The 121,896-nt window shown below is 59.8% G+C and overlaps 6 protein-coding genes and 1 long non-coding RNA gene across 10 annotated transcripts; 3 read left to right on the forward strand and 4 right to left on the reverse strand.

Moving 5' to 3' along the window:
* Nucleotides 1-20,143: 20,143 nt before the first annotated feature.
* On the reverse strand, nucleotides 20,144-23,722 carry SPN (sialophorin). The gene is made up of 2 exons (XM_030547797.1): nucleotides 23,508-23,722; nucleotides 20,144-21,566 (listed from the first exon to the last, which is right to left on the reverse strand). The coding sequence occupies exon 2, from the start codon at nucleotides 21,473-21,475 to the stop codon at nucleotides 20,246-20,248; it is 1,230 nt and encodes a 409-aa protein (XP_030403657.1). The 5' UTR covers nucleotides 21,476-21,566; nucleotides 23,508-23,722; the 3' UTR covers nucleotides 20,144-20,245.
* Nucleotides 23,723-27,897: 4,175 nt separating this feature from the next.
* Nucleotides 27,898-29,755, reverse strand: CUNH16orf54 (chromosome unknown C16orf54 homolog). The gene is made up of 2 exons (XM_030547822.1): nucleotides 29,421-29,755; nucleotides 27,898-28,921 (listed from the first exon to the last, which is right to left on the reverse strand). The coding sequence occupies exon 2, from the start codon at nucleotides 28,906-28,908 to the stop codon at nucleotides 28,417-28,419; it is 492 nt and encodes a 163-aa protein (XP_030403682.1). The 5' UTR covers nucleotides 28,909-28,921; nucleotides 29,421-29,755; the 3' UTR covers nucleotides 27,898-28,416.
* An 8,994-nt stretch (nucleotides 29,756-38,749) lies between these two features.
* LOC115643814 (serine/threonine-protein kinase NLK2-like) lies at nucleotides 38,750-53,620 on the reverse strand. 2 transcript variants are annotated; one of them, XM_030547837.1, is made up of 11 exons: nucleotides 53,416-53,620; nucleotides 52,271-52,400; nucleotides 51,451-51,506; nucleotides 50,357-50,463; nucleotides 49,936-50,021; nucleotides 48,800-49,009; nucleotides 48,474-48,575; nucleotides 47,868-47,954; nucleotides 45,790-45,988; nucleotides 44,170-44,263; nucleotides 38,750-39,820 (listed from the first exon to the last, which is right to left on the reverse strand). In XM_030547837.1, the coding sequence occupies exons 1-11, from the start codon at nucleotides 53,601-53,603 to the stop codon at nucleotides 39,772-39,774; spliced, it is 1,308 nt and encodes a 435-aa protein (XP_030403697.1). In that variant the 5' UTR covers nucleotides 53,604-53,620; the 3' UTR covers nucleotides 38,750-39,771. The 2 variants fall into 2 exon arrangements, with proteins under 2 accessions (XP_030403697.1, XP_030403696.1); XM_030547836.1 differs by having other exon boundaries at nucleotides 44,170-44,290.
* An 11,895-nt stretch (nucleotides 53,621-65,515) lies between these two features.
* ZG16 (zymogen granule protein 16) lies at nucleotides 65,516-67,383 on the forward strand. Its single transcript, XM_030547786.1, has 3 exons — nucleotides 65,516-65,570; nucleotides 65,688-65,820; nucleotides 67,041-67,383. The coding sequence occupies exons 1-3, from the start codon at nucleotides 65,516-65,518 to the stop codon at nucleotides 67,381-67,383; spliced, it is 531 nt and encodes a 176-aa protein (XP_030403646.1).
* A 10,178-nt stretch (nucleotides 67,384-77,561) lies between these two features.
* LOC115643816 (zymogen granule membrane protein 16-like) lies at nucleotides 77,562-82,426 on the forward strand. Its single transcript, XM_030547838.1, has 4 exons — nucleotides 77,562-77,687; nucleotides 78,761-78,828; nucleotides 80,334-80,466; nucleotides 81,633-82,426. The coding sequence occupies exons 2-4, from the start codon at nucleotides 78,762-78,764 to the stop codon at nucleotides 81,940-81,942; spliced, it is 510 nt and encodes a 169-aa protein (XP_030403698.1). The 5' UTR covers nucleotides 77,562-77,687; nucleotide 78,761; the 3' UTR covers nucleotides 81,943-82,426.
* Nucleotides 82,427-94,299: 11,873 nt separating this feature from the next.
* On the forward strand, nucleotides 94,300-121,314 carry CASP14 (caspase 14). 3 transcript variants are annotated; one of them, XM_030547840.1, is made up of 12 exons: nucleotides 94,300-94,331; nucleotides 98,286-98,376; nucleotides 99,172-99,272; nucleotides 102,445-102,556; nucleotides 104,466-104,561; nucleotides 105,592-105,675; nucleotides 107,476-107,622; nucleotides 108,065-108,290; nucleotides 113,762-113,881; nucleotides 116,639-116,745; nucleotides 120,300-120,416; nucleotides 120,725-121,314. In XM_030547840.1, exons 2-12 carry the CDS (start codon nucleotides 98,293-98,295, stop codon nucleotides 120,728-120,730), a joined length of 1,200 nt encoding a protein of 399 aa, XP_030403700.1. In that variant the 5' UTR covers nucleotides 94,300-94,331; nucleotides 98,286-98,292; the 3' UTR covers nucleotides 120,731-121,314. The 3 variants fall into 3 exon arrangements, with proteins under 3 accessions (XP_030403700.1, XP_030403699.1, XP_030403702.1); XM_030547839.1 differs by having other exon boundaries at nucleotides 94,313-94,392; XM_030547842.1 differs by having other exon boundaries at nucleotides 94,313-94,392; nucleotides 104,469-104,561.
* Nucleotides 96,266-105,807, reverse strand: LOC115643819. The gene is made up of 3 exons (XR_003998377.1): nucleotides 105,656-105,807; nucleotides 97,951-97,955; nucleotides 96,266-96,276 (listed from the first exon to the last, which is right to left on the reverse strand). It is a non-coding gene; the product is annotated as an uncharacterized LOC115643819 (long non-coding RNA).
* Nucleotides 121,315-121,896: the final 582 nt, after the last annotated feature.

Here is a 121,896-nt window from a genome sequence, read left to right on the forward strand (position 1 = left end):
GTTACATTTAGGAATGTTAAGAGGGATGTTGGGCTGAGTAATGGGGAAAATGAGAACAAAATGAAAGATTTGACGGGAAAGTGGGTGGGGGCAAAGGTGTTACCAGCTTTGAGGGAACCTTGGCTCCAGGGCATTTCCTGGGCCTGTGTAAGGCGGATGTGACGCAGCGTCTATGGGACAAAGACATAAGGTCTGTGGATGAGATGGCGTCTCTTGCTGATGCCTTTGTCACATTCCGACTCAGGACTCACAGTTTGGCAGACCGCTCTGTTTGCTAGCACAGCGCTCTGCTAATACACCCAGGTAGTGGGAGCCCCATGCAAGCCCCACACTACCTCCGTTTATACTGATCAAAAGGGGGCAGAACTGACACGTTCGCCGGAGGCCAGACATGCATAGTGAATTTCCTTGCTAACTTTTACCAATCTCCGGCTAATGTTTCACCATCAGCTCATTGTTTATGCCTTAATGTTCCTCTTCCGGTCACCTGTATTTTAACATTTCAGCTCTTTTGCTTGAAGGCACACACAGCAATTCTTTAATTCTTTCTATTTTCACAATATAATTCACTCTACTTTCACATCTTCAAACAGACCCAGGCGTCTATTGAAAACAAACCAGGAACGAGGTGTTTGAAGCTGGTGGGACGGGAAGATCCCATTTTATCCCTAGCAAGAGGGAGGGGTGCTGGGGGGCTGGGTACTGACCTCCCCCAAACCATTCCTCTCACCCCCATCCCAACCCCCCTGTAAAAGCAGAGAAGCCCCAAAGGTGCTATCCGTGTAATTCCAGTGACTCCCTGAGGAATAAATGCCCTGTGCTAGGCGGAAGCAGGCAACCAACAGCTCACGTTAGTTCTGCCGGCCTCACCGCAGAACCCCCCAGGCCATTGGCTCGGTGAGATTAGCCTCTGCAGAACAGACATGGAGCATGTTAAGTTTGTCAAAATTAATGGCAGGGAGGACTTGGGGCAGAGGGATACAGGGGCCCAGATCTCTCTGGTTAAGCAGTGTGTGGTCCCAAAGGCCCGTATGCTGCCTGGCCAAATAGCAGAGATTGTGGGGTGGGCGAAAGCCGATTCCTCGTACCACTAGCTCAGATCCATGTGGTGTGGGAAGTGTGACTGTGGGGCTGCTGGATCACCTCCCATTCGACCTGCTCCTGGGGAATGAAGTTACAGTATTTGCCTGGAGCAGGAGGGAGGGTTATGCTGGGACCCCCGAGGGAAAGGGTCAGTGTCAGGAACTGCTGAGAGAATGGGAGAGAGTCTCCTTGATTCCTCTGCAGCCGGGGGGAGCCACATGCTCCCAGGTGGGAGGGTGGTTGAGAGCAGCTCCTGCCCTGCAGCTGGAGGCCGCCCCACCTCAGGAAGGGACGGGGGTGTAACGCCTGCCAGGGAGAGAGACCTGTCCAGGGTGTCAGCTGAACCAGAGACGGACCCGGCCCTAGGGAACAGAGATCCCCTGTCCCAGAGGGGAGCCCAGGGAAGGGACACGGGATCGCAGAAACCACTGGGCTGGGTGAGGATTCCTGTGACTTGGTAACGCAGGGAATCAGGGGGCTTCCAGGTGTGGGAGGGGCTGAGGCTGGCCACTTCCCAGCAGAAGGCAAGGTGCCCTCAGGTGCGGGGGCAGGAGAGGTGCCATCCCTGATCAAGGAAACTGGCAGGATTTTACAAATGAACAAGGGACAGGCCTCTTCTCAGGGGGCCCAGAGGAATGTGTCGGGGGGGGGCAGAGGAGGAAACCAAGGGAGGAATTGTGGGGGTGCAGGAATGTCTCCTCACTAGTCACTTGGAGAAGGAGGCCCAGGACCAAATGGCCGAGTCAGCATTGGTGCACCCAGGTGGTCAGCCCGTGACGCGGGTTGTGAGAGGAACCGTGTGACCGACCTCCCGGAGGGGGCAGTCACCCACGGACGTCTCAGGGACAGAGAAAGGGTGGTGGAGGGGTCCCGCTTTGGCTGTTTCTGATACGTTTGTGGACAGTAACTGAGTCTCTTTACATCAAGATGCAGCTCCAAGGCTGGTGATAACAGAGGAGTTGGGACCAGGAAACGGCCAGCGGGTTTGTCACACTGTAAAGGATCCAACTGACAGCTCCGTGGTTTGCGCGTTGGCCGGCTAAACCTGGGGTTGGGAGTTCAGTCCTCGAGAGGGCATTTGGGGGCCAAAATCAGTCGGGGGATGGGTCCTGCTTTGAGCGGGGGGTTGGACTAGCTACCTCCTGAGGTCCCTTCTATGCCAGAGAAAGGGGTGTTTTCCTCCCGACTGGAGAGAGCTACTGGGAAAAGGTGCATCTGATCTAAGGGTAAATGACTCTAGCACAGATCACAGCCCCCCAGGGAAAGACTCAGTGCTGGGAGGGGGGACACAGCATAACCCCAAAAAGGGAACTGGATTTTCTACATATGTACAGTCCTGGGATTGGGAGACAGCTCCCCCAAGGGCCAGCCAATGCACAGGATCCCCCTGGACCCGTCTTGCCAGGCACCAGCATTCCAGAAACACGATGAAATTACGAGCCCGCACAGAGGGGGACACTGGAGGGAAGGAAAAGCCAGTGACTGATTACGGGGGAGGGAGTCAAAGGACACCCTGGGCAATGAACAAACTAACCTCAACCCACACTGAACAGAGGGCGCGTGTGACGTTCCCCTGGTGTTATCCGGAGCGGTGATCTGCTGGGTCGCCCCAGTCCCCGACTCTGGGAGCCAGCCTCACTCTGCTCTGCAGTGTGAACCCCACCCCTGGGCTGGTCAGGCACAGCCCCTGGCATGTCAGCTAGTGCCGTTCGCTTGCACAGTCTAAGCTGTGGCGGGTGCAGGGTGTTCCCCGGAGATACAGAATGTCACAGCGTGGTGTGATACAGATCCTTGTACACACCCATCTGTGATAAAAAAGTGTTGGTATTAACGTTAAGTTTCGGGATAAGAATTTTGTTACTGATGTTACATCTTATGGTAACGCTACTTCTCAGTTAATACCTGTAAACAGATTTAAAGCTTATCACAGCAGAGAAACCATAACAAACCTGGTTTGCTGTGTGTGGTGGGGGGAAACTGAGGCATACTGCCTCATGGCCTTGATGGCTGATTGCCAGAAGAACTATAACCCAAACTGCCTTTGACCTAGTCAGTGACTACCCCTCTTGCAGTAAATTAAGGGGGAAGGTGTGACGCTCGGGGGAACACCCTGCACCCCCACGTTCATCCTTGTAATACGATTGTGTGGTATCCAATGCGAAGTTTGTCAGGTTGGGTGTCTTTGGCAGGCTCATGATGCGCTGAGCATTGTTGTTATAGTGATGTCGTAGGTTGTAATTTCATGTCTATAGTTATGAGGCTGAAAATGTGTCTTCGTGGCTGAAAACCAGCCCAGGCAAAACTCTCCGGTGGGAGAGGGGCAGTTCACACCTCATCAGGGGACAGACCCAGCCCAGCCTCACAGGAACAAGGACACTGGCCTAGGCAGCGACAAAGGATCTGCTGGACTCTGGAGTGAGTCACCCCCCTTCCCTTGGGCAGTTTGGGGCTGCGATGGTGTTGGGTCTAAACTTTTGGTGAACTTTGGAGCCAAAAAACACCCAGACTGGCCGTCTCTGCATAATCCTTTCTGAACCTTTTTTTGAACAAAGCACTGACCTGCAAACTACTCATGACACCCCCTTCCTCAAGTAGCCATTAGCCTTTTATCTCTATGCATTTACTTGTTAAACTTGCTCTTCCTGTAAAATCTTGATTGATTATGCATGACCATTATCTTTTATTAATCACTTTGTTTACTTCTGTGTATAAATATTGATGCTCACCCCTAATAAAGGCGCCACACTTATTCTAAAGCTTTTGGGGTAGTGTGAGCCCGTTGATCAACGCATTAGTGTCTGGTCTCTGACAGAATTGTGGGCCCAAATTCCAACTCCGCACGACCTTGGGTGTTGGAGAGGTGAGTGAGGACTGGCTTTATTACCTAACAATTTGGGGGCTCGTCCGGGATTCCTTCTGGTGCGGTACCTCTGTCCAGTGGTCAGACCACTCATATATGAATTGGCAAGGCGCCACAGGAGATTTCTCCTAGCCAATTCAATATTGAGGGGTCGTGTATTGGACAGCAGGGTAAACGCCAGTTGGAGGGCTCCTGTCAGACACCATGGGTCAAGGGACTAGCGTGCCTCTTGAGAGTCCGTTGGGGATTGTAAATAAGTTATGGAACGAAGGGAAACTCCCAGTACAGACAGGAATGTCTAGGAAGAAGTTGTACACACTATGTGTAAGGAATTGGACTGGGTATACCGCGGTATTGGCCGACCCGGAGATGAGGTGGCCTTCGTATGGCTCTTTCGAACAGGCTGCCTTAAGAGGAGTAAAGAGCCAGATCGAAAAAGACCATCCGGGACAGTTATGTTACTGGTTTTGTTGGGACACAGCAGCAGAGCTGTGGAAATCTTTAAAAATTATGGCAGTCAGGTACTCTCCCGAGAGTGAACCCCCTCCAGGTTATTTCGATGAAGGGTGTAGACCACGGCGTGTTTTGACTCGTCAGCTGGTCCCCTCTGCACCTGCCCCTATTCCTCCGCAGGGGAACTCTCTCCTTGTAGCAGAGGGGAATCTGCAGGATCCCAGATTGGAATTTGTGCAGAAGGATGAGGAGGAATTGGAGGGGCAAACCTCGGGAGGAGTAGTTACTAGGCTTAGGTCCAAGCAGGTACAGCAGGGTGCATGCCCCCCCCTGAGGATAGCCCAGAGGATGTCTCCGTCAAATCTCTTGCGAATAATAAAAGTATGGTTATAGAGATGCCTTTACAGGTGCACGATCAACCTTATATGGGCAATGACGGACGATTGCAACATGCTAGTATTGTGGAATATAAAGGATGGCTAGAATGGGATTTGAAAGAGTGGGGACAGTTGTCAGGGTCTTTTGGGGAAAATCCCCGAAAGATCATAGAACTTCTAGAAAGATTGTTTTTAAGTTATAATCCTACTTATACGGATGTGGATCAGTTGTTAAGTAGAGTTTTGACTGGAGAAGAACGTAGTAGATTGTGGATGGCAGAAAGGACATGGGGAGATAGCAATGCAGCTAATGTTACTTGGATGGATAGGCGGGATCTGGCCGCTGGCTGGAATCCCCTAGACTGGACTCAGCTAAGGCTGACTCAGCTGCGAACAGATAGAGAGCGATTGTTAGAGAGACTCAAGGAAATGGCTCGCCGCTCGCCTAATCAGGCTAAGTTCATGCAGATTCGGCAGGAATCTGATGAGCCGCCCAGAAAGTTCTGGTCGAGGCTATTGGAGGGGGCCCGAATGTTCACTCAGATGGATCCTGAGAGAGAAGCAGACCACCCTACTCTTATTTCATTTTTTGTGAATCAGTCGGTGCCCCCTGTAAGGGATTACTTCTTAAAGTTTCGCCCTGGTTGGGGAGGTGAGTCAGTCACTTCAGTGTTGGAAGTAGCTGATTTTGCCTGGGAGAAAGAAAGGGAAAGTAGTAAAAAGAAAGAGAAAAAGGAAGAATATAAGCTGATGGCTTTAGCTTTTCACGGTGGTGTTCAAGGCAAAGGCCGTGGCCGTGGCAGGGGATTCCAGGGTGCCCGGGGAAGAGGGTCCTGGCGACCCCAGCCATCAGGAAATTGTTTTCAGTGCGGACAGCCTGGTCACTTTAAACGTGAATGCCCCTGGGGACGCCCAGAAGGTCTGGCTGCATCCGCAGATGCTTATACAAGTGAGGAATACACCCCTGCACCACCAGCTCAGCCCATCCCCCAGGCCTGGATCAACTATGGAAAACAGCAGCAGCCGCAGCAAACTCAGCCTCCTCAATGACGGTACCCCGGGGGCGAAGGCAAACAATGTGATGGTCTTATTTCCTTAATGTCTTTAGCCGGCTCCTTTCTCACTTTCTGCCCTCCCAGCAAAGAGCCTCGTTTAACCCTTTCAGTCCAGGGACTGCCTGTCTCTTTCCTCATTGATACTGGGGCTACTTTCTCTCTTTTAAATCATGCCCCCTCTCCCTGGCTATCCTCTGAGGTTAAAACTGCGACTGGGGTGGAGGGCAACCCACAGTCTCTGGAACTCACTTTGCCTTTGAATGTTGTTTATGCTGATAAATGTTTTCCTCACCGTTTTCTTTTTTCCCCAGCTTGTCCGATCCCTTTGATGGGCCGGGATTTACTCTGTAAGCTTGAGGCTACTTTAACCTGCACTCCTGAAGGGGTAGGATTATTGATGACAGTATTAGGAGATTCGGCCCCTACTCAGGGTGATTGGGAAACACCTCTCTCTCTCTCCCCTGACCTCACTGACTTGCCTTCAACCCTCTGGGGAATTTCTGACACTGATGTTGGCCTGCTCCTTTCGGCAGAGCCCGTAAGGATTCAGGTAAAGCCTTCCTTAACCCCCCCGTCAGTCCCTCAATACCCCCTGTCGCTGGAAGCCCGGGAGGGCATCCGCCCCATTATCGAGGGATTCATTGCGCAAAAGCTAGTCCGCCCTCAGCGCACTCCCTGTAACACCCCTATACTGCCTGTCAAAAAGCCTCCTAAAAAGGACGGAGACCCTGTTCGTTGGCGCTTTGTACAGGATCTACGAGTTGTTAATCAGTATGTGGTCCCTCTTCATGCAGTAGTTCCTGACCCAGCTACTATCATCAGCCAAATCCCTTGGGATGCTGAGTGGTTCACTGTTATTGACTTAAAATCAGCTTTTTTCAGCATTCCTGTGCACCCAGACTCTCAGTATCTCTTTGGTTTCACCTGGGAGGGACAAAGTTATGTCTGGCAACGACTTCCTCAGGGCTACAGAGACAGCCCCACGATTTTCAGCCAGTGCCTCCGCCACGACTTGGAAGGTTTCACCAGTCCGCAGGGATCCACATTGGTCCTATACGTAGATGACATCCTATTAGGTAATCGCGAAGAAGCTGCCCTCCGCATCGATGGTAAGGCACTTTTATTATACCTACACACCAGAGGCCACAAGGTAGACCCTAAAAAGATTCAGTGGGTCTCACAGAAGGTCCGATATCTGGGCTTCCTGTTAACCCCAGAAGGAAGACAGATGGACCCAGCCCGCATAAAGACTATTCAAAACTGCCCTCTACCGAACACCAAGAAACAACTTCGAGGTTTCTTAGGATTAATTGGCTTCTGTCGCCCCTGGTTGCCGTCCTGCGGGGAGTTAAGCAAACCGCTCCACCGACTCACTGCTAACCTTGCTCCTGACCCTTTGCAGTGGTCCCCGGACACTATTCAAGCCTTTCAGTTACTCAAGGACAGTGTGGCCTCCTCCATGTCTCTCCGCCCCCCCAATTACAGCAAACCCTTTCACCTTTTTGTCCACGAGAGGGGCGGAATTGCTAGTGGTGTCCTTACCCAGCTAAGCGGGCCCCACCATTTCCCGCTTGCTTTTTACTCTCAGCAAATCGACCCTGTCGCTCAGGGAACCCCATCCTGCACCCGGACTCTGGCAGCAGCTGCCCTGCTGATCACAAAGGCAAAGAGCCTAACCCTGGGTCATTTTACCACGGTTTGGACCTCTCATGCCTTGTCAGCCCTTCTGCGTAGGGGCACAACCCAAGTCTTTTCGGCCCATCGTCAGCAACAGCTAGAGGCCGAACTCTTAGAAGACACTAACCTACTTTTTGAAAGGTGTGGACCCCTTAATCCAGCTACCTTGCTTCCTGACCTGCCAGTCCCCCAGGACCAGCACGACTGTGTGGAAGTAGTTTCCAGCATCTTACAGATAAGAGACAACCTGTTTGACGTGCCACTGGACAACCCCGATTGCATCCTCTTCTCGGACGGAAGCTCCTTCTATGTTGATGGCAAGCGTTTCACTGGTTATGCTGTCACCTCTGAATGGGACATTCAAGAGGCCGCCTCACTGCCAGGCAACTGGGGAGCCCAAGCCGCTGAACTCTATGCCCTGGCCCGAGCTTGCCAGTTGGCCGCTGGTAAGACCGTTACCATTTTTACTGATAGCAAATATGCTTTTGGAGTTGTGCATTGTCATATCCACCTCTGGAAGTTTCGAGGTTTCCAGACAGCTGCCGGTAAACCCATTCAGCACCTCCCCCTCATCCACAAGCTTTTGGACGCCCTCCAAAAACCCTCCGTCCTGGCTGTAGTTCACTGCCGGGCCCATACTAAAGATAGCAGCCCCGTTACCCGTGGGAATGCCCTGGCTGACGCCTCCGCCAAGAAGGCTGCCACCTTACCTTTAGCCATGCCCACATTGGCTATTGCAACCTCCTCCTTTACTCCACCGCACCCCGTACCAGTACCCGCTGCTGAACTAAAATCATGGGAAAGCCTCGGGGCCACTCTGGTCAAAGGGACCTGGCTTATGCCAGATGGCCGAGCCTGCCTCCCTCGCTCCACATACCCTGTGGCAGTTCGCTGGCACCATGATAAAGGGGGTCACTACGGCACGCACGCCCTCGTGGACACTATCGCTCGCTTTTGGTATGCTCCAGGCATTCAACCCTATTGCCTATCAATAGTGAAAGCATGCAGCACATGTCAGCGTAATGGACCTGCTCCACCTCTTAACAAAATTAAGGGTGGAAGACCTCCGCCTGCTGCTCCATTTCAACATCTTCAAATTGATTTTGTAGATATGCCAAAGGCTTTTGGGAAAAAGCACCTCCTTGTTTTGGTTTGCCCTCTGACTTCCTGGGTCGAAGCTTTTCCTACTGCTAATTGTACTGCTGCCACAGTGGCGAAGATTCTCCTTAGAGATATTGTACCCCGTTTTGGCATCCCTCTTGTGCTCGACTCAGATCGCGGACCTCACTTTACTGGTCATGTCCTTGGCCATTTAGAACAAGGACTGGGCATTTCACACTCCTTTCATACACCCTACCACCCCCAGTCTAGCGGGAAAGTTGAGCGTATGAATAGGGAACTTAAGTTTACATTGGCTAAATACTGTCAGGAAACAGGATTAAAGTGGCCTCAGGTACTTCCCTTGGTCCTGTTTCACCTTCGTACTCGCCCAACCCGCGCATTGGGATTATCCCCCTTTGAACTGCTCTATGGACACCCCCCTTTCAAAGGCGGGGCGCTACCACGTGCTGATGTTTCACTATTGGGAGGGGATCATATGACTGCGTGTCAGTTTCTCTCCCTACAGGCTCGCCTCCGTACCCTTTGGAAAGCCTCGCAGTTTTCCCAGACCGTGCCGCTGGAGGAACAAATCCACCCGTTCCAACCAGGGGACTTCGTCTGGGCCAAAAAGTTCGTTCGTGACGACACCCTCCAGCCAAGGTTTACTGGACCCCACCAGGTTCTTTTGACAACCCAGACTGCAGTGTTCCTGGAAGGACGCAAATCTTGGATCCACCACTCCCACGTCAAGCCAGCCGTAGTGGACCACAGTGACGGACCAGCAGCTCTTGTCACCACTGAGGACACTGCCTTCGACCAGTGGACCAGCTTACCTCTCTCAGACATTAGACTTAAATTAACTCGAAAAAAATGAGAGGACCCTTTATTCTGACAACTGTATGTTTTTTATGCTTTTTCAGTTTATTTTCTGCTTATGAAGATAATGCTTTTATTAGATATTCCCACGAGGTTAAAACTCGTATTTTAGGAAATAGAAGTGATTGCTGGGTATGTACTCAATTTCCAGTAAATGCAGCACAGGGACTCCCCTTCACACCCATTCCCCTAACCACTGCTAATATGACTTGGATGCCACCGACTAGAATAAAAGATCCAGTCCAACCCAATCTTACATGGGACAAAACAGAAGTGCCAATTAACAAATATCTCAGGGTAACCAATCAAACAGGATCACTGTGTTTTGTTAAAGAAAAAGGGTAAACTTTTGTGGGAACAAGTAAATGCAACATATATTTTAATGGCACCGCCTTTAGTAAAAATCTTGGCTTCAAGCCTTGCGCATCCCACTTATCCCATATGTGGATCCCTCACCCCGATCCAACCTTTTCAACTTTTTCATGGAGGGGCAGGTTTTCAGAGTCAGTTTTTAAAAAGCCCTGCTCAGATCTCGAAGGTGTCCAACTAATTGTTAAAGGATACACAATTGCCTTCTACAACTGCTCAAGCAGTACTACACTGCCCTTTGAGGACAACACTACCAAATTGTGCCTCTGCAGTTCACACAACGATCCCTCTGCGTTACCAGGGGAACAGTGGTACAACGGGTGGTGGGTTACCTCCTACTTTGAGAAATGGAATACCCAAAACGCATTATATGGAACATACTGGGTGTGCGGGCCCAAGGCTTATTATTTTCTCTCCCCTGATTGGGCAGGGTCATGTTATTTGGCATGGCTAGCACCGCCTTCTCGGATCTCCCTCACTCCCCCTCATTTTCCCCACGTTCGTAACATCCGTGAAACTGACAGAGATATTAATCTCCGTGATGGTTTGTCCTGGCAGCGGTGGGCTGGTCACACTAGCTTGAAGGGTGCCATCATCCGTCTACAGGGACTATTAGAATCTTTGACCAATGAAACTGCAACCCTATTTGAGAACCAGGCCGGGGAAATGTCCCAGCTGCGCCAGTTGGCTTTGCAAAACAGAATGGCTTTAGATATGATGTTAGCAGCCCAGGGAGGAACTTGCGCCCTCATAAATGAAGAATGCTGTGTTTTTGTAAATGACACCTACTCTGACACTTTTCAACGTACCAAACACCTAAGGGAAATGGCTAAAAACTACTCCTCTGGCCAGCCACCTTATGATTGGTGGGGAGCCTTATGGAATTGGCTGCCCGGATTTGGGTGGGTTAAAAACCTCTTGGTGGGTGTTGTTGGGGCCATGGTAGTCCTTATAATACTGTGTTGCTGTATTCAGTGTGTCCCCTCCCTCATAAACTCATGTAAGTCAGTTTATTCTTTTCCCACTTCAGCTAAAAGCCTTACTCTCTTCGAATTGGCCCAGGCTGAAATTGCCAAGCGGCCCTTGAGATCTTGAAATAGGGTGTAGCTTTTTGATTAATAGTTATCTCAAAGCTACAAATGGAGGAATGTTGGGTCTAAACTTTTGGTGAACTTTGGAGCCAAAAAACACCCAGACTGGCCGTCTCTGCATAATCCTTTCTGAACCTTTTTTTGAACAAAGCACTGACCTGCAAACTACTCATGACACCCCCTTCCTCAAGTAGCCATTAGCCTTTTATCTCTATGCATTTACTTGTTAAACTTGCTCTTCCTGTAAAATCTTGATTGATTATGCATGACCATTATCTTTTATTAATCACTTTGTTTACTTCTGTGTATAAATATTGATGCTCACCCCTAATAAAGGGGCCACACTTATTCTAAAGCTTTGGGGTAGTGTGTGCCCGTTGATCAACGCATTTGTGTCTGGTCTCTGACAGAATTGTGGGCCCATATTCCAACTCCGCACAACCTCGGGTGTTGGAGAGGTGAGTGAGGACTTGCTTTATTACCTAACAATGGGGTAATGCTCACCTGACTCTGAAGGGGGGGGAAGCCAAGAGGGAAGAAAGAACAGGATAAAAGGATGTCATGGACTCCCAGGTCATGCCCACTCGTGGCCCTGTGCGGTCCCTGGGGGGAATCCCCTTCAGTGCGACAGCCCTTCTCAGGGGGCCACTCTCTCCTGGGGTCAGGTCCCTCCACCTCCTGGAGCTGCATCTCTCTGAGCCTTAGCACGTCTGTCTGTGCCGTGGGGCTCCCAAGGATTCCCCTCGCTCTGGGCCCTCCGGGGCCTCCTCACTGCAAGGGTACGATCCCCCCCCCCCCGCCCTGAGTGACTCTCAGCCAGGGTAACACAGGAGGGTTTATTGAGCGTCTGACCCCAGCACAGGAAACTCTCTGGCCTCAGGCCTGGCCTCCCTCAGCCCAACACATCCCAGTCCCCCTGCAGCCAGGGGGGCTCTGCCTGATCCCCCTCTCCAGCCCACAGCCCCCTGCTTCCCAGCTGGACATCTGAGATCACCTCCCTCAAGTCCCACCACTGTCCATTGTCTTCTGTCCCAGGTAAACAGGTCGCTGGGGCCCTCTCTCTTCCGTCCTTTGTTCCCTCTGGCTGGAACTGGTTGGTCAGGTCACCAGGGTCCTCTCTCCGCAGCCCTTTGTCCTCCCACTGCCCAGAACCGGATGGCTGCCAAGCTGGGGTGGCCTCTTAGTCTCCAGGGTCACCAGTTGTTGGGGTTCCCCATCTCCAGGCCATTGTCCGGGGGTCCCAGCTGCCAGGTGAGGTCACACCTGGTCCTCTGCAACAACAACCCTCTCCCACCACCTTGTGAAACATGCAGCACACAGGGAAACTGAGGCACACACACTATTCATGTAAAACATTACAAAAATCCCCAACTTCGTCACAAAGGGAGAGACATTTGCCAGGCTGTCCCTCTCTTCCACCTCCATCTACAGACACCACCACCAAGCGACTGAGGTGCTGATCAAAGGGGAGAGCCTGGCTGAAGGGCAACCCGCCAGCCTGTGGGGAGAAGCATCGATGTTTGTAAGGGCATTGAAAGGGTTAAGATCAGCTTAAACTGTGTTTTGCTTTTATTTCATTTGACCAAATCTGACGTGTTGTGCTTTGACTTATAATCACTTAAAATCTATATTTTGTAGTTAATAAATTGGTTTGTTTAGTCTACCTGTAGCAGTGCGATTGGTTTGCCGTGTGTCAGAGACTCCCCTTGGCATAACACGCCTGCTACATATCAATTTCTTTGTTAAATTGATGAATTCATATAATCTTGCGGCGTCCAGCGGGCGAAACTGGACACTGCAAGTCGGAGATTCCCAGGGTGTGTCTGAGACCGGAGGTATCGGCTAGTGTCATTCGGTTGCACAATCCAAGCTACATCTGCTGAAAGTGCTCACTCAGGTAGCTGAGAGCAGCTCCCGTGCCAGAGGCTGTGCGTGACCAGCCGGGAAGGGGGTGTTCCCAGAGAGGCTGGTTCCTCGAGTCGAGGACGGCGGTGACCCAGCAGATCACCGCTCCGGATAACACCAGGGGAACGTCACACGCGCCCTCTGTTCAGACAGTGCAGGTTGAGATTAGTTTGTTCATTGCCCAGGGGTGTCCTTCGACTCCCTCCCCCGTAATCAGTCACTGACTTTTCCTTCCCTCCAGTGTCCCCCTCTGTGCGGGCTCGTAATTTCTTCAGCTTTCTGGAATGTTTGGTGCCTCGGGGTCTGGCAAGCCAAGGTTTGAGACTGTAACCAAACGGTTCCTGTCTATGCTGCATTCTGCTAATTCAGAGCTCGAAAGGCGATCTTAACATGTACATGAACGATAAACATAGCGAGGTCACTGTCTCTTTGGAGAATGTAGCAGATCACCTGCAAATGGTGGGAAACAGGCAATTGCGTATGTTAATCCATGTATCAGACGGGTAGTCCTGTCAGTCTGGATCCAGAAAAACAACAAGGATTCCGGTGGCACCTTAGAGACTAACAGATTTATTTGGGCATAAAAGACCATTTCTCCAGAGGTCACAGAGACCCCCTTGAGGCTGTCACCTGACGTGCTGAAGTTACCTCTGAGCCTGTTTTCCTGCCAGCCTGGGACTCCAGAACCCTGCCCTGTCGAGCCAGACACGCCAGCCTGCTGCAACCCAGACCCAGGTCTGAACCACACCCCAAAGCTGCAGGCTTAACTGGAAACAGCTCAGCAAGTGCTCCTGTCTCCAGCACCCAGACACCCAGCTCCCAGTGGGGTCCAAACCCCAAATAAATCCATTTTACCCTGTAAAGCTTATACAGGGTAAACTCAAAATTGTCCACCCTCTATAACACTGATAGAGAGAGATGCACAGCTGTTTGCTCCCCCAGGTATTAATCACTTACTCTGGGTTTGTTAATAAACAAAAGTGATTTTGTTAAGTATAAAAAGGAGGATTGAAGTGGTTCCAAGTAAGAACAGACAGAACAATGCCATGTGGAGCACCACGTTACAGCAGCTCAAGGGTTTTTCCTTGCCCAGTACCCTCGTGTTTCCAAACCCTTGTACTTGCCTTGAGGTTCAGTCTCTAGCTCAGGGTCTGTTAAACAAACGGGAGTTTGGTTTTACTACAGCCGCATCTAGGGGCCTCGAGCCGAGGGGAGGCTTGGACGGGGACAGCCCAACGACCAGCCGGTCTCGTGCCCAGGTGCCGGCCTCATCATCCTGCAGAGATGTTGTGTGGGATGGGCCTTAATCCCTCTTCAGTTCTCTGATCCCTCCCGGGGGCTCTGTGCTCCCAGATGGAGGGACCCAGCCCCACCCTCTCCACCGGCTCCCGATCCCGGGCCCATGGGGTTTGTCCAGCCAGTCCTGCCCCGCTGGAGACCCTGGCTGGGGTGTGGTCACAGGCTTGGCAGGCCCCAGTCGATGTCCCATTCTGCGCCGTGTCACGGAGAGCTTTCGGCTGCCGAGAGGGGGCTCCTGGAGACCCCCTCACCGAGGGCTGCTCATCAACCCCCAGCAGTGGTGAGTATGGGCTGCGACGCTCCGGGAGCGCATTGGCTGCAGCAAGGCTGATGGCGTTACACCGTGCTATGGCTGGGGACATCTGGGGTCGAGACGCTTACCCCATGGCCGGCCTGGATGGCGCAGGTAAGGGCTGGGTAACGTCTCACTCCTCCTCGGGGCGGCCCCAGGACAAGCCACGCTGCCTCCCTCGCCCCGGGCAGCTCAGGCTTTTCTGGGACCCTCCCTCACCCCGAAAGAGGCGGTGGGTCCCGCCAGGCAGTGGCAGGCGACTTCTGCGTGTGGCCATGGCTGAGGCCTGCGCTGAGGTGAGTGGGGTAGGGGACGGACACTCTCGTTTTTGGAAGATAGAATTAGGGAAGGAGACGGAGCTCAGACCATGAGGCAACAGGCTAAGAAGGCAGACGGCTGAACCAGCTGAGATAGGAGGGAGAACATCCCGGTGCCCCAGGTACCTTCTGGATCGACGGACGGGCTGGGTCCCAGCAGCTCTCTCCCCGGGGGTGTCTCTCCCGCGGCTTCGCCCTGAGCATCTCCACTCCCGGTCTGCCCCCACCCCCGCCCCTCCAGCGCGTAACTGCCCCCGGCTGTACTGGGGGGCGCTGTGGCCGGCCACTCCCGGATTACACCACAGAGCCACACCGGACCTGCTCTCGGGCTCTCCGTCCCGCAGCTGTCACAGCCTCTGCTCTGGGACTCTCCCACCCACCCCGTTAGCAGCTAGGTGTGCGCTAGCCAGCGAGAGCCTTTGGAGTCTGAGCTGTGAGACGCTCACCTCCTAACGTGTGTGACCAGAGACGCGGGGCTGAGGCCTGCCCTCAAGCAGGTCGGCTGGCGAGAGAGCAGAGGTGGAGCTGACGTGTTACTGGGCAGAGTGGGCGCGTCAGTACCCAGGGCGAGTCAGCGGGAAATAGCCCGTTTCCTCCCCCAACAGCCCAGGGACGCACCCCGCCCAGGCACCTGTTCGACGTGGACTCGGAATACTTTCCATGGGTGGTGAACCCGAGCGCCCATCTCCCGCATGCCGAGCTGGGTGTGTGCGACATACGTGTCTTGTGAACCTGGAACCGAGACGTGGAATCGCTCCTCACTCCAGCCTGGCCCCAGCTGTGCAGCACCGTCCTGCCCAACGTGGGTGAACTTGACTTTAAACGTTAACTGTCACAAAAGTTTTTAACTATACAAGTGTGCACAGGGAGGCTGCCTGGCTCCTCTCTGAAGCCAAGGTCAAGCTACCAGTCAGGAGGGGTGAGGGGCGTCGGAGCCGGGTCCGGGAGCGTGGGGTAAACACTCCGTGGTGTCGGAGCTGGATCAGGGCACATGGGGTAAACGCTCCGCCGTGTCAGAGCCGGGGAGGGGGACATGGGGAAAACGCTTCGCGGTGTCGGAGCCGGGGAGGGGGACGTGGGGTAAACGCTCCACCGCATCGGAGCTGGGGAGGGGGACGTGGGGTAAACGCTCCATGGCGTCGGAGCCGGGTCAGGGAACGTGGGGTAAACGCTCCGCGGCATCGGAGCCGGGTCATGGAAAGTGGGGTAAACGCTCCGCGGCGTCAGAGCCGGGGAGGGGGACGTGGGGTAAACACTCCATGGTGTCGGAGCCGGGTCAGGGAACGTGGGGTAAATGCTCCATGGTGTCGGAGCCGGATCAGGGCACATGGGGTAAACGCTCCGCGGTGTCAGAGCCGGGGAGGGGGACGTGTGGTAAACGCTCCGCGGCGTCGGAGCCGGGGAGGGGGACGTGGGGTAAACGCTCCATGGCGTCGGAGCTGGGTCAGGGAACGTGGGGTAAACGCTCCGTGGCATCGGAGCCGGGTCATGGAAAGTGGGGTAAACGCTCCGCAGCGTCGGAGGTGGGTCAGGGAACGTGGGGTAAACGCTCCGCGGCGTCGGAGCTGGGTCAGGGAACGTGGGGTAAATGCTCCGCGGCGTTGGAGCCGGGTCAGGGAACGTGGAGTAAATGCTCCGCAGCGTCGGAGCCGGGGAGGGGCACGTGGGGTAAACGCTCCACGGCGTCGGAGCCGGGTCAGAGAACGTGGGGTAAACGCTCCGCGGAGTCAGAGCCGGGTCAGGGAACGTGGGGTAAATGCTCCGCGGCGTCGGAGCTGGGTCAGGGAACGTGGGGTAAACGCTCCGCGGCGTCGGAGCTGGGTCAGGGAACGTGGGGTAAACGCTCCGCGGCGTTGGAGCCGGGTCAGGGAACGTGGGGTAAATGCTCCGCGGCGTTGGAGCCGGGTCAGGGAACGTGGGGTAAATGCTCCGCAGCGTCGGAGCCGGGGAGGGGCACGTGGGGTAAACGCTCCGCGGCGTCGGAGCCGGGTCAGAGAACGTGGGGTAAATGCTCCGCGGAGTCGAAGCCAGGTCAGGGAACATGGGGTAAACGCTCCGCAGAGTCAGAGCCAGGTCAGGGAACGTGGGGTAAATGCTCCATGGTGTCGGAGCCGGGTCAGAGAACGTGGGGTAAATGCTCCGCGGCATCAGAGCCCACTCAGGGCACGCGGAGTAAATGCTCCGTGGCATCGGAGCTGGGGAGGGGGACGCAGGTAAACACTCGGCGGCATCGGAGCCGGGGAGGGGAACATGGCTTAGACGCTCAGCGGCGTTGGAGCCGGGGAGGGGAACATGGCGTAGAAGCTCGGTGGCGTCGGAGCTGGGGAGGGGGACGCAGGTAAACGCTCGGCGGCGTTGGAGCCGGGGAGGGGAACATGGTGTAGACGCTCGGCGGCGTTGGAGCTGGGGAGGGGGACGAAGGTAAATGCTCAGCGGCGTTGGAGCCGGGGAGGGGAACATGGCATAGACGCTTGGCGGCGTCGGAGCTGGGCAGGGGGACGCAGGTAAACACTCGGAGGCGTCGGAGCTGGGGAGGGGAACATGGTGTAGACGCTCGGCGGCGTCGGAGCTGGGGAGGGGGACGCAGGTAAACGCTCGGTGGCGTCGGAGCTGGGGAGGGGGACGCAGGTAAACGCTCAGCGGCGTTGGAGCCGGGGAGGGGAACATGGTGTAGACGCTCGGCGGCGTCGGAGCTGGGCAGGGGGACGCAGGTAAATGCTCGGCGGCGTTGGAGCCGGGGAGGGGACGCTGGGGAGCAGACTCTGCCGACGTGTCGAGCGCTGGAGATGTTCGCTCAGGACTAACCCCACCAAACAGCGCATCGCCTGCACTTCGGGCTTCTGGCCGTCTGGTCTCTGGCTGCCCGAGACGCGCCAGGGGAGGGTGTGAAGGGGAAGCCTCCTAACACCCTGTCCCCTGAGCCACATCTCGGGCCGCTCCCGGGGACCCCCCAGGGCTAGCACCCTCACGGCATCCCTGCTCGTGTCCTGGGTGTAGCTCCCCGGCCCACTCCTGCCATGTCACCCCAATAGCCCAGCGGGAAGAACCGACCGGGGACGGGTGTCGAGCAGCCCAGCCCGAGCTCCCCCTGGCATTCATTCGGGGCGTCCTGCGGCCGGAGCGGGTGCTCCCCGGGCTCCACGGCTTGCCCTTGACCCTGTGACGCTCGAATTTGGCTGTTACAATTCTGCTCTCAGCCAGTGATGGAGCCGCAAACCTCTTTATTAAATACACAAAAATATAAAACTCTGCAGAAAGGGGCGCGATTTCCTCTCACGTCAAATGTACAGGCGGGGCTGGGAGTGAGGGGCACCGGCAGGGCTGGGCTGGCAGGGGCTGCGGGTCACAAGTGAGGGGCACCGGCAGGGCTGGGGGGGCAGGGGCTGCAGGTCAGGAGTGAGGGGCACCAGCAGGGCTGGGTGGCAGGGGGCTGCGCGTCCGAAGTGAAGGGCACTGGCAGAACAAGCCTTTCTGTAACAGATTCAGCCGTTAATTACTCAAGTCCTGAGAGCGAATCGAAAGGAAATTGTGACGAACCAAGAGATGTGAGCATCCTGCCCCGAACCACAATCACACACCCAGCCCTGCCAGTGTCCCTCATTCCCGACCCACAACCCCTGCTCCCCCTGCCCTGCTGCCCCCCCAGCCCTGCTGGTGCCCCTCACTCCCGACCCGCAGCCCCTGCTCCCCCTGCCCTGCTGCCCCCCCAGCTCTGCCGGTGCCCCTCACTCCCAATCCGCAGCCCCTGCTAGCCCAGCCCTGCCCCCTCAGCCCTGTCGGTGCCCCTCACTCCTGCCCCACAGCCCCTGCCAGCCCAGCCCTGCCGGTGCCCCTCACTCCCGACCTGCAGCCCCTGCCAGCCCAGCCCTGGGTTCCCCCAGCCCCACTCCTGAGCTGCACGGCCGGTTTCTCTCCCCAGCTCTGGGAGGGGAGTGCGGTCTAGTGGGTTAGAGCAGGGGCTGGGGTGGGAGGTGGGGGGATGGGAGCCAGGACTCCTGGGTTCTATTCTGTTCACACCCTAAACTGTTCACTCCAAATTTGAACAACCTCGAGGAGTGAATCGTAAACAGGAAACTTGTGGCTGGGGACAGCGGAAAATCTTGCAAAAGACACAAAGAAAAGACTTGAGCAAGAACGACAAGGAATCCACCAGCGCCCAGGTGGGCAGATGGAAACCGCCCCGGCCTCGCCCAGCAGGGGGCGCCGTGGGATGGGATGGGGTGAGGTGGGGGGCACTGGCTGTGGGGGAGCTCCCAGCTATTCCATCCCTGGCCTCGCCCAGCAGGGGGCGCCGTGGGATGGGGTGGGGTGGGGGGCACTGGCTGTGGGGGAGCTCCCAGCTATTCCATCCCCAGCCTCGCGCAGCAGGGGGCGCCGTGGGATGGGATGGGGTGAGGTGGGGGGCACTGGCTGTGGGGGAGCTCCCAGCTATTCCATCCCTGGCCTCGCGCAGCAGGGGGCGCCGTGGGATGGGGTGGGGTGGGGGGCACTGGCTGTGGGGGAGCTCCCAGCTATTCCATCCCTGGCCTCGCCCAGCAGGGGGCGCCGTGGGATGGGGTGGGGTGGGGGGCACTGGCTGTGGGGGAGCTCCCAGTTATTCCATCCCCAGCCTCGCCCAGCAGGGGGCGCCATGGGGTGGGGTGTGGGGCACTGGCTGTGGGGGAGCTCCCAGCTATTCCATCCCCAGCCTCGCGCAGCAGGGGGCGCCGTGGGATGGGATGGGGTGAGGTGGGGGGCACTGGCTGTGGGGGAGCTCCCAGTTATTCCATCCCTGGCCTCGCCCAGCAGGGGGCGCCATGGGGTGGGGTGTGGGGCACTGGCTGTGGGGGAGCTCCCAGCTATTCCATCCCCAGCCTCGCGCAGCAGGGGGCGCCGTGGGATGGGATGGGGTGAGGTGGGGGGCACTGGCTGTGGGGGAGCTCCCAGCTATTCCATCCCTGGCCTCGCCCAGCAGGGGGCGCCGTGGGATGGGGTGGGGTGGGGGGCACTGGCTGTGGGGGAGCTCCCAGTTATTCCATCCCCAGCCTCGCGCAGCAGGGGGCGCCGTGGGGTGGGGTGGGGTGGGGGGCACTGGCTGTGGGGGAGCTCCCAGTTATTCCATCCCCGGCCTCGCCCAGCAGGGGGCGCCATGGGGTGGGGTGTGGGGCACTGGCTGTGGGGGAGCTCCCAGCTATTCCATCCCCAGCCTCGCGCAGCAGGGGGCGCCGTGGGATGGGATGGGGTGAGGTGGGGGGCACTGGCTGTGGGGGAGCTCCCAGCTATTCCATCCCTGGCCTCGCCCAGCAGGGGGCGCCGTGGGATGGGGTGGGGTGGGGGGCACTGGCTGTGGGGGAGCTCCCAGCTATTCCATCCCCAGCCTCGCGCAGCAGGGGGCGCCGTGGGGTGGGGTGGGGTGGGGGGCACTGGCTGTGGGGGAGCTCCCAGCTATTCCATCCCCAGCCTCGCCCAGCAGGGGGCGCCGTGGGCGGGGCAGTTGATTAGGGGTGGGGCTTACACGGGGGGCAAGGCTTCCTGCTCCATGGGAGGGGGCAGGGGGAATTCCCCGTTGGCGGGGGGATCCGGAGGGGGCGAGGTGGGTCCGGGCACCGTCCCATTGGCCTCCGCTGCCCCCTGCGGCACAGGGTCACCCCCCTGCTCCCCCGGGGCCAGCAGAGGCTCCGAAAGGGGCCCCTCGCCCTTGGCCCCAGCCACGTCCTCCATGGCCACCGAGGACACCCGGGAGTGGCGCTTCCCGAAGAAGGTGGTCAGCGTGGGCCGCCTGGATTCACCCGGCCCGGCCTGCTGCCCCCCAGCCCCGGCCTGCCCCTCGCCCTTCTCCTCCGGCAGGCTCACCGGCCCCGCCCACTCACCAGGCCCCGCCAACCCGCTGAAGCTGGTGGAGCCGGACCGGCGCCGGCTCCGACAGTGCAGCGCCACGGCGAGCAGGGCCAGCACCACGATGGTGACAACCACCAGCACCACAATGATGCCCACGGGCAGCTTGCGGGTGACGGGGCTGGGACTGGAGGCCGGCATCGGCGTGAAGACCTCGGAGTTGGGCTTCGGTTTCTTGGCAGGCGGGGTGGGGGAGAGGGCAGGGGGCGAGCGTGTGGGGGTGGGCTGGTTCTTCGAGGGCCCAGCGGTGTGGTCTGGGGCGGCCCTGTAGCGGCTGGTCCGATCGGTGCTGGCTGGCACGGTCTGGTTGTACCTGCTCCGATTGGTGCCCTTGGCGGGCTCCATGGGGGCACTCGTGCTCTGCCCGCCCATGCCTGGCACGGTCTGAGTCTTCTGCCCCGGACCCGGGCTCCCTGCCACTGTGCCCGCTTGCCGCTTCAGCCCTTCCTGCTTCAGATCCGTGACGGGCTGTTTGCCACCCGCTGCCGTCGCCCCGGCCAGGCCAGATCTCAGGGCCACGGTCGCCTCCGCAGAGGGAAGGCCAGATGGAGACACTGGCCCAGCTGAACCCTTCGTTGCCAGCGTCTGGGCGGCGGTGGGTTCCTGCTGTGCCGCGGTGGGTGGATTCCTGGCTAGTTGGGCAGAAGGCTCGGAGCTGTTGCTGGCTAATTCGGCAGTGGGCGAGGCAGTTTCCGGACCGGTACTGATGTGCCGGCTTTCCTCACTGGTCCCTGGGCTGGCCATCTCCTTCCCTTTGGGTGACGTCTGTGCACAGGCTGCAGCTACCAGGAGAAGCAGGAGTGTAGGCCGGATTTTCGGCTGGGGCCAGGCCCCCGATACGGCCATGGTGTCTGGGCTCCCTCGTCCCGGGCCGGGGCTCGGCGGACGGGGACGGAGCAGAGGGGACGGAAAACGCGCCGGACGCGCAAAGACCAGCCTGGCAGCGAAAGGGAAAGTGGGTCAGTGTAAGAGTCTCTCCCAGCAGCGGGCGATGGGGAGCATCACTCCAGATTCTTGGCTCCAGATTTAAACCAGATTTAGCATCAAACATCGAAGGCGGAACTGAAAACTGCCAGATGCAGAGAGCACCAATGGGAAGAGCTGGGGGGGGGGGACAGGGCTGTGCTGGCAGGGGCTGCGGGGTGGGAGTGAGGGGCACCGACAGAGCTGGGGGGGCAGAGCTGGGGGGGCTGCGGGGCGGGAGTGAGGGGCACCGGCAGAGCAGGGGGGGCAGAGCTGGGGGGGCTGCGGGGTGGGAGTGAGGGGCACCAGCAGAGCTGGGGGGGCAGGGCTGGGCTGGCAGGGGCTGCAGGTCAGGAGTGAGGGGCACCGGCAGAGCTGGGGGGGCAGGGCTGGGCTGGCAGGGGCTGCGGTTTGGCAGTGAGGGGGCACTGGCAGAGCTGGGGGGGGCAGAGCTTGGGGGGCTGCGGGTCGGGAGTGAGGGGCACCGGCAGAGCTGGGGGGGTGGGAGGCTGGCAGGGGCTGCGGATTGGGAGCGAGGGTCACTGGCAGGGCTGTGCTGGGTGTGTGTGCGGGGAGCCCAGTGAATTTCACTCTATGGGGCTAATCCCCCAAAATGATCCCCTGTAATTTTCCACTCTGTCCCCGGCTCACCCAACGGCTGGGCTGCACCTGCTGAAATATCAACACCCGCCCCACACCACAGAAACCTCCGCGGGAGCCAGACATCTCCCAGACCAGCCGGCCCCACCCACCCGGCACCGAGCCCTGGGCCCCCCCAGCTCTGCCAGTGCCCCTCACTCCCGACCTGCAGCCCCCTGCCAGCCCAGCCCTGCACCCCCAGCTCTGCCGGTGCCCCTCACTCCCGACCCGCAGCCCCTGCCAGCCCAGCCCTGCCCCCCCCACCTCTGCCCGTGCCCCTCACTCCCGACCTGCAGCCCCTGCCAGCCCAGCCCTGCCCCCCCAGCTCTGCCAGTGCCCCTCACTCCCGACCTGCAGCCCCTACCAGCCCGGCCCTGCCCCCACAGCTCTGCCAGTGCCCCTCACTCCCGACCTGCAGCCCCTGCCAGCCCAGCCCTGCCCCCCCCCAGCTCTGCACGTGCCCCTCACTCCCGACCCACAGCCCCTGCCAGCCCAGCCCTGCCCCCCCAGCTCTGCCGGTGCCCCTCACTCTCGATCCGCAGCCCCTGCCAGCCCAGCCCTGCCCCCCCAGCTCTGCCGGTGCCCCTCACTCCCGACCCGCAGCCCCTGCCAGCCCAGCCCTGCCCCCCCAGCTCTGCCGGTGCCCCTCACTCCCGAGCCACAGCCCCTGCCAGCCCAGCCCTGCCCCCCCAGCTCTGCCGGTGCCCCTCACTCCCGAGCCACAGCCCCTGCCAGCTCAGCCCTGCCCCCCCCGCAGCTCTGCCGGTGCCCCCCACTCCCAACCCGCAGCCCCTGCCAGCCCAACCCTGCCCCCCCAGCTCTGCCGGTGCCCCTCACTCCCGAGCCACAGCCCCTGCCAGCCCAGCCCTGCCCCCCCAGCTCTGCCCGTGCCCCTCACTCCCGACCTGCAGCCCCTGCCAGCCCAGCCCTGCCCCCCCCCAGCTCTGCCGGTGCCCCTCACTCCCGACCCGCAGCCCCTGCCAGCCCAGCTCTGCCCCCCCCACCCTGCTGGTGCCCCTCACTCCCGACCTGCAGCCCCCCCCAGCTCTGCCGGTGCCCCTCACTCCCGACGTGTAGCTCCTGTAGCCCTGATGGCCCCCCCCACTCCTGACCAGCAGCCCATTGCTATGTAGCCAACTACCAGTCCCCTGCCTAACCCCCCACAATTCCTCCCCGCACAGCCCCAGCCAGTGAGCTGCTTCTCCAGCTGATCCCACCGCACACACCAATTGCCCCCAACGTACCTCGTGGCTCGAGAGCCGGGGCCAGCTCGTACCTGCAGGTGGGGCTGGGGGCTGGGGTGTGGGGGGGGTCTGAGCCCAGGACCAGCACGTGGCAGCCCCTCTGCTGCAGGATGGGGCAGGAACGAGTGAAGGAGAAAGGGTGAGGAGGAGGAGAGGAAATGGTGAAAGACCTGGAAGGAAGTGGCGCCCAGTGGCAGCTGGGAGAGAAACGATTAGCTGCTCGGTTCCCTATTTGGGGGGCGGGTGGAGGGTGGGTGGCAGAAAAGGGGCCTGGGTGGATTTGGGCCCAGAAATTCAGAGGAGGCGGCTGGGAGTGGGGGTGGGGTATTTAGGAGAGGAAATAGGGGGGCTGTGGACTAGGCTATGGGACATGGGACCTGTCGCCTCTAGGGGGCGCCGGCTCCCACGCGGCCCCAGGGCGGGGACTGGCTGGCTCGGGGGGGTGGGAATGGGGCAGGGGCCTGTCCCCGGTGGGGGGTGCTGGCTCCTACCCAGCCCCACAGCAGGACCTGGCTGGCTCAGGGGGGCAGGGAATGGGGTGGGGGCCTGACCCCCCCAAGGGGCCGTGTTTGCGTCTAGGCACAGATCACAGACCCACCGTCCAGTCAAGAGCGAGAATCTTTATTGCGCCAGTCGGCCCTGGGTCCATTCCGGGGGGCAGTGAGCCAGACCCCCACGTCTGCACTTCACTCCTCGTCCCCAGCCAGCTCCAGACTAACCACCCCCTCCAGCCCCTCCTCTGCTCAGCCCCTTTCCCGGGCCAGGAGGTCACCTGATCCCTTTGTCTCCAACACCTTCAGCTGGCACCTTTGCAGGGGAGGGGTCCAGGCCATCAGTTGCTAGGAGACAGAGTGTCAGGCATTTAGGTGCACTGGCCCTTTGCTCTGCCAGATACTTAAGAACTGCCATGGGGACACTGAGGCACCAGCACAGTATTCAGAGAAAACATTAAGAACTTTCCCAGTTCGTCACATCTCTCCCCCCTTCGAGACCGAACTGAGCGAGGTCACTCCAGCCAGTGACCTGGGGAAGTTCGAACCCACCAACGTTCCTATGGATGCCCCAGCATCTCTCCCATCCCTTGGTGTGAGTTACACCAGGACAGTCCAGTCTTACGCCCTCCCTTAGGTCGGGTGTGCTTGATGGCACTTGCAGGCCACATGTGGGAATGTTTATGCAGCCCACACCCTTTGCCACCCCAGTACCCCTGGGGTTCAAACTGGGACGGGGTCTTCTCCCAGCACTCTGGGCTGCGATTCGGGCTCTCTTGGTTAAGAGCCCCCATCTTGGCCTTGGCCAGCTCTGGGCTTGGGCAGCCGCTCCCCACTTTGTGGCCCAGACACAACACCTCTGCCGTCCCCACCTTACACTTTCCAGCTTTTACCGTCAGTCCCACCTCCTTGAGGCAGCCCAGCCCCCTCTTCACCTGGCACACCGGTTCCTCCCAGGTTTGGCTAAAGATGCACGTTATCAGTGTCTGCCAGGGCCAAGTTCTCCATCCCCCTCAGCTTGTCTAGAATCTCCCCAGGCCTAGGCATGGGGTCGGCATCAGACACTGTGGCCATGTCTACATCTAAAATTTTGCAGCGCTGGTTGTTACAGCTGTATTAGTACAGCTGTATAGGGCCAGCGCTGCAGAGTGGCCACACTTACAGCAACCAGCGCTGCAAGTGGTGTTAGATGTGGCCACACTGCAGCGCTGTTGGGCGGCTTCAAGGGGGGTTCCGGGAACGCGAGAGCAAACCGGGAAAGGAGACCAGCTTCGCCGCGGTTTGCTCTCGCGTTCCCCGAACCCCCCTGCAAACCGCAGGGAAGGAGACCTGCTTGCTCGGGGTTCCGGGAACGCGAGAGCAAACCGGGAAAGGAGACCAGCTTCGCCGCGGTTTGCTCTCGCGTTCCCGGAGCCACCCTGCAAACTGCAGGGAAGGAGACCTGCTTGCTCGGGGTTCCGGGAACGAGAGAGCAAGCCGGGGAAGGAGACCAGCTTCGCCGCGGTTTGCTCTCGCGTTCCCGGAGCCACCCTGCAAACCGCAGGGAAGGAGACCTGCTTGCTCGGGGTTCCGGGAACGAGAGAGCAAGCCGGGGAAGGAGACCAGCTTTGCCGCGGTTTGCTCTCGCGTTCCCGGAGCCACCCTGCAAACCGCAGGGAAGGAGACCTGCTTGCTCGGGGTTCCGGGACCGAGAGAGCAAACCGGGAAAGGAGACCAGCTTCGCCGCGGTTTGCTCTCTCGGTCCCGGAGCCACCCAGCAAACCGCAGGGAAGGAGACCTGCTTGCTCGGGGTTCCGGGACCGAGAGAGCAAACCGGGAAAGGAGGTCTCCTTCCCTGCGGTTTGCTGGGTGGCTCCGGGACCGAGAGAGCAAACCGCGGCGAAGCAGGTCTCCTTTCCCGGTTTGCTCTCTCGGTCCCGGAACCCCGAGCAAGCAGGTCTCCTTCCCCGCGGTTTGCTGGGTGGCTCCGGGACCGAGAGAGCAAACCGCGGCGTTCCCGGTTTGCTCTCTCGGTCCCGGAACCCCGAGCAAGCAGGTCTCCTTCCCCGCGGTTTGCTGGCTGGCTCCGGGACCGAGAGAGCAAACCGCGGCGTTCCCGGTTTGCTCTCTCGGTCCCGGAACCCCGAGCAAGCAGGTCTCCTTCCCTGCGGTTTGCTGGCTGGCTCCGGGACCGAGAGAGCAAACCGCGGCGTTCCCGGTTTGCTCTCTCGGTCCCAGAACCCCGAGCAAGCAGGTCTCCTTCCCTGCGGTTTGCTGGCTGGCTCCGGGACCGAGAGAGCAAACCGCGGCGTTCCCGGTTTGCTCTCTCGGTCCCGGAACCCCGAGCAAGCAGGTCTCCTTCCCTGCGGTTTGCTGGCTGGCTCCGGGACCGAGAGAGCAAACCGCGGCGAAGCTGGTCTCCTTTCCCGGTTTGCTCTCTCGGTCCCGGAACCCCGAGCAAGCAGGTCTCCTTCCCTGCGGTTTGCTGGGTGGCTCCGGGACCGAGAGAGCAAACCGGGAAAGGAAACCAGCTTGATTACCAGAGGCTTCCTCCTTCCACGGAGGTCAAGAAAAGCGCTGGTGAGTGTCTACATTGGATCACCAGCGCTGGATCCTCTACACCCGAGACAAAACGGGAGTACGGCCAGCGCTGCAAACAGGGAGTTGCAGCGCTGGTGATGCCCTGCAGATGTGTACACCTCCTAAGTTGCAGCGCTGTAACTCCCTCACCAGTGCTGCAACTTTCTGATGTAGACAAGCCCTGTGATGGCTTTAAGCTTCTGATAGCCCCCATAAAACCAGATCATCCTGTCTCGCTTGGGGATCAGCCCCACGGGTGAGGCCCATGTGCTGTAAAACGGCTGGATCCCATCTAAAGCCAGCAGGTCCCTGACCTCTCTCTCCAGGATCTGGGCTGCTTTCCCAGTGACTCTGAATGGAGAACACCTGATGGGGAGATTGGCTCCCACCTCAGGGAAGAGATCCCCCCGGGGGTCTTCCCCCTTCTTCATCCAATCCTCCCTCTTCAGGTCCAGGGGTCCCCTCACTCTCCTCCCATCCAGCAGCTCGAAAGGGAAGAACCCTGTGGATTCCTGGGGCACCACCAGCTGTCTCCCGATTCTCCCCAGTTCTACTTCCCCTTGGGGAGCCCATTCCCGGTACAGGAATCCCTTCTCCGGCAGGACTCTGTCCCTGCAGCCTTCCCCAAGGGGGTTTGCAGCGCTGTGGCCAGCAAGTTCCCTCAGCTTCTCCAAGGAGGGATCCTTCTGCAGCTCGGTCTGGGATTCAGCGGCTGGGGCAGGGAGTGGGACCTGCTCCCTCTCGCTGGCTGGACCTGGGGTCACAGCCCCCCTGAGCCCTGTCCCTGGTAGCTCCCTCCCTGCTGTGTAATCACTTCCCAGCAGCACATCTGGACCAGACAAACCTGTTTGGCAGCCGACCTGCCCTGCCTGGGTGTCCCCCCACTCAGCTGGGGTCTCAGCTCCCCCCGTGCTCAGCGCTGCCCTTGCTGTCCCAGTGGGGACAGGCAGCGACCTCTCTGCTCTGGTCCCAGCATGAGAGCCAGCGTGAGCCCCCTCTCCGGTGTGCAGGGGGGTGGGGAGCATCTCTCCCTCCCACTCAGCCCCAGGGGGCTGGTTACAGGTAGGCAGGTATCCTGAGCCCAGCAGCCCCTCCCCCTGCCAGCCAGGTCATTTGCATTTTCACTGACCATTTCCATCCCACAGCGAGTCCGCCCCAGCGGGGTCCTGGGGGAGCCACCAGGTCCTGCCCCCCCACTTTGCAGTCAGGCGTGACTCTCAGCCAGCCAGTAACACAGAGGTTTATTCGATGACAGGAACAGGGTCTAACACAGAGCTTGTAGGTACAGAGAACCGGACCCCTCAGCCAGGTCCATTCTGGGGGGTGGGGAGCCCAGCCCCCAGCCCTGGGGCTCCCCCCGTCTCCCCAGCCAGCTCCAAACTGAGACTCTCCAGCCCCCCCGTGGCCTTTGTCTCTTTCCTGGGCCATGGGGTCACCTGATCTCTTTGTTCTCCAACACGTTCAGCTGGCACCTTGAGAACGGCATGGGGAAACCGAGGCACCCACACAGTGTTCAGAGACAACATTAAGAACATTCCCACTTTGTCACAGGGGGTGAATAGGGGACACAACGAGCCCCCACCCAGGGGCTGTTAACGGAGCCAAGAGCTTTGGCCACTTGTCCGTAGCCCCGAGAACCGGCCGCTGGCAGAAATTTCCCATGTCCCATAGAGCAGCCCTTCTGTGCCCCATGGCGGGCCAGGGAGGCAGGGGGGTGCAGACCCCTCTGTGTCCCATGGTGGGGGACAGTGGGGGGGTCCTCAACAGGCTTGTGCCCCTCCAATTTTCAAAGTGTCCCCCCAAAATCTCAGCTCTGCCCCAACATCCATGGGGGTGAATCCTGCTTCTTGGGGCGGGGGTGTCGCCTCCTGGTGCCCCCCCGTGCCGGTGCTCACGGCCCCCTCCCCCCTCCGCGTCGGAAGAACTCGGAGATGTCCTGCAGGGTGACATGGGGCTGAGCCCCCCAGGCCGGTGCCTCAGGGTCCCACAAGGCCGTGGTGCTGCCAGAGCTCTCCGGCGCCCCCGAGTGGACGCCGCTGGAGGTGCCACTCCCCGAGCTGCCGGCGGGCCCCCGGTACCAGTCCTCGGCGCTGGGTGGGGGGCGCGGGATCCACAGGTCGCCCGTCTCCACCTGGGGGGCTCTGTCCAGCTGGGGCGGGGCCGCCGGCTCGATCCACAGCGCCCCGCCCCGGCGCCACATGCTGGGCACCCCCCGGGCCCGGGCCCCCCGGAAGAGCCGCTCGCCCAGCAGGGCCGAGATCACCACGAAGAGGCCGGCCACCCCCGCCAGCGCCAGCATGGGCACTAGGCAGGCGGCGCAGGGCAGGGCGGGGGGCGGCGAAGGGGGCGGGAGCTGGGGGCTGGGGGGCAGAGATGGGGGCATCGTCGGCGATCGGCTGCGGAGAGAGAGAGAGAGAGAAGGGGAGATAAATGGGGGGTTTCTGGGGGGGGAGGTGCCAGATCTGACCCAGGACTGCCTTGGGAGGGGGGAGGAGGGATGGGACACGGGGGTCTGTCCCCTCTGGGGGGCACCAGTTCTGACCCAGGCCTGGCTTGGAGGGGGCTGGGACATGGGGCCTGTCCCCTGTGAGGGGCACCGACTCTGACCCGGCCCCAGTGTGGGGGACTGGGTGACTCTGGGGTGCAGGGGCTGGGGTGTGGGGCCTGTCCCCTCTGGAGGGCACTGGCTCTGACCCAGCCCCAGGGTGGGGGACTGGGTGACTCGGGGGTGCAGGGGCTGGGACGTGGGGCCTGTCCCCTGTGGGGGGCACCGGCTCTGACCTGGCCCCAGGGTGGGGGACTGGGTGAATCGGGGGTGCAGGAGCTGGGACGTGGGGCCTGTCCCCTGTGGGGGGCACCGGCTCTGAAGCGGGGAATGGGCCGTGGGCTACTCACGTCAAGGCTGGGAGCGGAGGGTGCCCGGCGCGCCAGCGGCTCGTGGGGGGTGGCGAGGACCCATGGGCCGGGCTGGGCGGTGCCCCATGGCTGGTGGGGGCCGTGTCGGGAGCCGGGCGCGGCTGGGGGGGGAAGTGGTCGATGCCGTGACGCAGCGTTTCCTGCCCGGAGCCGTTGGCGCGAATGACGCGATGGAAACAACTTTCGGGGTGGGGAGAGGGGCTCAGCGGGGGGTACCCTGTCCTCAGAGCACTGTGTGAACCCAGGCGTCCTGGCCAGCTCCCAGTTCAGACCCCTCCCTTCAGTCGCCTTCAGCGTCTCCGTCACTTCCTGTCTCAAACCTGTGTGCAGCTTGGCTGGGAGTTCATCGCCCACCCCGCCCCAGAGGGGCCGCATCCCAGCGCCAGGCGAGGGGTCCCCATGTGCCCAGCCCCCCATCCCAGAGGGGCTATGTCCCAGTGCCAGGAGAGGGGTCCCCAAGTTCCCAGCCCCCCACCCCAGAGGGGCTGCATCCCAGTGTCAGGAGAGGGGTCCCCAAGTTCCCAGCCCCCCACCCCAGAGGGGCCACGTCCCAGTGCCGGGCGAGGGGTCCCCGTGTGCCCAGCCCCTGTGCTCTGAGAGTGTGACAAAGTGGGTTTGCCCCTTGTTATGTTGTGTGCCAGTCTGTTGTGCATGAATGCGGTGTGTGCCTCAGTTTCCCTGTGTGCTGCACCAATGCCTGGGTGGTGGGATTTGCGGGGGGGAACTTTGGCTGAGACCCTCGGGGCAGGTGAGGCCTCTCCAGCGGCCGGTGCCCTTCGTCACCCGGGACCCAGGAGGGGGATACGACCGGGGATCAAGGCAAGGACCAGAGGAGGGGCAATGGGGGGGGGTCTGCAGCCCAGCAGCTGGAACCAGGCAGGCTCCTGTTTGGGACTCGGGGGGCAGAGCCCAGGGCACCAGGCCCCGGGCCCCCCCCGTATAGACGTTGCTGGAAGTCCCTGATGTCTGTGCTAACAAGCCCTGCCCTGTTGCCTACTAACCCGCGGGCGACGCTTGGAGCTGGGCGGGACCTGGGGGCCTCCTCTCTCGGAGCCGGGGGGGGGGACCCAGGGGGACCTCCTCTCTCGGAGCCGGGGGGGGACCCGGGGGGCCTCCTCTCTCACAGCTGGGGGGAGACCCGGGGGGCCTCCTCTCTCGGAGCCAGGCGGGACCCGGGGGGTCTCCTCTCTCGGAGCCAGGGGGGACCCAGGGGCCTCCTCTCTCACAGCCGGGGGGGACCCCGGGGGTCTCCTCTCTCGGAGCTGGGCGGGACCCGGGGGCCTCCTCTCTCGGAGCCAGGGGGGACCCGGGGGGGGCTCCTCTCTCGGAGCTGCCTGTCCCTGGGCCACGAGCTTCCCCAGCTCCCCCCTTCCTGGTTCTGACCTCGGAGCATCCAGCACCCCCGTCCCCCCGTGCGCCTCCCACAGCAAGTCCGCCCGGGCGGGTCCTGGGGGAGCCTGGGCCCTGCCCCCCAACTCCGCAGTCAGACGTGACTCAGCCAGGGACACAGTCGGCAGGATCACGGTGTAGGGCAGAGCCTCTTAGCACCGAAATCAGGGACTTTCAGCCAAGTCCATCTCGGGGAGTCCTGGGCCAGACGCCCTGGGCACCCCCTCGTCCAGGCACCCCATGCAGACTGCCGGCCTCCAGCCACCCCACCACCAACACCCCCCTTTGCTGCTCCTCCTCTGTCTCCCTTCCTGGGCCAAAGGTGTCAGCTGGTCGCACCCCCCTCCTGGGTCTCAGCTTACACAGCTGGGCAGCTTCACCTGCCCCAGGGCCCCAGCAAAGTCACCCCCCCAATTCCCAGCACACAGGGAAACTGAGGCACGGCCAGTGTTAGTATAGGACAGTAAGACTCACATGCAACATAACCAGGTGAATAAAACCCTGTTTCTCCCCAAACTGAGACCGAGCTGAGCGGGGTCACTTAGCCAGCGGCCTGCGGAGGTTCGGGCCCCTCTCCGGGACAAAGCATCGGCTGTCACGCTGGCCCACCCCCCAACAGGGACTGTGACGAACTGGGAAAGTTCTTAATGTTTTCTCTGAATACTGCATTGGTGCCTCAGTGTCCCCATGGCAGTTCTTAAGTATCTGGCAGAGCAAAGGGCCAGTGCACCTAAATGCCTGGCACTCTGTCTCCTAGCAACTGATGGCCTGGGCCCCCCCTCTGCAAAGGTGCCAGCTGAAGGTGTTGAAGACAAAGGGATCAGGTGACCTCCTGGCCCGGGAAAGGGGCTGAGCAGAGGAGGGGCTGGGAGGGGTTGTGAGTCTGGAGCTGGCTGGGGTCAAGGGTGGAGGGTAGACCTGGGGGTCTGGCTCACTGCCCCCCAGAATGGACCCGGCCGAGGGGTCCGGTTCGCTGTACCTACAAGCTCTGTGTTAGACCCTGTTCCTGTCATCGAATAAACCTCTGTTTTACTGGCTGGCTGAGAGTCACGTCTGACTGCAAAGTGGGGGTGCAGGACCCGGTGGCTTCCCCAGGACCCCGCTGGGGTGGACTCGCTGTGGGAAGCGCACGGAGGGGCAGAGGATGCTGAATGCTCCAAGGAGAGACCCAGGAGGTGAAGCCGTGTGAGCTTCTTGCCCTGAACAAGTCTGCTCCAAGGGAGAGGAGGCTCCCCAAAGTCCTGACTGGCTTGGTGGGGAGCAGTTCCAGAGCATCGCCCGGGGACTCCGTGACAACTGGTGGCAGCGATGGGATGTACTGCACCCCGTGAATGGCGCTGCTTGCAGTAAGTGACTGGGGAGCAGTAAAACAAAGGCGGGATAATGAGGACCAGGCGTGCTGAAGGCTCAGAGAGTGACGGTTTCAGGGGCGGTTAACCTCTGGGAGTCTGTGACCAGCGAGAAGGACTGTTGGAGTAACGGGGTCCCCCTGAGGACTGCAGCGAGCAGTCCCAGGGGTGGAGGAGCTTGCCGCTCGACCCTGGGAGAGAGAAGGATTTTGCAGTAGCAGGGTTCCCCTGGGGATTGCAGGAGCAGTCCCAGGTACGGAGGAGTCTGCAGCTCGACCCTGGCAAAGAGGTGGTGATCACGAGAAGGGCTGGCACACCAGGGGTTCTTCCTGGAAACCATGGGGGAGCCAAGAGCACACAGGCCTGTGAGTCCAGAGCCACTTGGGAACGGTGAAGTGATGGCCTATCACCGTCTCCTTGAGAAGGACATTGTGATCCTGTGCACAAAGAGAGGGTTACGCATGGGGACGTTCACCAAGGCACAGTTAATCGTGCAGTTGGAGGAGAAGCACCGCGCTGAGGAGCAGATTCCTGGCCCGGATGGGGCTACAAGAGGATCTGAGAGCAGCTGGAGCATCAGCCAGGCATCCCCGGGAGTCTGGTCCCCAATCAGATGAGGGTCTTCACGATTGGGTTCCCCATCAGGAGACTGGAGACGGATGGGATGGGAGCAGAGCCCGAGAGAGCGAGAGGACCGTGAGAGAAAGCAAGAGCCCGAGGAAAAGCTGCAGGAGAAGCAGCAGCAGCGTGGACTGGTGATGGTGGAGCAGAGAGACATAGGGAGCTGCCCAGGGGTCAGTGGGGAAACACGCCTGCGGGGGCGAGACCCTGGGACACAGAGAACTGTGGTGGTGCAGCCCCAGATGCTGAGGGACTGTGGAACCTGGGTGAAGTTCCCTGGGGTGAAGCCTCTCGCCCTGCCTATGGCCCAGATCCCTGTGCAGACCCAGGAGGGGTCGGGCCTGCTGGTGGTTGGGGTTCTCCAGGATATCGGCTGGGAGGCCCTGTTGGGGGGTGACTGTCTCCCCATGGGACAGGAACCAGGCCCCGCTCCTGTAATGGCCGCGGGTTTGAATTCAAATCCAGGGAACCAATTGGCTAGGATGGAAATGGTCAGTGAAAATGCAAATAACCTGGCTGGCAGGGGGGAGGGGCTGCTGGGCTCAGGTTACCTGCCTACCTGTAACCAGCCCCCTGGGGCTGAGGGGGGGGAGAGATGCTCCCCGCCCCCCTGCACACCGGAGAGGGGGCTCACGCTGGCTCTGATGCTGGGACCAGAGCAGAGAGCTCGCTGCCTGCCCCCACTGGGACAGCCAGGGCAGCGCTGAGCACGGGGGGAGCTGAGACCCCAGCTGAGTGGGGGGACACCCGGGCAGGGCAGGTCGGCTGCCAAACAGATTTGCCTGGTCCAGACGTGCTGCTGGGAAGTGATTGCACAGCAGGGAGGGAGCTCCCAGGGACAGGGCTCAGGGGGGCTGTGACCCCAGGCCCAGCCAGCGAGAGGGAGCAGGTCCCACTCCCTGCCCCAGCCGCTGAATCCTAGACCAAGCTGCAGAGGGATCCCTCCTTGGAGAAGCTGAGGGAACTTGCTGGCCACAGCGCTGCAAACCCCCTTGGGGAAGGCTGCAGGGACAGAGTCCTGCGGGAGAAGGGATTCCTGTACCGGGAATGGGCTCCCCAAGGGGAAGTAGAACTGGGGGGAATCGGGAGGCAGCTGGTGGTACCCCAGGAATCCACAGGGTTCTTCCCATTCGAGCTGCTGGATGGGAGGAGAGTGAGGGGACCCCTGGACCTGAAGAGGGAGGATTGGGAGGAGAAGGGGGAAGACCCCCTGGGGGATCTCTTCCCTGAGGTGGGAGACAATCTCCCCATCAGGTGTTCCCTGTTCAGAGTCACTGGGAAAGCAGCCCAGATCCTGGAGAGAGAGGTCAAGGACCTGCTGGCTTTAGATGGGATCCAGCCGTTTTACAGCCCATGGGCCTCACCCGTGGGGCTGATCCCCAAGCGAGACAGGATGATCTGGTTTTATGGGGGCTATCAGAAGCTTAAAGCCATCACAGCGTCCGATGCCGACCCCATGCCTAGGCCTGGGGAGATTCTAGACAGGCAGAGGGTGATGGAGAACTTGGCCCTGGCAGACACTGATAACATGTGCATCTTTAGCCAGACCTGGGAGGAACAGGTGTGCCAGGTGAAGAGGGGGCTGGGCTGCCTCAAGGAGGTGGGACTGATGGTAAAAGCTGGAAAGTGCAAGGGGGGACGGCAGAGGTGTTGTGTCTGGGCCACAAAGTGGGAAGCGGCTGCCCAAGCCCAAAGCTGGCCAAGGCCAAGATGGGGGCTCTTAACCAAGAGAGCCCGAATCGCAGCCCAGAGTGCTGGGAAAAGACCCAATCCCAGCTTGAAGCCCAGGGGTACTGGGGTGGCAAAGGGTGTGGGCTGCATAAACCTTCCCACATGCGGCCTGCAAGTGCCATCAAGCACACCCGACCTAAGGGAGGGCGTGAGACTGGACTGTCCTGGTGTAACTCACACCAAGGGATGGGAGAGATGCTGGGGCATCCATGGGAACGTTGGTGGGTTCGAACTTCCCCAGGTCACTGGCTGGAGTGACCTCGCTCAGTTCGGTCTCGAAGGGGGGAGAGATGTGACGAACTGGGAATGTTCTTAATGTTTTCTCTGAATACTGTGTTGGTGCCTCAGTGTCCCCATGGCAGTTCTTAAGTATCTGGCAGAGCAATGGCCAGTGCACCTAAATGCCTGACACTCTGTCTCCTAGCAACTGATGGCCTGGACCCCCCCTCTGCAAAGGTGCCAGCTGAAGGTGTTGGAGACAAAGGGATCAGGTGACCTCCTGGCCCGGGAAAGGGGCTGAGCAGAGGAGGGGCTGGAGGGGTGGTTAGTCTGGAGCTGGCTGGGGACGAGGAGTGAAGTGCAGACGTGGGGGTCTGGCTCACTGCCCCCCAGAATGGACCCGGCTGAGGGGTCCCGTTCTCTGTACCTACAAGCTCTGTTTTAGACCCTGTTCCTGTCATCGAATAAACCTCTGTTTTACTGGCTGGCTGAGAGTCACGTCTGACTGCAAAGTGGGGGTGCAGGACCCTCTGGCTTCCCCAGGACCCCGCTGGGGTGGACTCGCTGTGGGAAGCGCACGGAGGGGCAGAGGATGCTGAATGCTCCAAGGAGAGACCCAGGAGGTGAAGCCATGTGAGCTTCTTGCCCTGAACAAGTCTGCTCCAAGGGAGAGGAGGCTCCCCAAAGTCCGGACTGGCTTGGTGGGGAGCAGTTCCAGAGCATCGCCCGGTGACTCCGTGACAGGGACCCCGCCATGTCCTGGTCCTGAAGCTGGAGACTGCACCTCAGGAGCTTGGCACGGGCCCTTCGTGCGGTGCAGCCAGGTCAGGGGAGTGGTTGGTGCCCGCGGAGAAGTGTCGCCCAGACAGATCTGCCCTGGTTTGTGGGGGGCCCACACCACGGCCAGGGGTCCCTTCTCGATGGCCGCATCGTTCTGCTCTCGAGGCAGCTTCCTGCTCAGGTACCCGCTGGGGTGTCTCCCCCTTTCCACCCTCCTGCATCAACACCCCCCCGGCCCGTGTCGGAGGCGTCGGTGACTCTCAAGTCTGGGTTTGCCAGAACCGGGCCAGTGCCCAGAGCCTCCTTCAGCGCCCAGAGAGCCTCCCGGCACCGCCCGGGCTGGACCAGCGTGTCTGGCTTCTGGCACAGCCCAGTGCTGGGGGTGGCTGTGGGGCACGAACCTCCGGCAGCACCCACCACCCCACTGAAATCCTGGGCCTGGTTCTTAGTCTGGGGAGCGGCCGGTCTCTGATCGCCCCCCGGGGCCGGCTCCGGCTTTAGGCAGCCGCCTCCCACCCGGCGGCCCAGGTGCGACACCTCGGCCAGCCCCACCTGGCACGTCCCAGCTTTCCCGTCGGCCCAGCGTCCCGGAGCCGGCCCAGCGCGTCTAACCCGCGGCACGTGGCTCCCGGCTCTGGCTGTCAGCGCTAGACGCCAGGCACAACTCTCCGGCCGCGGAGTAACGGGGCCACCGGGCGCTGGGAGGCGGCAGGGCCAGGCCCTCGACTAACCCCAGAGGGGGTAACAGCAGATTTCAGTCGGGCATCCAGATCCCAGCGTACTTGCCACTTGCCCCCTGCCCCCGGTGAGAACCCAAGGAGTGAGATAACGACCCCCCCCCCCCCCGCTTGTCCAGGAGCTCGTCAGACGCAGGCCTGGGGTCGGCATCGGGCACGGTGATGGCATCAAGCCTCCGATAGTCCCCACAGAGCCGGATCGACCTGTCCTTGGGGACCAGCCCCACGGGAGAGGCCCAGGGGCTGGCGGATGGCTGGATCTCCCCCAAAGCCAGCATGCCCCCCACCTCTCTCCAGGGCTGGGGCTGCTTTCCCAGTGACTGAATGGGGAGCATCTTCCGGGGGGGCGGCTCCTGTCTCCGCCTGGGGGCAGCCAGGTCAGGGAGCTCAGGCCGGTGGGAGAACGGCTGCCGGTAGGACCCCAGCCCCTCGGGTCTCCGCTGCTGGGCCGGGGTTAGCGGGTCGCAGAGGGGAACCGATCCCGGCGAAGGGCTGAGTCCCACCAGGGGATCCTCTCCCTGCTCCTGCCACTGGCCCCACACACCAGCACCGGTTTCCCCCGTCCCCGTTCGGCGTCACGGTGCTGCCATGGTTCCCGGTGAGCCAGCTCCCGCCACGTCGCTCCCTCGTTCGGCCGCCGGACGAGCGGAAAGGGCCCGTCCGTGGCCGCCGGGGCCTTGTTCTTCCTCCCGGGGGTGAGGAGCATCGCCTGGTCCCGGTGCCGCGGGAACGGGCACGCGCTGGGCGGCCGGACCAGCCCTTCTGCCTCCCCGGCCCCGGCTAGATTCTCCCCGGCCAAGCCCACGTTTTCCCGGGAAGCCGGTACACACTGTACCCCGGGCTCTCCGTCGGGGGATGCCTGCCCCTCCCATCCGGGGTCCCCCCGCTGCCCCCCGCACAGCAACTCCCGCGATGCGAGCAGCGGGGGGGAGACACCTTGGGGAGGGGTCGCTTAGTGTGGGGGAGGGACCATTGGCCTGCTCAGCCCAGGGTGGTGACTTCAGTCCCTGAGGGGCCACTTAGGGATCTGGGGCAAAATCAGTCCTTGGTCCTGCTAGTGAAGGCAGGGGCTGGACTCCGGGACCTTTCGGGGTCCCATCCAGTTCTAGGAGATGGGTATATTCCGCCCCCCCCATTACCAGGCCTGTGGGTGCTGGTCCACAAAGGTTTTCAGCATCATCTGCAGGGTCCCACTGAACCCCTCCACCAGCCCGTTGGACTGGGGGTGGTGGGCCAGACCCCACATTTCTCCCGCAAGCCGCAGAGCAGGGCTGACAGGACGTTGGACCCCTGGTCTGTAAGGACCTCGCTGGGGACCCCCCCCCCCCGCTGAAGATGGTCGGCAGCGTGCCTGCCACGGTCTCTGCCTGCGGACAGGCCAGGGGTAGCGCATAGCAAAATCGACCCCCACCAGGCTGGATTCCTTCCCCGCCCGGGTCACCCTGCTGAGGGGCCCCGCTACGTCCACGGCCACCGGCTGGAACAGCCCCGCTAAGCCGGGCAGGGGTCTCGGGGGGCTTTACGCCTTCCCCACCCTCGGGCAGGGGTCACGGGACCTGCAGTGCTGCAGGACGGCATCATAGACCCCGGGGGGGGGGCCACATCGCAGTGCCGGGTGAGGGGTCACCGTGTGCCCAGCCCCCCCCAGAAGGGTCTGTCCCAACGCTGGGCGAGGGGTCCCTCTGTGCCCAGCCCCCCCGCCCCAGAGGGGCCTGTCCCAGCGCCGGACGAGGGGTCCCCGTGTGCCCAGCCCCCCCACCCCAGAGGGGCCTGTCCCAGCGCCGGACGAGGGGTCCCCGTGTGCCCAGCCCCCCCACCCCAGAGGGGCCTGTCCCAGCGCTGGGCGAGGGCTCCCCGAGAGCCCAGCCCCCCACCCCAGAGGGGCCTGTCCCAGCGCCGGACGAGGGCTCCCCGAGTGCCCAGCCCCCCACCCCAGAGGGGCCTGTCCCAGCGCCGGACGAGGGGTCCCCGTGTGCCCAGCCCCCCCACCCCAGAGGGGCCTGTCCCAGCGCTGGGCGAGGGCTCCCCGTGTGCCCAGCCCCCCACCCCAGAGGGGCCTGTCCCAGAGCTGGGCGAGGGGTCCCCGTGTGCCCAGCCCCCCACCCCAGAGGGGCCTGTCCCAGTGCCAGGTGAGGGGTCCCCATGTGCCCAGCCCCCCCACCCCAGAGGGGACGTGTCCCAGTGCTAGGGGAGGGGTCCCCATGTGCCCAGCCCCCCCCCCGCCCCAGAGGGGACGTGTCCCAGTGCTAGGGGAGGGGTCCCCGTGTGCCCAGCCCCCCCCCGCCCCAGAGGGGCCTGTCCCAGTGCCGGACGAGGGCTCCCCGTGTGCCCAGCCCCCCACCCCAGAGGGGCCTGTTCCAGCGCTGGATGAGGGGTCCCCGTGTGCCCAGCCCCCCGCCCCAGAGGGGTCCCCGTATAACCAGCGGCCCCACCCCAGAAGCAGCCCCATCTCAGCCGCACCCCGGAAGGAAACCCCGGCAGCGAAGGTGCCAGCAGAGTTTAATGCTGGAATGTCCCCACAGGTTCGATTAAACTAACAAAACCCACCGGGCGTTTCAAGTTTCCAGGGCGTTTTCGGTCGCCCCCTTTGCAATGAAAAACCAGCAGGGAAAATCGGGACAAAGCCGCAGCCCGGAGCCACCAAAACCCTAAATTTTGGGGGCGAGGTAGATTTGGGGAGCAGCGAATACAAATTCCCAGCCTCTCCCAGCGGGGGGCGCTGTGGGAGTGGGTGCTGGCTGGAGGGGGGGCTCCTGGGGGGAGGTCAGTGGTTGGGGGCTGAAATGGGGCCCAAGGGGCCATTGGGGGGAGGAGAGGGGGCAGGGCTGAGGAGTTGGGGTGGCGGCAGGGGGCATTAAAGGGACTTGGGGGTGGGCTGTATTCACAGTGCAGACTTGGGAATTTAGGGGGGAAGGGTTGGTTTTGGGGGGATCCTGGTTTCAGTGCAGCCTTAGGGAAATTTGGGGGAGGCGTGGGAGGGATTTGGGGCTCAAGGTAGGTTTGTTTCTAGTGCAAACTCAGAGAAGGTCAGGGGTGCTTGGGGGCAGTTTTGGGGGCCGGGGAGGGTCATGTTTCCTGAGCAGACGCAGGGGAAACTAGGATGGGGGGCAGGTTTGGGGGGGCGCATTGACAGTGCATATCTCGAGGAGTTTGGGGAGGCTGTGGGGTGGGTTTGGGGGCCCCTCATCTTTCCATTGCAGAGACAGGGGAATTTGGGGTTGCTGAGGGGAGAGACGGGGAGTCTCCTTTCCAGTGCAGGCTCAAAGGAATTTGGGGGTGCAGTGGGGTTCATTTTTCCAGTGCAAACTCAGGGGCTTTGGGGGTGCAGGGAGGTTCAGGGGGAACTCGAGGGGTCCCTTTGATTTCAGGTCCGGGACCCTTGACTTTTCCCCACCAGTTCAGCAGGCGATTCAGGGTCTGTCCTGCTGTGGCCGGCAGGCTCCAGCCCCCACTTTCTCCTTCCATCTGGCCACCCCCGAACCCCAAATCCGCCTCCAGCCGCCTTCATCTCTCGTCCTTCTTGGAACCTTTCGACGAATGCCAGGCCGTCGACCTGTGGGGGAACGAGGGTTCAGATCCAGCCTGTGGAGCTGGCTGGGGAGCTGTGGGGAGCAGGGTGGGGGGCTGGTTGTGGGATGGGGTGAAGGTGCTGTGGGGTGGGATGGGGGGCTGGCTGTGGGTTGGAGCAGTGGGACGCTGTGTGGCAGGGTTGGCTGGGGTGGGGGGCACCATGGGGGGAGGTAGTCGGGGAGGCGTGGGGCGCAGGCTGGTGTGGGCACTGTGGGATAGAGATGGGGGGGCTGGCTGGGGTTGGGGATGCCATGGGGCACAGGATGGTGGGGGAGCTGTGGGGCAGAGGTTGAGGGGTGCTGTGGGGTGGAGAGAGGGGGCGGGGGCCGCTGTGGGACGCAGGCTGGTGGGGGGTGCTGTGGGGTGGAGGTGGGGGGCACTGTGGGGCACAGGCAGGGGTGCTGTGGGGCACAGGCCGGCAGGCACCATGGGGCACTGTGAGGCGCAGGCGGGCAGGTGTCGTGGAGCAGGGGGGCTGTGGAGCAGAGGGGGGACACCTTGGGGTGCAGGCCGGCAGGTGCCGTGGGGCAGAGGGGGGCACTTTGGGGCTGAGGTGGGGACGCCGTGGGGCAGAGGGGGATGCTTTGGGGTGGAGCTGGGGGCGCTTTGGGGCAGAGGGGGGCGCTTTGGGGAGGAGCTGGGGACGCTTTGGGGCAGAGGGGGGCACTTTGGGGAGGAGCTGGGGATGCTGTGGGGCAGAGGGGGGCGCCGTGGGGCAGAGGGGGGCACCGTGGGGCAGAGGGGGGCGGTGACGAACTGGGAAAGTTCTTAATGTTTTCTCTGAATACTGTGTTGGTGCCTCAGTGTCCCCATGGCAGTTCTGTCTCTGTCTCCTGGCAGCTGATGGCCTGGGCCCCCCCCCTGCAAAGGTGCCAGCTGAAGGTGTTGGAGACAAAGGGATCAGGTGACCTCCTGGCCCGGGAAAGGGGCTGAGCAGAGAGGAGGGGCTGGAGGGGTGGTTAGTCTGGAGCTGGCTGGGGTCGAGGAGTGAAGTGCAGACGTGGAGGTCTGGCTCACTGCCCCCCAGAATGGACCCGGCCGAGGGGTCCGGTTCGCTGTACCTACAAGCTCTGTTTTAGACCCTGTTCCTGTCATCGAATAAACCTCTGTGTTACTGGCTGGCTGAGAGTCACATCTGACTGCAAAGTGGGGGTGCAGGACCCTGTGGCTTCCCCAGGACCCCGCTGGGGTGGGCTCGCTGTGGGAAGCGCACGGAGGGCAGAGGATGCTGAATGCTCCAAGGAGAGACCCAGGAGGTGAAGACGTGTGAGCTTCTTGCCCTGAACAAGTCTGCTCCAGGGGAGTGGAGGCTCCCCAAAGTCCTGCCTGGCTTGGTGGGGTGCAGTTCCAGAGCATCCCACCGCGGCCACCGTGTGGCTCCCCCATGGTTTCCAGGAAGAACCCCTGGTGTGCCAGCCCTTCTCGTGATCACCACCTCGAGAAGGACATTGTGATCCTGTGCACAAAGAGAGGGTTACGCATGGGGACGTACACCAAGGCACAGTTAATCGTGCAGTTGGAGGAGAAGCACCGCTCTGAGGAGCAGATTCCTGACCCAGATGGGGCTACAAGAGGATCTGGGAGCAGCTGGAGCATCAGCCAGGCATCCCCGGGAGTCTGGTCCCCAATCAGACGAGGGTCTTCACGATTGGGTTCCCCATCAGGAGATTGGAGACGGATGGGATGGGAGCAGAGCCCGAGAGAGCGAGAGGACCATGAGAGAGCAAGAGCCCGAGGAAAAGCTGCAGGAGAAGCAGCAGCAGCGTGGACTGGTGATGGTGGAGCAGAGAGACATAGGGGGCTGCCCAGGGGTCAGTGGGGAAACACGCCTGCAGGGGCGAGACCCTGAGACAGAGAGAACTGTGGTGGTGCAGCCCCACATGCTGAGGGACTGTGGAACCTGGGTGAAGTTCCCTGGGGTGAAGCCCCTCGCCCTGCCTATGGCCCAGATCCCTGTGCAGACCCAGGAGGGATCGGGCTGGCTGGTGGTTGGGGTTCTCCAGGATATCGGCTCGGAGGCCCTGTTGGGGGGTGACTATCTCCCCTTGGGACAGGATCCGGGTCCCGCTCCTGCAACGGCCGAGGGTTTGAATTCAAATCCAGGGAACCAATTGGCTGGAATGGAAATGGTCAGTGAAAATGCAAATGACCTGGCTGGCAGTGGGGAGGTGCTGCTGGGCTCAGGATACCTGCCTACCTGTAACCAGCCCCCTGGGGCTGAGTGGGAGGGAGAGATGCTCCCCGCCTCCCTGCACACCGGAGAGGGGGCTCACGCTGGCTCTGATGCTGTGACCAGAGCAGAGAGCTCGCTGCCTGCCCCCACTGGGACAGCAAGGGCAGCGCTGAGCACGGGGGGAGCTGAGACCCCAGCTGAGTGGGGGGACACCCAGGCAGGGCAGGTCAGCTGCCAAACAGGTTTGCCTGGTCCAGATGTGCTGCGGGGAAGTGATTACACAGCAGGGAGGGAGCTACCAGGGACAGGGCTCAGGGGGGCTGTGACCCCAGGCCCAGCCAGCGAGAGGGAGCAGGTCCCACTCCCTGCCCCAGCTGCTGAATCCCAGACCGAGCTGCAGAGGGATCCCTCCTTGGAGAAGCTGAGGGAACTTGCTAGCCACAGCGCTGCAAACCCCCTTGGGGAAGGCTGCAGGGACAGAGTCCTGCAGGAGAAGGGATTCCTGTACCGGGAATGGGCTCCCCAAGGGGAAGTAGAACTGGGGGGAATCGGGAGGCAGCTGGTGGTGCCCCAGGAATCCATAGGGTTCTTCCCTTTCGAGCTGCTGGGTGGGAGGAGAGTGAGGGGACCCCTGAACCTGAAGAGGGAGGATTGGGAGGAGAAGGGGGAAGACCCCCTGGGGGATCTCTTCCCTGAGGTGGGAGACAATCTCCCCATCAGGTGTTCCCCGTTCAGAGTCACTGGGAAAGCAGCCCAGATCCTGGAGAGAGAGGTCAGGGACATGCTGGCTTTAGATGGGATCCAGCCGTTTTACAGCCCATGGGCCTCACCAGTGGGGCTGATCCCCAAGCGAGACAGGATGATCTGGTTTAGTGGGAGCCTTTAGAAGCTTAAAGCCATCACAGTGTCCGATGCCGACCCCATGCCTAGGCCTGGGGAGATGCTAGACAGGCAGAGGGTGATGGAGAACTTGGCCCTGGCAGACACTGATAACATGTGCATCTTTAGCCAGACCTGGGAGGAACAGGTGTGCCAGGTGAAGAGGGGGCTGGGCTGCCTCAAGGAGGTGGGACTGATGGTAAAAGCTGGAAAGTGTAAGGTGGGGAAGGCAGAGGTGTTGTGTCTGGGCCACAAAGTGGGAAGCGGCTGCCCAAGCCCAAAGCTGGCCAAGGCCAAGATGGGGGCTCTTAACCAAGGGAGCCCGAATCACAGCCCAGAGTGCTGGGAAAAGACCCAATCCCAGCTTGAACCCCAGGGGTACTGGGGTGGCAAAGGGTGTGGGCCGCATAAACCTTCTCACCTGCGGCCTGCAAGTGCCATCAAGCACACCCGACCTAAGGGAGGGCGTAAGACTGGACTGTCCTGGTGTAACTCACACCCAGGAATGGGAGAGATGCTGGGGCATCCATGGGAACGTTGGTGGGTTCGAACTTCCCCAGGTCACTGGCTGGAGTGACCTCGCTCAGTTCGGTCTCGAAGGGGGGAGAGATGTGACGAACTGGGAAAGTTCTTAATGTTTTCTCTGAATACTGTGCTGGTGCCTCAGTGTCCCCATGGCAGTTCTGTCTCTGTCTCCTAGCAACTGATGGCCTGGGCCCCCCCTCTGCAAAGGTGCCAACTGAAGGTGTTGGAGACAAAGGGATCAGGTGACCTCCTGGCCCGGGAAAGGGGCTGAGCAGAGGAGGGGCTGGAGGGGGTGGTTAGTCTGGAGCTGGCTGGGGACGAGGAGTGAAGTGCAGACCTGGGGGTCTGGCTCACTGTCCCCCAGAATGGACCCGGCCGAGGGGTCCGGTTCTCTGTACCTACAAGCTCTGTGTTAGACCCTGTTCCTGTCATCGAATAAACCTCTGTTTTACTGGCTGGCTGAGAGTCACGTCTGACTGCAAAGTGGGGGTGCAGGACCCGGTGGCTTCCCCAGGACCCCGCTGGGGTGGGCTCGCTGTGGGAAGCGCACGGAGGGCAGAGGATGCTGAATGCTCCAAGGAGAGACCCAGGAGGTGAAGCTGTGTGAGCTTCTTGCCCTGCAGACAGTCTGCTCCGAGGGAGAGGAGGCTCCCCAGAGTCCTGCCTGGCTTGGTGGGGAGCAGCTCCAGAGCATCGCCCGGTGACTCCGTGACAGGGGCGCTGTGGGGCAGAGGGGGGCGCCGTGGGGCACTCACCGGATGAAGGTTTTGAAGGCGGCCGAGTTGGGGTTGATGCACAGGGGGACCCGCGTCGCCTTCTGCTGCTCCAGGATGAAGCCGTGAACCAGCTCTGCAAGAGAGGGGGGCGGCTCCAGATCTGGGGGCGCGGGGGAGAATTTCACTGCGGGGGGCTGGAGAGGGGGTCGGGGGAACGGATCCCAACCACGGGGTCCCTTGTGGAGGTGGGGGGTGGCTGTGGGAGCCAGAGGGGGTCTGTGGGGGTTCATGTGAGGGGGGCTGGTGTTTGTGAGGACAGTGGGGGGGTTGGAGGGGTGTCAGGGGTTGGCAGTGACAGCAAGAGGTCCCAGGGGGTGAGGGTGAGTTTTAGGGGGGCTGTGGGGGTCCCAGGGGTAGGTCAGTGTGTGGGGATGATGGGGGGGTCAGTGTGCGGGGCTAGCGGGGGGCACCAGAGGGCGGTGGGGGGTCACCTTTGGCCTGCCAGACTGAGCGCAGGCCCCGCTCGTAGGCGATGTCGAAGCAGGGGGCCATGGGGGGCTGCGGGAGGCAGGGTCAGCGTGCGGGGGTGATGGGGGTACCGGGGGGCACCAGGGAGCCCCACGGGCGTCGGGGTCACCTTTGGCCTGCCAGATGGAGAGCAGGCCCTGCTTGTAGATGATGTAGAAGTGGGGGGCCATGGAGGGCCCTGGCGAGGGGATCAGCATGTGGGGGTGATAGGGGGTACCGGGGCCCAGTGGGGGGTCACCTTTGGCCTGCCAGATGGAGCACAGGCCCCGCTCGTAGGTGTTGTCGAAGCGGGGGGCTATGGGGGGCTGCAGGAGGCAGGGTCAGCGTGCAGGGGTGATGGGGGATACTGGGGGGCACCAGGGAGCCCCGGGGGGCGGCAGGGATCACCTTTGGCCTGCCAGATGGAGCGCAGGCCCCGCTCGTAGGTGTTGTCGAAGCGGGGGGCTATGGGGGGCTGCAGGAGGCAGGGTCAGCGTGCAGGGGTGATGGGGGATACTGGGGGGCACCAGGGAGCCCCGGGGGGCGGCAGGGATCATCTTTGGCCTGCCAGATGGAGCGCAGGCCCCGCTCGTAGGCATCGTCGAAGTGGGGGGCCATGGGGGTCTGCGGGAGGCAGGGTCAGCGTGCGGGGGTGATGGGGGGTACCAGGGGGTACTGGGAGCCCCGGGGGCTGTGGGAGGCAGGGTCAGCGTGCGGGGGTGATGGGGGGTACCAGGGGGTACTGGGAGCCCCGGGGGCTGTGGGAGGCAGGGTCAGCATGCGGGGGTGATGGGGGGTACCAGGGGGTACTGGGAGCCCCGGGGGCTGTGGGAGGCAGGGTCAGCGTGCGGGGGTGATGGGGGGTACCAGGGGGTACTGGGAGCCCCGGGGGCTGTGGGAGGCAGGGTCAGCGTGCGGGGGTGATGGGGGGTACCGGGGCCCAGTGGGGGGTCACCTTTGGCCTGCCAGACGGAGCACAGGCCCCGCTCGTAGGCGTCGTTGAAGTGGGGGGCCATGGGGGTCTGCGGGAGGCAGGGTCAGCGTGCGGGGGTGATGGGGGGTACCAGGGGGTACTGGGAGCCCCGGGGGCTGTGGGAGGCAGTGTCAGCGTGCGGGGGTGATGGGGGGTACCGGGGCCCAGTGGGGGGTCACCTTTGGCCTGCCAGACGGAGCACAGGCCCCGCTCGTAGGCGTCATCGAAGCGGGGGGCCGCGGGGGGCTCGAATTCGCTGGTGTAGACGCGCCCCGAGCCCAGGCCGTGGCAGCAGCGGCACATGGACGTGTGGTAGCGGAGTCGCCCCTCCTGCAGGTACGGGTGGGCCAGCGCCTCCCGCGCCGAGATCCGCCGCGTCTGCGAGAGCCAGCGTGGGACCCCAGCGCTCCCGGGGACCCCGGCATCTGAACCCCCAGCGCTCCCGGGGACCCCGGCATCTGAACCCCCAGCGCTCCCGGGGACCCCGGCATCTGAACCCCCAGCGCTCCCGGGGACCCCAGAATCTGAACCCCCAGCGCTCCCGGGGACCCTGGAATCTGAACCCCCAGCGCTCTCAGGGACCCCGGAATCTGAACCCCCAGCGCTCCTGGGGACCCCGGCATCTGAACCCCCAGCGCTCCCGGGGACCCCGGCATCTGAACCCCCAGCGCTCCCGGGGACCCCAGAATCTGAACTCCCAGCGCTTCTGGGGACCCCAGCATCTGAACCCCCAGTGCTCCCAGGGACCCCGGAATCTGAACCCCCAGCGCTCCTGGGGACCCCGGCATCTGAACCCCCAGCACTCTCAGGGACCCTGGAATCTGAACCCCCAGCGCTCTCAGGGACCCCGGCATCTGAACCCCCAGCGCTCCCGGGGACCCTGGAATCTGAACCCCCAGTGCTCCCAGGGACCCCGGAATCTGAACCCCCAGCGCTCCCAGGGACCCCGGCATCTGAACCCCCAGCGCTCCCGGGGACCCCGGCATCTGAACCCCCAGCGCTCTCAGGGACCCCGGCATCTGAACCCCCAGCGCTCCCAGGGACCCCAGAATCTGAACCCCCAGTGCTCTCAGGGACCCCGGCATCTGAACCCCCAGTGCTCCCGGGGACCCTGGCATCTGAACCCCCAGCGCTCTCAGGGACCCTGGAATCTGAACCCCCAGCGCTTCTGGGGACCCCGGCATCTGAACCCCCAGTGCTCCCAGGGACCCCAGCGCTCTCAGGGACCCCGGAATCTGAACCCCCAGCGCTTCTGGGGACCCCAGAATCTGAACCCCCAGTGCTCCCCCGGTGGCTGGGGGGAGGGACCCCAGAATCTGAACCCCCAGTGCTCCCAGGGAGTCCAGAATCTGAACCTCCAGTGCTCCCCTGGTGGCTGAGGGGAGGGACCTCAGCGCTCCCAGGGACCCCAGAATCTGAACCCCCAGTGCTCCCCCAGTGGTTGGGGGGACCCCAGCGCTCCCAGGGACCCCGGAATCTGAACCCCCAGTGCTCTCAGGGACCCCAGAATCTGAACCCCCAGTGCTCCCCCAGTGGTTGGGGGGACCCCAGCGCTCCCAGGGACCCCAGAATCTGAACTCCCAGTGCTCCCCCAGTTGCTGAGGGGGACCCCAGCACTCCCAGGGACCCCAGAATCTGAACCCCCAGCGCTCCCGGGGACCCTGGAATCTGAACCCCCAGAACTTCTGGGGACCCTGGAATCTGAACCCCCAGCGCTCTCAGGGACCCCAGAATCTGAACCCCCAGTGCTTCTGGGGACCCCGGAATCTGAACCCCCAGTCCTCCCCCAGTGGCTAGGGGGGGACCCCAGCGCTCCCGGGGACCCTGGAATCTGAACCCCCAGTGCTCCCCCGGTGACGGGGGGGACCCCAGTGCTCCCAGGGACCCCAGAATCTGAACCCCCAGCGCTCCCGGGGACCCTGGAATCTGAATCCCCAGTGCTCCCCCGGTGACGGGGGGGACCCCAGTGCTCCCAGGGACCCCGGAATCTGAACCCCCAGAGCTCCCGGGGACTCCGGCGTCTGAAGCCCCAGCACTCCCAGGGACCCCAGCGTCTGGGGGAGGGAATCCCAGTGCTCCCAGGGATGGGGAACAGACCCAGGCATCCAGGCAGAGAACCCCCAGTGCTCCCAGGGATCCAGGTGTCTGGGGGGGATCCCCAGCGCTCCCAGGGACAGGGAGGGGACCCAGGCATCCGGATGGGGTCCCCCAGTGCTCCCAGGGCTGGGAAAGGGACCCCGGTGTCCGGGCGACTCACGGGGTCGAAGACCAGCAGGCGGCAGAGCAGGTGAACGGCCTCGTGGGTCGCCTCCCCCGAGAGCAAGTGCAGCACGGACAGCGCGGGCTGGGGGACACGGAGCCTGAGTGGGGCTCCCATCCCCCGGGTGCCCCAATTGCCCCCCCGGCCCAGCCCCCCACTTCTCAGTCCATCCCCCACTTCCCCCTGCCCAGCCCCCCAATTCCAGCCCCCCACTTCTTACAGCCCAGCCCCGATCCCAGTCCCCCACTTCTCCCAGTGTCCCAATCCCAGCCCCGATCCCAGTCCCCCCTTCTCCCAGTGCCCCAATCCCAGCCCCCCTTCCCCCTGCCCAGCCCCGATCCCAGCCCCCTACTTCCCCCCATGCCCTGATCCCAGCCCCCCTTCCCCCTGCCCAGCCCCGATCCCAGTCCCCCACTTCTCCCAGTGTCCCAATCCCAGCCCCCCTTCCTCCTGCCCAGCCCCGATCCCAGTCCCCCCCTTCTCCCAGTACCCCAATCCCAGCCCCCCTTACCCCTGCCCAGCCCCCAGATCCCAGCCCTCAATTCTCTATCTCAGCCCTGACTTCCCCCAGGACCCCGGTTCCCCCCGCCCCCAGGGGCTCACCAGTTTGTGGGCGCCCCGCAGCACGTGGGCCCGGGCCCCCTCGCAGGCCGAGCGCAGGGCGTGGGGAGGGGGGGTGCCGAGGAGGTCTGTGATCAGGTCCAGCTGCAGGGAGTGGGGGGGGGGAGTTAATGAGGGGTGCGAGAGCCTCCCCCCATGCAACCGACCCCCCACTAGCCCCTCCATCCACATCTCCTCCCCCACGTCCCCCCGAACCCCTCCCCACCTCTCACCAGCTCCTCCTCCAGATCCCCTTCCCCACCCCTCCCCTCTCCCCCCCCGAACCCCTCCCCACTCCTCCCCCATTGTTGCCCCCGCCCGGCCCCCACCTGCTGGATGGGGCTGGAGCCCTGGAAGAGGATGCGCCGGCCGAGCAGCTCGGCGAAGATGCAGCCGACGGCCCAGAGGTCGATGGGGGGGCCGTAGTGGGGGGTCCCCATGAGAATCTCGGGGGCCCGGTAGTACTGGGTCACCACCTCCTGCGTCATGGGCTGCCCCTCGTCCGGCTCCTCCAGCCGCGCCAGCCCGAAGTCACAGATCTGCCGTGGGGAGAGGGTGAGCCCGGACGCCTGGGTCCCCCGCCCATCCCCTCCCCCACTGCCTGGGAACACTGCAGGGAGCCCAACCCGGACGCTTGGGTCCCCTGCCCATATCAGTTTCTGGGGAGCACTAGGGGCCCCCCAGTGGAATAGTCCCAGACATCTGGGTCCCTGTCCCTGTCCGGTGCCCAGGGGCCTTCCTGGACGCCTGGGTCCCTGTCTGCGTCCAGTGTCTGGGGGCCGTCCCAGACGCCTGGGTCCCTGTCCCCGTCCGGTGCCCGGGGGCCGTCCCGGACGCCTGGGTCCCTGTCCCCATCCGGTGCCCGGGGGCCGTCCCGGACGCCTGGGTCCCTGTCCCCGTCCGGTGCCCAGGGGCTGTCCTGGACGCCTGGATCCCTGTCTGCGTCCAGTGTCTGGGGGCCGTCCCAGACGCTTGGGTCCCTGTCCCCGTCCGGTGCCCGGTGGCCGTCCCGGACGCCTGGGTCCCTGTCCCCGTCCGGTGCCCGGGGGCCGTCCCGGACGCCTGGGTCCCTGTCCCCATCCGGTGCCTGGGGGCCGTCCCGGACACCTGGCTCCCTGTCCCCGTCCGGTGTCTGGGGGCTGTCCCGGATGCCTGGGTCCCTGTCCCCGTCCGGTGCCCAGGGGCCGTCCTGGATGCCTGGCTCCCTGTCCCCGTCTGGTGCCCGGGGGCCGTCCTGGATGCCTGGGTCCCTGTCCCCGTCCGGTGCCCAGGGGCCGTCCTGGACGCCTGGGTCCCTGTCTGCATCCAGTGTCTGGGGGCCGTCCCAGACGCCTGGGTCCCTGTCCCCGTCCGGTGCCCGGGGGCCGTCCCGGACGCCTGGGTCCCTGTCCCCGTCTGGTGTCTGGGAGCCGTCCCGGACGCCTGGGTCCCCTCCCAGAGGCTGAGGGGTCGGGGGGGGTCTCACCTTGAGGACGCAGTTGCTGTTCACCAGCAGGTTCCCCGGCTTGAGGTCCCGATGGAGCACGCCAGCCGAGTGCAAGTATTTTAGCCCTGAGGGAGGGGGGGCAGTGTTGGGGGGGCTGGGATTGGGACCCCCCAACCTGCCCTTCTCCCTGCTCAGGGATCCCCCCAGGAGAGAAGCTGGGGAGGGGGGCAGGGGCCGGGGAGGGGCCGGTGACATATGGGGGGACGCAGGGTGGCCGAGGGGGGGGACTGCACTGGGGATGATGTTTTGGGGCGGATGAGGATGGATATTTGGGGACCCCTGAGAATTTGGACGTTTCGAGGGGATGTGGGGATTGGGTGAGACTGGGGGGGGCAGTTGAGGGATCTGGGGGTATGTGGAGGGTTTGGGGGTTTGTGGGGTCCCGGGGGGTGGGTCTCACCGCGCAGGATCTGGTAGAGAAAGACCTTGACGTGCTCGGCGCTCAGCGGCTGGGGGGACACGATCACCTTGTGCAGGTCGCTCTGCATCAGCTCCGTCAGCATGTAGCTACCACCCGGCGGGGGTCAAGGGCGCGGCTTGGGGGGCAGCGCCCCATGGCCCCCCGCCCCCCTCCACCCAGCTCCCATCCCCCACAGCCCCCCTCCGCCCAGCTCCCATCCCCCTGAGCCCGAGCCCTCCCCTCCGTCAGCACGTAGCTACCGCCCGGCGGGGGTCAAGGGCGCGGCTTGGGGGGCAGCGCCCCATGGCCCCCCACCCCCCTCCGCCCAGCTCCCATCCCCCACAGCTCCCATCCCCCCGACCCCCAGTCCTCCCCTCCGTCAGCACTTAGCTACCGCCCGGCGGGGGTCAAGGGCGCGGCTTGGGGGGCAGCGCCCCATGGCCCCCCGTCCCCTCCACCCAGCTCCCATCCCCCACAGCCCCCCTCCGCCCAGCTCCCATCCCCCCGAGCCCCATGGCCCCCCATCCCCCTCTGCCCAGCTCCCATCCCCCAGAGCACCCCTCCGCCCAGCTCCCACCCCCCCGAGCCCCATGGCCCCCTGTCCCCCTCTGCCCAGCTCCCATCCCCCAGAGCACCCCTCTGCCCAACTCCCACCCCCCCGAGCCCCATGGCCCCCTGTCCCCCTCTGCCCAGCTCCCATCCCCCCGAGCCCCATGGCCCCCTGTCTCCCTCTGCCCAGCTCCCATCCCCCAGAGCGCCCCTCTGCCCAGCTCCCATCCCCCCGAGCCCCATGGCCCCCCATCCCCCTCTGCCCAGCTCCCATCCCCCAGAGCCCCCCTCCGCCCAGCTCCCATGGCCCCCCGTCCCCCTCCACCCAGCTCCCACCCCCCCGAGCCCCATGGCCCCCCGTCCCCCTCTGCCCAGCTCCCATCCCCCAGAGCCCCCCTCCGTCAGCAGGCGGCTGTGAGGCTGCCCCAATAAGCCCCACTCCCCCCAGACCCCTAGCCACCCCTGACACCTCCCGTTGCTGCCAGTTACCCCCCAGGGCAGCCCCCCCATCACTCCCCCGCCCCTCCCCCACGGGGGGCGGATACATCTCCTCGAAGCAGTCGATCTGGGGGGGCTGCAGGATATCCAGCGCGGACAGCACCTGAGGGGCGGGGGGGGTGAGACCCCAGATACCCCCACAGGGTCCCAGAGCCATCCCCACGGCAGCCCCCCTGTCCCCCACTGCAACCCCCATCCCCACTGTAGACCCTCCACCCCCCAATGCAACCGTCATCCCCACGTCAGCCACCCCGCCCCCCACTGCAAACCCCAGCCCGACTGCAGACCCCCACCCCTCACTGCAACCCCCATCCCCACAGCAGCTCCCTCACCCCCCACTGCAACCCCCAGCCCCACGGCAGCTCCCCTGCCCCCCACCGCAACCCTCATCCCCACGGCAGCCCCCCTGTCCCCCACTGCAACCCCCATCCCCATGGCAGCCCCCCCGCCTCCCACTGCAACCCCCAGCCCCACGGCAGCCCCTCCGCCCCCCACTGCAACCCCCATCCCCACTGCAGCTTCCCTGCCCCCCACTGCAACCCTCATCCCCACAGCAGCCCCCCTGCCCCCCACTGCAACCCCCATGGCAGCCCCCCCGCCCCCTGCAATCCCCAGCCCCACGGCAGCCCCTCCGCCCCCCACTGCAACCCCAGCCCCACGGCATCCTCCATACAGCGACCCCCACCGCTCCGTCAAGCCCCCCCACTGACCCATAGCCCTCAGCCCCACTGCAACCCTGGCTTCATGAATGTCGCCCCACCCACAGCCCCCCCGCAACCCCACAGCTGCCCCCATGTTCTGCAGCCCCCCCCAAACCCTCCCTACCACCCCCCATCCTAGTGCCCCCCCAAGTCCCCCCCGGCTCACGTTCTCATGTTTGAAGTAACAGAGCATCCTGAGCTCCCGAAAGACCCGTTTGCAGGAGACGAGATTCTGGAAAACGTTCGGCATCTTCTTCAGCGCGACCCGCTTCCCGTCCCGGGGGTCCGTCACCGACCTGGGCAGAGACAGGGTGCCCCTCACTCCCGACCTGCAGCCCCCCGGTCTGCCGGTGCCCCTCACTCCCGACCGGCAGCCCCCGGGGCCCCCGGTCTGCCGGTGCCCCTCACTCCCGACCCGCAGCCCCCGGGGCCCCCGGTCTGCCGGTGCCCCTCACTCCCGACCCGCAGCCCCCCAGCCCTGCCGGTGCCCCTCACTCCCGACCTGCAGCCCCCCGGGCCCGCGGTCTGCCGGTGCCCCTCACTCCCGACCCGCAGCCCCCCGGGCCCGCGGTCTGCCGGTGCCCCTCACTCCCGAACCGCAGCCCCCCGGGCCCCCGGTCTGCCGGTGCCCCTCACTCCCGACCCGCAGCCCCTGCCAGCCCAGCCCTGCCGGTGCCCCTCACTCCCGACCCGCAGCCCCCCGGGCCCGCGGTCTGCTGGTGCCCCTCACTCCGGACCCACAGCCCCCCGGGCCCCCGGTGCCCCTCACTCCGGACCCGCAGCCCGCCGGGCCCCCGCTCTGCCGGTGCCCCTCACTCCCGACCCGCAGCCCCCCAGCCCTGCCGGTGCCCCTCACTCCCGACCCGCAGCCCCCCGCTCTGCCGGTGCCCCTCACTCCCGACCCGCAGCCCCCCGCTCTGCCGGTGCCCCTCACTCCCGACTTGCAGCCCCCCGGGCCCCCGGTCTGCCGGAGCCCCTCACTCCGGACCCGCAGCCCCCCGCCCAGCCGGTGCCCCTCACTCCCGACCCGCAGCCCCCCGGGCCCGCGGTCTGCCGGTGCCCCTCACTCCGGACCCACAGCCCCCCGGGCCCCCGGTGCCCCTCACTCCGGACCCGCAGCCCGCCGGGCCCCCGCTCTGCCGGTGCCCCTCACTCCCGACCCGCAGCCCCCCGCTCTGCCGGTGCCCCTCACTCCCGACCTGCAGCCCCCCGGGCCCCCGGTCTGCCGGTGCCCCTCACTCCCGACCTGCAGCCCCCCGGGCCCTCGCTCTGCCGGAGCCCCTCACTCCCCCCCCCCGCCCCGGGTCTCACCACACAACCCCGAAGGCGCCGTAGCCAATGGGTCGATCCGGTTCGGGCTGCACTGTCATTGGGGCGGGCGCCGGTGAGATCTGGGGTGACCCCCCCTGCACCCCAGCGGGGCAGTAACGTTTCTGGGGCGCCCCCAGCCCCGCTGCCAGGGGGGGCTGGAGCGCGGGGCTGGGGCCCTGGAAGGCCATTGGGGGGCAGCTGCGGGGGTCGGGGGGGAGATGGGGGGCTGGAGCCGGGAGGCCGGAGCGGAGGGTTGGGGGGTGGGGGATGGGATGAGAGGCAGAGCCTGTTGGGGCGGGGGGGGCGCTGCTGGGAGTCTGGGGGAGTGGGCAGGATGCGGCGGGGCTGGGGTGGGAACTGGGGGGCCTAGGAATTGGGGGCTGCGGGGCAGGGATTTGGGGGCAGGGAATTGGGGGCTGAGGGGCAAGGATTTGGGGCAGGGAATTGGGGGCTGAGGGGCAAGGATTTGGGGACTGGGGGGCGGTGGGGCAGGGATTTGGGAGCAGGGAATTGTGGGGCTGAGGGGCAGGGAAGGGGGGCTGAGGGGCAGGCTATTGGGGGGCAGGATGTGTCGGGGCAGAGAAGCTGCCGGCCGGGGCTGCACTTGAAGACCCTACTGTAAACAATCCCGGCTGGGCTGGGGGGCAGGGCGGGGATCGGGGGCACAGGCCCCCCCAGTACTTAAATCGCACCCATCCCCCCAAACCCGGGGGCGGGGCACAGGGCTGGGGGCGCGCGGGGAGGGGGCGCTGGGGGGCGCAGGGCTGGGGGGCAGTGGCAGGGGCCGGGGGGAGCCGGGGGGTCCCCCCGCGATGGGCTCCGGGAGCGGCCCCAGGCCTGCGGCGGCGAAGGGAGGCGGTGGCTCCGGCTGGTCCTTTGTTAAAGGCAACGGCGGGGGGGGCGGAGAGACTCCGCCCAGCTGGGAAAAATCCCCCGGACAGAAATCGGGGGGGACGGGGGCGTGAGGGGGTGTGGGGGGATGGATAGATAGATAGAGGGGGTGTGGGAGGATAGATAGAGGGGGTGTGGGGGGATAGATAGAGGGGGTCTGGGGGGATGGATAGATAGAGGGGGTGTGGGGAGATGGATGTGGGGGGATAGACAGATAGATAGAGGGGGTGTGGGGGGATGGATAGACGGGGGTGTGGGGGGATAGACAGATAGAGGGGGTCTGGGGGGATGGATAGATAGAGGGTGTGGGGGGGATGGATAGATAGATAAAGGGGGTGTGGGAGGATGGATAGATAGATAGAGGGGGTGTGGGGGATAGACAGATAGAGGGGTTGTGGGGGGATAGATAGAGGGGATGTGGGGGGATGGATAGATAGAGGGTGTGGGGGGATGGATACATAGATAGAGGGGGTGTGGGAGGATAGATAGAGGGGGTGTGGGGGGATAGATAGATAGAGGGGGTCTGGGGGGATGGATAGATAGAGGGGGTGTGGGGAGATGGATGTGGGGAGATAGACAGATAGATAGAGGGGGTGTGGGGGGATGGATAGATGGGGGTGTGGGGGGATAGACAGATAGAGGGGGTCTGGGGGGATGGATAGATAGAGGGTGTGGGGCGATGGATAGATAGATAAAGGGGGTGTGGGAGGATGGATAGATAGATAGAGGGGGTGTGGGGGGATGGATAGATGGGGGGTGGGGATAGACAGATAGATAGAGGGGGTGAGGGGGGATAGATAGAGGGGGTGAGGGGGGATGGATAGATAGATAGAGGGGGTGTGGGGGAATAGATAGATGGGGTGGGGGGGATGGATAGATAGAGGGTGTGGGGGATGGATAGATAGATAGAGGGGGTGTGGGGAGATAGATAGAGGGGATGTGGGGGGATAGACAGATAGATAGAGGGGGTGTGGGGGGATGGATAGATGGGGGGTGGGGATAGACAGATAGATAGAGGGGGTGAGGGGGGATAGATAGAGGGGGTGAGGGGGGATGGATAGATAGATAGAGGGGGTGTGGGGGAATAGATAGAGGGGGTGGGGGGGATGGATAGATAGAGGGTGTGGGGGATGGATAGATAGAGAGAGGGGGTGTGGGGGGATAGATAGAGGGGGTGTAGGGGGATGGATAGATAGATAGAGGGGGTGTGGGGGGATGGCTAGAGGGGTGTGGGGGATGGATAGATAGATAGAGGGGGTGTGGGGGATAGATAGAGGGGGTGTAGGGGGATGGATAGATAGATAGAGGGGGTCTGGGGGATGGATAGATAGAGGGTGTGGGGGGATGGATAGATAGATAGAGGGGGTGTGGGGAGATAGATAGAGGGGATGTGGGGGGATAGACAGAGGAGATGTGGGGGGATAGACAGAAAGAGGGGGTGTGGGGGGATGGATAGATGGGGGGTGGGGGATAGACAGATAGATAGAGGGGGGTGAGGGAGGATAGATAGATGGGGTGTGGGGGGATGGATAGATAGATAGAGGGGGTGTGGGAAGATAGAGGGGATGTGGGGAGATAGACAGATAGAGGGGGTGTGGAGGGATGGATAGATGGGGGGTGGGGGATAGACAGATAGATAGAGGGGGTGAGGGAGGATAGATAGATGGGGTGTGGGGGGGATGGATAGATAGATAGAGGGGGTGTGGGAAGATAGAGGGGATGTGGGGGGATAGACAGATAGAGGGGTGTGGGGGGATGGATAGATGGGGGGTGGGGGATAGACAGATAGATAGAGGGGGTGAGGGAGGATAGATAGATGGGGTGTGGGGGGATGGATAGATAGATAGAGGGGGTGTGGGGAGATAGAGGGGATGTGGGGGGATAGACAGATAGAGGGGTGTGGGGGGATGGATAGATAGATAAAGGGGGTGTGGGGGAATAGATAGAGGGGCTGTGGGGGGATAGATAGATAGAGGGGGTGTGGGGGGATAGATAGATGGGGTGTGGGGGGATGGATAGATAGAGGGTGTGGGGGGATGGATAGATAGATAGAGGGGGTGTGGGGAGATAGAGGGGATGTGGGGGGATAGACAGATAGAGGGGTGTGGGGGGATGGATAGATAGATAAAGGGGGTGTGGGGGAATAGATAGAGGGGCTGTGGGGGGATAGATAGATAGAGGGAGTGTGGGGGGATAGATAGAGGGTGTGGGGGATGGATAGATAGGGGGTGTGGGGGAATAGATCGAGGAGATGTGGGGGGATAGATAGATAGAGGGAGTGTGGGGGGATAGATAGATGGGGTGTGGGGGGATGGATAGATAGAGGGTGTGGGGGATGGATAGATAGATAGAGGGGGTGTGGGGGGATGGATAGAGGGGTGTGGGGGATGGATAGATAGATAGAGGGGGTGTGGGGGATAGATAGAGGGTGTGGGGGATGGATAGATAGATAGAGGGGGTGTGGGGGATAGATAGAGGGTTTGGGGGATGGATAGATAGAGGGGGTGTGGGGGGATGGATAGAGGGGTGTGGGGGATGGATAGATAGAGGGGGTGTGGGGGATAGATAGAGGGTTTGGGGGATGGATAGATAGATAGAGGGGGTGTGGGGGCTAGATAGAGGGTGTGGGGGATGGATAGATAGATAGAGGGGGTGGGGGGATAGATAGAGGGGGTGTGGGGTGATAGATAGAGGGTGTGAGGGGATGGATAGACAGATAGAGGGTGTGGGGGAATAGAGGGTGTGGGGGGATATACAGACGGATAGAGGGTGTGGGGGGATGGTTATAGATAGAGGGGGTGTGGGGGGGGATGGATAGACAGATAGAGGGTGGGGGGGATATACAGACAGATAGAGGGGGGGATAGATAGAGGGGGTGTGGGGGATAGATAGAGGGTGTGGGGGGATATACTGACAGAGGGGGTGGGGGATAGATAGAGGGAGTGTGGGGGGATATACAGACAGATAGAGGTGGTGGGGGATAGAGGGGGTGTGGGGGGATATACAGACAGATAGAGGGTGTGGGGGGATAGAGGGTGTGGGGGGATATACAGACAGATAGAGGGTGTGGGAGATAGAGGGTGTGGGGGGATATACAGACAGATAGAGGGTGTGGGGGGATGGATAGATAGATAGAGGGAGTGTGGGGGGATGGAGAGATAGATAGAGGGAGTGTGGGGGGATGGATAGACAGGGTGTGGGGGGATGGATAGAGAGAGGGGGTCTGTGGGGATAGATGGGTCGATGGGATAGATAGATAGGGGGGGGTGGGGGGATGGATAGATAGAGGGTGGGGGGATGGGTAGATAGATAGAGGGGGTGTGGGGGGATGGATAGAGGGTGTGGGGGGATGGATAGATAGAGGGTGGGGGGATGGGTAGATAGAGGGGGTGTGGGGGGATGGATAGATAGAGGGTGTGGGGGATGGATAGAGGGTGTAGGGGATATACAGACAGATAGAGGGTGTGGGGGGATGGATAGAGAGATAGAGGGGGTCTGTGGGGATAGATGGGTGGATAGGGATAGATAGATAGGGGGGTGTGGGGGGATGGATAGATAGAGGGAGTGGGGGGATGGATAGATAGATAGAGGGGGTGTGGGGGGATGGATAGATAGATAGGGGGGTGTGGGGGGATGGATAGAGGGTGTGGGGGATATACAGACAGATAGAGGGTGTGGGGGGATGGAGAGATAGATAGAGGGAGTGTGGGGGGATGGATAGATAGACAGAGGGGGTGTGGGGGGATGGATAGATAGATAGGGGTGTGTGGGGGGATGGATAGAGGGTTTAGGGGATATACAGACAGATAGAGGGTGTGGGGGGATGGATAGATAGACAGAGGGGGTGTGGGGGGATGGATAGAGGGTGTGGGGGATATACAGACAGATAGAGGGTGTGGGGGGATGGATAGATAGATAGAGGGGGTGTGGGGGGATGGATAGATAGATAGGGGGGTGTGGGGGGATGGATAGAGGGTGTAGGGGATATACAGACAGATAGAGGGTGTGGGGGGATGGATAGATAGACAGAGGGGGTCTGTGGGGATAGATGGGTGGATAGGGATAGATAGATAGAGGGGGTGTGGGGGGATGGATACATAGATAGAGGGGGTGTGGGGGATGGATAGAGGGTGTGGGGGGATGGATAGAGGGTGTAGGGGATATACAGACAGATAGAGGGTGTGGGGGGATGGATAGATAGACAGAGGGGGTCTGGGGGGATAGATGGGTGGATAGGGATAGATAGATAGATAGATAGGGGGGTGAGGGGGGATGGATAGAGGGTGTAGGGGATATACAGACAGATAGAGGGTGTGGGGGGATGGATAGATAGACAGAGGGGGTCTGTGGGGATAGATGGGTGGATAGGGATAGATAGATAGATAGATAGGGGGTGTGGGGGGATGGATAGAGGGTGTAGGGGATATACAGACAGATAGAGGGTGTGGGGGGATGGATAGATAGACAGAGGGGGTCTGTGGGGATAGATGGGTGGATAGGGATAGATAGATAGAGGGAGTGGGGGGATGGATAGATAGATAGAGGGGGTGTGGGGGGATGGATAGATAGATAGAGGGGGTGTGGGGGGATGGATAGATAGACAGAGGGGGTGTGGGGGGATGGATAGATAGAGGGGGTGTGGGGGGATGGATAGAGGGTGTGGGGGATATACAGACAGACAGAGGGTGTGGGGGGATGGATAGATAGAGGGGGTGTGGGGGGATGGATAGAGGGTGTGGGGGATATACAGACAGATAGAGGGTGTGGGGGGATGGATAGATAAAGGGGTTGTGGGGGGATGGATAGAGGGTGTTGGGGATATACAGACAGATAGAGGGTGAGGGGGGATGGATAGAGAGACAGAGGGGGTCTGTGGGGATAGGTGGGTGGATGGGGACAGATAGATAGAGGGGGTGTGGGGGATGGATAGAGGGTGTGGGGGGATGGATAGATAGAGGGGGTCTGTGGGGATAGATGGGTGGATAGGGATAGATAGACAGAGGGGGTGTGGGGGGATGGATAGATAGATAGAGGGGGTGTGGGGGATGGATAGAGGGTGTGGGTGGATGGGGATAGATAGATAGAGGGGGTGTGGGGGGATGGATAGATAGATAGAGGGGGTGTGGGGGATGGATAGAGGGTGTGGGGGGATGGATAGATAGAGGGGGTCTGTGGGGATAGATGGGTGGATAGGGATAGATAGATAGAGGGGGTGTGGGGGGATGGATAGATAGATAGAGGGGGTGTGGGGGATGGATAGAGGGTGTGGGTGGATGGGGATAGATAGATAGACGGGGTGTGGGGGGATGGATAGATAGATAGAGGGGGTGTGGGGGATGGATAGAGGGTGTGGGGGGATGGAGAGATAGACAGAGGGGGTCTGTGGGGATAGATGGGTGGATAGGGATAGATAGATAGGGGGGTGTGGGGGGATGGATAGATAGAGGGTGTGGGGGGATGGATAGAGGGTGTAGGGGATATACAGACAGATAGAGGGTGTGGGGGGATGGATAGATAGATAGAGGGGGTGTGGGGGGATGGATAGATAGACAGAGGGGGTCTGTGGGGATAGGTGGGTGGATGGGGACAGACAGACAGACAGGTAAGAGATGGGAGCAGGGTCAGGCTGGGCTCTACCTTGGCAGCTGGTGGGGAATTACGGGAAGTGTGGAAGGGATTTCAGGCAGTGTGAAGTCTCAGGGGTTTCCACGGGGACACCCAGCAAGGAGCCTGGGATGGTATTTTGACAGCTCTGGGATCCCCAGTTTCTCTGGTATTGGGGCAGGGTAAATAAAGTGCTGCCAGCTGGCTATGTGGGTGAGGAGCTAGGAGACGGCTTTATGGCAGAGATGTCTCAATATACATTAAGTGACACTTGCTAGAGAAGGGACACGGCTTCCAATACCAGTGGGTTGCGAGAGGTTGGGGACTGGGGTGTGTACCCGATGGTGTGGGCCCCTTTGAGGGTCTGGCGCACCAGTTGCACGTCCTGTTCCTCCGCTGTTAGAGAGCAGAGCTGGTTTTGATGCCATTAGGAGTCCGTCGAGAGGCGGCTGAGCTGAACTCACGTTGGGCCAATGGTGCCCGTGCCCAGGGCCCCCCGAGCAGGTGCTGAGAGCACCGAGTGCTGTGCTAGCTGGGGGAGCCTGCAGACCCGTCGCTAAGCCCCTGGCACAGCGGAGCGGTTTGCGGCGCGCTGGAGCAGCCCCTGGCACAGGGAGCGGAGCAGTTTGCAGGGTCGGCTGGAGGAGCCGCACAGCTGCTGTGGTGGAGCTGGTCGTGGTGGAGGCTGCAGCAGAGCTCCACGGCGAGGTGGAGCAGTTGGCCCTGGCCCGCGTAAGCTGCCCCTTAACACCCTGTGTGTGCCCCCCCCATTTCCACCCAGGCTGTGGGGGTAAAACTCTGCAGATAAACTTTTGAACTCTGGGGTGGCACTGACCAGAGACTTTTGGGTTGTTGGACTTTGGGGTGATTGGGCTTAAGACCCCAAGGGGAAAAGGACAGTGCCAGACGTACTTGGAGGTGGGCTTTTGCTTATGCTTTGTGTTATAGCCCTGTTTGTGGTGTTTCTCCAGTGGGATGCCGCATTGATTCCTTCCTTTAGTAAAAGGATTTTGCTACACTCAGACTCCGTGCTTGCGAGAGGGGAAGTATTGCCTCCTAGAGGCACCCGGGGGGGGGTGATATGTGGGTGTCCCAGGTCACTGGGTGGGGGCTCGAGCCAGTTATGCATTGTGTTATGAAACGAACGCCCTGGATACTGAACCCGGCCCTTGTTGCTGCCAACTCAGAGGGGCAGAAGGGTTACAAGTTTTAGAGCCGTTTCCGATCCCAGAACCGAAAGGCCACAAGAGGAAGGGGGGGCGGGTGGAAGCTTTTGTTAGATTTGTGAAAACATTCATCACTTTACAACACTTGTTAACCCGCTTTGCGGCCAAGGCCCCGGGTTCCTTCACACACGGCTCCAGCGAGCGCCAGGCCCGGACGCATGCGAAAAGAAACTTTTGTTAGCCTCAGGGCTTGGTTACACTTAGTAACTGTCCACACCTGCAAGGCACATCCAGCCCTGCAACTCCCGGGCTGCAGCGCTGGCGGTACACCTGGCCTGCCTGGGGTGCAGCGATTCCAGCGCTGGGGATGCTGCGCTGGTCAGCAAGTGTGGCTACCAAAAGCGCTGTAATTGGCCTCCAGGGTATGAGGCGGTAACCCAGAATGCCTGCTCACAACAAACCGGAAGAACGGCTGAACTCCGAGCTCCCCCAAGCTGCTTATCTAAAAACCAAACCCAGCTCCTGTTTGCCGAGCGAGCGGAGGCAGGCGGGGAATTGCTTTGGAAGGTTCACAGCTGTTTGCTTGAAGAGAGAAACGCACGCTCACACGGCAGAGGGGCAGGGGGGAGTCCGTGTGGAGCAGCTGCTTATGTGGTCTGAGGGCTATTTAGGAGGCATAATTTGCAGTTAATGAATGAGAGAGGGGTGGGGGAAGGGCTCAAAACTTTTAAAATGATTGAAGGTAGGTGCTGTGTGTCTTCCAGTCCTTAGAACTTGCAAAGCAGGGAGCTGAGAACAGTGTCAGCTCCAAAAACCCACTCTCTGTCTCCCCCACGCGCCCCCTCACCCCCCTCTTTTGAAAAGCACGTTGCAGCCACTTGAATGCTGGGATAGCTGCCCACAGTGCACCACTCCCAACAGTGCTGCAAATGTGGCCACACTGCAGCGCTGGCCCTACACAGCTACACGAAGACAGCTGTAACTCCCAGCGCTGCACAGCTGCAAGTGTAGCCAAACCATCAGATTTTGTGGCTTCTTATTGTGATGAACTAGGAATGTTCTTAGTGGTTTCTCTGAATACTGCATTGGTGCCTCAGTTTCCCCTATGCAGTTCTTAAGTATCTAGGTGGTGGGATAAGGGGGTGTGATTGCTGCAGAGGAAGGGGCCAGTGCACCTAAAAGCCTGACCCTCTGTCTCCCAGCAACTGATGGCCTGGAACCCCCCCCGCAAAGGTGCCAGCTGAAGGTGTTGGAGACAAAGAGATCAGGTGACCTCCTGGCCCGGGAAAGGGGCTGAGCAGAGAGGAGGGGCTGGAGGGGGTTGTTAGTCTGGAGCTGGCTGAGGGCAGACCTGGGGGTCTGGCTCACTGCCCCCCAGAGTGGACCCGGCCGAGGGGTCCGGTTCGCTGTACCTACAAGCTCTGTGTTAGACCCTGTTCCTGTCATCGAATAAACCTCTGTGTTACTGGCTGGCTGAGAGTCACGTCTGACTGCAAAGTGGGGGTGCAGGACCCTGTGGCTTCCCCAGGACCCCGCTGGGGTGGACTCGCTGTGGGAAGCGCACGGAGGGGCAGAGGATGCTGAATGCTCCAAGGAGAGACCCAGGAGGTGAAGCCGTTCAGGGCATGAAGCTCACACAACTCTGCTCCAAGGAGAGACCCAGGAGGTGAAGCCGTGTGAGCTTCTTGCCCTGGAGCCAGTCTGCTCCGAGGGAGAGGAGGCTCCCCAGAGCCCTGCCTGGCTTTGTGGGGAGCAGTTCCAGAGCATCGCCCGGTGACTCCGTGATACTTACCACCTTCCCTGGGCCAGCGGCTGCCGGGCAGCGCCAGAGATGAGCTTCGAGCTCCATGGGGCTGTTCGGCGGGTGGGAGTAACACCCCTGGGTGCTGAGTGCGAGGTCATGCCGAGCCCCTCCTCAGGGTGGGCTGCGGATCGACCTGCCTCGGCGTCGCTCTTAGCCCAGCGCGTAAACATCAGCAGGCAGACAGGGCATATGGGGAGCAGGGGGGAGAGAGATGGAGTGGTGGGGGGCTGGGAGCCAGGACTCCTGGGTTCTCTCCCCAGCTCTGGGAGGGGAGTGGGGGCTGGTAGGTCAGAGCAGGGGGGCTGGGAGCCAGGACTCCTGGGTTCTATTCCCGCCGTCCCCCTAATGTCCTTTTGAAGGGCGGAGAAAGTAACACCCCAAATGTGTGACATTTGCATTTCACGCTGGGGGGAATGGAACATGGGACCTTTCCCCTCGGGGGGGGCAGCTCTTCTCCAGCACCATCCCTGGACTTTCCCCTGGGCCATTCCCTCATGCCCCGGTTGTGTGCCAAGGGCTGGGTTGGGGTGTGTGTTCCCACTGGGTGGGGTTTGTGTTCCCAGAGGGTGTTTCCCGTGTGCTGGCACCTGCTGGGTCTCGGCCTGTCCCTGGGTCTCATAAACTCCCTGCCCTCCCAGCACCCCACCCCCGCATCTCAAGCGGGTTCTGTGCTGCAGGGAGTGGGGGGGGAGTTGGCAGGGGGTTTGTCAGGGGGCTGAGGAACAAATCATCCTCCCTCTGGAATGAGATTAGCCACATCTGGAATTAATCTGGAATGACTCCAGGGAGAGCCCTTTGTTCTGACTAAACATAATCCACTTTGGAATCGGGTTCAGCTGAACCAGGGGAGGTGTGTCCACATGGGCACAGCCAGGGGAGCAAATGCCAGTTCATTTCAGCTGTGAATTCACAGTAGAGTCAGTAAACCCCTCGAGGGGTGCTCTCTTTCTAATTCAGTTTCACTTCACTTCCCAAGGCCTTGTCTACATGGGGACAGAAATTAATCTGACCCAGCCAAAATGGTGACTTTCAAGTGGATTCATTAAGCTCTGTTAAGCCCTGTGTGGATGGTTTTGTTCCAAATTCACATGGCTTCGCCTGCCATAGCTCCTGGACTGTTCTCCCAGCACTGGTGGGGAGGGCGATCGGTTCCCCGCTCGGCCGCCCAGATTCACACCTGCTCCAGCATCCCTGCCCAGAGTTTGACACAGGAGTCCAGACTGACTCCATGGCTGTTGTTTATTAAGCTGGTCACAGGGAGGAGGAGAACTGGGGCTAGGGGAAACTGAGGCAAGGCCCCCAGAACTTGATGGGACACCTTGATGGGGGTCTCCTCCATTCGCAGGACTCGGCACAGCGTTGAGACCTTCTGGGGTTTCAATCCCTTCCCTCCGAAAGACGTTCTTCAAACAATCAGAGAATCTCAGCGTTGGAAGGGTCCTCAGGAGGTACCTAGTCCAACCCCCTGCTCAAAGCAGGACCAACCCCAACCAAATCATCCCAGCCAGGGCTTTGTCAAGCCTGACCTTAAAAACCTCTAAGGAAGGAGATTCCACCACCTCCCTAGGTAACCCATTCCAGTGCTTCACCACCCTCCTAGTGAAATAGTGTTTCCTAATATCCAACCTAAACCTCCCCCCTGCAACTTGAGACCATTGCTCCTTGTTCTGTCATCTGCCACCACCGAGAACAGCCGAGCTCCATCCTCTCTGGAACCCCCTTTCAGGTAGTTGAAAGCAGCTATCAAATCCCCCCTCATTCTTCTCTTCTGCAGACTAAACAATCCCAGTTCCCTCAGCCTCTGCTCATAAGTCACGTGCTCCAGCCCCCTAATCATTTTTGTTGCTCTCCGCTGGACTCGTTCCAATTTTTCCACATCCTCCTTGTGTGGGGCCCAAAACTGGTCACAATACTCCAGACAAGGCCTCACAATGTTGAATAGAGGGGAATGATCACATCCCTCGATCTGCTGGCAATGCCCCTACTTATACAGCCCAAAATGCCGTTAGCCTTCTTGGCAACAAGGGCCCATAGACGTTGAGTTGATGGTAGCTGATGTCAAGACAAGGGTCCGAGCCCATATCCGGGGGGGTGCAGGGAGCAGGGCGGGGGGTCAGCAGGGGGTGCTCTCCCCTGCCAGTCAGGGCTGGCCCCAAGGCCCCAAGGTGCTGCTGGGGGGGGCTGTTCTACAGGGGGGGAGTAGGGGGTGCTCTCGGCTCTGGCACCCCAGCTTTTTGTATTGGGGTGTCCCCAGTGTAGATCCATTTGCTCCCGCTTGGCAGATGGCCCCTGAGCAGCTCACGGGGCCAGTGGGACAGAGGGTGGGGAGGGGCCCAGGATGTTGCAATGGGTTTACGATGTTTGCACAGCCAGCGCCTGCCTGCGTCAGACCTCTCCCCACGGCCGCTATAAGAGTGGGGGTCACCCCGGGTAGCTCCCAGCGCCCCAGTGCCGACGGACACGGAGAGTCGCGGCGTGAGTGACGGGACGTGGGGCCTGTCTCCCGCCGGGGGCATCAGCTCCCCTCTGGCCCCATGGTGGGACAGGCTGGCTCCGGGGGGGGGGAGAAGCCCCACATCCCCAAATGAATGAAAACCTACCCAGAATAACCTCCTTGCCCCATTGTCTTCCCAGAATGCTTCGCTTCATCCTCCTCCTCGCCCTTTGCCTGGGGGTCGCTGGCAATGTCAGTAAGTTTGGGGGGATCAGGGCAGAGTGGGGGGCTGGGCAGGGGGCGCTGGGCCACAGATAGCGGCAGGGCTGGAACCCCCTTTAACCCTTTCCTCTCTGGATCCTTTTCGGCCCAGTCCAACTCAGCCGCTCGTCCTTTTCTGGGGAGTACGGAGGGGGCGGAGGAAAGAGATTTTCTCACTCTTTGAACCAGCTGGATGGGCCCATCACTGCCTTTCGGATCCGCGTGAACTGGCTGTTCATCGTAGGGTGAGTGAGAGCCCCAGGTGGGGCTGCAGGTCGGGAGTGAGGGGCACCGGCAGAGCTGGGGGGCAGGGCTGGGCTGGCAGGGGTTGCAGGTCAGGAGTGAGGGGCACCGGCAGAGCTGGGGGGGCAGGGCTGGGCTGGCAGGGGCTGCAGGTCGGGAGTGAGGGGCACTGGCAGAGCTGGGGGGGCAGGGCTGGGCTGGCAGGAGCTGCGGGTCGGGAGTGAGGGGCACCGGCAGAGCTGGGGGGGCAGGGCCGGGCTGGCAGGGGCTGCAGGTCGGGAGTGAGGGGCACTGGCAGAGTTGGAGGGGACAGGGCTGGGCTAGCAGGGGCTGTGGGTCGGGAGTGAGGGGCACTGGCAGAGCTGGTGGGAGCCCAGGGCTGGGCTGGCAGGGGCTGTGGGTCGGGAGTGAGGGGCACCGGCAGAGCTGGGGGGGCAGGGCTGGGCTAGCAGGGGCTGTGGGTCGGGAGTGAGGGGCACCGGCAGAGCTGGGGGGGGGCAGGGCTAGGCTGGCAGGGGCTGCGGGTCGGGAGTGAGGGGCACCGGCAGAGCTGGGGGGGGGGCAGGGCTAGGCTGGCAGGGGCTGCGGGTCGGGAGTGAGGGGCACCGGCAGAGCTGAGGGGCTGCGGGTCGGGAGTGAGGGGCCCCGGCAGAGCTAGGGGGGCAGGGCTGGGCTGGCAGGGGCTGCGGGTCAGGAGTGAGGGGCCCCGGCAGAGCTGGGGGGCTGTGGGGCGGGAGTGAGGGGCCCCGGCAGAGTTGGGGGGCTGCGGGTCGGGAGTGAGGGTCCCCGGCAGAGCTGAGGGGCTGCGGGTCGGGAGTGAGGGGCGCCAGCAGAGCTGGGGGTGCAGGGCTGGGCTGGCAGGGGCTGCAGGTCAGGAGTGAGGGGCCCCGGCAGAGCTAGGGGGGCAGGGCTGGGCTGGCAGGGGCTGCGGGTCAGGAGTGAGGGGCCCCGGCAGAGCTAGGGGGGCAGGGCTGGGCTGGCAGGGGCTGCGGGTCAGGAGTGAGGGGCCCCCCGCAGAGCTAGGGGGGCAGGGCTGGGCTGGCAGGGGCTGCGGGTCAGGAGTGAGGGGCCCCGGCAGAGCTAGGGGGGCAGGGCTGGGCTGGCAGGGGCTGCGGGTCAGGAGTGAGGGGCCCCGGCAGAGCTGGGGGGCTGCGGGGCGGGAGTGAGGGGCCCCGGCAGAGCTGGGGGGCTGCGGGGCGGGACTGAGGTGTGTCTCCCCCAGGCTGCAGGTGCGGTACGGGTCAAAGTGGAGCGACTACGTCGGTGGCTCCTTGGGGGACCTGGAGGAGATTGTCCTGCACCCCGGCGAGTCCATCGTGCAGGTGTCGGGGAAGTACAAGCTCTACCTGCGCCGGCTGGTCTTCACCACGGACAAGGGCCGCAGCTTCTCCTTCGGCAAGGACACGGGCACCAGCTTCAACGCGGCCCCCCTGCACCCCCGCACCGTCCTGCGCTATCTGAGCGGCCGCGCCGGGGGCCTTGTCGACGCCCTCGGCTTCCACTGGGACACCTACCCCGTGCACTGCCTGCGCTGCAGCCTGGCGGGGCCTGGCCTGGGCTCATAGGAGGGGCCGGCCTGGGAGGGCCTGGGGGGCAGATGTTCTGGCAGGTGTTGGGGGCAGTGTGGGGGTGATCAGGGGGGTTGGCTTGCAGTGGGCAGCCGGGGGGGCAGAGGATCCCCAGGGGGGCAGAAGACAGACCCATCCCTCGAGCTTGATTCATTGTGGCCGGTACCCCCCCACCCCGGCTGCCAGGCGGATTTTCTCTCCGTCTGTCTGTCTGTCCTCCCTCTTCCCAGCCTCCTCCCTTCGGCTTCGCGCCCCTTCGCTCCCTCTGCCATTGCCGCCCCCCGCTCACCCAGCCCCCCCCGTGCTGGGACCCCCCCAGGGTTAGCCCCCCGCCCATGTCCACACGTGTCACAGGACCATAAACCCACAGCCATTTGGCACCAGCACAAACTGTCTCTTTCTTGTGTCTTCGGCGCATTAGCCCTTGGGGTCCCTGCGGGATGGGGCCCCCCCCGGGTCGCCCCCACCCTGCCACCCAAACCCACCCTGCACCAGGGCGCTGAACTGAACTGGCCACTAGGTGGCAGCAGGAGGCAACACAAGAAACCACCGGCCCCAGAAAACTGGGAACAGGACACGGGGCCTTTCCCCTGTAGGGGGCGCTGGCTCCGATCTGGGCCTGGGTGGGACTGGCTGGATCGGGGCCTTTCCCCTGTAGGGGGCGCTGGCTCCAACCTGGGCCTGGGTGGGACTGGCTGGATCGGGGCCTTTCCCCTGTAGGGGGCGCTGGCTCCAATCTGGGCTTGGGCAGGACCGGCTGGATCGGGGGTGGGGGTGGGATCGGGGCCTTTCCCCTGTAGGGGGCGCTGGCCCCGAGCCCTGGGCAGGACCGGCTGGATCGGGGGTGGGGGTGGGATCGGGGCCTCTCCCCTGTAGGGGGCGCTGGCCCCGAGCCCTGGACAGGACTGGCTGGATCGGGGGTGGGGGTGGGATCGGGGCCTTTCCCCTGTAGGGGGCGCTGGCCCCGAGCCCTGGGCAGGACCGGCTGGATCGGGGGTGGGGGTGGGATCGGGGCCTCTCCCCTGTAGGGGGCGCTGGCCCCCAGCTGGCCCTGGACAGGACTGGCTGGATCGGGGGTGGGGGTGGGATCGGGGCCTCTCCCCTGTAGGGGGCGCTGGCCCCCAGCTGGCCCTGGACAGGACTGGCTGGATCGGGGGTGGGGGTGGGATCGGGGCCTCTCCCCTGTAGGGGGCGCTGGCCCCCAGCTGGCCCTGGACAGGACTGGCTGGATCGGGGGTGGGGGTGGGATTGGGGCCTCTCCCCTGTAGGGGGCGCTGGCTCCGATCTGGCCTGTTTTAGCTGTGGCCTGGCCCGGCCCGTTAATTGCCCCCAGGGGAGGCCCCGGCTTTGGAGGGGGGCGAGGGTGGTGACCGAATCCCGTGCTCGGTAGAAGGAAATGGGGCAGGCGGAGCCGGCTGGGAAGCCCCAGCGTCTGAGGCAGCTCCGAGAAGTGGGAGACGCCGCAGGGCATCACTGGCCGGGAACTGGAGCCCGGGGCTGTCACGGGCTCCCCGGTCGCGCTCACTCGTGGCCCCGTGCGGTCCGTGGGGGGGGCCCTTCCAGTGCGACAACCCTTCTCGGGGGGCCACTCTCCCTCGGGGTCAGGCCCCTCCACCTCCTGGAGCTGCATCTCTCTGAGCCTTGGCACGTCTGTCTCTGCCGTGGGTCCCCCCTGGGAGTCCCCTCGCTCTGGGCCCCCGGGGCCTCCACCCCCCGGAAGGGGTAGATGCCCCCCCCGCCCTGTCCCCTAGCCCGGAGTGACTGTCCAGGGCTTCCCAGAGGATTCAGGGGGCCTGGGGCAAAGCAATTTCGGGGGCCCCTTTCATAAAAAAAGCTGCAGTACTATAGAATACTATACTGCTGTGGGGGCCCCTGTGGGGCCCGGGGCAAATTGCCCCACTTCCCTCCCCCCCGGCAGTCCTGTGACTCCCAGCCAGCGTAACACAGGGGTTTACTGAGCCTTGAACCCAGCACAGGAAACTCTGGGCTCAGGCCTGGCCTCCCTCAGCCCAGCACATCCCAGTCCCCCTGCAGCCAGGGGGGCTCTGCCTGATCCCCCTCTCCAGCCCAGAGCCCCCCTGCTTCCCAGCTGGGCCTCCGATATCCCCGGCCCCAAGCCCCCTCTGCCCATTGGCTTCTCTCCAGGGAAACAGGGTCGTAAACAGGCAGCCCTGGGTCTCCTCTCCTCTCAGCCCCACTCTGGCTGGAACCGGCTGGTCAGGTCACCGGGGTCCTCTCCCCGCAGCCCATTGTCCTCCCACTGCCCAGAAGCAGCTGGCTGCCAAGCTGGGGTGGCCTCTTAGTCTCCAGGCTCACCAGTTGTTGGGGTTCCCCATCTCCAGGCCATTGTCCAGGGGTCCCAGGTGCCAGACCAGGTCATACCTGGTCCTCTGCAACCACCAACCCTCTCCCACCACCTTGTGAAACATGCAGCACACAGGGAAACTGAGGCACACACACCCTATTCATGTCAAACTCCACCAAAATCCCCATCTTCGTCCCATCAGCCAGCTGCCCTCAGCAGGAATCGTGTCTAACAGGGCAGAAAGCTGCGAGCTAGGAAACCCCCTTAACCGCTCCCCGAAAAGCCCCACAAGGTTTGGACGTCTGGTGCGTTGCCAGACAAAGATAAAAACCACCGTGGGGAAGAAACACGAACTGGAGACTCGCTGCAGCCTCGAAAAATCAGCGTAAGAAATGCACAATATTGCAAACTACGCCCGTGGCTGGTAAATGGTTACGACAACACGCCACAAAATTGGCGGGGCAAGTAACCGAAACAAAACGAGTTCAAAGAAGCAGGAGAAACCCTGGAGGCCTGGGACGGGCTCCCGCTCTGCTAGCCGGGGGGCAAACAGTCCGGAGAGCGAGGCCGGGAACAGAAGAAACCACTTACAAAAGCTGTGAAAATCAGCAAAGCCCAAGCTGTGCGTCCCTGCAGGGCCGGTCTTAGGAAGTGCGGGGCCCAATTCGAACAGTTTCGGCGGGGCCCTGGCAGGGATGACTAAAAATAAAAAAACATGTAAAAAAAAAGCCTTTCATTTCTTCCATGTATTATTTACTTTCCATAACTATATAAATAATACAATTCCATATTATGTACATTGCATCATACATGCTGTTGATTGGTTATTAATGACCGCCTTTTCACATGTGTGGGTCCCTGCCACTCCCTGGGGGTGTGCACATGTCTGGGTCCCAGCTGCTTCTTGCCCCACTCATTGAAGCAGGTGTGCAGGGTACTGCCCTGGGAACTGCAGTGCACCAGTGGACATGGGGCTGGCTGGAGATGGAGGGGAGGGGGGCTGGAGGTAGAGTCTGGCTGCAGGCAGGGCAAGGGGTGTGGGGCTGGCAGGAGACAGGGGGGTGTGGGGCTGGCAGGAGACAGGGGTGTGTGGGACTGGCTGGCTTCAGGCAGGGGGGTGCAGCAGAGGTCAGCTGGAGACAGGGCAGAGGGTGCAGGGCTGGGTGTGGGCAGGGCGGGCAGGGCAGAGAGTGCAGGGCTGGTGTGGACAGGAGTGTATGGGGGGCTGGCTGGCTTTGGGCAGGGCCACAGGTTGGCTGGAGACAGGGCAGGGGGTTTGGTAGGGGCTGGCTGTGGGCACAGGGTGCACAGCTGGCTGCCGGCAGGGGGGGCGGGACTGGTGCGGACAGGGCAGGGGGGTGCAGCAAAGGCAGCTGGAGCCCCGGCCCTTTAAATAGCCCCCAAGGCTCCCGCTATCCCAGGGCTCTGGGGGCTATTTAAAGAGCCCGGGGCTCCCCTGCTTCTACCCCGCCCCGGACCTTTTAAATAGCTGCGGGAGCCCTGGGGAATGCATGGGGGTGGCAGGGCTCCGGCGGCTATTTAAAGGACCGGGGTGCAGAGGCAGCTGGAGCCCTGGCCCTTTAAATAGCCCCCGGAGCCACCCACTATCCCAGGGCTCTGGGGCTATTTAAAGGGCCCAGAGCTCCAGCCGGGAGAGCGGGGCTGCAGGGTAGGGCTTGCGCTCTGGCCGGGGCTCCAGCCGGGAGAGCGGGGCTGCAGGGTAGGGCTTTGCTCTGGCCGGGGCTCCAGCCGGGAGAATGGGGCTGCAGGGTAGGGCTTCGCTCTGGCCAGGGCTCCAGCCGGGAGAGTGGGGCTGTGGGGCAGCCACGCTCCCGCCGGCACTTTGGTCAGGGGAGCGGGGCCATGGAAGACCCCGGAGCAGACCTCAGCCGAGGTGAGTAAAAAAAAATTAAAAAGGCGCCTAAGGTGCGGGGCCCGATTCCTGGGATTCAGCTGAATCGGCCTAAAGCCGGCCCTGGTCCCCTGTTACAAACATTGGCGGCGAACAGGAGGCTTCAGGTTGCCCCCCTGTGCCTGAAGAGTCGGGAGAGAACTGGCAAAAGGCAACTGCAGCGAAAGTCAGAAATGAAACGGGGGCCACGGCCATGCAGCCACCACCGTCCGAGGAAAGCCACGCTCCGGTTAACCCGGGCCCAGACGGCGCTGGACCCAGGCGGTGCCAGACCCGGAGAAGTGGGCGCCCGAAGGGAGAAGTGGCCGACGACACAGTCCCCGGGTTGGTAAATCGGATGAAGGGGGAAATGGACAGTTCGCAGAGCACATCCGGAGACAGGAGCTGCAGCTCCATCGCAGGGGAGCGAAGAGGAAAGAATTTCAGAGCAAAAGCCCGAGATGGAACTGGTGCATGAACACCTGGAGTCCCCCCAAACGGTGAACGGCAGCAGAAAAGGGCCCTCCTGCCATCCGCTGGGGATGCGGACCAAAGCAACAGGCACAGCAGGGACAAAGTCAGGTTTCGTCAGGGCGAAGAGAGGTGGGGGAAGACAGAACAAATTAATGGGGCCCAGTGGTCCGGAAGGGGGCCTGGGGCCCGGCTTCCCCGGCTTCGTTGGCCCTGTTTAGCCAGTCCGCCCTTGCTGGGGGGCCTGAAAAGTTGTTTTCACCAGGGCCCGAACCCGCTCTCGGCGGCCCTGGGTTTTGCAAGACCAGGTAATGACCCCCCCTCTGCTCTCAGATAAAAACTGTAGGTTGAGGGTTCCCGCCTGCTTCGACCCCCAGAGCCGCCCTCGGAGCTGAAAATAAAACCTTCTTTCTCAACTGCTGCTACCTGTCGGCTACGTTTCCTTTGTGTCAAACTCACAGCTGCTGCCTGGACCTGACGATCCCTTGACAGGGCTCATCCCGCTTGGCTCAGGGAGCTTTTTACAGGAGCCTCCCAAAGATACAGTCCTGGAAAACTGAACAGAACCGCGAGCAAAGAGAAAACCAGGGCAAAACTTCACTTTAAATAACTCCAGTAAATTAACGACTTTAACCCTTCAGCAAAGCAACAGCTGCAATTACCCCTCACTTGAAGGTACGGTTGCCACGCAACGGAAATTCAAACTCTGCTTCTAGTCCTGACCACTGCTGAGTATTTGAAACGTGGGTTTTCCTTACTTCCATACGGCAGGTTTAGAATAAAGTTAATATAAAGTTGTGACAAAGTGGGAATGTTCCTAATCTTTTTTCTGAATACTGTGTGGGTGCCTCAGTTTCCCCTATGCCTTTCTTAAGTGTTGTGACAGACCCAGGACAGCTGGGACCAGCAGAGCAGTAGAAGGGAGAGATCCTGGCCACTGGCTGAGCAGTTTTCTGTTCCCTGAGTGACCAGAGCAGGGGCTGCTCCAGGCTAATGAGAACATCTGACTCCAATGAACCTGCTAAGAGTCAGGTGAGGCTGTTAAGCACCTGACTCTAATGAAGGCCCCTCTGATGCTATAAAGGGCTCACTCCAGGCAGGCCAAGGGAGCCAGAGAAGAGGAAGGGTGTGAGTAGGCACCCTGCTAGAGGACTGAGAAGTACAAGCATTATCACACACCAGGAGGAAGGTCCTGTGGTGATGACAGAGAAGGTGTTTGGAGGGGGCCATGGGGAAGTAGCCCAGGGAGTTGTAGCTGTCACACAACTGTACCAGGAGGCACCATAGACAGCTGCAGTCCACAGGGCCCTGGGCTGGAACCCGGGTTGCCCCCGAACCTCCCAACTCCTGATCAGACACAGGAGGGATTGACCTGGATTGTGGCTTCTACCAGAGGGGAAGGTCTCTGAGCTGTTTCCCGACCCACAGGGTGAATCTCTGAGGCGAACAAGTCCGCCAATAAACGCAGGACCCACCAAGGCAGAGGAGAACTTTGTCACCGTGTCTAGGTGGGGGGATCAGGGGCTGTGGTTGGTGCAGAGCCCGAGAGGGCAGGGGTGATGGTGTCTGCACAGAGAATGACCGATGTCTCCTGGGCCCCTCCCCGCAAGGTGCCAGAGGAAGGGGTTGGAGAACAAAGATCAGGTGCCTCCTGGCCAGGAAAGAGACAAAGGCAGAGGAGGGGCTGGGGGGGTCAGTTTGGAGCTGGCTGGGGAAATGGAGGGAGCCCCAAGGCTGGGGTCTAAGCTCCCCGTTGGTACTTAAAGTGCCGCACGGGATCTTTTCAGGGGGAATAAGGCAAAACGCCACATTTATTAGTAATACGAGTATCAGTTAGCACTGGATCATGTGCATCTGCTCACTCACACTCACGCACACACACAATTAGTTGCTCCCCCTGACTGCACTGGCCAGGTGAGTTAGCTGGGGGAAGGGTGGAGCCGGGCCTCTGCCGATCCGGATCGATGCTCCACGTTGACAAGACGAGACGGGGCCCGTCTGCAAGACACCTCACTTATAGCCGCGTCCCCCTCCTGCAAATCTGCACCAGCTTCAAAATCTGTGTCTGGGTCCGTTGGGCCTTTGTGCTGCTCCCTTCTGGGGGTGTCCGGCTGCCGCAGAGGGTGTTCCCAAAGGAAGGGGCTGGCTTCTAACCCCCGAGGCCGTCAGTGTCTCTGCTCTTCTTTAACGAGCCCACCTGACAGGTTTTACTGTCCTTGGGGCTGGCTCCCAGCCCCTCACCAAGGGGTGCAGCTGGCTGCAGGTGCTGCCTTCCCACCTTGCTCAGTCAACAGGGCAATTAAGGGGGGGGGGGGCAGATCTTATTCTACTCTGAGCAAAAAGACATTTTTCTTCTACTGTAACTATCCTCTGCGGCTGTAACTTTATCCCAGGCTTAACACAATGTTTTCTGTCAGTTTTTCTACACAGGGCTCTGATACAAAGTTGTATGAAAATAGCTTAATAGAGAGTTGTGATGAAGTGGGGGGGTTCCGTGGGTTTTCTGTGTTTCCCAGTGGTTTGCATGCGGGGGGGGGGGGAGCTCAGGGCCCCGGGTGTTACTGGTTTAACGAGGGGAGGGGAGAGGGAGTTGGTGGGTACAGAGGACCGGAGAGGGAACTTAGGACCCCAGCCTGGAGGATGGAGACCCCAGCGACTGGAGACCCGGAGACCCAGCTCAGGAGCTGCAGCTGGTTCTGGCCAGTGGGGGACAATGGGCTGCGGGGACAGGACCCCGGTGACCTGACCAGCCGGTTCCGGCCAGAGTGGGGCTGAGAGGGGAGGAGACCCAGGCCATCCTGCGTACGACCCTGTTTCCCTGGAGAGAAGCCAATGGACAGAGGGGGCTTGGGGCCGGGGGTATCGGAGGCCCAGCTGGGAAGCAGGGGGCTCAGGGCTGGAGAGGGGGAGCAGGCAGAGCCCCCCTGGCTGCAGGGGGACTGGGATGTGTTGGGCTGATGGAGGCCAGGCCTGAGGCCAGAGTGTTTCCTGTGCTGGGTTCAATGCTCAGTAAACCTCCTGTGTTACGCTGGCTGGGAGTCGCTCCGGGCTAGAGAACAGGGCAGGGGGAGGGGGCATTGTCCCCTTCGGCCCAGAGCGAGGGGACTCCCTGGGGGGGCCCCACGGCAGAGACGGACGTGCTGAGGCTCAGAGAGGTGCAGTTCCAGGAGGTGGAGGGGCCTGACCCCGAGGGAGAGTGGCCCCCCGAGAAGGGCTGTCGCACTGGAAGGGCCCCCCCCAAAGGACTGCACGGGGCCACGAGTGGGCACGACCTGGGAGTCCGTGACAAGGGTTATGCAAAATAGCTTAATACAGGGATTTATCTACACCTGCCCCCCAGAGGGACCTGGCTGGGGGGCCTGGTTGTACCTACAAGCTCTGGTCTGGACTCTGTTCCTGTCGGCCAATAACCCGCCTGTGTCACTGGCCGGCTGAGAGTCCCGGGGAATCGCAGGAGGGGGGGTGCAGGGCCCTGACACCCCCCACGCCGTGACACAAGTATAGAAAACGCTCCTGTGCACACCCCGAGCGCTGCGGGACACACGGGATAGTGCCTGTCCCGGAGTCAGACACTCGGCCACCGGGAGAGCCCCGGAGGGCGTGTTCCTCTCTGTGGCACCCCAGGAAAAGGGGCAGGCGATGCCCCCGGCTGGGAACAGGCTCCATGGCTGTGCTGGGTGCGAGGTGGGGTCACAGCTACACACAGACTCAACCTACATTCCCATATACCCGCCCCACACCACTCCCCCATTTCCCAGACATGCTGATTCTTCGGGAGGCCCCCAAAGCGACCGGCCCCAAGCACCATCCTGGGCCCACCGTGAGGGGCTGGCACAGTTGGCCAATGCAGTCTGTCCGGCAGTCAAAGACGGAGATCGAGGGACAGATGGGGCAGGAATGGAGGGGAGTAATGGCAGATGGCCAGATAACAGAGTTAGCTTGGGGTGCTGGAGGGGGTTTGGGGTGCTGGAGAGGGTTCAGAAGTGGGTTTGGGGTAAAGGAGGGGTTGGGTGCAGAGGGGGTTGGGGTGCTGGCTCTGGGACAGGATTCAGGCCTGGGGGTTGGGGTGCAGGAGGAGGTCTGGGGTGTGAAGGGGTTGGGGTGCTGGCTCTGGGACAGGATTCAGGCCTGGGGGTTGGGGTGCAGGAGGAGGTCTGGGGTGTGGAGGGGTTGGGGTGCTGGCTCTGGGAGGGGGCTGACAGCTGGGGCTCGGGTGCAGGAGGGGTTGGGGTGCAGGAGGGGGTTCAGGGTTCAGGAGTGGATTTGGAGAAAAGGAGGAGTTGGGGTGCAGGGGGAGTATTGGCTGCAGGGGTGTTGGGGTGCTGGCTCTGGGACAGGGCTCAGGGCTGGGGTAATGGGGTGCAGGGAGGGTGCTGGCTCTGGGAAGGGGCTGACAGCTAGGGGGTGGGTGCAGGAAGGGGTTCAGGGTGCAGGGGGTTGGGGTGCTGGCTCTGGGAAGGGGCTCACAGCTGGGGGTTCAGGATGCAGGAGGGGTTGGGATGCTGGCTCCAGAGGGGGGCTCAAGGCTGATGCAAAAGGTTCGGGGTGCAGGAGGCCAGCTGGGGAGCACCGGGCTAGCGGGACCTGTAACCATGGAGCCGGGGCATTAGCGCCACTTCTCGTCCGCAGTAACCTGGCCGGGCGCGTTCGCTGCTAAACCACGTCCCATGGGCTCATCGCGCAGGTGGGCCGGAGCTGGCTGGATGGGCAGCGTGTGCAGGGTTTGGGGGGAACATGGGGGGCACCAGTCCCTGGGGGGGGATGCTGAGTGCAGGATTTGTGGATACAGGGGAGCACAAGTCCCTGGGAGGGGTCACAGGGTGCAGGGTTTGGGGGTACAGAGGGGCACCAGTCCCTCAGGGCAGGTCACTGGGTGCAGGGTTTGAGGGTACAGGGGTGCACCTGTCCCTGGAGGGGGTCGCTGGGTGCAGGATTTGTGGATACAGGGGAGCACAAGTCCCTGGGGGGGTCACAGGGTGCAGGGTTTGGGGGTACAGAGGGACACCAGTCCCTCAGGGCAGGTCACTGGGTGCAGGGTTTGAGGGTACAGGGGTGCACCTGTCCCTGGAGGGGGTCGCTGGGTGCAGGATTTGTGGATACAGGGGAGCACAAGTCCCTGGGGGGGTCACAGGGTGCAGGGTTTGGGGGTACAGAGGGACACCAGTCCCTCAGGGCAGGTCACTGGGTGCAGGGTTTGAGGGTACAGGGGTGCACCTGTCCCTGGAGGGGGTCGCTGGGTGCAGGATTTGCTGTGTCACCAGGGAGCCCGTTAGCTGTGGTTGTGGCAACAGCTAACGGCCGCCCCTTCGAGTGGCGATTTCGCAGCCTCCCCCCGAGATAAGGCTGCATGAGGCGGGGGGGCTCTCCGCTGGACCTTTGGGTCGTGGGGCCGGAGGGGCCGTTACACCACAAGTCTCCGATATCAGTCAATCGGGTCTGGCGCAAGCGATGGGTATCAGTGACAGGCGGGGCCAGGGGGGCTGAACTGGGGATAACTGGGGGGTCAGCGCCCCATGGACACACGCGGCTCCCTTGCCAGGGCTCCTCGCCGATCTGTCTCGGTGCCAGCGGCTCTGTGACCTTCTGGGGCTCACCCCTCGCTGGGCTTCACCCCCGGCGCCTCACTCGGCTCGCGTGAGTCCCCCGGGCGGGGGGAGCCGCCGGCACCTCGTGGGGGTTCCCCCTCCCAGGGCCTGGCGCCTCCAGCGTCTCACTGGCCACGTCTCCGAGCGCAGGGCCTGGATCTGTCCCCGCAGCCCCTCTCTGCTGCCAGCTTCCCGGCCACGTCTCCGGGGGCACTTGGGGACCCTCCCGTCGGCACCCAAGGGCTGCACCGTCCCGGACCCGCCCGGCCTCTCCCTGAGCCGGATCCTGCCCCTCTCCCGGGGCTCCCCCTGCACCCAGAGCAGGGCCTGGATCTGTCCCCGCAGCCCCTCTCTGCTGCCAGCTTCCCGGCCACGTCTCCGGGGGCACTTGGGGACCCTCCCGTCGGCACCCGAGGGCTGCACCATCCCAGACCCGCCCGGCCTCTCCCTGAGCCGGATCCTGCCCCTCTCCTGGGGCTCCCCCTACACCCAGAGCAGGGCCTGGATCCGTCCCCGCAGCCCCTCTCTGCTGCCAGCTTCCCGGCCACGTCTCCGGGGGCACTTGGGGACCCTCCCGTCGGCACCCGAGGGCTGCACCATCCCAGACCCGCCCGGCCTCTCCCTGAGCCGGATCCTGCCCCTCTCCCGGGGCTCCCCCTACACCCAGAGCAGGGCCTGGATCCGTCCCTGCAGCCCCTCTCTGCTGCCAGCTTCCCGGCCACGTCTCCGGGGGCACTTGGGGACCCTCCCGTCGGCACCCGAGGGCTGCACCATCCCAGACCCGCCCGGCCTCTCCCTGAGCCGGATCCTGCCCCTCTCCCGGGGCTCCCCCTGCACCCAGAGCAGGGCCTGGATCCGTCCCTGCAGCCGCTTTCTGCCGCCGGCTGCCTGGCTCTAGCATCACCGCTCAGCACGGCTGGGACAGGGGAGCCGGGAGCTGGCGCTGGGCTGGGGAACGGGCCCCTCTCAGCCCCGGGCACCCGCCTGGGCAGGGGTGGGGCCAGCACCCACCCGGGGGAGAACCCGCCGGATCACCCAGGAGGGCAGCAGGCCCCGGGGAGGGGGTGAGGGACTGGCTGGGGGGGAGAGCCGGGTGCTCAGCCTGTCGCTGGCTCCACACAGGATGATGCTGCTGCAAATCCTCGGGGTGACCCTCCTGCTGCTGGGGGACTCGGCCGGGCAAAAGGAGCGTGAGTAGAACCAACCCCCAGCTGTGCTGGCACCCCTCACCCCCGACGTGCAGCCCCCGGCCCCCCCAGCTGTGCCGGCGCCCCTCACCCCTGACATGCAGCTCCCCAGCCCCTCCAGCTGTGCCGGCCCCCCTCACCCCTGACATGCAGCTCCCCAGCCCCTCCAGCTGTGCCGGCCCCCCTCAGCCCCGACGTGCAGCCCCCCGGCCCCCCCAGCTGTGCTGGCGTCCCTCACCCCCGACGTGCAGCCCCCCGGCCCTCCCAGCTGTGCCGGCGCCCCTCACCCCTGACATGCAGCCCCCCGGCCCCCCCAGCTGTGCTGGCCCCCCTCAGCCCCGACGTGCAGCCCTCCGGCCCCCCCAGCTGTGCTGGCGTCCCTCACCCCCGACATGCAGCCCCCAGGCCCGCCCAGCTGTGCCGGCGCCCCTCAACCCTGACATGCAGCTCCCCAGCCCCTCCAGCTGTGCCGGCCCCCCTCAGCCCCGACGTGCAGCCCCCCGGCCCCCCCAGCTGTGCTGGCGTCCCTCACCCCCGACGTGCAGCCCCCCAGCCCCCCCAGCTCTGACGGCCCCCCTCATCCCCGATGTGCAGCCCCCCGCCCCCCCCAGCTGTGCCGGACCCCCTCACCCCCGACATGCAGCCCCCCAGCCCCCCCAGCCCTGACGGCCCCCCTCACCCCCGACGTGCAGCCCCCCGGCCCCCCCAGCTGTGCCGGCGCCCCTCAACCCTGACATGCAGCTCCCCAGCCCCCCAGCTGTGTCGGCGCCCCTCACCCCTGACGTGCAGTCCCCCGGCCCCCCCAGCTGTGCCGGCCCCCCTCACCCCCGACATGCAGCCCCTCGGCCCCCCCAGCTCTGCCGGTGCCCCTCACTCCCGACCCGCAGCCCCTGCTAGCCCAGCCCTGCCCCCCCGGCTCTGCCGGTGCCCCTAACTCCCGACCCGCAGCCCCCCCCCTGCCAGCCCAGCTCTGCCCCCCCCAGCTCTGCCGGTGCCCCTCACTCCCGACCCTCAGCCCCTGCTAGCCCATCCCTGCCCCCCCAGCTCTGCCGGTGCCCCTCACTCCCGACCCTCAGCCCCTGCTAGCCCAGCCCTGCCCCCCCGGCTCTGCCGGTGCCCCTAACTCCCGACCCGCAGCCCCCCCCTGCCAGCCCAGCTCTGCCCCCCCAGCTCTGCCGGTGCCCCTCACTCCCGACCCTCAGCCCCTGCTAGCCCAGCCCTGCCCCCCCGGCTCTGCCGGTGCCCCTAACTCCCGACCCGCAGCCCCCCCCTGCCAGCCCAGCTCTGCCCCCCCCAGCTCTGCCGGTGCCCCTCACTCCCGACCCTCAGCCCCTGCTAGCCCATCCCTGCCCCCCAGCTCTGCCGGTGCCCCTCACTCCCGACCCGCAGCCCCTGCCAGCCCGGCCCTGCCCCCCCAGCCCTGCCGGTGCCCCTCACTCCCGACCCGCAGCCCCTCCCGATTCAGTGTATGACTCTGGCTCTGATCCAGTTTCACTCCCTCGTTCCAGGCCAGCGCCGACACTCGTATTCCGGGGAGTACGGCTCGGGCTCGGGGACCCCATTTTCCTACTCGGGGCCAGACCGATGGGGCCCCATCACGGCTCTCCGGATCTGGGAGCATTGCAATAACTTCATCAGTGGGTGCGTGGTGGGGGGTCATGGCTTTGGGTTTGGGGGACGGGGAGGGGAGAGAGGGATGGGGGAGGGTCGGTGGGTTTGAGGGGCGGGGAGGGGAGAGGGTGATTGGGGGAGGGTCGGTGGGTTTGGGGGGCGGGGAGGGGAGAGAGGGATGGGGGAGGGTCGGTGGGTTTGGGGGACGGGGAGGGGAGAGGGGGATTGGGGGAGGGTCGGTGGGTTTGGGGGGCGGGGAGGGGAGAGGGTGATTGGGGGGAGGGTTGGTGGGTTTGGGGGGCGGGGAGGGGAGAGGGGGATGGGGGAGGGTCGGTGGGTTTGGGGGGCGGGGAGGGGAGAGGGGGATGGGGGAGGGTCGGTGGGTTTGGGGGACGGGGAGGGGAGAGGGGGATTGGGGGAGGGTCGGTGGGTTTGGGGGGCGGGGAGGGGAGAGGGTGATTGGGGGGAGGGTCGGTGGGTTTGGGGGGCGGGGAGGGGAGAGGGGGATTGGGGGAGGGTCGGTGGGTTTGGGGGGCGGGGAGGGGAGAGGGTGATTGGGGGGAGGGTCGGTGGGTTTGGGGGGCGGGGAGGGGAGAGGGTGATTGGGGGGAGGGTTGGTGGGTTTGGGGGGCGGGGAGGGGAGAGGGGGATTGGGGGAGGATCGGTGGGTTTGGGGGGCGGGGAGGGGAGAGAGGGATGGGGGAGGGTCGGTGGGTTTGGGGGGCGGGGAGGGGAGACGGGGATTGGGGGGAGGGTCAGTGGGTTTGGGGGGCGGGGAGGGGAGATGGGGATTGGGGGGAGGGTCGGTGGGTTTGGGGGGCGGGGAGGGGAGAGGGGGATTGGGGGGAGGGTCGGTGGGTTTGGGGGGCGGGGAGGGGAGAGAGGGATGGGGGAGGGTCGGTGTGTTTGGGGGCGGGGAGGGGAGACGGGGATTGGGGGGAGGGTCAGTGGGTTTGGGGGGCAGGGAGGGGAGAGAGGGATGGGGGAGGGTCGGTGGGTTTGGGGGCGGGGAGGGGAGACGGGGATTGGGGGGAGGGTCAGTGGGTTTGGGGGGCGGGGAGGGGAGATGGGGATTGGGGGAGGGTCGGTGGGTTTGAGGGACGGGGAGGGGAGAGGGAGATTGGGGGAGGGTTGGTGGGTTTGGGGGGCTCTACCCAGATCTCAGGGGCTGCTCTCATGCTTCTGCTCCTCCCCAGCATCCAGCTGCAGTTCGGGCACCGGTGGGGCGAGCTCTTTGGGGCGAAGACGGGGCCGGCACTCGAGGTGACCCTGTTACCCCGTGAGCGGATCACGCAGATCTCGGGCAAACATTACACCTACATCTACCAGCTCATCATCTCCACCAACCACGGGCGAACCTTCTTCTTCGGCCAGCCCTACGGCTACAGCTTCAACGCCGTCCCGCTGAGCCGCTCCGAGTACCTGGCCTTCATCACGGGGCACTACAGCGGGTCGAGCCTCACGGGCATCGCCATGCACTGGGCCGACCCGCGGGCGCGGGAGTGAGAGCCAGCGCCAGGCGGAGCCCAGTGGCAGGGAGTTCCCCAGGCTAAAGGCAGCTTTTCTCTCTTCCCGTCTTCGCTTCCAGGCCAGAGACTGGGAAGCCAATTCCTTATTCGAAGCAGCAGTTGATTGCTTAGCAGTGAGGGGAGAGAAGGATGGGGGGAGGGTCGGTGGGTTTGGGGGGCAGCGCAGGGAGAGAGGGATTGGGGGAGGGTCAGTGGGTTTGGGGGCAATGAGGGGCAGGAAGGATTGGGGTGAGGGTCAGTGGGTTTGGGGAGCAGCGTGGAGAGAGAGGGTTACATGAGCTCATGAAATTAAGAAGCAGGAAAATCAAGTGGCAGGCTGTTCCGCAGACTAACCCCTACCTCTGTGTCTTTACCTGCTTGTACCCTCTGAGTCCGGCAGTGTGGTATCAATGCTTTGCCAGAATTAGTTGTTGATTAACTGCAGCCTTTTTGTGCTAACGAGGTGCTAATTAAAACCCTAATGCATGAAACTGCTCTCCAGTTTCTTGGCTTCTCAGGGGTGTGTGGTTGGGGGTTGTTGATTCTGTCAGGTGGAGGAGGTGGGTGGTTAAAAATCCTGAAACGGGGCGACAAACTTCTGAGCTGCTGGGGAATGATCCCGAGAGTTGGGGCGAATCCTGGGGGGGCTGAAGCGACGCTTCTTTGGGGGGATCCTTGAGGCCCCTTCAACCCAACCGCGCCACGAGCCTGGGAAATGCCGGGGTCTTTTATTGGCCTTCAGGATTCTGGCAGGGCTGGAGTAAAAGGGTGTGACTCCGGATTGACCCAGGGAGCTGGGATCAGAACCCAGCCCTGGCCCCATTGCTGTCAGGAGTGACTCCGGATTGACTCGAGGGAGCTGAGATCAGAACCCAGCCCTGGCCTCATTGCTGTCAGGAGTGACTCCGGATTGACTCGAGGGAGCTGAGATCAGAACCCAGCCCTGGCCCCATTGCTGTCAGGAGTGACTCCGGATTGACCCGGGGAGCTGAGATCAGAACCCAGCCCTGCCCCATTGCTGTCAGGAGTGACTCCGGATTGACCCATGGAGCTGGGATCAGAACCTGCTCATGGCCCATTGCAGGCAGGGGTGACTCTGGATTTAGCAGCACCTCCTCTCAGGGGCCCAGGCCACAGCAGAGACACGGACACACAGGGCAGCTGGTTTAAGGAGCTGAGATTATTTTGTGCTCGGAGCAGCTGGGGGAGCCAGGACTCCTGGGTTCTATCCCAGCTCGGGTTGGGGGTGGAGGCTAGTGGGTTAGAGTGAGGTGGGGGGGCTGGGGGCCAGGACTCCTGGGTCCTCTCCCCAGCTCTAGGAGGGGAGTGGGGTCCTTCACCCTGGTGCATCTCACACAGCAGTGTGGGTTTGTGTTGGGGGGGGAGGGTTATATCCCATATGGTGGACAGGTGATGGTGTGGGGAGTATCCCCCATGTGGGAAGGAGGCCAGGGGAGGCTTTTCCCCCATTACGGGTGCCAGGGGTGGGCTGGGGGGGCAAGTGTGCCAAAGGCACAACCAAGAGAGAGTTTGTGCTGCTGATTTATTGACACCAACTCTGTCGGGACAGAAATGTCAGTGGGAGGGGGGTTAATATTTAGAGGGTGGGATCCAGCTGATCCGGCCCCAGGTCCCTGCCCCATGGCACCCCCTGCCTGCTCCCTGCAGCCGGATGGGAGCTGACACCCCCCAGAGGGGACAGGCCCCTGCCCCATTCCCTGCCCCCCTGAGCCAGCCAGGCCCTGCCCTGGGGCCGGGTGGGAGCCGGAATTTAATTTGTTTATATATAAAAATATCTACGGTGACCAGATGTCCCAGCTGTATAGGGCACCCCCAGTGTTTGGGGCTTTGGCGTATATAGGACCCTGTCCACCCCCCCGTCCCGATGTTTCGCACATGGTCTCTGGTCCCCCAGTGTCTCTGCACTCACACAAACCCAGGCGAAAACCGTGGCCATCGGGCACTGAGCCGGCCGGCTGGGCGCAGAGATCCGAACGCCTCCGAGTTGGCTTTGAGGGAGTCGCCTTTGTAGACTTGGACACGGGACCATGAGCAGTTGTGGTGCGAGGGCTGTAACACGCTAACGCTGCGAATCTCTGCAGCTGCGGTCAGGGAATCGGTGTCTCCCCCCTGCCCCCCGTGTGGCCCCCCAGGCAGCGGCGAACAAGGAAATTGAGCCGAATACACCTTGGTATACACGACCCTCGGCATGGCGTCCTGCCCAGCGCGGCTGTGTCACCTTGCGGCCCCTCGGGCGCATAAAGCGGCTTCCTGGGAATTGGGGAGAGGGTGTCCCACGAAACAGTCCAGCCAAGTCCTGCCCCAAAAGAGTGTGTGGGTTGGGGGAGGGAGATTAGGGGTGCAGGACACCTGGGTCCCACCTCACGTTGGCATCCGGGGGGGTTGAGTTAGGGGTGCAGGACGCCTGGGTCCCAACTCACATTGGCATCCGGGGGGGTGGAGTTGGGGTGCAGGATGCCTGGGTCCCACCTCACGTTGGCACCCTCAGGGGGGGTGAGTTAGGGGTGCAGGACGCCTGGGTCCCAACTCACGTTGGCATCTGGGGGGGTGGAGATGGGGTGCAGGACGCCTGGGTCCCACCTCACGTTGGCATCTGGGGGGGTGGAGATGGGGTGCAGGATGCCTGGGTCCCACCTCACGTTGGCAGCCTCAGGAGGGGTGAGTTAGGGGTGCAGGAGACTGGGGGGAGCTGAGACGAGAATCCGGCCTTGACCCCACCAACACTGAGGCCGGATTTCAATTTCAGCTCCCTTGGAATAAATCCCAACGTCTCTCAGGTGGCTCCGGCCCTCACACAACCCGGCAGCCAAATGAAAAGCACATTTAAAAAAAAATCTCTTGGTTCATAACCAAATCTCCGGATTGTCGGCCAAATCTCCAGCCTTTCGGGGCCGGGAGCAGTGACTATTCGGCCCTCAGGAAGCCCAGGCTGGGGCGGTTCCCGGATCCGTGTTGCCCGGGGCGGTGCCCGGGTGATCTGCCAGCAGACGGGGATTGTGTTTGTTTTGTTGTTGTCTATTAACCCAGCGTCCTCACCTCCTCCTTCTGAGAAACTGCTCCCAGCTGTGGCTCAGCTTGTTTGGCTTGGCCAGGCCCCTCAGTGCCCCCACTTCCTTCCGGGTGGGGAGAACACAAGGGAAAGGTGGCTTTGTTTTGGGCTGACCCCTGCAGGGGGCGCCCTCCCAGAGTGAGACAGCCGTGTCCTGCCTCAGTTTACCATCCAGAACCCACTTTGCCCCTCTTCACCACGGGGTCGCCTCACCCGCCGGGGAAAGGGAGCTCGTCCCACGCCGAGTCTTTCCACCCCCTGCTGGGTTCCCCAGCGCCGGCCACTTTCCTCCAGCTCAGCTGCTGCCTGGGTCTTTCCAAAGCCCATGTCGGGCAGCCAACCCGTCCCAGGTGAACTGGCAGGGGTGCCTTGGGGGGGGGCAAGTGGGGCAATTTGCCCCAGGCCCCCACAAGAGTTTTTCGGGTCCCCTGGAGCAGGGTCCTTTGCTTGCTCCGGGCCCCCAGAGCTTCTTCTGGTCCAGGTCTTTGGCGGCAGGGGGTCCTTCTGCCCCAGGGCGGAAGGATCCCTTGTCGCCGAATTACCGTCGAAGCAGGGGCCCCCTGTCGCCGAAGACCCCAGGCCCCCTGAATCCTCTGGGCGGCCCTGTGAACCAGACCTTCAAGAGGCGGGTGACTGGGGAATAGGGTCAAAGCCCCCCCGCCCCCCTCAGGGAAATCCACTTGGCTTTGGGCTTGCCAAGGATCGAGGAAGGACTGGTTTTGTCCGGGTCTTAGAGAGCCCCAGGGGAAACACCGAGTTGTCGGGGTCACAGACACAGCAAAGTGACGGTTGTTGTGTCTGGATCGTAGACGCCACTCAGGGGCGCCTGATTTCTTCCCATCACAGCCACAACACGGCAACGGCAATGTCTGGGTCGCAAACAACACAGGGGGACTCCGGCTCTGGCTGGCTGCAAAGCCGAATGCGCCAAACGTCAAGAATAGAAAAGGGGAGTTGAGATCAGAATCCAGCTCTCACCCCACTGCAGTCAGGGAGTGACTCCGGATTGACCCTCCAGGGACCTGAGATCAGAATCCAGCCCTCACCCCACTGCAGTAGGGGAGTGACTCCGGATTGAGCCCCCTGGGACCTGAGATCAGAATCCAGCCCTCACCCCACTGCCGTCAGGGAGTGACTCCGAATTAACCCGCCGGGGACCTGAGATCAGAATCCAGCCCTCACCCCACTGCAGTCAGGGAGTGACTCCGGATTGACCCCCCAAGGACCTGAGATCAGAATCCAGCCCTCACCCCACTGCAGTCGGGGAGTGACTCCGGATTGACCCCCCAGGGACCTGAGATCAAAATCCAGCCCTCACCCCACTGCAGTCGGGGAGTGACTCCGGATTGACCCCCCAGGGACCTGAGATCAGAATCCAGCCCTCACCCCACTGCAGTAGGGGAGTGACTCCGGATTGAGCCCCCTGGGACCTGAGATCAGAATCCAGCCCTCACCCCACTGCCATCAGGGAGTGACTCCGAATTAACCCGCCGGGGACCTGAGATCAGAATCCAGCCCTCACCCCACTGCAGTCAGGGAGTGACTCCGGATTGACCCCCCAAGGACCTGAGATCAAAATCAAGCCCTCACCCCACTGCAGTCGGGGAGTGACTCCAGATTGACCCCCTAGGGACCTGAGATCAGAATCCAGCCCTCACCCCACTGCAGTAGGGGAGTGACTCCGGATTGAGCCCCCTGGGACCTGAGATCAGAATCCAGCCCTCACCCCACTGTAGTCAGGGAGTGACTCTGGATCAACCCACCGGGGACCTGAGATCAGAATCCAGCCCTCACCCCACTGCCGTCAGGGAGTGACTCCGAATTAACCCGCCGGGGACCTGAGATCAGAATCCAGCCCTCACCCCACTGCAGTTGGGGAGTGACTCCGGATTGATCCCCCAGGGACCTGAGATCAGAATCCAGCTCTCACCCCACTGCAGTTGGGGAGTGACTCCGGATTCATCCCTCAGGGACCTGAGATCAGAATCCAGCCCTCACCCCACTGCAGTCAGGGAGTGACTCCGAATTGACCCCCAGGGGACCTGAGATCAGAATTCTGCCCTGAACCCATTTACACTGGGGCCGGATTTCAATCTCAGACCCCCTGGAGTAAATCCCCCAAACTCTCCCAGGTGACTCTGGCCCTCACACAACCCGCCAGGCAAACAAAACACATTTTTTTAAAATCTCCTGATTAGTAAAGAAAATCTCAGGCTTTTCAGGGCCCAGCCTGGCGATTTCTCTGCAGTTAAGGACCCCAGGCTGGGGTGGTTCGTGTTTCCTTGTGTCTCACCGGCAGTTCCCAGGGGATTTGCCAGCAGATCCATAGACTGTATTTGTCTTTCGCTATCTCTTAATCCAACTTTCTTGCCTCCTTGTTCCTATGTAACCACCTTCAGCTGCCAGAGCCTCCCTCCTCCCACCCACTCGCAGGCTAAGGACATTGCGGGGAGTGGGGTGGGGGGTGCGTGTGTGACGATGCGGTTCTGGCGGGACCCAACTGAGGTGCCAATTCAGGACCAATTGCTCAAACAGGGCAGTCACAGCCCAAGGCTGGGGTTTTCCCACCTCTAAGGCAAACCAAACCAGCCAGACAAAAATGATTTCGGTTTCACCCCGCTGGCTAACCACAAGTCACACAAGCAATTTCCTTAGACACTCCAGTCTCCCAGTATCACCACCGGTGCCACCCGTCCTGGGGATGAATGGTTATGAAAACCAACACCCCAGTAAAAGAAAAAGGTTCTCTCGATCCCAAAGGACCAAGCCCCAGACCCAGGTCAATATACACATCAGATCTTACCCACAAATCACGCTGGTGCCAATCCTTTAGAATCTAAACTCTAAAGGTTTATTCATAAAAGGAAAAAAGCAGAGCTGAGAGCTAGAATTGGTTAAATGGAATCAATTACATACAGTGATGGCAAAGTTCTTAGTTCAGGCTTGTAGCAGTGATGGAGTAAACTGCCGGTTCAAATCAAGTCTCTGGAGAACATCCCCCTCTGGGATGGGTCATCAGTCCTTTGTTCAGAGCTTCAGTTTGTAGCAAAGTCCCTCCAGAGGTAAGAAGCAGGATTGAAGACAAGATGGAGATGAGGCATCAGCCTTATATAGGCACTTCCAGGTGTAAGAACACTTCTTTGTTCTTACTGTGGAAAATTACAGCAAAATGGAGTCTGGAGTCACATGGGCCAGTCCCTGCACACCCTGTGAGTCACAAGGCGTATCTGCCTCCTCTCCATGGGTCAGTTGTGTAGCTGATGGTCCTTAAAGGGCCATCAAGCAGGCTAAGCAGAGCTAACACCCACTTGTCTGGGGTGTTTCCCAGAACTGCAGCACCAATTTGAAATACAGACAGTATAGAGCCAATACTTATAACTTCAACTACAAAATGATACAGACATACAGACAGCATAATCATAACCAGCAACCCAGAACTTGGTCTTAGACACTTTATATGACCCCCTTTACATAAGATCTGGTGCCACTACAGGACCTGCAAACCATGTTCTGTATGGCCCCAGTTTATATCAATAACATCACACCCCCAACTCAAAATTGGTGCAGGAAGGGATGACACAGACGTCACTGACTGCATCCCAAGAGCCCCATCCTTGGGTCTGTCTTATTACAGCTTGTCCTGGGTTAGAAGCGATATTAATGTATAACCGAAATGCTTTACCAAACTTAAGGTAAAACTTGGTTAGTTTTTGCAGCATGGTTCCTGTATATTTCATGTGATCTTGCCAAGAGCTAAAGAATATAGCTACTTTATTTATACATGCTCTGGCAAATGTTTGGAACCCAATTAACATCAAGTTAATGTAGCTATTAATGTTGTTCATAGTACAGGAATCTTGGCATTTAGCCATGCAAGCAATATGGTGATGTGCCTCAGTTTTCCTTTTCACACAGCACATTAGGTCTGGAATATCTTTTCCCCAGTGAAAAGTTTTAATACTGTTTACAGGCATTAACGGTGAAACCTTAATATAGCAAGGCCTTTTAACATAAAGTATGTTCTCATGTATTTCTCTTAACATGTTCAAGGGATTTTTTAAGAGATTAGGCACATTGTACATTTTTACAGGTTTTGGTAATAGCAATACACTAGTTACAAAAATCACTATTAGCAATAACAACAAATTCATTGCAAGTGTCCATCTACAATCATGTTTGTCATGCCACACCTTTGGATTACTACCATTGGAGTTTGGGCATTTTAGGGTTAACCTGTTGCTTCCCTTTGCAAAATTCAGTTTTCTCTTTTCTCCTTGTCCTGCAGGATCAAACCCTGATTTCTCTTGCTTAACCGAATTCACTGGCTGATAGGGTGGGCTCTTTGTGCTAACAGCTATTAGCAGGTCTTTCTTCTCCCTGCCAGCCAGGTAATTTGCATCAACACAGACACTAGCTTTTAGATTTTCAACTGCTACCCATTCCAAGGCTGGACTCTGTTTTACAGAGATACCCCACAAATTTAAATAGTTGGAGGGTGAGAGTCTGCTTGCTCTCCCCTGCATCCTCAGGCATTTGGCCATAAAATTGTTCTGCTTTGAAATACCAGAAACCAAATCTTTCCTCAGACCCTGAAGCACACACTGCTCACTTACAAAATTAGCATGGAGACAGTCCGGTCCCAACACCATTGTCTTTCCAACAAGCTGGTCAAACCCAGGCACTTGGTCATAGGGCTGTTTAAATCCCTTAACAACTTTTACTCCATCTGAGACCATCTTAAAGCTATCCCCACTGGATCTTTTAAAAGGAAAGTCAGTCACAACAGAAAATATCTGGCTGTTAGGAACTGAAACGTTCTTGATTAAATCACTTTCACACCCTTCAGTTGCAGTAAATTGCTTCCACAGGTTACCAGGAGAATTCCTTTCCCTATGAACTTCTCTAAGCAGCAAGTCACCCCTCTCAGAACTTCTGCCCTTACCCTGTTCACCTAGGGCTTGCTCTAAATGACACTTCTGAGCCACCACAGACTCTTTCTGGGTCTCACTTCCCTTCAGAATCACCTCTGGCCCATCAGGCAGATTTTTACACAATTCCCTTTCAGGCAAATTTATAGACTTTCTAGATAACAGGTCAGAAGCATTTTCCTTCCCTTGGCCATGAACAAGTTCAGGAATCTTTTCCTTCTTGCTACAAGTTCTCAAACTGTCAGTAGGTAACACAATCAAATCACCTTTCTGCTCTCCTTGTGCCCTGGCTAGGGTATCACCCTGAGCAGACAGAGCTGCTACACCCTTTTCCAGCCACACATCAGCAACTGGCAAACTACAAGCACCAGAATTGTCTGGTCTCTGGGATTTTGCTACGACACTAACTGGATGCAACCTAGTTACAGGGCCATTCTCCCCAGCAGACACAAACTTAGGACCATTCCCTTCCTGGGCTTTAGCTGTATTTACAACTAACTCCGAGACAACTGAATCACCCCCAGCCATCACAGGCTGCAAGGCACCTTCTGTCTGCTCCACAGACACAGAAAAGCCGGAGACACATTCTCCTTCCCCAGACACACAGCGCGGGATCTCATTTCCCTGGTCCCAGCACACAGGGCTGTTCACAGACATCTGCTTGGAGACCGAGGTAGCTTCCTCCATAGGCAAGTCAATACCCCTGACAGACACAGGCACATTCCCTTCACTGTCACATTTCTCCACACAGGACACAGGTAAGGGATGGGGACACTCATCTTCCACTATCCTTGTCTTCCCACACTGCTGGCTAGACAAAGCCATCGGCTCACAAGGCTGCCTAGGCTCATCCAGACTTTCCCTACCAGGCACATTGCCACTCCCAACAGATACACTGCTGCTTTTTTCACTACACTGAGCTACTTCCAGCAAATCACAGTTACCCATTTCAGGTTCCCTTTTACAAGCTGCACTAGCCACCAGTCCATCCCCCATCACAAATCTCCCCTTTCCTTCCTCAGTTAGGGCTTCCACCTGACCATCTACTTTAATCTGCTCCTGAGAAACATTTTCCTGACCAATGAGACCTTTCTGCTCTTGATCTAACTCCAGATTCACTTCTGAGATGTTAGACAGACATTCAGAAACTCCATTCCCAGACACACTGCTTTCTTGCACAGACAAACCTTCACCTGATTCATCTTGAGAGACACTCTCTGGGTATGTCTACATCTAAAATTTTGCAGTGCTGGTTGTTACAGCTGTATTAGTACAGCTGTATAGGGCCAGCGCTGCAGAGTGGCCACACTTACAGCAACCAGCGCTGCAAGTGGTGTTAGATGTGGCCACACTGCAGCGCTGTTGGGCGGCTTCAAGGGGGGTTCGGGGAACGCGAGAGCAAACCGGGGAAGGAGACCAGCTTCGCCGCGGTTTGCTCTCGCGTTCCCCGAACCCCCCTGCAAACCGCAGGGAAGGAGACCTGCTTGCTCGGAGGTTCGGGGAACGCGAGAGCAAACCGGGGAAGGAGACCAGCTTCGCCACGGTTTGCTCTCGCGTTCCCCGAACCCCCCTGCAAACCGCAGGGAAGGAGACCTGCTTGTTCGGGGAACGCGAGAGCAAACCGGGGAAGGAGACCAGCTTGATTACCAGAGGCTTCCTCAGATATGCTGGGATACCTGCTTATTCCACGGAGGTCAAGAAAAGCGCTGGTAAGTGTCTACACTTGATTACCAGCGCTGGATCACCAGCGCTGGATCCTCTACACCCGAGACAAAACGGGTGTACGGCCAGCGCTGCAAACAGGGAGTTGCAGCGCTGGTGATGCCCTGCAGATGTGTACACCTCCTAAGTTGCAGCGCTGTAACCCCCTCATCAGCACTGCAACTTTGTGATGTAGACAAGCCCTCTGTCTGTTCGCCGTCTGCCACAGACCCAAACTTCCTCTGTGACCTGGTCACCACATTCACTTGGCCAGGCACCCCCAGTATGTTATTTCCTACCAAAACATCAGCCCGAATCAAATCTCAGATCGCAGCCTTCATGTCCCCTTTAAAGCCGTCCAGCTCAAGGTGTGAGTGTACAGGTATGACTCCTTATTCTGGCAGAAAAGGGCCCCCCCCTTTTTTTTTTTGCTTTATTTTACCCTACTTTGGTGAACAGAAAAAGGCCAGTTACCCTGGAATAAACATATTCCTGCTGGGGCTATAACTGCGCTGGTGTAATTATACCCACATAATTAGAGGGTAATATTTCTCCATGTAGACAGGTCCTCAGGAAACTGACCCATTCCTAGGTCAGGAAACTTAATCCAGATTAACTCAAGTATGCCATTAAAGAGGTTCACTGAATCTGGATTCCATCCGTGTGTGGCCACTCTCACTCGGGGTACAGGTGGCCTTGGCTTCCAAAGTGAATGAAATGAAACCGAATTAAGGCCACTTTTATTTGGAAGGAGACTGTTGGGAGGGGGAGTGAACCCATACAACCACAGTGCCGTGGTATGACTGTACCGGCAGAGTCATGCTAGGAATTTTCCCCATGTAGACAAGGCCCCAATCTGTGCATCTCCCCTTCCTGCTCTGTGTTCTCTCTGGCCCTCTGTCTGCCTCGTTCCCATTGTTTGCTGGGAAGAATTAAAGCCACCTACTCCAATTTTCTTTACCAGGTATCCCCCTGCCTCCCCTCCCGCTTTCTCCTCCCACCCCCGCCATGCCCCCAGCCGTGTTGGGACTGCCCCTCATGCCCTCCGATGGGTTCTGCGAATGAGACACTCAGACCCCCAGTGTCCACCTCAGAGACAACCCCCTGCAGCGGGACTCTGAGGGAGGATACGGGGGGGGGGGCTCTGAGGGGATATTGTGCTGGCTGGTGGCTCAGGGCTGCAGGGGAGGACTCAGGGCCAGATTAAGCTTTTGTGGGCACAGTGCCAAACATAGTGGGGCAATGGAGCATAGCGCAGGGAGGTCACCCCCAGAGTGCCACAGAGCCCCCCATCCAACACCCCCTGACTCCCTATTCTCAGCACCCCCAGGCCCACTATGCCCAGTGCCCCCCCACACTGTACCACAACTACCCAGAATGCCACGCAGCCCCCCACACTGCCCAGCACCCCCGAACACACAGCTCTCCCCCGACCCTGTACCCAGTGCCCTTCCCCCAGCCTCCCCCACTGCTCAGGACCCCAAAACACATAAACCTGCCCAGTGCCCAATGCCCCCTCACAGCCCAGCACCCCCCACCGGCTTCCCCAGAGACCAACTCCCCCAAGCCTTGTCCCCCAGGGGACCCTGTTGGCTGATAGCTGCAGTCCCGCTGCCTCGGGGCTGAAGGGAAAATGTCATGGAGGTCTCTGGGAGTCCTGGATTCTGTGACTTCCATGACCTCTGACAAAATCTTAGCTGGATTTACAACCTACATTGAAATTAATCTTCCTCTCCCTTTCCCTTCTTCTGCTAGACCAGGGGTCGGCAACCTTTCAGAAGTGCTGTGCCAGTCTTCATTCATTCACTCTGGTTTAAGGTTTCGTGTGCCAGTCATACATTTTAACATTTTTAGAAGGTCTCTTTCTATAAGTCTATAATATAGAACTAAACTATTGCTGTATGTAAAGTAAATAAGATTTTTAAAAAGTTTAAGAAGCTTCATTTGAAACTAAATTAAAAGGCAGAGCCTCCCTGACCGGTGGCCAGGACCCAGGCAGTGTGAGTGCCACTGAAAATCAGCTCGTGTGCTGCCTTCGACACCCGTGCCATAGGTTTCCTACCCCTGGTCTAGACATTTGATATGCACTTGCGGGTCAGAGAGTGTGTGTAGGGAGCCCAGACTCCCGGGTTCTCTCCCCAGCTCTGGGAGGGGAGTAGGGGCTGGTGGTTAGAGCAGGGGGGGGCTGGGAGCCAGGACTCCTGGGTTCTCTCCCCAGCTCTGAGAAGGGAGTGGGGGCTAGTGGGTTAGAGCAGGGGGCTGGGAGCCAGGACTCCTGGGTTCTCTCCCAGCTCTGGGAGGGGATGGGGGTCTGATGGGTTAGAACAGGGGGGCTGGAAACCAGGATTCCTGGGTTCTCTCCCCAGCTCTGGGAAGGGAGTGGGGGCTAGTGAGTTAGAGCAGGGGGCTGGGAGCCAGGACTCCTGGGTTCTCTCCCAGCTCTGGAAGGGGATGGGGGTCTGATGGGTTAGAACAGCGGGCTGGGAGCCAGGACTCCTGGGTTCTCCCCAGATTTGCTGTGTGACATTGCCAATCCTGGAGATTTCATCACAACCCTAGTCCCCTCCCTGCTCAGTTTCCCCTGGTAAAGCAGCTCTTGACCTTTTTGTACTCATGTGATTTCCAACTCTTCTACTTTCATTTTACTTTCCGGGAAACGCTGTCTTTGGTCCTCACCCGTGTTACAAGGTAAAGGAACTTTTCTTCTCTGCTGTCAGACGAGGGAACATAGCTGGGAGGTGGGTTCCAGGTAAAGCCTTTCTCTGTGTCCATGTCTCAGTACGTCCCCCAGGAATGGAAATTAGAGGGTGTTTGAATTTCCAAGTGGAGGTGGGGTGGGGGGTTGGAAAATGATTAAATTGGCAACACTGCAGGATGTAAGTAGTTGACCATGGGAGGGGGGCAATCGGGGAGTTCAGAGGGGATCTACATGGGGCCGGGGTGTAGAGAAATCCCTGTCTGTTTGGAAAACGGTCTGGGTGGCCGAGGGTCAGCAGCTGGGGCCAGTCTGAGTGCACTGATATGAGGGTGGGGAAGGTGCATTTTCTAGCTGAGTCTGAAACCACCCTTTCAACTGGGGAATTGCAGGTAATGATAGACCCAGGAGTCCTGGCTCCCAGACCCTCCCCTACTCTAACCCCTAGTCCTGGCACCCAGACCCCCTCCTTTAATCCCACCACTAGACCCATTCCCCTCCCAGAGCCAGGAGAGAACCCAGGAGTCCTGGCACCCGGCCCCCCCAGCCCCACTCCACTCCCAGAGCCAGGGAGAGAACCCAGGCGTCCTGGTTCCCAGCCCCCCTGCTCTCACCCACCAGCCCCCACTCCCCTCCCAGAGCTGGGGAGAGAACCCTGGAGTCCTGGCTCCCAGACCCCCTGCTCTAACCACCAGCCCCCACTCCCCTCCCAGAGCTGGGGAGAGAACCCAGGAGTCCTAGCACCCAGCCCCCCCTGCTCTAACCCACTAGACCCCACTCCCCTCCCAGAGCCAGGAGAGAACCCAGGAGTCCTAGCACCCAGCCCCCCCTGCTCTAACCCACTAGACCCCACTCCCCTCGCAGAGCTGGGGAGAGAACCCAGGAGTCCTAGCACCCAGCCCCCTTTCCTCTAGAGGTGCATATTGAACACCAATGAAATTTAATCTAAAACTTTTTGGTTTGGTGATGTCTGGCGGGTCAGGATTTCACATTAGGATTATTTTGGCGGTTTCATGGCCCAGGTGCATTAGAGGGCTGCCATTTAAAAAAAAAATCCCTATATCTGAATTTATTTTCCCTGATTTAATTACAAGGAGCCCTTACAATTATCCTAGCCAAGAGATCAGCAAGGGACAAGTCCCCCTGTATTCAGTTTTTGCAATGGATAGCACTTTGTACCCTTTCGGCTGGAAGCTCCCCCACCACGTAGCTGGTTTTCGGTGTGAACGTGAGTTAATGCTGCTGTGCAAAAGGGAAATGCTATTCTGGGCCGTATTAGCTGGGGTGTCCTTTGTGAAACTGGAGGTAGCTGGCTGGCTAGGGAGCCCTCAGCAGGAGTACTGTGTCCAGTCTGAGCACCACACTTGAATAAAGATGTGGACAAACTGGAGAGAGTCAGAGGAGAGCAACAAAACTCTCAGAGGGTTGGAAAACATATCTGAGAAATGTAGGGCTGGGAGGGACATTGAAAGGTCATTGAGGAAGTCCAACCCTCTCTCCCAGGCCCATCCTGTGAGCTTAGATCTTCAGGGAGCTCTCCATAGCGCCCAGGACTGCTTTCCCGTGTTTCCTGTCAATCTGGAACGGGAATAGTTCAACGTAGTCCCTCCAGGGTGCATGACTTAATACCTGAGGGAAGCTGGTTAAATCTTTGTGCGAAAAGAGAAACAACTTAATTTCCCTTGTAAGTTGGGTTTTGCAGCTGCCTGTGGCACCAGATCTGATAGAAACGGTCAGTTTCTGTTTAGCACACACAACTTCAGCTACAGGGATAGCACAGCTGAAGTCGAAGTATCTTATTCCAATTTACCTCCCGTCTTCATGGCACGGGATCGACGTCGGCAGCTCCCCTTGTCGACTGCGCTGTTGTGTATTTGGTTGTCATGGTTTTTGTTCCTATGGCAACTGAGTTAGATTATTAGGGGATAGCCCAGCCAGCTTCGGCCCGTTAGGCGAGCTCTGTGTCTGTAAATAAATGGTAGTTTGGTCAGCTGTCTGCTCTCTGGCCTCAAGTGATTTCTTCCTAAACCGGCTGCCCCCAAGGACATAAGATCCGCTACCGCCGCTCGCCCTGGCAGAGTTCCGGAGTCAACGGGCACGCGTTCGGGGGTCGATATATCCCATCTAGACAAGACGAGATATAGTGATCCCCGACAGATCCATCGCTGCCCGCCGATCCGGCAGGTGGTGTAGACATACTCTAAGGTGTGTCTAGAGGCAACCGACGTTGGTCCAATAGAAGATATTACCTCACCCACCTTGTCTCTTTCACATCCTGGAACCAGCGCAGAGCAAAAGGCGCTTTCAGTCGAGCCTTAGTGAAGAGCTTTTATGCTAAACAGAAACTGACGGTTTCTGTGAGATCTGGTGATAGGGTGACCAGATCACAGGGATGAAATATCGGGACACTGTGGCGGGGGGCGGGGGGGAACGGGATGGGGGGACAGAGAAAAAAAATAAAACAGCGGCAGAGCCAAAACAAAAAGCAGTTTCCCAGGGGCTGAGGGCATTAGCAGGCCCTGGCCGCCTCGCGGGATCACACACAGCGCCCCGGCCACGTGCGCGGTCCTCCCCGTGGAGCCTCCCGCCCCCGGCCTGCCCCACAGTGTCCAGGCTGAGGAGGAGAAGCCCATGGTACTTGTGCGAAGAAGCCCCTGGTGCTGCACCGGGCATAGAGGAGTCTCTTGGTGAAAAGGGCCCGGAGCTGCTGGTGGGTCAAATATCAGGACTGTCCTGACAAAATCGGGATGTCTGGTCACCCTATCTGGTGACTACAGGCAGCCACAAAACCCAGCTTACAAGGGAAATGAAGTTGTTTCTCTTTTTGCACAAAGTTTTAAAGCTTTGTATTTCCTTAAAAGGTGGGGGAGCTGGGAGAGGGGAATGTTATTGGTAAATATTGATTTAACACCTCCCCCCCAAAACTAACAAATATTTCCATTGATGACAAACCAAATTCACGCTAGGCAAAGTAAGCCAAAGCTTGAACTTTTTGAATCTCAGCATCTACTGTCATTAGCTAATTGTCTGACCTCCCCCAGTACTTCCCATAACGGTGAAAATTTAAATAGATTAATGGGGGGAAAATGCTAAAAAATAAATCCAGATAATCTGTCACAATTATGCACAAATATGAATTCTGCCACGCTGATCTGTAAATTACAGAGTGAGTGCAAGGGTGTATTTAATTTGTATCTGTCCCTTGCTACACCCCCTCAGCTGGGAAGAATGGGGCATGGTTCTTCTAGAGAAGGAAAGGCTGAGGGAGGCCTTGAGAACAAACTTCAGACTTGTCAAGGGTTATTCTAAAGAGGACAGGGATCGATTTATCTCCATGTCCAGCGAGAGGAGGGCAAGAAGAATGGGCTTAGTTTGCAGTGAGGGAGATTTAGATTGGAAATTAAGGAAAACTTTCTAGCTTTAAGGCTATACTAGCAGCTGTCCAAGGCTGAAGGGCCCGTCACAGCCGAGCCATGGGGGCCGGGGTTCGCTGGTTGCAAACACAGAGGCTTAGAAATCGGCTGCAGGCTGTGTGTGTCAGTGGCTGAGAGCCAGGAGAAGCAGTTGTGAGTGCGACCTTGGGAGAAAGCAGAGACGAGGCTTCTTGGGCACAGAGCCTGCTGGAGGGGCAGGCGTGGGGATTTCTGAGTGTGACAAAGTAGGAATGTTCTGTAATATTTGTGTGACCCCTATGTGCGGCTCAGTTTCCCCTATGTGTTGCATTGTTACAGGGTGAACAGCCCAAACTTCAGCAATAATCTCAAGCATGTGGAGGAACAAGATTATAAACTGACGAGGGTCTGTTTTAATAGTTGTATTTGTTATATCTGCCTTGGATTTCCTTGCTAAAGGCTGGTAAAGTCCCCATCAGGCTGGCTGTGTTTGGCTTTATTCATACACTGCTTGGTCTGGTAGAATTACAGTTTGATTTATCTCTCGCCCCCTAGTTCCAAGATGTCGCAGCCTCTCTGGCTGGCTGCCCTGGTCGCCATCTCCCAGGCTCAGATGTCTACGCTGCAGCACATTAGCCAAGCAGTGGTGAGTGCCCATGCCATCCTCAGGCACTAGCATCAGGACCCTCCGGCTAACTGGAAGCACTTTTGCACCTCAATTACTCACCACCAATTCCTGCAGATTATAAAGTGACAGCAGGGAATCGGAGCAACTGGGGTATTCAAGTGTTCCCACAGTATAAATATTTCCTATCATTAAGGACTCCTGGGTTGTCTCCAGGCTCTGGGAGGGAAGTAGGGGCTGGTGGTTAGAGCAGGGGGGCTGGGAAGAAGGACTCCTGGGTTCTCTCCTGAGCTCAGGGGTCTGAATTATTAACAAAGACTTTATTTCTCCCAAGAGTTCAGTGGTCATTGGAGTTAAATCAGTGCTCACTGAAAAGAAACAGTGTTTGAAACAGTCTGACCACAGTGCTTTCCCCTCCCAGGTCCTGTCTACACAGGAAAGCGTTCTCACCATAACTTAAGATGCGATTGGTCCAGTTCTCCCAGTGTATGGGGGCGGGGGGGACACTGTCTGCTGCGAATCCGCGGCTGTTTTCAGCGGAGGGTACGTTGCTTGGCAAGGGCTTTTGGCTAGATTGAGAAAAGGCTGCTCTTATACTGGTGGATAGACCAGTGTCAGTGTACTGGTGTAATCACACCTGTTTCACTATAGCTGGGTTATCAGAGCTGTACAATGCTTTCGGTTCCCGCAGCGCCCCCTGCTGGGAGAGGCCGGGCTGCAGTAGCCATGAGATTCCCCCCACAGCCAATGCTCCCTATGGGTTGTGGGGCACATAGATCTGTATTGCCTTGGGCATTAACCCTTTGTGTCCGCTAGGTACCGCTGATCCGGAATCGTGATCTCCTTCCCCTGGACCCATCGCGGCCTGGGCTGCAAAGCCAGGATGGATTCAACAGCACATTGCCTGTGCTGGTGAGGTGTGTGGGGCTGGAAACGTTGGGGTGTGACCCAGGGTAGCCCTCAATGAAACCGCCAAGGTCAGGGCAGGCTGCAAAAAGGAGAGGGGAAGATTCTCCCCAAACTGGAGGTTCACAGTGAAGTGACACTCACCACCATAGGCATGCACAGCACATTTCATTAGGGTGTGCACCCAGGGTTGGGTTTTTATAGGCAAACATCATAAAGCTTGGGGTGCAGGAGGGAGTTTGGGGTGTGGGAGGGGGGTATGATGTGTAGGAAGAGGCTCCGGGCAAGTGATTGGGGCAGAGGAGGGGTGTGGAGTGTATGAGGGGGCTCAGGGCAGGGGGTTGGGGTGCAGGAGGGGTGTGGGGTACGACAGGGGATTGGGGTGCAAGGTGCAGGCAGGGGGCTCAGGACAGGGGGTTGGAGTGTAGGAGGATTGTGTGGGGTATGAGAGGGGGTTGGGGTGTAGGAGGATTGTGTGGGGTACGACAGGGGATTGGGGTGCAGGACGGGTGTGGGGTATGACACGGGGTTGGGGTGTAGGAGGATTGTGTGGGGTACGACAGGGGGTTGGGGGGCAGGAGGGGTGTGGGGTATGACAGAGGACTGGGGTGCAAGGTGCCGGCAGGGGGCTCAGGACAGGGGGTTGGAGTGTAGGAGGATTGTATGGGGAATGACAGGGGGTTGGGGGGCAGGAGGGGTGTGGGGTACGACAGGGGGTTGGGGTGTAGGAGGATTGTGTGGGGTACGACAGGGGGTTGGGGGGCAGGAGGGATGTGGGGTATGACAGGGGACTGGGTTGCAAGGTGCAGGCAGGGGGCTCAGGACAGGGGGTTGGGGTGTAGGAGGATTGTGTGGGGTACGACAGGGGGTTGGGGGCAGGAGGGATGTGGGGTATGACAGGGGGTTGGGGGCAGGAGGGATGTGGGGTATGACAGGGGACTGGGGTGGAAGGTGCAGGCAGGGGGCTCAGGACAGGGGGTTGGGGTGTAGGAGGATTGTGTGGGGAACGACAGGGGGTTGGGGGGCAGGAGGGGTGTGGGGTATGACAGGGGACTGGGGTGCAAGGTGCAGGCAGGGGGCTCAGGACAGGGGGTTGGGGTGTAGGAGGATTGTGTGGGGAACGACAGGGGGTTGGGGGGCAGGAGGGGTGTGGGGTATGACAGGGGACTGGGGTGCAAGGTGCAGGCAGGGGGCTCAGGACAGGGGGTTGGGGTATAGGAGGATTGTGTGGGGTACGACAGGGGGTTGGAGTGCAGGAGGATTGTGTGGGGTACGACAGGGGTTGGGGGGCAGGAGGGATGTGGGGTATGACAGGGGACTGGGGTGCAAGGTGCAGGCAGGGGGCTCAGGACAGGGGGTTGGAGTGCAGGAGGATTGTGTGGGGTACGACAGGGGGTTGGGGGGCAGGAGGGATGTGGGGTATGACAGGGGACTGGGGTGCAAGGTGCAGGCAGGGGGCTCAGGACAGGGGGTTGGGGTGTAGGAGGATTGTGTGGGGTACGACAGGGGGTTGGGGTGCAGGAGGGGTGTGGGGTATGACGGGGGTGTGGGGCACAGGATGCAGGAGGGGTTTGGGCTCCAGCCCAGCACCGCTTACCTGCAGTGGCGCGCTCCCTGCCTGCTTGCCCTGGCCCCACACCGCACCACTCACCAGTGGCGGGGGACACAGGGGGCTCTGGGTACCTCCCTCGAAGCTCCCACTGGCCGCAGTTCCTCGTTCCTGGGCAATGGGAGCTGCGCAGGGGGGTGGTGCCTGGAGCAACACATGGAGCCTCCTGCCCCCCCGCCCCCAGGGCCCAGGCACGTAGTGCTGTGCCAGTCGCTTCTGAGAGCAGCTTGGGGCCTGTGGCACCACGGGGGGCAAATCCCGCGGGCCAGATCCAAAGCTCTGAGGGGCCAGATCCGGCCCGCGGGCACTGGGGTGTGCCTGGGCACACCTGGCACACCTGTGTGCACACCTATGCTCACAATCCATCACACACTGCGCTCCTCACCCCCCCACCCCGCCTGCGCCAGCTATCGAGAAGCAAACAAGAAATCACACAGCTCCCTTCATTGGTGGTGGGTATTGAAGGCCAGGGGAGGCTAAGCCTCCGCTAACCCAGGCTGTGGCCCTGCTCATGCTCTGCCCAATGGCCCCACCTTCGCGCCCCCTCTCCCCTGAGCCAGTGGGGGTGGGGTCTCGGGCAGAAGCGGTGGGGCCAGGGGCTAGCCTCCCCAAGGGGGGGTTTACTGCATTCCAGTTCTCTGGCTCCTAATCAGCACTGGAAAGGTGAGAAGTTATCTAAAAACTCTGCTCACTCTACAAAAGTTCTTCCGACCCCGAAGGGCCAGCCACTTTGCCAGGCCAATAGTAGTTTGGCTCTTACCAAAATACCAACCTGCCGGCCAGTCCTTCAGTGTCCAGCACTAACGGTTTGTTAGAGGGAGAGCCCAGGCAGAGCGATGTGAATTGGTGAAGCCCCCAGAGACATTCAGCGATTTCCATGTCCAGAGATCAGGTTCTTAGCAGCGCTGGGGAGGTTGCTGGCTTGAAAGTCCCTCCGGAGTCACCCACGGCTGGGCTGGGCCAGTCCGTCCCTTGCTCAGAGCTTCGTTGGCAGAGCAGGGACTCCGGCGCGGAGAGAAGCAGGACTGGAGACAACATAGAGAAGCTGCAGCTGCATTTTCCTCTCCTTTGCCATGTGGCTCGTACGTCCTCTGTCCCAAACCCGAGCTCACAGCACGTGGGCCTGGAGAAGCCGCGCAGCCCCCTGTGCACAGGCCTGTCCCTACATGTGCTGCTGGCTCCCAGGTGTGTCCCTCGGCCTCTCGCCATGGGTCCCTGGCGCAGCTGACGCCCCTTGATGGGCCATGGAGCAGGCCAGGCCGTGCTGCTGCCAATCGGTCGGGGGTGTCACCCAGATGCTCAGCACAGGGTTGGAAATACAGATCTACCCCCCTACCTGTAACTCACCACGCACAGGTGATAGAACCATGGGAAGGTGATTATCCTATTTAGCGAATGATAACTTTTCCACTGATACCTTAGAGGCCATATCCGGTGAGATTCCTTGCAATTTTATAACAGTGCTATCGTAAAACATCTTACGTATTCCGTACAGCGTCACGGAGGGCATGGGGTGGGCTGTGTGGTCCATGTCCAAGCCCTCTGACGGGATCCCCCTGCTTCCCTCTCCACAGAGTGCAGGGCTTGCCGCGACGTGGGACGCAGCTAAGCGCCGAGAGGCAGCTGGAGGTGGACACTGCCCTGGAGGAGGCGATTCTGGCTGGCCCCTGGGAGCCTGCCCAGGGGGTACAGAGCGGGGAATTGGGGAGGCAGCTGTGGGGGCAATTGGCTAAGCAGGGGCCAGGCGGGCAACAGGCAGAGGGAGGAAGCCAGGAATTAGGAGCGCCTTGAAATGTTTAATTTTCCCATCAGAAATGTGTGGGTGTTGGACACAAGGATGTTATAAGGGTACAGAGCTTAGAGCAAGGGGGCTGGGAGCCAGGACTCCTGGGTTCTCTCCCAGCTCTGGGAGGGGAGTGGGGGTTGGTGGGTTGGAGCAGGGGGGCTGGGAGCCAGGACTCCTGGGTTCTCTCCCAGCTCTGGGAGGGGAGTGGGGGCTGGTGGGTCAGAGCAGGGGGGGCTGGGAGCCAGGACTCCTGGGTTCTCTCCCCAGCTCTGGGAGGGGAGGGGCGGCTGGTGGGTCAGAGCAGGGGGGGCTGGGAGCCAGGACTCCTGGGTTCTCTGCCCGGCTCTGGGAGGGGAGTGGGGGCTGGTGGGTCAGACCAGGGGGGCTGGGAGCCAGGACTCCTGGGTTCTCTCCCCAGCTCGGGGAGGGGAGGGGAGGGGCTGCTGGTGGGTGAGAGCTGGGGGGGCTGGGAGCCAGGACTACTGGGTTCTCTGCCCGGCTCTGGGAGGGGAGGGGAGGGGAGGGGGGGCTGGTGGTCAGAGCAGGGGGGGCTGGGAGCCAGGACTCCTGGGTTCTCTCCCAGCTCTGGGAGGGGAGTAGGGGCTGGTGGGTGAGAGTGGGGGGTGGCTGGGAGCCAGGACTCCTGGGTTCTCTCCCAGCTCTGGGAGGGGAGTGGGGGCTGGTGGGTCAGAGCGGGGGGGGGGGGGGCTGGGAGCCAGGACTCCTGGGTTCTCTCCCAGCTCTGGGAGGGGAGTGGGGGCTGGTGGGTCAGAGCAGGGGGGGCTGGGAGCCAGGACTCCTGGGTTCTCTTCCAGCTCTGGGAGGGGAGTGGGGGCTGGTGGGTCAGAGCAGGGGGGGCTGGGAGCCAGGACTCCTGGGTTCTCTCCCAGTTCTGGGAGGGGAGTGGGGGCTGGTGGGTCAGAGCAGGGGGGGCTGGGAGCCAGGACTCCTGGGTTCTCTCCCCAGCTCTGGGAGGGGAGTAGGGGCTGGTGGGTGAGAGTGGGGGGTGGCTGGGAGCCAGGACTCCTGGGTTCTCTCCCAGCTCTGGGAGGGGAGTGGGGGCTGGTGGGTCAGAGCGGGGAGGGGCTGGGAGCCAGGACTCCTGGGTTCTCTCCCAGCTCTGGGAGGGGAGTGGGGGCTGGTGGGTCAGAGCAGGGGGGGCTGGGAGCCAGGACTCCTGGGTTCTCTCCCAGTTCTGGGAGGGGAGTGGGGGCTGGTGGTTAGAGCAGGGGAGCTGGGAGCCGGGACTCCTGGGTTCTCTCCCAGCTCTGGGAGGGGAGTGGGGGCTGGTGGACCAGAGCAGGGGGGGCTGGGAGCCAGGGCTCCTGGGTTCTCTCCCAGTTCTGGGAGGGGAGTGGGGGCTGGTGGGTGAGAGTGGGGGGTGGCTGGGAGCCAGGACTCCTGGGTTCTCTCCCCGGCTCTGGGAGGGGAGTGGGGGCTGGTGGTTAGAGTTGGGGGGGCTGGGAGCCAGGACTCCTGGGTTCTCTCCCTGGCTCTGGGAGAGGAGTGGGGGCTCAAGGGTTAGAGCGGGGGGGGGGCTGGGAGCCAGGACTTCTGGGTTCCGTTCTCTTACACAATTTCTTTTTCATTCATGAGCTTTATTTGCATCTGTGAAGTGACCCACCCCTGTGTGTGTGTGGGGGGGGGGGGGGGGTGACACTCGAGCTGTGCTTGGGGTACCTGGGAAGTCCTTTCAGGCCGCGGGGTGATAAGGGCTGGGGAAAGCCGGAAAACGGAGATAGACCTAGGTCGAGTCCCGGCAGTCCGGATACACTGGCTCTGCTTCTGCCCTGTGTGTTTCCCTACCAGCAGGTCGGCACCAGGGAGCCTCTTCGCAGCCCTGCCGCACATCTACTACCCTTCTGCCTTCTTTTGGGTTTGAGTGTGGCAATAGTACTGTTTGATGTGAGTATCTGCATTGCTGGCCTCTCGGTCTTCCCCCTCTGTACCCCCCCAGCTCTGCCGGTGCCCCTCACTCCCGACCTGCAGCCCCCTGCGTCTCCCCAGCTCTGCCGGTGCCCCTCACTCCCGACCTGCAACCCCTGCCAGCACAGCCCTGCCCCCTCAGCTCTGCCGGTGCCCCTCACTCCCGACCTGCAACCCCTGCCAGCACAGCCCTGCCCCCTCAGCTCTGCCGGTGCCCCTCACTCCCGACCTGCAACCCCTGCCAGCACAGCCCTGCCCCCTCAGCTCTGCCGGTGCCCCTCACTCCCGACCTGCAGCCCCCTGTGTCTCCCCAGCTCTGCCAGTGCCCCTCACTCCCGACCTGCAGCCCCCTGCCTCCTCAGCTCTGCTGGTGCCCCTCACTCCCGACCTGCAACCCCTGCCAGCACAGCCCTGCCCCCCCAGCTAATCCACAGTCACTGTAAGGGCAGGAGAAAGGGAATTAAGCCTCCCTCCTCTAAATCACCTGACCCCGGGACCAGGGTGCCTGCTGCCCAGGAGCAGAGCCAGGGTTTTTGGTGCCCTAGGCGCGGGTCCTTCCGCGCTCCCGGTCTGTGGGGCACTTCGGCGGTGGGTCCCGGAGCAAGTGAAGGACCTGCTGCAGAATTGCCGCCGAAGACCTGGAGCGCGGAAGGACCCCCCACCGCCGAATTGCCGCTGAAGGTGGCAAAATGCCGCCCCCCCCAATCCTGGTGCCCTAGGCAACTGCCTAGGTCGCCTAAATGGAAGCGCCGGCCCTGCTGCTGCCCGTCCAGCCCATGTCCCCACACTGAATTCAGGGGGACCACGCTGGTGAATTGCCACAAGCACCCCGGTGTCCCAGACGGCCCTCCTGCTTGGCCTGGGTTGCGGTGGCTCCGGCTGGCTGGGATCCATGCTGGGGGTGCAGGAGGTGCGGGGTGGGGATGGGGGTTCAGCATGGGGGGGGCTGTGCACAGATTAGCATTTGTACATGAACTGTCTCTGTCTGGAATTCCTTTGCACCGGCCGGCTGGGGCCTCAGTTCTGGGCATGCAGGCTGGCCCCTCCTCACACCTGCCGGGCAGAGTCACCACAGCGCAGGCGGAGAGAAGAGGTTAGTGGCCTTCGCTGGGACACTGTCCCCTACGGAGAAGTTTCTAGGCAGCAGAAATGCTGGAGTCCTTCTTCCTTCGTAATGAGAGCTGCCCCCAAAGCTCCAGCGCGGTGCTAGGGGGCACCATGCCACAGAGAGTGAGGCGGGGGGCTCTGGGCTGCAGGGTGGGCGGAGGGCTCAGCAGGGGGATCTGGGCTGAGGGGTGGGCAGGAGGATCGGCAGGGGGCTCTGTGCTGCGAGAAGCTGGGTGGGGGGATCGGCAGGGGGCTCTGCGCTGCAGGGAGCTGGGCAGGGGGATCGGTAGGGGGCACTGGGCTGTGGGGAGCAGGGCGGGGGGCTCGGCAGGGGGCGCCGGGCTGCGGGGAGCAGGGTGGGGGGATCGGCAGGGGGCGCTGGGCTGCAGGGAGCTGGGCGGGGGGCTCGTGTCACGGAGTCACCGGGCGATGCTCTGGAACTGCTCCCCACAAAGCCAGTCAGGACTCTGGGGAGCCTCCTCTCCCTTGGAGCAGACTTGTTCAGGGCAAGAAGCTCACATGTCTTCACCTCCTGGGTCTCTCCTTGGAGCATTCAGCATCCTCTGCCCCTCCGTGCGCTTCCCACAGCGAGTCCACCCCAGTGGGGTCCTGGGGAAGCCAGAGGGTCCTGCACCCCCACTTTGCAGTCAGGCGTGACTCTCAGCCAGCCAGTAACACAGAGGTTTATTCGATGACAGGAACAGGGTCTAACACAGAGCTTGTAGGTACAGAGAACCGGACCCCTCGGCTGGGTCCATTCTGGGGGGCAGTGAGCCAGACCCCCACGTCTGCACTTCACTCCTTGTCCCCAGCCAGCTCCAGACTAACCACCCCTCCCAGCCCCTCCTCTGCTCAGCCCCTTTCCTGGGCCAGGAGGTCACCTGATCTCTCTGTCTCCAACACCTTCAGCTGGCACCTTTGCAGAGGGGGGGTCCAGGCCATCAGTTGCTAGGAGACAGAGTGCCAGGCATTTAGGTGCACTGGCCCTTGGCTCTGCCAGATACTTAAGAACTGCCATGGGGACACTGAGGCACCAACACAGTATTCAGAGAAAACATTAAGAACTTTCCCAGTTCGTCACAGCTCGGCAGGGGGCACTGGGCTGTGGGGAGCGGGCAGGGGGCTCGGCAGGAGGGGCTGGGCTGTGGGGAGCGGGCGGGGGGCTGTGGGGAGCAGGGTGGGGGGCTCGGCAGGGGGCGCCAGGCTGCAGGGTGGGCAGGGGGCTCAGCATGGGGCGCTGGGCTGCAGGGTGGGCAGGGGGCTCGGTGGGGGCGCTGTACCGAGTAGGGCAAGGGGGGGCCTTGGCAGGGGGGATCTCTACTGGCAGTCAGTTCTGGCCTCGTTGCAGTACTAGGGGGCCCTGATGGAAGCATTTATTATTCCCAGGTATTGCCAGTGTCCTATGAACAGTTTCCCCACCCCAGAGGTGGCTGCGTCTCACTGCCTGGCCAAGGGGTCCCTGTATAACCAGTTTTTGTGACCCACCCCAGAGGGGCTGCATCCTAGCACCAGCCAAGGGGTCCCTGGATACCCACTGGCCAGAAAACACGTTGGGTATTTATCATGGCAGATGGTTCCCTTTGGGCCAGTCCCATTGGGTAGTTGGGACTTTAGCTTCTGTCCCCACAGACACCTGGTTCCCTGCTGGAGTATGGGAGTCCCTGACAGAGAGTCCTGGGCTCTGGGCTCGGTCTGCTTTCACACGGCTGGTCGTCCCCTGCCATGCGTCTGGGAAATGGGGGTGCCCCATGGGGGCTAGGTATGAAACCCTCACTCCCTGCTGCAGGTGTACAACATGAGAGGGGCACGGCTGGCCCTGACTCTCTGCGTGCTGAAAGATCGGCCGGGTGCGGAGAAGGACATCGAGGCGCTGAACAAGATGTATACGACTTTTGGATTTCGGAACACGCTGGTCAAGGACCCGACTGCATCAGTAAATAGCACTATAACCAGGGCGCCCTGGTGGCATGGGGCTGGCTCTGCAGCAACCCTGCCTTAGTTTCCCCATAGGCCCTCCAGCTGGGTCACTTGAGCTCTGTCACCTTTCAGATCATGCAGCGTCTGCCCATAGTCAGTCCACCCTGGTGTCTCAGGAACTCCTGCAGGAAACGCCACCCTCAGCAGCCCAATGCCCAGCCCCGTGACCCCCATTCATGTTCCCCGCCGGAGTTCACCAGGCCCCACCATATCACTGGTCCCAGCAGTTCGCTGATGTTTGGGGCTTTCTCAGCCTGCTCCCCTTAGGGGGAGAATTTGCTGCTAGGAGTCGGGGACATGGGAATGAAGCTTTGCCTGAGTTAGCCGTTCACACAGCGCCCGGAGGTAGGTGCACTCCCCATCATTGCTTTCCTGATTGTCACAATTTCCTCCTGAAGCAATTCCAGACCGAGCTGGTGCTCTTCCGAGAGCGGATAGACCAAATCCGAGGCCCGGTCAGCTGCAGCTTCGTGGTGATCATGGCGCATGGGGAAAGCGGAGTTGTCATGGCGGCCGATGGACGGCACGTGAAGCTGGAGGAGCTGTTTGCAGAAATGACCAACAAGACCTGCCGAGCGCTGCGGGGCAAACCCAAAGTCTTCATCATCCAGGCCTGCCGGGGGGGTGAGTCTGCAGTTCAGATTCCCCCTCCTTTGAGTGGGGAACTCAGCACCAGATTTAATTATTTCATTCCGACCCCTCCTCCCTGGCCACGTCTACACAGAGGTGGCTCGCTGGGCGGGTGAGCCTCCTGGCGGAATGGACAAGCGGAGCGTGGGAGCCTGAGCGAGGGGCTGGGGGATCTCCCTAGAAGAGCATCAGCCCATGGCTCTGTTTAGAGCTGAGGTGATTCCCCATCCCCCACAGTTCTTGGACTCCTCACCCCACAAGGGCCTGGCCTGACGTTTGACGCAGGTGAAGGTTTACATCAAACCCTGCAAGAGACAGTGGCCAAAGGGCAGAGACCCCATGACTGGGTGAGTTGTGCCCTCCTGAGCCTCAAGGGGGGCTGCAGAGGGAAACTCAGTCACCCCAGGGTAAAATCTGTTACCTTTTCCCGCCCCTCATGTGTTAGCTAAGGGAGGTAACCCCAAGCTCCCAGCGAACAGGGGTTACAGCTACAATTTCCTTGTCTCCACACTCGGATTGTAACACCTGTTTAAGCAAACCCAGCGTAGCCACCCCCTTCTATTTTGTATCTCACACACAAACCGAGTTTGAAGAACACTGACGTTTCAAAGTCGAGCACGGAAAAGTTAGGGAAGGCCAGAATTAAGGATGCCCCACAACCTTAACTCTGCCCTGTTGTGCCCAATGGCCTGAAGTACAGGCAGCAGTCCCAGCTCAGTGTCTAACACACTGCCCCACTCGTTCCTCACCCCGTACACAGGCCCTTCCCTACCAGCAGAAAGGAGGCATTTGGCTTAACTTGAGTTTTACCTCAACTTAACTGATGACCAATGAACTCAAGGTAGGGTAAGAAAAACTAACAGGGGGTTGCTTCCTCATTCTCCTCCTCCAAATGCTGCTGTGCCACAAGGTCTGCAAAAAACTCGCCAGCAGTCACGCAGGCTGGGACCCCTCCGGTTACTGGTCAGTCTGATCTCATTGCTCCCTTGGGCTCCTCCATCTGCTTGTCTCCCATTGGCTCTCTCGCTATACACCAATGCTGTTGGCTCTGCGGGGCAGGGATCATGGTTTGTTCTAGGTCTGTGCAGCGCCTGGCACAGAGGGGTCGTGGGCCATGTCTAGGCTCCTAGAATATCCCCTAATCCACTGAATAGAAAATGCACAGCACTAACACAGGGGAGTCTAAGACACATAATTAATAATGACTTTATGATGACTTCTTTTCTGAGCCACTCAGAAATGTGCAGAAGGCATCACAACACCACAGGGAAAGAGACACAGGCCCTGCCTGCAGGTCTTACAGCTAAGAGCCTGACAAAAAGGAACTCTTTTTGAAAAAAACAGAGTTGCTCATTTTCATTCCCCGAGCGGCTCCCAGCTGCGAGTGCCAGCCTCAGGGCACATGTTAGTTAAATTAGAGCCTGTAGCCCAATGGCACCAGGTTTCCCCGGGCAGAACCCAAGCAGTCCAGAGACTGAGAATCGCTCCCTGGATCCAGTATTTTATAGATCTTGTTCACAGGCGCCTTTGTCCCGGGATGGGTTCTGACGAATCGCCCGTGCAGACTGTCTGTGGGCTTCCACCATGGATTTGAAGTTAATGTTCTACTTCCTATCATACACAAGTAGGGTGACCAGATGTCCCGATTTTATAGGGATAGTCCCGATTTTTGGGTCCTATTGCCAGAATCCTGATTTTAGGCTCCTATTGCCCCACCCACCCTGTCTCGATTTTTCACACTTGCTATCTGGTCACCCTAAACACAAGTGACCCAGCACCAGTGATCTACATAATGTAATTGCCGACCTTTCATTCCAGTAGGGCCAGAGAAGTGGAAACATTTCAGGTATCATTCATTAGTATTTGTGCATTATTTAAATTTCATCTAAATGCTAATACATCATCAGAACATAAGAACGGCCATACAGGGTCAGACCAAAGGTCCATCCAGCCCAGTGTCCTGTCTGCCGACAGTGGCCAGTGCCAGGTGCCCCAGAGGGAATGAACAGAACAGGGAATCATCCAGTGACCCATCCCCTGTCTGCTCATTCCCAACTTCTGGCAACAGTGGCTAGGGACACCATCTCTGCCCGCCTGGCTAATAGCCCTCGATGGACCTATCCCCCATGAATTAATCTCGTTCTTTTTTGGATCTTGTTATGGTCTTCACTGTCACAACATCCCCTGGCAAGGAGTTCCACAGGTTGACTGTGCATTGTGTGAAGAAATACGTCCTTTTGTTTGATTTAAACCTGCTGCCTGTTAATTTCTTTGGGTGACCCCTAGTTTTTGTGTTATGAGAAGGAGTAAATAACACTTATTTACTTTCTCCACACCAGTCATGATTTTATAGACCTCTATCATATCCCCTCTTAGTTGTCTCTCTGATTTAAGGCTAATTAAGCACAGGATACAGACGTGAAAAAAGGCATTGCAACAACAGGTTAATTTAGTTACACTCGTACACATCAGTCAGGGTATACGTACAATGGTGATAAGGTGATAGGGAATAGCCAGTATGGATTTGTAAAGAACAAATCATGTCTGCGCTGGTTAGCCCTCAACTGGAGTATTGTATCCAGTTTTGGGCACCACATTTCAAGAAAGATGTGGAGAAATTGGAGAGGATCCAGAGAAGAGCAACAAGAATGATTAAAGGTCTTGAGAACATGACCTATGAAGGACGGCTGAAGGAATTGGGTTTGTTTAGTTTGGAAAAGAGAAGACTGAGAGGGGACCTGATAGCAGTTTTCAGGTATCTAAAAGGGTGTCATCAGGAGGAGGGAGAAAACATGTTCACCTTAGCCTCCAATGATAGAACAAGAAGCAATGGGCTTAAACTGCAGCAAGGGAGATTTAGGTTGGACATTAGGAAAAAGTTCCTAACTGTCAGGGTAGTTAAACACTGGAATAGATTGCCTAGGGAAGTTGTGGAATCTCCATCTCTGGAGATATTTAAGAGCAGGTTAGATAAATGTCTATTAGGGATGGTCTAGACAGTATTTGGTCCTGCCATGAGGGCAGGGGACTGGACTCGATGACCTCTCGAGGTCCCTTCCAGTCCTAGAGTCTATGAGTCTATGTCAAACCATGTCAAACCAATCTGATAGCTTTCTTTGATAGGATAACGAGTCTTGTGGATAAGGGAGAAGCGGTGGATGTGATATACCTAGACTTTAGTAAGGCATTTGATACAGTCTCACATGATATCCTTATCGATAAACTAGGCAAATACAATTTAGATGGGGCTACTGTAAGGTGGGTGCATAACTGGCTGGATAACCGTACTCAGAGAGTAGTTATTAATGGCTCCCAATCCTGCTGGAAAGGTATAACAAGTGGGGTTCCGCAGGGGTCTGTTTTGGGACCGGTTCTGTTCAATATCTTCATCAACGACTTAGATGTTGGCATAGAAAGTACGCTCATTAAGTTTGCAGATGATACCAAACTGGGAGGGATTGCAACTGCTTTGGAGGACAGGGTCATAATTCAAAATGATCTGGACAAATTGGAGAAATGGTCTGAGGTAAACTGGATGAAGTTTAACGAAGACAAATGCAAAGTGCTCCACTTAGGAAGGAACAATCAGTTTCACACATACAGAATGGGAAGAGACTGTCTAGGAAGGAGTATGGCAGAAAGAGATCTAGGGGTCATAGTGGACCACAAGCTTAATATGAGTCAACAGTGTGATGCTGTTGCAACAAAAGCAAATGTGATTCTGGGATGCATTAACAGGTGTGTTGTAAACAAGACACGAGAAGTCATTCTTCCGCTTTACTCTGCGCTGGTTAGGCCTCAACTGGAGAATTGTGTCCAGTTCTGGGCACCACATTTCAAGAAAGATGTGGAGAAATTGGAGAGGGTCCAGAGAAGAGCAACAAGAATGATTAAAGGTCTTGAGAACATGACCTATGAAGGAAGGCTGAAAGAATTAGGTTTGTTTAGTTTGGAAAAGAGAAGACTGAGAGGGGACATGATAGCAGTTTTCAGGTGTCTAAAAGGGTGTCACAAGGAGGTGGGAGAAAACTTGTTCACCTTAGCCTCCAATGATAGAACAAGAAGCAATGGGCTTAAACTGCAGCAAGGAAGATTTAGGTTGGACATTAGGAAAAAGTTCCTAACTGTCAGGGTAGTTAAACGCTGGAATAAATTGCCTAGGGAGGTTGTGGAATCTCCATCTCTGGAGATATTTAAGAGTAGGTTAGATAAATGTCCGTCAGGGATGGTCTAGACAGTATTTGGTCCTGCCATGAGGGCAGGGGACTGGACTCGATGACCTCTCGAGGTCCCTTCCAGTCCTAGAGTCTATGAATCTATGAATGCAAATGGCATTCAGCCCGTCACAGTCAAATAAAGACAATAATATCCTCATCTGGCAGACAAGTGAATGAACACTTTAAGACCTTAACCTGCTAGCCAGCTGACAGCACCACATCCCTGCTTTGAATTTTATGCTGAATTTTTGTTTTAAATTGACCTTGTTCTCTGGAATCCCCATCCCCCACATGCACATCAAAATTGACGGGCAGGGAAAGGAATCAACTCCAAAATGAAACCAAATGCAGAAAACAATAAAAATCCCCTCTTCTTAAAAGGGACAAATTTTGGCTTTAAACTGCAACTTGTAACTTGCTGAAAAGCAAAAATTCTGTCTTTTAGTTTTTTACAATGAAAAGGAGAGCATTTTCATCAAAAATTATTTTTTCCCATTACTTTCTAATACCCCATATCATCACGGGAGGGTCAGAAACAGACAAATCAGAGGAAAGAGAGGAGGTACAATAAAACATGTTTTGGGCCTCCAAGGCATCCTGTGGTGGGGAATTCCACAGGCTAATTATGCTTTATATGGAAATCATGTTTCCTTGCATTGATTTTAAATGATATCCTTCTAGTGCTTGTTTTGAGACGTTATATGTGCTGGATCTAGCAACCACTAGCTAAGTGTGTAAAAAGAACAGGAGTCCTTGTGGCACCTTAGAGACTAACAAATTTATTTGAGCATCAGCTTTCGTGGGCTCCAGCCCACTTCTTCGGATGCACAGAATGGAACATATAGTGAGGAGATCTATATACACATACAGAGAGCATGAAAAGGTGGGAGTTGTCTTACCAACTCTGAGAGGCCAATTAAGTAAGAGAAAAAAGCTTTTGAAGTGATAATCAAGCTAGTCCAGTAAGAATCAAACTGTCTGTAAGACAACTCCCACCTTTTCATGCTCTCTGTATGTGTATATTTATCTCCTCACTATATGTTCCATTCTATGCATCCGAAGAAGTGGACTGTAGTCCACAAAAGCTTATGCTCAAATAAATGTGTTAGTCTCTAAGGTGCCCCAAGGACTCTTGTTCTTTTGGCGGATACAGACTAACACGGCCGCTACTCTGAAACCTGGCTAAGTGTGTGTGACCCTGCTACATTGTAATGTCTGTCTCTGAAAGGAAGCTCTTTTATGCTTTAGGAAAAGGAGACCCAGGTGTGCTTCAATGTGATAGGCTTGTAGCTGACTCGGACAACCAGGTCCGTTGCAGGCTGATTCCTACACACAGCGACTGCCTCTTCGTCTTTTCATCCAAAAACGGTACCAGCGTGAATCTGATTCCACCCTGCGCATATCAAAGTAGCTGAAGCTACAGCCTTGTGCTCTACTTGTCTCATTACGCTTTTGTTATAAGGGGAGACCAGGACTCCTGGGTTCTGCCCTGGCTGTGAAAGGGGAGTGGGGTGCCAGAACTCCTGGGTACAGGGTTGCTGATAAGGCTGTCAATTAATCACAGTTAAGCAACTCAGAGCAAATTAATGTGATTAAAAAATTAGTCGCAGTTTTAATCACACTGTTAAACAGTAATAGAATACCAATTGAAATGTATTATAAATATTTTGGATATTTTCTGCACTTTCAAATCTATTGATTTCAATTGCAGCACAGAATACAAAGTGTACAGTGCTCACTTTATATTATTTTTGATTACTGTCCAAATATTTGCACTGTAAAAAAGATAAACAAAAGAAATAGTATTTTTCAGTTCATACAAGTACTGAAGTGCAATCTCTTTATCACGAAAGTGCACCTTACAAGTGTAAAAATGTGTTTGTTACATGACTGCACTCCAAAACAGTGCAAAACTTTGTCCTACAAGTCCACTCCGTCCTACTTCTTGTTCAGCCAATCGCTCAGACAAACAAGTTTGTTCACATTTGCAGGAGATAATGCTGCCTGCTTATTGTTAACACTGAAACCAGAAATATATTTATGTACAGATGCACTAAAAATCCATGTTTCTTCATGCTTCAACCACCATTCCAGAGGCCATGCGTCCATGCTGATGACGGGTTCTGCTCGATAACGATCCAAAGCAGTGCAGACTGGTGCATGTTCATTTTCATCATCTGAGTCAGATGCCACCAGCAGAAGGTTGATTTTCTTTGTTGGGGGTTCAGGTTCTGTAGTTTCTGCATCAGAGTGTTGCTCTTCTAAGACTTCTAAAAGCTCCACGCCTCTCTCAGATTTTGGAAGGCACTTCAGAGTCTTAAACCTTGGGTGCAGTGCTACAATTATCTTTATCAGGGCCGCCCAGGGGGGGCAAGAGGGGCAATTTGTCCCAGGCCCCGGGCTCCACAGGGGCCCCCACGAGAGTTTTTCGGGGCCCTGGAGCGGGGTCCTTCACTTGCTCCAGGGGGCTCGGAAAACTCTTGTGGGGCCGGGCCCCAGAGCTTCTTCCACTCCCAGTCTTTGCCGGCGGGGGGGTCCTTCTGCTCCGGGGGGAAGGACCCCCCCACCAGCAAATTACCGCCGAAGCGGGACCTGCCGCTGAAGTGCAACCCGGTCTTCGGAGGTAATTCAGCGGCGGGGGGCCCTTCCGTTCCGGGACCCGCAGCCGAAGTGCCCCGAAGACCCGCGGCAGGGGTCCCCCGCCACCGAATTACCGCTGAAGAGTGGGCTGCACTTCAGTGGCGGGTCCAGCTTCGGCGGTAATTCGCTGGCGGAGGGCCCCCGCCATGGGTCTTTGGGGCACTTCGGCAGCGGGTCCCAGAACGGAAGGGCCCCCCGCCACCGAACAGGGCCGGCTCCAGAATTTCGCTGCACGGGGGGCGCCCTGCCGCTTGCTGGTCCCGCGGCTCCAGTGGACTTCCTGCAGGCATGCCCGCGGATGCTCCACCGGAGCCACGGGACCAGCGAACCCTCCGCAGGCACACCCACAGGAGCTCCACCGGAGCCGCCTGCCACCGATGGCCCCAGGCCCCCGGAATCCTCTGGGTGGCCCTGATCTTTATATATTTCACATTGGTACCGTCTTTGTGTTTTGTCAAATCTGAAGTGAAAGTGTTCCTAAAACGAACAACATGTTCTGGGTCATCGTCGGAGATTGCTGTAACATGAAATATATGGCAGGATGCTAGTTAAACAGAGCAGGTGACATGCAATTCTCCACCCAAGGAGTTCAGTCACAAATTTAATCAATGTATTTTTTTTTTTAACGAGCGATGTCAGCATGGAAGCACGTCCTCTGGAATGGTGGCGACAGCATGAAGGGACATACGAATGTTGTATCTGATATTCTATTATTGGTTAACGGTGTGATTTAAAACTGTGATTCGTCATGATTAATTTTTAATTGTTTGTTTGACAGTCCTAGTTGCCAACTTTGTAATATTTAAAAACCTCCCTTTCCCCGCCTCTTCCCCCGAGACCCCAGCTCCCATTTGCTCCTCTGCCCTTTCTCCCCCCTCCCACAATCCCCCCCTCTTTCTGCCTGGGTTCAGAGGGACTCACCGCAGGGCTGGAGCTGCAGCTGCCCGATGCAGGTAGGAGGTAGCCCCAGCTGAGTAGGGCTGGCATCGGTGACGACCCGGCGCCTCCCCACCCACAGTAACTGGACTTTGGGTGTCCAGTCAGTAGATCTGACTGGGCACTGTCAGGTTCCCTTTTTGACCGGACCTACTGGTTGAAAACTGGGCCCCTGGCTGCCTTATCTGGGAGAGGTGTGGAGACTAGTGGTTAGAGCGGGGGGGCGGGTTGGGAGCCAGGACTCCTGGGTTCTCTCCTCAGCACTGGGAGAGGAGTGGGGTCTGGTGGTTAGAGCAGGGAGCCAGGACTCCTGGGTTCCATCCCAGCTCTGGGGGCATAATGGGGTCTATTACTATTATTCTGCAAACCTTGCCCCCGATAGTGTGGTCTTGCTATTGGGAGCCCTAGCCCTCTGGCGCATCCTGAGGTATCTTTGTTCAGTGAATCCCAGTATCTGGTCTCACCCTGACTCCAGCAGCTTCAGGCTGGGAGGCAGCGAATTCCCACGGGGATCTGTGGTTTTACTGACTCTCCCTCCTTCGTCTGCAGGTTATTACTCAATTAGAAGTGAAACCAAAGGCTCTTGGCTGATTCAGGCCATGGTGTATGTCTTCACCAAGTACCCCTGCTTGGACATCATAGAGCTATTCACCAAGGTAAACGCATGGCATCCGGAGAGGTTATGTTGCTATCGAGTGGGAGGATAAGTGACCTTCTACTGTGCCAGGCAAAGGGAGATCTCCCTAGCTGCAAATCCCAGCTGCCCAAGGCTGTGTGTGATTGAATGAAGGGGTGTCTCTCAGCAGCAGCATTGCTGGTGCTTTGACAGCATGTGGCTGCCCCACAGGAAGACTATTTCCAAGGGGCATTGAGGGCTTATCAGCACCAGTATAACCTGAGGTGGGAATTTACACGGACCTATCAAAGTGGAGCAAACCCAACACGCTTCATTCAATTTAAACATGGCTAATTCCAGGCTATTTTAAGTCCAGTGGGAACAGGTGTTAAGAGGGCTACAGAGTGAAATGGGTGTGATGATGTTTAACTGTTTGTGTGCATTTATATAACACACCCACACAAATATACTGTAGATACACAAATACAGATGTAGCTGTATTGTATATGCACATATGTGTTACACAGACAAGTGTGTAGAAATATACAATATATTATTTATAGCTTTTCTATAATTTATAATTCTAACAAAGAATATATTATTTATGTATGGAATATAAAATATATATTTTATAAGATATATAAATCTAGCATTTCTCTCAGCGGTAGATGACAAAGCAATTTTCAAAGGAAGGACATATCATTATCCTCGTTTTACAGAGGAAAGAGAGAGTGTGTGTATGTGTGAGAGAGAGAGACATACACACAGGTTGGACCCCCCCACCCCGTCACGGATGCCACCTTATGTACTGGGGTTTCCCTGAGCCCCTCCTTCTCCACCAGCCTGGGTTCCCTCCCCCTGTTTTGCTGAGTTAGGGTCTCCGGCCTCTGGCAGCGCACACAGATAGGGCCACACCCTGCTGCAGGGCCAGCTCGGTGTGAGAGGGCTCCCCCAGCACTCACGTGCCCACCCCTTTGGGGGGATAAACCCAACAGAATCCTATCTGGCCCCGTATAGACAAACCTGCACAGCTCAGGCTCAAAACAATTCCCCCTCTCCCTCAATGTGAAGAGAGATGAACACAACTTCTTGCTCCCCCTCCCATTAGAAACTACATAAACTGGGGTTTATTATAAACAAGAAATAAGTTTATTAACAGCAAAAAGTGAATTTTAAGTGGTTAAATGGATAGCAAGCGGGACAAAGTACCTTACCTTAGTAAAGAAACAAAAGCCACAGACTGAGCTTAACACTCTAGGTAAGTAGGAGATGAATTAGCAAATTCTCACCCCGAGCGATAAACAGGCTGGCAGATTCCTAAGGCACAAGTTGCCTTGGCTTTTCCAGCTTTTCTTACACAGAGATCTTAGCCTGAGACCATCACTGCTCACAGGTCAGTCTTTGTTCCTCAGGTGTTTCCAGGTGTGGTGATGTAGGGAGAGTGAGGACCCCTCATGTTGTCATTGTCCCTCTTTTATGTCTTGCTGGAAAGCTTTTTTTGCTGTTTCCACTGTGTGGCGCTATCGCTGAGAGGTTTCTATTGCAGACGGCTTCTGGGGTGATCCTTATGCTTGTGCATTTCTTCAGTCAGCCACTAACATTGTCTGGCCTCCTCAAACACAGCACATTTGAAATACAGAGACATGGTCAATATTCCCAGCTTCAGATACAAAAACGATATGTGCATACAAATTGGATAAACACGTTCAGTAAATCAGAACCTTTCCAATGAGACTTCACATGAGCCATCTTGCATAAAGGACATCTTAGTCATACCATAACCATATTTCCATGAAGAATATGGGGCGTAGCGTCACAGTGTGTTCAGAGGTCAGGGATCAGGCCTCCAAACTCCTGAGCCTGGCTTAAAAATCATGAACTTACCCAAAAACGATGCCGTCCCCAGTTGTTTGCTGGGTTGTAGCCATGTGGGTCCCAGGATATTAATGTGACAAGGTGGGGGAGGTCGTATCTTCTATTGGACCAAGGGAAAAAGTTTTCAAATGACAACAGTCAGTCTGCCCCTCCAAGGAAACCTGCCCAAAGGCCAGCCTGGGAACTACATCATAACACTGCTAGACAGTACAACCCATGGGCTTAACAGGGGACACTGGCTCCTTGCAACCATCTGTAACCCCCACCAGTCTGCTAGCCCTTTATGTCCCAGCTCAACCCCCTTGTGCAGAACAATCGAACCCCCTCACATGTGACCTCCTACAAGGCATGACTCCGTAAGCTTCCCTGCCAGTCCCAACTGGGATTTAGCTCAGAGGCACCGATTTCTCTCTCTAGCCCTGCAGCAGAGCTCCAAAGTTTGTCTGTCTCCCCAGCAGAAGTTGGTCCAATAAAAGCCATGACCTCACCCGCACCAGAGAACAGATACAAAGCTCCCTTGTTTTAAAGAGACAAGGCAGGCAAGGCCTTAGCGCCTGGGAGCTCAGTCATGGCTCAGAACCCCATTATGCCAGGTGCTGTACGTGAGGTGTATTACGGTCGTGCCTAGGCTCTCAGTCCTGGCCCAGACCCCACTGTGTCAGGTGCTGTGCAGACACAGGAAAAAAGATGCCCCAAGGAGCTGACAATCTGACTATAGGAGGCCAAGAGGACACAGATAGACTGGGCAGAGGAGAAGAAGGGCGCAAGGAAACAATGACCTAACATTATTTCAGATTAGACAATAATACCTTAATAAAATATCTCACTTCACCCACCTTGTCCCTCTATTATCCTGGGGCCCACACAGCTACAACACTGCTGCTTCATTTTGAATCGGCATTCCAGAGCCAAAGATTGGGGTAGGTTTAACCACTGTCCTGAGCTAGCTGTGAGCGATAGCTAAGCACACATCACTGCCCAGAACAAAGGGCTTTGTGAGTCCATGCAGGAATTTGGACCATCTGGATGGAAGGTTTCTCTGGATATTGTTTTAGCTAAAAGGCGCTGGTGCAGGTACAAGGGGAGAGACCAAGCAGAAAGAGAGAGAGAACCTGAAAAAGCAGCTGACGAAAGCCTAGAGAGTGAGATTTTGGTCACTGCTGGCTGAAAGAGGCTTGGAGCTCAGAGCAAGAAAAGGCTCTCGGTTGATTTGCTCCTGTGTGCTTCCCCGAACTTTGTATATTTTGTGTAAACAAACAAAATTGCCTCAGTGGTATCTCTATTTCTCTTCGCAGCTGGAATAACCTATCAATCCCTCAATTTTAGCTAGCCACTCGGGTTAGAGGGGAGAAAGTTTTGTTCCAATTCAAAGTCACCACTTCTTGCATTTTGGTCTTTCCATGTCTTGACTTTTCAGAACTCTTCAGTCTGCAAAAATAATGTTTGTTTGGTTTGTTTGTTTGGGGTTTTTTGGTCCTAATTTGCGGAATGGCAATTCCATTTTCTGGTCTGCTTTTGCTCTCACGTTAGCCAGAGGCATGCAGCATTTACACACCGTATACAAAGGGAAGATGGGTAATTCACTGGGATTGTTTTGTCTTCACCATGCCTGCTTCTCTTCACGTTACAGCTCCCAACTGTGGGGGGTTTAAGTTATTGACACAGGAACAACTTTCCCCTGATAGATTTGTATTCTGAAATGACTCGATCCTCTCCTAGGTAATTAACGAGATTTCTAAGAGAGAGTTCATGATGAAGGAGGAAGAAAATGAAAGCGAAATCCGAAAAACTCACCCGGAAATAAGGTCCACTCTGACAAAAAAGCTCTATTTGAAGGTAAATTGGAGCCTTAACCGTTATTCTGCTGGTTTGTGAAACATACATTTCATACAGCTAACTCCACCGTCAATCTCAGAGCGCCAAAGGTAAAAGAAAGCAGCACCCCTTATGCCTGTCCTTCTGATCAACCAGAGAGCACTGGTCTGAGAACTCACGATTCCTGGGTTCTATCCCCAGCTCTGGAAGAGAAGTGGAGTCCAGGGGTGGGGCTGAGAGAGAGTCAGGACACCTGGGTTCTCTTCCTAGCCTGGATGTATTCCCTATACCATTCCATGGTCAACATACATTTTGTTGTTTTCCCCCAGGAGTAAGACTCACAGATCAGACCCTTGGCCTGTCTAACACAGCTTCTCCTGTCCCGTTGTGCCCAATGAGACTTTCCACCCATCTAACCCAGTCTTTGCACCAATAACCCTGTACATCAGACTCTGAGTGCATCCAGCCACACACTGTAAGCATCCAGACCCAAAGTCTTCACGAGAGACGAGGTCTCCAGCACTCACATCTGCCGAGAACCAGAGAAAACGGGGTCAGAGGGCGCCGCTAGCCTAAGTGTGATTGACACCTGAATCTGCAGAGAGCCTGAATCGATTGCTTGGACAGGTGTGAACTACCCAAGTGTGACCAATGCCTGGAGTGTAACTGACACTGCCTGAGTCTGCCAAGAGCCTGAGCTGATAGCACGGAGTGGTGTGAACTGCCCCAAGTCTAACTGAGCAGAAAAGTCTGCTGGAGGTAGAGATTTTAAGGCCAGAAGGGGACACCTGATCATCTAGTCTAACTTCCCGTATAACCCAGGATCAAAATGGCACCTCATTACCCATGCAGTGTGTAGAACTGATAAATGACATTGTTTTTAATGTTTCACTTTATCAATATAATTTCTGTTCACTGTTTGCCATATTGTAATTCAAACCTCATTTTAAAACGCTCACTCCATTTTGTAAAAGCTTCCTCCAACCTTCAGTTTTGCAAACCCTGCTGTACTCTTATTAGTTAGTTTAGATGTGTGAATGAGGTATGGATGGATGATGGAATCAACCTCCAGCCCCAGCCTGTCCTGATAAAACAGAGTTTAAACTCCACTGGCTAAAGATGCAGACAAGAGCCCTAACAAAGTAAGAAGTGTCCACCCTAAAAAGAGAAGGTACAATAGAAGGAAGATCAAAGCCCGGTCCCAGGCTGAAAGTCACGCCTGCAATTGACGGGTGATCAGTCACCAAACCCAGAGGCAGTGACACAGCAAGACCTATAGACTCTGGATTCAAACTAAAGCCTACACAAAGGATGGGTGAGATGGGAGACATTGGAGGGTAACATTCTGCTGCCAACATGGAAGGACATCGGTGCAGGCCCAACAGAGACCCAGCAAGTCCTTGTGCCCGGCTTTCCTGGCCAGTTACCGCCATAAGCTACGAACCCAAGCTGCAAAATCAAGCCACGAACTCAAGCTATGTCCAGGACTGGTAACTATGCA

The sequence above is a fragment of the Gopherus evgoodei genome, unplaced genomic scaffold (genome assembly GCF_007399415.2).
Source record: "Gopherus evgoodei ecotype Sinaloan lineage unplaced genomic scaffold, rGopEvg1_v1.p scaffold_71_arrow_ctg1, whole genome shotgun sequence".
NCBI classification, from domain to species: Eukaryota; Metazoa; Chordata; order Testudines; family Testudinidae; genus Gopherus; species Gopherus evgoodei.

Coding starts and splice junctions, on each gene's coding strand:
- SPN (XM_030547797.1), bottom strand. CDS start 21,475: ATGGCCGTATCGGGGGCCTGGCCCCAGCCGAAAATCCGGCCTACACTC.
- CUNH16orf54 (XM_030547822.1), bottom strand. CDS start 28,908: ATGCCCCCATCTCTGCCCCCCAGCCCCCAGCTCCCGCCCCCTTCGCCG.
- LOC115643814 (XM_030547836.1), bottom strand. CDS start 53,603: ATGGCCTTCCAGGGCCCCAGCCCCGCGCTCCAGCCCCCCCTGGCAGCG. Junction 48,576..48,799: donor GCTCCAGCCCCATCCAGCAG/GTGGGGGCCGGG, acceptor CACTCCCTGCAG/CTGGACCTGATCACAGACCT. Junction 45,989..47,867: donor GCCTGCTGGTCTTCGACCCC/GTGAGTCGCCCG, acceptor TGGCTCTCGCAG/ACGCGGCGGATCTCGGCGCG.
- ZG16 (XM_030547786.1), top strand. CDS start 65,516: ATGCTTCGCTTCATCCTCCTCCTCGCCCTTTGCCTGGGGGTCGCTGGC. Junction 65,571..65,687: donor GGGGGTCGCTGGCAATGTCA/GTAAGTTTGGGG, acceptor TTTTCGGCCCAG/TCCAACTCAGCCGCTCGTCC. Junction 65,821..67,040: donor AACTGGCTGTTCATCGTAGG/GTGAGTGAGAGC, acceptor TGTCTCCCCCAG/GCTGCAGGTGCGGTACGGGT.
- LOC115643816 (XM_030547838.1), top strand. CDS start 78,762: ATGATGCTGCTGCAAATCCTCGGGGTGACCCTCCTGCTGCTGGGGGAC. Junction 78,829..80,333: donor CTCGGCCGGGCAAAAGGAGC/GTGAGTAGAACC, acceptor CCCTCGTTCCAG/GCCAGCGCCGACACTCGTAT. Junction 80,467..81,632: donor TGCAATAACTTCATCAGTGG/GTGCGTGGTGGG, acceptor GCTCCTCCCCAG/CATCCAGCTGCAGTTCGGGC.
- CASP14 (XM_030547840.1), top strand. CDS start 98,293: ATGTCGCAGCCTCTCTGGCTGGCTGCCCTGGTCGCCATCTCCCAGGCT. Junction 102,557..104,465: donor CCTGGGAGCCTGCCCAGGGG/GTACAGAGCGGG, acceptor TTTCCCTACCAG/CAGGTCGGCACCAGGGAGCC. Junction 113,882..116,638: donor CGTCTTTTCATCCAAAAACG/GTACCAGCGTGA, acceptor CTTCGTCTGCAG/GTTATTACTCAATTAGAAGT.